The 144179-nt window shown below is 40.1% G+C and overlaps 2 protein-coding genes and 1 long non-coding RNA gene across 4 annotated transcripts in view; 2 read left to right on the plus strand and 1 right to left on the minus strand.

Annotated features, from left to right (window-relative positions):
* The first annotated feature begins 6590 nt into the window (after nt 1-6590).
* LOC137151064 (uncharacterized) lies at nt 6591-26354 on the plus strand. Its single transcript, XR_010919154.1, has 5 exons — nt 6591-6658; nt 12351-12429; nt 13795-13924; nt 24592-24656; nt 25919-26354. It is a non-coding gene; the product is annotated as an uncharacterized lncRNA (long non-coding RNA).
* A 2026-nt stretch (nt 26355-28380) lies between these two features.
* On the plus strand, nt 28381-110959 carry PDK3 (pyruvate dehydrogenase kinase 3). 2 transcript variants are annotated; one of them, XM_067545055.1, is made up of 11 exons: nt 28381-28526; nt 63036-63177; nt 72529-72600; nt 78276-78460; nt 80374-80463; nt 90023-90100; nt 90695-90771; nt 92114-92215; nt 92476-92586; nt 100551-100664; nt 102698-110959. In XM_067545055.1, exons 2-11 carry the CDS (start codon nt 63068-63070, stop codon nt 102839-102841), a joined length of 1083 nt encoding a protein of 360 aa, XP_067401156.1. In that variant the 5' UTR covers nt 28381-28526; nt 63036-63067; the 3' UTR covers nt 102842-110959. The 2 variants fall into 2 exon arrangements, with proteins under 2 accessions (XP_067401156.1, XP_067401155.1); XM_067545054.1 differs by lacking the exon at nt 28381-28526 and adding an exon at nt 36540-36964.
* A 15454-nt stretch (nt 110960-126413) lies between these two features.
* The window catches only part of PCYT1B (phosphate cytidylyltransferase 1B, choline), a 42932-nt gene continuing 25166 nt past the window's right edge, over nt 126414-144179 (minus strand). The window contains exons 6-8 of the mRNA XM_067545293.1: nt 140977-141119; nt 136388-136576; nt 126414-129750 (exon numbers count right to left, since the gene is read on the minus strand). Of these exons, the coding sequence (XP_067401394.1) occupies nt 129538-129750; nt 136388-136576; nt 140977-141119 (545 nt within the window). The 3' untranslated portion in view covers nt 126414-129537. The remainder of the gene's footprint in view (nt 129751-136387; nt 136577-140976; nt 141120-144179) is intronic.

Genomic DNA, 144179 nt, shown 5'->3' on the forward strand with positions numbered 1-144179 from the left:
CCTCTCTCTCTTGGTTTCCCTCAGCTTTTCCCTCAGGTGTGCCAGGCAGGTCTCCTTCTGCCCTTCGGCGGGCCTGCTCCACCACAGCTAGTTTGTTTTGCAGTTATCTGCTGAGCACCAACTACCCTTTTGTTCAGGGTCTGGGTCCCCACAGTAGCCTGCTCTGCTTCAGTGTGGGTTTCCTTATCTGTCTTGGCTCTCCCTGTCCCAGTCATTTTATCTACCACCGCCCTTCCATGCCTGGGGTGTGGGAGACAGCTCCCTGCCAAGCACACAGTCACCACTGTCACATCCCTCTTGGCAGTCTCTGACCCAGCCTGGCACCTGGGCACCCCTTTCCTGTCCCGCCTTCTCTGAAGAGGGGGGGAGGGACAATGTCTTTTTATATGGCCCTCCTCATGGCATCGGAAGCAAATTCTTTGCCTCCCCTTAGCGGTGGGTCTCCCATTGTCCTTCCCTTGCTCAGCCCCTTCCCCTGGGCTAGCCTTGACCCTACTGCTTATATATGGACATTCCCGCTGTAGGTCCCCTGTTGCCCACAGGCCCAAAATGCCCATCCCCTCCCTGTTCTCCTGACAGGTGGGACTCTCCTAGGCACCTTCTTCTTCCCGCTCTCTGAGTGAGGCTTCTATCCCCCATCCTGGTAGGGGCATTCCCTCCTCAAGGGTCCCTGTTGCCCACAGGCATAACACAGCCCTCATAACGCTGGCCTCCTGATCCTGGTGCCTTGCTTCCCCTCTCACTCTCTAGTGATCTCTTCCCACAGGAGCTTGAATATATACAGCTGCTGCCCAGCTAGCTGTGCCAAGTAGGCCTGTAGGTACTCCTCTGCCTCCCACTCTCTCTGTTGAGTTTCGAGTACCTGCAGCAGCATGGCCTGCTTGTCAGCCCCTTTCTGCTGGGGTATTGACCCTGGAGTCCAGCCTGGGATGGCACAAGAGCCCTCAGCAAAGAAGGCCTCTGCATACCCTGGCACCGTTGGTCCCACCTTCAGTATCTCTCCAATAGTCTCTCATATTCCTGTAACAGGCAATCGTCCCCACAGTCCTCTATCCTCCCTTTATATCAGGAGTGGCCATGTACCGGCATACTCCGCCATTTGTGATGGGGCTCTTCTTATATTGGCCTGCTGGGCCCTAACTGGCTGCTTCTCACAGCCCCTCTTCAAATGGCTGCCCCCTGCCCAGCCTCCCTAGGGTTCCATTGATCCTTTAGAGGCCAGTGTGGGGCTAACACTCCATCCCACCCCCTCCCCAATCCTGAGCTGTCCTGAAGCCCACTAGGACTTAGATTGTTATTAGAATTGTTGGTTCAAATTCTGCCATCACTTACACTCACGGGTTAGCCTCATTTAAATGAGTTTCCATTTACGGTAACGGGTTCCTGGAAATCTAGTGTTCTGGGAGGAGGCTAATTGCTCCATTTTGGTTTGATATAACTTCTGACACCATGAATTATTTTGTAAGTAGTCAGGAGTTGAGGGTGTCTGGAGAGACCAGTATTCAGCTCTGTCTCAGTCTCTTCTGACTTCTAGAAATAAATTTAGTTCACACTGGGCATGGATGTAGGGTGAACAGATAGCAAGTGTGAAAAATCAGGACACTTTTTGTGTGTGTGTGGGGGGGTATAGTTACGTATGTAAGACAAAGCCCCTGATATTGGGACGGTCCCGAAATACAGGGATATCTGATCACCCTACGTAAATGCTTAGGCCATATCTACACAAGGAAAATGTATCGTATTAGAAAATATGTTAACTAATATGTCTTAATTATGTGATTCAAAGCCTCTTAGCCTCTAGATTCCCCCTCTAGGGTTAACTATGACCAGCTTACACATTTTAAACATGATTGTACTTGTCCATACTATGTGCCAAAGCATGTCTAACAGCTTGTTATTTAACATGTTTTCTAACGTGATGTATTTTCCCAGTGTAGACAAGGCCATAGATACTTAATCACAGCAATTAGCATAGTTACTTCCTTAGTTGTAATTTAATATCTAGTCACGTAAAATGGCATTTGCTAGTGTTTTATAATGGCTGACTGTGACTTCATGGAACCCACATGGGGACAATGGACTATTTAGAGCCAACAAGTCTTTTCATGAATTGGTGTTGGAAACTGTTTAACTGCTACTGCAAATGGGACAAAATCATTTTCAAAAGTCATGCTTTTTCTCTAAAGAGATTGAAAATTGTTTTGTTCCACACATTAAATTAAATGGCTTTCAGCATTGGTTCACTGGAACCTGTTGCTAATAACTGACCAATTTCCTATTGTATATGGGGATTTAGAAATCTAATCAAGTATTAGGAACAGGTATGGAGATTGAAGCACTCTGGCTCTTCCCACACACAGTTAAAGGTGTGTCATCTAGGCAAAGCAAGAAGTCTATATTGATACTGTCTCTGAACTACCTATTCTGTGGAGAGAAGGCTTCATTTTCCATCCCTGTCAATCAGGCATTTGTCACAATCACATATCTGAAATGCTCATTAAAATAGATATATATTTTAAAATCAATGTGAGCATAGTTTAACCATGCAAGTCTTTTTAGCTATTATGTATTTAGAATAGATTTTTAATACTTCTACCATTATTCATCTGTCATATTTGAGCAATAGAGAGACGAGGTGGGTGAGGTAATATCTTTTATTGGACCAACTTCTGTTGGTGAAATAGACAAGCTTTTGAGCTTACACAGAGCTCTTCTTTAGGTTTGGGAAAGGTTTGGGAAAGGTACTCCAAGCGTCACAGCTAAATGCAAGGTGGAACAGATTGTTGAGCATATATAGTTAGCGTATATTCTAAGGGACCATTCAAGGTAGGACCCACATGCCTACAAACTACGCTGCATATTTGAGCAGTTACAGCTTAGGCAGTGACTAGCAAGTGGACTTTTGAATCGTCAGCTAAGAAGATGCTTCCAATACATTGTCTATAGGCACTCAGGCCCAGATCCACAAAAGTATGTAGGCTCCTAATTTCCTTTGAATTTAGGAACCTAAATACTTTTGAGGATCTGGGCCCAAAACCCCAATTCAGAAAAGCATTTATGCACATGCTTATGTATAACCCTAATAAGGTCAGAACAAGACCTGCTTAATTTTAAGCATAAGCTTAAGAGTTTTCCTGAATAGGAATGCTTTCCTGAATCAGAGCCGAAATGATCATGAAAGTGGCAGAATGTATGAATTCCATCGCTCTGAATGTTTTATTTTTAATTAAAAGAATTATCCAAAAATAAAACATGATGATGTTTTCTACTTTATTTTTGTAATGTGTCTTTCCTCCTAGCTCGACTCTGAGGTTTGTTCCCCCTCTGACTTTCTGATGTGCTTTCTTCTCAGTCTGGTAATGATCGTTTCTCAGCCAGTAAGAACAATTTGTTTTCAGTTGTGTGTATTTGTGATGTTAGAGATTTACAAATATTATAATGTCAAGGCTCTCTTGGTCAGAGAATGACATTCTTCAAATTCCATGAGTCAAAGTTTAAACAGCTGTCATAAAATGAGATATCTTGCGGTGAACTACTCATATCCTTGATGCCAAACCTGCTTTAGATTGTCATATAAGAAAGGAGAAAGATATTTTCATGGTGCTTTTTGTGATGATAAAAAGCACCATCCATATCAACCAACAACTGGAGAGAGAAGTGCAGGGACATGCGATCAAAGGTTAAAATGTTGTGAGTATTTGGAAAAACTAATAAGACTGAGGAGAATAATATCAAACATATGTTTTATTTATAGCAAAGCACCACCCTCAGAGATCAGTCATTGAATGATGAGGGTAAAATAAAACATTGAATACTTGATCATTTAATGAGCACTATCCATCTTGTGCAGTGAATGAGTCAGGAGTCTCATTTTTCCATGGAAAAAATGGTCTATGTATCATAATGCATACTCACAAGGGGACTATATTAAGATTGCAGACAACCTTAATCTGTCATCTAATTTATGAGTGCTTGATTTTGCAACTTTAATGTTTTTTCATGTAGGTTTTTTATTTTTTGGTATATAATTTTGTATATAAAAGTTCCTTGTTTTTTAAAAAGCAAACTGACTAAACAGAAATTCCATCATGTGGAACTGTACTGCCCCCCACGTGCTTTGTCAGCAGAGTTGGAACCTTAGATCCACTGCACAGACCTCTGTCATTTAAGCTAAGCATGTAACTAACAGTAGTAGGTTGTTATTCCCTATGTTGCCCAGCCATTAGAAGGCAATGAAGCACATGTTTTGCCAGTGGGCTCCATAGCTATGTGCTGACAGAAGAGGAATGGTGATACTCAACAATCCTGAGTTTTATTCAGATTCCACTGAGAGCGTACTGTAGTGGTTACAGACCCCTCTGAACCGGTCCCTGTCAAACCTGACTCCTTCTGCCCCTGGCTCCCTCCAGCCTGTCCTAATCCCAGTCACAGTTCCCTGTTTCCCCCATTTGGCTTCTCACCCTACTCCCCCATCTCTTGGCTACATGGGCAATGGGTGAAGTTTCCCCTGGGGGAGGCTAGCTCCCTGTCCCGCCTCTTCCACCCACAGCCCGGCGCACACTTTGCCCCAGACTCCGCCCCCCCCGCTTGGCCCTCCCCACTGCCGTGATGAGTGGTCAGTGGGCAGGCAGGTGGGCAGGGTCTCACAGGAGCCTGGGGGTGAGGCGGGATGCAGCAAGAGGTGGGTGGGTGGGGGTCTCACAGGATGAGGGGCGGAGCGTGAAGCAGAGGAGTGATGTGGCGGGCAGGGGGGTTTCATGGGGAAGGGGATGAGGGACACGGTGGGTGGTCTCATGGAGGTGGGGAGGTGAGGAGGGATGTGATGGGCAGGAAGGGGTCTCATGGAGGAGAGGAAGTGCAGGGACATATGCAGCGAGCAGCAGAAGCCTCCAGAGAGAGAGGTTGGAGTGGAGGAGAGGAGTACCCAGTCTGTGGCCGGTGATGGGGGCCTCGGGGAAGGGATGGAGCAGGGATGGGAAGAGACGGAGCCACCACAGCCCAGGCATCCAGTGGCGGGTTGGCAGCAGCTGTGCAAGGGGAGTTCTATTATATCCACTGCCCATGCTTGGCAACACATCCCAGACTTGCATGTATCCCAGTTGCATGTATCCCAGTCTTACTCTTCGCCCCACAAGCTCCTCATCCTAGTCTCAATTTCTCCCCCATCTCTCCTCATCTCCTTATCCCATCCCACCACATTCTATCCCATTCCAGTCCCACCCTCAGATCCTTGCCCCAATCTTCCCCTCCACTCTCAGCTCTTTGTCCCAGTTTCCCCTTAGCTCCTTGTCTCAGTCTCCTCGCTTTACAACACCCCACACCTGGCTCCACACCCGTCTGCACTACACTTCCTCCTGTTCCTAGGTCAAGTTTTCCAGCCTGTGGAATCTGTGTGAAGAGTGGACTTTTGTTGATTCATAATGCAGAATACTCCTGTGGTTTTTTTCTCTTTAAAGCAGAACTTAATATAGTTTCTGAGAGGTCAAAGTGCAACATTGTAGCTAGATAAGCTCTACTGTCTCCTTCTACAAGCATAGCATTATTCATTCCTCAGAATCTCAGCTTCTATTTTAATATATTAAATATATTAATTAATTAATATTAATATTTTAATATATTAAAATACCTGCTGCTTCAGCATGAAGGCAACCAAAGAGGCAGCATGTACAGGTGTATCTCTCAAATGTCCTTTGTTTTTTGTAAAAGATTCTCTTTACCCTTTCTCCACTGCATTTCGTCCCTTTTTCACTCGCTGAAGTGTTCTCTGGGCGTATTCTGATGACAATTACAGTGATCAAAGTTCTTGGTATGCCAGGGCTGTTTTACTCTAAGATAGGGATTTTCCTAGAGTGGCTTAGAGCTAATTGAAAACTTTTTCATCAGAGTTTCCAATTGTTGCAAAATGTTAACCACCCTAAAACGCTGGTTTGAAAACAGCAAAAAAAAAAAAAAAAAAAAAAAAAGGCCACAAAATATTGACACATTTAAAAAAATTAAAAGGTGAGATTTCGAAGGTTTTCAACCAGCTCTAGTGTAGACCACAATTTAACAGAGATATTATTTTGTGGCCATTTCCCGTTGCATTGAAAATTGTGCTCTGCCATTCACAGACCACCTCTTTTCTGATACCTGATTGCACAGCATCCATCTGGCAGCTAGAGCAGCTGCTTGTGTAGAAAAGTAACATTAGGGAAGTAATGTGTTTTTAGCATCTTTTAATGCAGTTTAGTAGCTGGAAACAAGGAGGAGAGCCAGTACCACACGACCAACCAGTTCTTCAAGAACCACTATCCTTGAACTACCTATCTAGTAGCTATGTAGAGAAGTAGGATAACATTTCTGGGTTTTCACCGAAAATCTTTGAACAGGTGAGTTTCTGAGCCTTTTTGTAGCCCTGTCACACACAGCCAGGAAAGGGTGTGAGCTAATTGTTAAATTCAGTTCAACAAGTTCCTCATTAGGGGCAAATTACCTGAGTTTGAAATCTGCTAATTTTCCAATCAGGGTGAGTGTTTGCACTTGTGATTTGGAAATAATTACCACATGGTATAACATCTAAACCTATGTGAAGGCTAATGGGAAAAGGATTAGTTTCCTTGGAATGAGAGGGTGTGATCTATGTTCCCCAAGAGCTTTGTTTGTTGCCATACTTTTCGAGGTCTAGTATGCATACTGTCTGATGATTATTATGTAGTAAACCTGTTTTTATACTTAATTGTATCTCTTAATGTTAGTGTGGAAAAGCAATGTGGGCCTCAGACTTGGACTTTGTTTGCTAAAGGCTATTAATTTTGCATGAAAATACCTCTATTTCCCCATTCCCACTTGTTAATGTTTTCTTTTCCCCCACCCCTAGATTTACTGGCCCAACCCTGTAATGAGATCTGTGTAGGTGAACCTTATTATTAGACCAGGGCCTTGGTTTGAAGCCTCTAGATTACAACAGGACAATTCTTATGGAATTTATGTTCTGTTACTAAATCACCTTTCTGAAGTATGACTATACAAATGCATGGTAGCCCTTCTTTTGGAATGCTAGCTGTGTAGGCGTATTAAGCAGTTCCCAATAGGGGAATTGGATGGTTTAAGGGATTAGAAGAATAACAAGATGTAATCTCTAGATTACTAAATCTACACTAGGCCAGGGGTGTCACTGTCATGTCTAGTACAGTGCAGGTTTTTGACAAAATGGTGCCACCCTAACTCATGAGAGGACTACTCCATGTTCTTGTCATAAGCAAGGGGGATCAGAAAGTGCTGTATGTAGTTTGCCCGTTGTAGAAAATGGCAGCATGTGGGCAGCATCCAAATCTTCATTCACTCTGATCCCCCTGAAAAACTGCATTTAAAAAGAAAAAAAAGTAATTGAAAACCGCTTAAGGTAGCACCTTGGTCCTCATTCACTCTGAATATACAGGGTCCTCAGCAGAAATTGGTGCCAGGGTAGGGTTACTAATCCTGGGAGGACTTGTATACCAGTGAAATGGATTAGTGACTAAGGTGGTATAAGAGTCACTCATTTATATGCTGGTCACATTACTGTCCTACTGACTATGCATATAGTGGAAACTATCTATGTAGGGATGTATACTGTTTATAATTAGTGTGGGGGCACTTTACTATTGAATTAATATGTTTAATTTAACCAATATGTTCTGAATTGGTTGGATAGCTGTTATAGGTTTGGGCCATAGCTGTTTCTAAATTAATGTAAACAGAGTCTACATTTCCACTTTCCATGAAAATGTTATTGCAAATCATACATGTGCATGGCTTTCAAACAATGTTAATGTTGCGTGGGCAGTGCCATTAGGTAGGATGCTTAACAGTGGAAGCTGTTCATATTCCTATCTGAGTCATCTGTGATTTCTCTTCTCATGCACATTTGCTTTAGGGTACCTCATTAGGTATGGATGATTGTTTCTACTTGGATCTGGCCTGCAATTCCGTTCATCTGTTCCACTATTACTGTGTGTCTATGTGATTTTGTGCTGTGTGCTACACACAGTAAAGATCTTGCATATCTGATTTGGTTACAGGCAGCTTACTGAATGTAGGATTCTGAAGATTCCTAAGCACTGTCTACATATCTCCTTCTCCCAGGAACCCCCTTTCTAACCTGTTCTTCCATGCTGTCTCCTTCTCCTCTACTCAATCTCTCTTTTAAAAAGTACTTCTTCATGGCCTATAAACTTAAGTTGTCCCTCATTGCAATGGTTTAATTTAAAACTAACCACAAAGCTCCCAAGATTCGCAATACTAATACAAGTACCTGCATTATTCTATTTACCTCTTGACCGCCTTATACCAGATTTTGTTAACCCCTTTTCATGTTGTGTCTTCACTTGATGCCTGGTCCTGCAAACCTATTGCTGACTTCAGTGGGACTCTCCACCAGAGTAAATATACTCCTAAATGAAACTGTTTGGGGTCTTAGATTGTACACATTTTGAGACAGAGGCAATAGCTACAATTTTCAAAGGCAATTGTGTGGCTAAATGCCCGATTCAGTTTTGAAAATCTCAACCAATGTTTTGTACCTGTCCATAAAGTACCCAGCACAGTTATAGTGGTATACAAATGGTGATAAAGTCCATGGGATGAAATTCACCCCTTGGCAGAGGGTTAGCATGTAGTCCTTTTAAAAAAAAAAAAAAAAAAAAAAAAAAAGGCATGTGGTAGTGCAGATCTGGCCTCTAAATTCCTGCTGTGAGGCATTCTGAAACATCAGCTAAGGGGCAGGCACTGTGTAAGTACCTTCATACCACCTGGTAATTGCACCTCACTAGAGCTTGTTGAAATTTTTCATCCAGAACATTTTCCCATTAGAAAGTGTGGGTTTTTAAAATCAAAATAAAAAATGTACTTGGGGAAACATCTATTATGATGAAATTTTTATTTTTATTTTTCTGAAATGAAATATTTTTCTTGGAATCTACATTGAGAAATGAAAGTGTTTTGTTTTGAAATGACATTTCAAATTTTGGAAATGGGAAAAAAAATCACTTTTCTACTTAGAGAGGTTTTGGATTTGAGTTTTTTCCTCCCCTTTCTCTGCTTTTGCCCAGTGGAAAAAGTTGCAAATAATAAGAGTGTGAAAAGTGGATTTTCCCTCACTTTCACCCCCCCCCCCCCCTTTTTTTTTTTTTTTTTTTAACCTTTTCCCACTTTTTTCATTGTGTGCACATATTTTTTTTTAAAAACACTGTTTTTCTTTTTATAGACAAGGGCTGGGGAGAGAATCAAATACAAAGTTGAAAACTCATTTTATGGAGCAAAAAGCAAAATATTAATGACATAAATTTTCATTTAGTTTGAAAATGAAAATTCCCACAACCCCACCCCATGTTTTCTGAAGAAAAATTTTGAAAGAGGATTTTTCCCATGAAACTTTCCATAGGGGAAAAAATGTGGTTTTCTGACTAGCTCTGCACCACTTACACTGAACTATTCCAAACCTGAGTATTCCTGAGCAAAGTCTTCATATTCAATCCAAGCCCTGCTGCTTTTGTGCTATGTGCCAACTGGGGAAAAATGAGCCTTACTTTACATGTGATTTTAAGTCAGCTTTTGAACTTGGATGTGAAGAGGTGCACTCTAAATGGAATTAACTGTAGGTCCTATTATTGCAATAATAGATAATGCTCCATTGGCAAGTCCATTAATAAACACACTTTTAAGGAGGCAGGGTGTATAAAGATGTTGGCTTTAAAATAAAAAAAGGGTACAGGCAGAGGAATATGTATGTCTACAAAGTATATAATTAACCTAGTTTTTAATGTGAAAATGTGGTGCATGTGAAACGTGCCAAACTGACTGCCTTGGAGATAGTATAGGCAGTTGCAGTGCAACCTTCTCCACCCTTATTTAGAGGAACAGCCACTTACAGTGATTTTATCTTGCATATGGGCTTCACATTCTAATATAAACTGTCTTCCTCACATAGTGTGACATTCACTCTTGTGGGGAGAGGGTCCATCCAAGGCCTTCTTCAGTCCTGGCATGTGGTTAAGGCAGGGAAGGACTGCCTCGGGAGTGCACATACTCCCTGTCACTGAGAAAGGTAAAGCAAGTGCAGGAGGCAGCTGTAATTCCATAGAGCTGGATGGGGGCGGGATTTTGCAACCCAGTGCTCTTTACCCACATAGAGTCCAATGGCTTCTTAAGTGATAGGGTCTCGTATATATCCTCTGCCTAGGGGATAAATTTAATCTATTCTGTAATGGTCTGTGCTCTGGAGGGAATTTATTCTTCCCGTCAAATTGGATAATGGACTCAGCCACTTTAAAATAGAGTAATGGAATGCAATAAAGCAGAAACTTTCTAGTTTTCACTGTTCTTCACAGTTCAGAACCAAGTAAAATGTTCTTGGTTGAACTTCGCTGTGTTGTTCCCAGGATACTAGAGAGACAAGCTGGGTGAGGTAATATCTTTTATTGGACCAACTTCTGCTGGGGAGAGACAAGTTTGGGTTTTTTTGTTTTGTTTTGGGGAAGTTCAGGACTTGGGGTCTGTTGGGGTCAGTCTACAAGTAGTAACCAAGTCTGGTGGAGAACACAGTGGGGCTCTTGTGTTTGTAGGCAGGCTGCTAGGATTGCAGTGCTGAACCAGGGCTGCGCAGCCCACAGGCACTCAGGGAATTGCGCACTTTGCTGCTGGCTGTTGGTGTCCCACCACCTTGTAACTCTTGTTTCAACTCACAGGTTGAATGACGCACTATGAATCCCCAAAGAAATCTAGTTTAATTATTTTGGAAAAATATAAAATATCCTAGGTTTTTTCACTTACTATAGAATAACAGCTAGTGTAGGATGCACAATATATTTTCATGACAATTAATATCTTTGAATGCTAGAGCTTTTTTAGTCCTCAGTGTCACTTATTCACAAATTGAAATGGCCCCAGATTGTAATAATTGTGATTATGCGGGTCCATCAGGTATGAAGGGTCCATTATGATTTTTGCTTTATCATAATATATCTAGATGTTATAGAAATGATATAGCTGTTATAGAAAAAAAACCCACTGATTTTAAAGCAATCTCACATTCTAATGGGTAATCTCCACAGGGTTTAATTAGTGACAAAGCATAAAAACTTGAAAAGTGTACATAAGCTTGTAGTACAAATGAGTACCACTAGGTGGCACACTTGAACAGTTCACCATTGTAGATGTCTCACCTCTTTCAATCCATTCCAAATACAGCCTTAGAAAACATTACTATTGAGAGAAGCAAGAGATATTTTAATAAGCACACAACCTTATTAGAGACTTTCTGTACTGTTTTAGTTTTTCCTTCAGTTTTCTGCTTTAATTGGCCAATTTACAGTTTAACAGACAAAAGCTCAGTTTCTCTTCCTGTAAATAATTCTCATTGGTTGTAATTTTGAAAATGTGCTCCAGTTGCCTTGTAGAATGTCTGCAAAAACTGACATGAATCAGGCTTTCCATGTCTGCTGCTGCCACCAGTGCTGCAAGACATGGATTACTTGTTGTGATTTGTTTTAGGGGAAATAATGAGCTGGGGCACTACAAACAACCCCCGTCAGATACTGCTATTATTTTGGAAACAAACAATTTTTGCTTTCCTCCAGCTGCATAAAATCCTGATGAGGCGGAAGGAACACCTTCATTTACAATTTCAAATATTTTAAAACTGTCAGAGCAATAATGATGGATAGATATCACAGCCACAAATACTGCATGTAGTAGCCTAGCATCAAACTTACTTTCAGTTACCATAAGAAAAATATGGCAACTCAAACTGCATGATGGAAAGAAATGTTGATTGTTAACTTAAGATGTAGCTGTCACAAAAGCTTTTTCAGTCTGGGGACAAAGTCTTTCTCTTTGTCTTATAAAGTGCCTAGTAGGCTTGGGTGCTGTCAAAACCAAAACCAAATAAACCATCATTAATGCTGTACAAGAAAATACCACCCTTACAGCTTACTGCTGGGTGAAATTTTCATCTGTGCAAAGGACCCAGAAAAGACAACTTATAGGGCATGCAGCTGGGCCAGTTTACAGCTGCTGAGGATTTGGCCTACATCCTTAAAAGAAGGTTTAGTGGAATGTGAGTGGTGCACAAGCCTTGGGCTGACCATCTACGCGAGGATGAATTTTGCTCTTTGTCCATTAATGGGGAAAAACTCCTCCCTAATTCTGTGAAGCACCTCTTCCCCGGGCCAAATTATATGCTGGGGATAACACAGAGCTTCCCAGGTCTCCAATTTATACTGTAATTTATTGGTCTCCATTCTACATATTTACTTCAAATTTATAGATTTCAAAATGATTCTCCCCTTGGATTCATGAGACTATCACTTGTTTGTTGTTTCCTGTGATGCCAGATATGTCCATCTTAGGTTTTGCTGTCCTGAGGTGCTGGTGAACAGGGTAGAAGAATCTAGATGGATTCTATTCTATACGGTAGGCACCTGGTTATGTTTCTATTATGTATGTAATGGCTTATGGTGCCCAAGAGTCGAAACTTTTTTAATGCCAATACAGAGTTTGTTCATTATGATAGGATTTCTACAGAGACGCTCTGTATTCAGCCTTGCTAATTTTCATCTCATCTTCCTGCACTGGAATAGCATGAATTAGTCAGGCCAAGCAGATGTGCTCATTAGCAGCTTTAGTTATTACCAGAGGTGATGGGTGAGGGGAAGGAGGGGGTATGCAGGGCCACGTGCTCTCCCAGATTTCTGCCAGAGTGGGAGTGGGGTTGAGTGCAGCTGAGGGGGACATGCCTGGGAAAGGTACCAGCCCCTAGCGCTCCCGCTGAGCCCCGCTAGGAGGTGCCCTGAGCAGGGAAGAGAGACTAGGCTGGCAGCGCAGCTCCATGAGATGCGGCATGGGGAAGTCCCCTGAATCCCGTCTCTTCCTTGCCCGCAGCCACAGTTACCGATGCTCGGCAGTAGGTAGCTGAAGCTTGCTCTGGTTCGGGCCACGCCCACAGTGGGGAGGTGATGGGAGAAGTGGGGAAGCAGCTGGTGGGGAAGCAAGGGAGGGGGCCAGAGGCGATGCATGGGACAGTCATGTGCCCCCCCCAAATGTTTAAATTGCGGCCCGCCCCATCAATAGTTACGAGCCATCACTGGTTCTTTCTGTTTCACTGGGTCTTTTCTGCTCCCATGGCTGACTAAACATGGCTGTGGGTGTCCTTGGAACAATGGTCAGGCTGGAGAGACAGTTGCTCCCTAGGACTGGTTTTACTTAACAGCAAAAAGACCAATTCCTTATCAGTATCCCCTCTGCCATTCAAGGAGTGTAATTGATGTGGTCCAATGGTACAGTCACTTTATCCACTACCATTTTAGGTGATGATGGTAGTGACCACCAAGAGGTAAATGAGTGCAATTTGCAGCAAGTTGGCATTTGGTGGGTGTGGAATACAAGTATAAATTACATGCTGAAAAGGCTGGAGCAGAGTAGACCTTTGAAGTCTGTGAAAAATGCAGCTTCAAGCCCCTTAATTTTTGTGGATGACAGAGTTGCCAACTCTAACAATCTTTTCAACAGTGATATGACTTGAGCGGAGGCTGGAGCTGATCTGCTGAGGACCAGCAAGAAGCTCCAGCCCTCTAGTGGTTTTGAGCCCTTTAATTGGCCACTTGCCCACATCCTGCGGGAATCAGAGCTTCTGAAGGCCCTCTCCCTATCTAGCAATCTGAAGCCATTCTCACCAGAAGGGAGGAAGGAACTGAAGAGCCCAGCTGCTCAGGGAGTTCTGCCCCCTTCCTGTCTGTGAGCAACAGGGACAGGATGATTCCTCTTTTCTTACCCCTGCAGTACCCAGCGTGAAAAGGGGCAGAGGAGTATGAAGAACCCCTGGAGCTGCCCTCCTGGAAGGAGGAGGGGGATCCTATTGCAGCCCCCTTAGGCCTGGGAGAGGACTATGAAGAGCCATGGAGGAGCAGAGGTGAAGCTAAGTGGGGCTGAAGTGGGAGGGTGAGGGCTGAATTAATTGCTGGGCAGAGGAAGGGCAGATTTTGAGTGAGAACAGGAGACAATAATCATGAACCCCCTCTGTACTTTAAATAGAAGGTCAGCCTTACCAAAATGAATGTCAGGGGAAAAGATTTGTTTAGGTGCAAATTTAAGGAAACTAGAGGAGAATTCTTGGCACAAGCACCTGTTGGTAGTTGCATATAATGTGTACATAAAGACGAGGGTCTTTAGAAAGATTTGATCTACTTATTCTAATATGTCAAACAGCTCTCAGTGGAGATGAAGGCGGTCGTCAATCGCTTGGGATGGGGCTCCTGGGAGTCTTTGCAGTATATGTAACTCTGTGACTGACAGCATTTCTTTTATCTCTCCTTTACAATTTTGATCACCCCTCCCCCCTCCCCCTCCCCCCCCCGCCCGCACTTCTCCTGTTCCTCTGGATTGGCCATAACGATCTGACCAAAGGGGCTAATGTGTTTATAATAGCTGCTTACGATTGCTCCGTGGTGTGTGTGTATTGTTTGCTTTTCTTCTTTGTATTTTTATTAGCAGTTCATTAGAAATAGAAAAAGTCATTTAACAAATGCACCTACTGTAGATAGGTAGGTAAGTGCTTCCTGCATCAAAAAGAAAAGAGTTGGTAGCAAATCTGATTTTGTGGCACTGATGTGTCTGCCCCTGAGTACAAGACTTGGGCCCCTTCTTTGTCTGAAGTACAGATTATGGTACTCCTTTAACGCTGGAAGTGGGAGTCCTGTAAATTGTGGAAGAACCCAAACTCAGGGATCCTTATTTACAGGTTCTCTTGCTCAGCGGAACGTCCTGAAATAGCCAAACAACAGATTGCTATACCAAGCCCATTCCAATAGTTGCAGAGGAGTTACTCCAATTGAAGAAGGTGTATGGTGGGCATGTGGAAATTGGGCAGGAAAAACTTTACCACCAAGGTGGAAAGGAAGATGTACCTTAGTATATCTCTGGCCTGGAGGTGTGCATCCAGTTCCTTTACATGAGGTTGTGTATAATCACCGACCAAAAAGAAGTTTTAGGCCCACCCTGGATGCTCACCATTATAACCCATTAACTGAACACTCTTCAGCATTTTGGAGAGGATGGAGAATGTTTTTGCCCTGGCAAGGAGTGGGTGATTTGGAGTATGCACTGAGAAATTTTTCAGCAGAATTTGAGATATTTGCGAATGTGACTGGAGATGCTATTTTAAAATTACAGGCTGAAATTGAATCGTTGGCACAAATGACTATTCAAAATAGATTAGCCCTAGACCAATTGTTAGCTCAACAAGGAGGAGTTTGTGTAATGTTGAATCAAACCTGTTGTTTTTATAAAAATGAATCAGGTCAAATTGAGATGGATGTACACAAAATTTGGAATGTTAGTAGATTTTTTCATGAATTCGCTAACCCTCCAATGCCACCGTCTGGCATTGATATTTCATGATCATCCATCTGGAATGCTCTGACTTCTTGGTTACCAGACTTATTGTGGCTTAAAAAATTGTTTGTAACTATAATAGTGTTTATGATAATATTAATGTTAATGTTTTGTTGTAAGCAGTGTTGTTGTTCATTTTTCCAGCAAAAAAGGTTTAAGCCCCCTAAGAAACAGATGGTGCAAAGGTCAATGCGGTATTGGTATATTGGAAAGGAAAATGAATGAATATATCATGATTGTGATTCTAGTAGTAGATCTATTAGAATCAAAGGGGGGAACTGTGAAGGGAAAACAAGATGGGGTCTCTGTTTTTGCTGAGAACTGATTTTAGAATTCACTGTAAAAAGTCTGAGATAGAAAATGTTTTGTTAGCAGTTATTTAATCTTAGAATGTTTTGTAGTAATGAAATAGTTAAGAGGTCTAGACACTAGTAGAGATGGAATGCAGAGAAAGACCTTGTAACTTAGATAAGGAAAGTTGCAAGTATTCAGTTAGAAAATTCCTAGATAATACTTTTTAGTATGTATGACCATGGAAACTGTGACGTGTAAAAACTTGTTTATACCATCCCATAAATATGGTCCGTTTTTTGGAAGCAGGTGTCATTCCTTATATTTGAAGGGATCACCTTCTTTACGTAAAGAATAAACTTTGACTTTGCTAAATCTGTTGTTTGGCTATTTCAGGACGTTCCACTGAGCAAGAGAACCTGTAAATAAGGACCCCTGAGTTTGGGTTCTTCCACAAAATACACCATCTCTCCCACTTGGGCTGCTTTGGTCTGTTAACCATTGATATTCAAACACCACCTTGTTTTGAAAATAATAGGGCATTGAGATTTTTCAATTTTAATCCTCTCCTTTATTTGGGATAGATATTTGGGATGAATCTATTAAGCTCCATTTTTCCTATGAAGAAAACTGTTTCTTGCCTCATATCAACTTCATGGTCCAGTGATTAAAAAAACACTTACTTTGTGCTAGCAGTTGGGAAGATGGCAGGAGATGCATTTAAGTTATACTGTCTAAAGGCTGTAAAGCTCTTCTATCTCTTGGTAATGTTAATATTTGCCTTTCTATATTGATTAATTCATTGATGCTATAGCAGCTCTGTTCTTCCAGGGAAATGCAAGTCACTCAACAAAATGAGGGTTTACAGTTTTTAGAGATTACAATACAAGGTTATTTTTGTATTAAATTGAGCTGGATGCTTGCCTTCAATATTGCCCCATTGAATTGTAAGACTGCTCTAACCAGTACGATGGAACCCCAAGTTGCATAGAGCCAGCATTCCTCTCCGCCCCTCCCCCTTGCAGCCCTCTCGGTAGGAGGCCTGGTGCGCTCGAGTCAGTTAGGGGAGGCATGGCAGAGTGCTGCTGCGCTCTGGCTAATCTCCAACTCGTGGAATGGCCCCTTTAGAACAGTCAATAGCCACTGTCATTTAGAACAGACCTAAAACTGCTCTAAATTGTGGTGGGGCTTGAATTGGCTTCCAGCAGGCCTGAGGACTGGGGAAGCAGAAAGATGGTGTCACGGTTACAGGGCGAGCTGTATGTTAGGCCCCCTTGCAGCACCTCATAAGTAAGCACCTCAAGTGCCAGGCTGTGCTACCTTTACGCTTCCCTTGGTGGAACCATTCGATCCTACCACCCTCAGACCAGATTTCTGGGCAGCCGCCCCATTTACCAAGGATGTTAACACACCAGGCCCAACTATATTTGGCACTTGCAAGAAACTTCACCCCCGGGGAGCATGTGACCAGCAACTAATTAATGGGACCAAACAACTTCTTCAAAAGAAACGTTGTTTATTCTCCCAAATATATATAGCAATCAGAGAAAAGGGATAAAACAAGGGAAAAAGCCTACATGCCTTGCTCTTACCTAAAGCTTATAATTTTCTTCAAAGTTTGGGCAAGTCTAGCAGCTCCAGACCCATCCTGCAGCACCAGTGTCTCAGTCTGTTGGCGCTCTGTAAACAGCTGCCAGACAACTGAACCCTCTTCCCTCTCTAGAGAGACTTGTTAACAGTTTAGGATTATACAGTTTCTTATATTAGTTTGCTCCAGTGTTCCTGCTTGCTGTTCTAGGCTCCCAATATGTCCACTCTGCATGGCTGCCTCCTATTCCATGCTAGAGCTAATTTTGGGAGCTGTATCTTTACTACCAAAAATGGGATCTATAATTCACTGCTTACGCTCCCCCAGTGGTAGCAATGGTAGCTGCTGCACTGTAGACAGGACTCAAACATTTTTAGCACCATATTTTCGCTGGACTTTTAAGTCCTCTTTTGCTACAGCTTCTATTGCTGCAATTACCAGTGAAGCTGTACTGATGTTTCCATTTTTGCCGGTATAGACAAGACCTGGGATTAATAATACACTCTATCCTATCCAACATGCACACTGAACGCAACACCAGACGTTAACAGTTCTGTTCTATCTTAATTATTGATTATATTTTCTGTACGGGAAATTATATGGTGCAAGCCTTTCTGCCGATGAGTCCTTCCACCTTCCCACAACCCATTTTGGCATTTTCTGAGACTCCAGCAGAGGTTGTGCACTACACAGGGCAGCTTCCTCACTTGCTAGTACCAAACAACGTGTTTCTTGATTTTTTTGGGCAACATTACCAAGGGGATCGTACGGCCTCTAGTTTCTCTTATGAAATCATTTGGGAAATGTGACAATTTGTAGTCTCTCATCTAAGGCTGATTTTTCTCTCTGTTCTGCAATAAATACTGTAATTTCTGAAGGACAAAGTCAAACATCAGTAAAATTGCTAGATGTAAGAGGCATTCTTATCCATGTTGTATCTTAAAATTAAAAAAGTTTTATGACTTCCCTAGTTACTGAGCCCTTGATTGAGGTAGTTGCATTGGGCTCATGGTTAAGAGAGCTGCTGTGCTATTTTTCAGCTTAGCCTCTTACAATCTGCTGCTTGACTTCACATTTTGGAGTAAACTGCTAAAGTCATCTTAACGTTATGGGATATTGCCTCAGAACAATTTAAAAACCAAAAGTGTCAGTGGGAAATGGCTCTGTTCAGCAGTCGATCACTAACATTAAAGCAACCCAAATTCAGGTTAAAAGTGATCAAAACTTTGTAATAATAGTGACTGCTCAATGCTGGAATACACCAAACCCGTAGGATGCCAGTTGCATGCCAGATCTCTTAAGCAAGCATTGCAAATATTTCAGTAGTTAGGCTTTGTAGGCACTAGAACTATTGGTCCCACTAATCACTCAGACACATGACTAAGGGGAAAGGTTTTTACTAGGGCTGATGGGAAAGGTTGCAAATACCCTAGGTACAGAGGCTTAAACAGCTTCTATTCAAAGTGAGCAATAGCATTCTTTTTTGGGTTCCTGGGGCAGGCCAATTGAAAGTTAGGGTTCTTCAGTGCCTGGGGTGCCCTCTACGGTCTAGTCTCTGTTCAAGCAAGTGGGGGCTTGCAGGCTTCCAGGCTGGCCTCAGTTAGTGTCTCTCACTGGGGCTCCTCTACACTGACTCCCTGCTCAGCTGCTGCTGCTGCTCTCCCCAAATTCCCACACAGACCTGCACTCAACTGGGTCATCCAGCAGTCCCTGCCTGTTCCACATGTGTGTTTGTATATGGCTCCTGGGGATTCTACTCTGCATCCAGCTTCTCTCCAGCTCCTGGCTTGCATGAGGCTGTGGCTTTTCCAAGAGAGCCCTTCAAGATCTTCTTACCTGATGAGAGAATGGGGTCTGGGCTGATGGAAAACTTAGTCCCTGGTTAGCCAGGAACAAAGTACATGCAGTGGGGAGAGGGCTGAGTTGTAGTCCCCTGCGTAACAGATCCATTATAACTTACTGCCAACTGATAGTTGTATTACATACAAAAAAAAAAAAAAAAAAACCCTGATAAAAGGACATTAAGATTCCAAATCAGCTGCTCAAAGATTGGGAAATGCCAGAATTAAAATTGCCTTTGCAACCTTAATTTGGCCCTGTAATGCAATATGCATTATGATATAATTTTTACTTCTATGATGATGATGTTTTTTTTCACAGTACCCCATCTCATTCAATGTACAGATTGGATGGTTCTCAGTTAATGAGTAGCTGTTCCATGTTTTGTTTTCTCCTCATATTTCATCATGTGGCCCCATGCATTATTTACTGTACACTAATCTAAGCTGGCCTCAAACACAGAATTATTGATTTTCTCATTCTATGACATTTACTTTAGCAGCTGGGTGCTTCACAAACATCAAATTAATGTGCACAGGCAACCTTAATTCTGGTATTTCCTAACTTCTGAATGCTTGACTTGCAATCCTAATAATGTTCTTTTAACACAAGGGTGTGTGTTTGTGTAATTTCTTAGCTTTTTGAAAAAGAAAACTGAAAACAACAAAGTCCATCATGTAGCATCATATTGACATCTATATGGTTCATCAGCAGGGTTGGAACCTTTAGGTCCACCATACAAACCTCTGCCATGTGAGCTGATGGAGTAACTATCAGCAATAGTAGGTTGTCATTTTCTATGTGGACCAGCACTAGAGGTGGAGGAGGCACACACTTTGCCTGGGGGTTTCACAGATATTTGTTGATAGCAGAGGAACGTTGAAATTCAGGAATCTTGGGTTCTGGAGGGGAGTGTGCTCTAGTGGGCACAGACGTTTTTGCTCCATCCTGTCCCAGTATGGTGTCTGTTTCTTCTGGCTCCTTCTCCTCATCCCAGTCCTAGTCTCCCTCTCTGAGCTTGTTGTCTGAATCCCAATCTCCTCCCTGACTCCCAGTCTTTCCTCCTCCCCATACTCTGTCCCAGTATCCTTTCCCAGCAGTCCCAGTTCCTGCCTTCCGGTTCCTCATCCAATCTGTCTCCCTCTTCTTCTGCCACTGTTCCCAATCCTAGACTCTCTCTCCAAGCTCCTCATCCAGTTTGTCTCCCCTTCCACCACCTCCTCACTCTAGTCTCCCCACTCTGTGGCTCATTGTCCCAGTATCTTTTCCTAGTTGGTCCTAGTTCTTTCCCTGCATGCCAGCTCCTTGTCAGATGTTTCCCCTCCCCACCACCCCACTTCCTGCCCTCACTGGTTCCTAGTCCCAGTCTTTGTACAGCCAGTCCTACTCCTCCACTCCCACCCCTGATCTGAGTGGTCCCAGTGTCCCCCTTTTTCCTCATCAGCCTCCTTGCCTCAGCCTCCTCTTCCTTGGGTCTCTTTATCCAGCCAGTCCCACTCCCACTTTCTCTTCCCATATAGTCCCCGTACCACAAGACTCCTTGTCACAATCACCTTTTTCATTCACCTTGGTCTGACTTTGGCACCCCTGTGCATTCAAATCAGGTGGCTTCCTCCTCCACACTGCCTGGTTGTCAGCATGGGGGTCGTGGAGAGGCAGGATCCCTGCTCATTGTTCCAGTGACGGGCTCCACCCCAGTCCAGAGCAGCTGGGAATAGCCATTGCAGGGAAAGACTGGCTTCACCCAGTAGCCCTGGGCTGGAGGGAGCATGCTCAGTTCATTTTATGGGGATGGAGCATGCACAATCTAATCATCAGTAGGAGATGTGAGAGGACACAACACGCACTGTTGGGTCAACAGGAACAGCTGTGAGAGGCAGAGCATGCTCAGGGAGGACAAAATGTTCAGAGATTTTTAGCTGCTAAAATGGAAAGTCTCTGAGCACGCACAAACCGATTTTTGTTTTTCAGAGACTAATAATTTGACCACGTGGGGGGATTTTCATGGGGACAGCAAAAGGCACATCCCTGACAAAAAAGCCACTACATCAAGTCTGAGTTGCAAAGTATGGGGGCTATGTAGTTGTTCAAAGAAAAGGTCACCAGAATTTAACATATGGTAAACAACATTTTTCCTACTTACTGACCCCTCCCTGCAGTATTACGAATGACCTGTATTTCACCTCAGTCTACCTTTCTGCTATTAGTCAGTTTCTTAACATCTCCATTTTGTTTCTCTCTCTCTCTCAGCATGTCCTCATCGGCCACCTTTTTATATTTCTAGCTAAACTTGCTCTAAACTATTATTATTTGCTACTTATCAAAAGCCTTAACTTAAAACTAACTATATTTTTATTCACACCTAATCATCATGATTCTGTTACCATCTTTGCTGTTTAAACCAGAACAGATAAAATCCGTGATGTTTTCTCCCCCCTCTCTGCCTGCTTTTCAGCTGTGTGGATAAATGCTGTTTCTGGTGCTGATCTCCTTACATGGATTTAGAGCAGCTTAAAAATCTCTTGCATCAACCCAGCATGGAAAATTTTGCCCACCTAGTTAGTTTGGCACAGATATAACAAGCTTAAAAACAGGCTCTTGTAATGGGAAGTGTCTGGCAACTTTAATACGAGGTGGTACTACCACCCGGCCTATAATGATGGCTTAAGTCCCAGTCCAGTTTCCAGAAGATAGGTATCCAAATCACAAAAATACACTATTTACAGGGAAGTGAAATGTTGAAGCTGTAGGGAAAGTGGAAAATTTTTGAACCACCTGATTGTGGAACTTTCTAGGATGGTTTTTATCTGTTAACATGGTATAGATGAACCTGAACCTTGGCTCTCAATCCGCCCAATCCGCTGTTTCGAGCAATAACTAATCTGTCAGAGAAAGCTAATCCACCCACAATGCATCTACCAAACTGTGCAATGGTTTGCATGGGAGCAGGAATGTTGTGCATGTGATCAGATCTGTATATATCATCAGTTTATGTCCTGAAGCATAGCATTTAATTATTTTTATTATCACAAGGCAGGTGCAGCTTGCTGATAAATGCTAGGAAGCTTGCAGTGGTGCTGTTTGTGCTGTACTTACTCTTTGGAAGGAGGATCAAGCTCCAGTATTTGTGATTTTACAGCTTTCATGAGGCATAAATCCACTTAAAAGTTTCCAAACTAAAAAGCAAACAACCAAATAAAGGTTTTCTTACTGAGGTGTGGAGTGTCTTGGGTACTGCCTTGCTTATTGCTCGCCAGACTATCTTTCAAGATAAGCTTTGTGTGTTGCTTAGTGGTTATGTTCACTTACCAAATTAATGGCAGGAAGTTATTTGTAGGAGAATGGCTTTTGGATGTAGGTAGGTTAAAATAATGTAATCTTTAAAAAATTTGAAATAAATTAAACAACTGAACATGTATAGAATGTACGTCATAAAAATGTTATTTCTGGAGAAGAGGGAAAACTATTTTTAAATTTTTTTAGAAGGTTTGGGGTTTTTTTGTGCCTCAGTTGTGGTATTTAGAATTCTTGCCCTCAGTGCTTTTAGGAAACTCTCTTTTTAGAGGCCCATGAGAATTATGTGAAATATAATGTTGGAATAGCTGTCATCTAACCAAATTAGAGATGGACCTCAGCCCCTACATTCAGATCCACATTCAAACTCTTCCAAGATCAGGTACTTGAATGTTAGAGTAATGAGAGTGGTATACATAGCTGGAGGGGGTTGTAGAAACATACGGGTGAATAGAAATTTCAGAAGTTTTGATTTGGGGTTCATGTTAAATTCCGTTATAGACATAGGACTGAGCTGTGACATTTGTATCCTCATCTGAATTTTCCCCCTGTTTGAGTGGATTGAGAACCAGGGTTCTGGACTAGACTAGCAAATAGGTTTGTAGAACTGTTTTAAAATGATAGGCACAAAGCTTCAGCTTGTGAAATATTACAGAAAACCAAATAAAATCTGTATTACAATACACTGCTTGTTTCACCCTCCAGCATGGAGAAATATTCAGGGCCTTTAGAATCTGGCAGAAATGATACCAGAGTATCCGCAAAAGGCGCAAGAGTATATTTGAAGGTTGTGATATCACAGAAAGGTTAAGATAATATTTAACTTGTGTTCCCATTGCAGGAAGTTTTTCTGTAGTGAATTAGCAAAATCTGTAATGTAGAATGAACACATGAAACAAACAAGGGGAAAAAACCCTAACACCTGGAAGACATAATTTAAGAGCAATTAAAGATTTACTGGTCAAATTAAGGCTGTAAAACATTTTAAAAATAGAAACAGGAAATTATGATCTAGTGAGTTTAATTTTAGTCCCATGTAAACTCTAAAATGAATAACTAACCAATCTATGTGTAAACACTTGTGTGTGTATGTATGGGGGGAACCCAATGAGCAATAAGTAACACAGGTTAACAAAACGATCAGGTCAGACAAACTTGCTATCTAAAAGGCTATAATTGCATATGTATTAGACAAAGACAATCCAGTGGATATAATGTACATTGATTTCAGTTAGTACCTGATACAATACTGGATTAAAAAATCTTTGAAGTTGGAAGTATGAGATCTGAATAGAAATGCCATAATAGGGCTGAAAAGTTGACTAATTACATGGAGCAAGGAGCTATATCTTTGCAACCTCAAACTTTGGGGAGAGGCTGCTGTAACTGGAATGGAGGCTCTTACTACTTGGCCCCATTTGCCTATGACCCCAGCTCTGCGAAAGAACAGGAAAATGTATCTCTGCTTTTCTGAAAATGTCCTTTCCTTGAGTAATAAGATTCAAAGATCTATTACAGTGGGATACTACAGCCTGTTTGCTAGTTGGGGGCAGAACCAGACCGGTCAGTGGCAGCAGGGGAATGGCCCTGCCTCCTGAGAAGAGCTGGTTGGGAAAAGAATTTCAGTTCTGTCAAATATTTTTGCATTTTCAGCATTTGTTTTGACCCCAAATCAAGGCAACCCCACCCAAAATTAGACATTTTTCATTAAACTGAAATTCCACAATATTTTCTTTTGAAAACACTGAAATATTCCCATAGTGGGAACACTTTGATGCTTCTGAAGCAAACTGTTTTCCCCAAGATGCTCGGCTTCATGTCTAACCAGCTGCACAGAGCCAGGGAGGTTGGAAGCCCAGGTTCCTCAGCAGCCTAATGGCAGGCTGCTGAAAAGCAGGGAGCCACGGACATGGGAAAATTTTGATTTTTGTGGGAAGTGAAATTTCCATCAGAAAATCATTCTAATAAAAATTCCCCACAAATTCTACTCCTGAAGTTTCCTCCAGCTGATATAACTTCCACAGCCAGGACAATTCACATCTACTTTCCTAAACTGTAGATTGTGTTAAATATACCTTGAGGAAAAAACATAATTTCTCCTACTGTAAAGAATGGAAAATTCCATCTGACGACAAACCCAAATCCTTGGATATCAATTTCCATCTCTATTCTAGATCCATCTGTCTCCAGGAAGGGCCAGATCTGTGGACCTTACTACTCAAAGACAGGAATTTGTCAGGTAAGCATGGATAAATTTTCCTATTCTTCTTCATGTTAAGGTCTGCTACAATGGGATTTTCATAGAAGTGTGCCTCCAGGATGGGAAGCTGGATCATCCTTTAAATATGGACATCCATCCACAAATTGGCAAAAAATTTCAGGTCGACTGACATTGCATTTTTCAGTGAAAAAACTATTTGCTGAAAAAAATTCACCCAACTTTAGTTGTATTACAATCAAAAGTTTCAGAACCATGCTTAATGGTTATTATTGCAATTTAGACAGTTTATACAGGTTTGGGACCTGTTGAGGTTTGGTTTGGGAAAGTTTAAAGATCTTTGTCCCCTTCTCACTCAACATATAAGAAGTGAGCCAAATGTGTCCTACCTCTGTCCACTGCCTTTATTTACTCTTGAAGGTGATGTACTTCCCCCCCTTGCCTTTATACATTATAAGTGAGAAAAATCAACACTATAAACCAAAGTAATTTGTAGGAGACATATACAACATTCATCTAAAGCAGAGGTGGCCAACCAGTCAGAGATGAAGAGTCAAAAATAGATGTAGATATCGCAAAGAGCCACTCGTCTCTGGTCAATTTCACTTCTCTTACCCTCTGCCAAAAATTCAGGCTGCTGCATCTATTTCCACAGCAGCTGTTCAATTTCACTTCTCTTACCCTCTGCCGCATTTGTATAAGCAAAGAGCCGCATGTGGCTTGCGAGCCATGAGTTGGCCACCCCTGATCTAAAGTATAAAGAACTATACTTGTACTATTTCTCTATATAGTTGCTGTTTTTCTGTCATTTTGTAAAACATGGTTTGGAATATAATTATCTGAGGGAATTTCCCCAAAATAACTGCTTTGGTTTCTGTTACTGTTAGCTTTTCAATTGTACTATACTCATTCTCAATAATTATGCTTGTAAATTTTAAGATATAGAGGGTACACTCATTTCAGAATGCCTTTTTTCAGTAAAATAAAAATACTAAAAATTGTACAATGAAAGTTGCATCTAGAATAAAATAATGACCATGTTATTTTTATTTCATGGCTTAACACATAATCTTTAACCCCCTCTCTCATCCACTCGAAATTAATTACACCAAATCCCAGCTGTTATCTTATAAGGCTAACAAATATTTTGTGATGATTAAAAATAAGCTTTTCTTAAAGAGATTATAGCAACAGTGATGTAACATTCTGAATGGTTCATTAAGAATGGAATTAACTAATCCTGATCAGACAAAATATTCACTGTAAAAAATTTTGCTTCCTAGACACTGAAGAGCAGAAACTCAAGTATGTACAGTATTGAAGTTCTGGAAACACAGGATGTGGAAACAGATATAGGACTTATCTACACTTAAATAAATGTATTTATTTAATGCTACAGTGACACAGCTGTGACACAATGCTACAGTGCACCACTGCAACGCTTTAGTGTAGACACGACCTAAGCCAATGGGATGGGTTCTCCTGTTGGTGCACAGGTAATCCATCTCCCCAAGAGGCGGTAGCTAGGTCAGTGGAAGAATTCTTTTGTTGACTTAGGTTGGTTTAACAGTGTTGTTTCGGGGTGTGGATTTTTCACACCCCTGACCAATGTAGTTAAACCAACCCAATTTTTTAGTGTACCCCAGGCCATAAAAGATTATAAAAAATGAACATCTGTGGCTAAATCTTGTCTCACGGTACTCAATGGGTACCATTTTGCCATCATTTTCCATTGAAGCAGGATTTGAGCCTCTGATTATAAATAAGTATTAGGAAAACTCAAAATCTGAATTAAGCTTTGTCTTTTCTAAGAACCAGTTCTTCTATCCCTTCGTCACATAGTCACGTGAATAGTCCCACTGACTTGTTCTGTGGGATTGATCATATGAGTAAAGGCTATTCACATGTGTGAGGATCTGGCAGCTGAGGCATTTATCTATTAAGTGCACAGTATCCTACTAAAAATATAAAAACGTCAAATATCTAAAGCACAACTAGATTTTCAAAGTGGCTATTGAAGTCAATGGGAATGGTGGATCCTCCAAACTTTTGAAAAATCAGCCTTTGGTGATTCAAAGTGGGCACCCAAAACTTGAGACATTGTTGATCAGTACTCACTTCTGAACATTTTGGCCTTAGCTCTCTACCTGAAAAACAAGCAAAGAACAATCTTTACAAATTAAGTGAGCTTAGACATGTGCAAATGATTCTGTACTCCTGTGACCCGTCCATGGCTAGGGGTAGCCAACCTGAAAATGCCAAGATCAGGGCAGGCTGCAAAAGGAGAGCAGATTCTCCCAGAACTGGTGGGTAACACTGACGTTAGATTCCCCGGCCAGTCACAAACAGTGCTCCTGATTTCCCACACTGGTTATCAAGAAGCTACAGCAAGAAATACACCCCCTTTTATTGCATTTCATCCTATGGCTCCCAATCAGCAACTAGGTCCAGTAAAGAGATGTTATTTAAAACTCTATTCCCTTTACCAAAATGTTCTCCTGATCCCCAAAGGGTCAGCCACATTACCAGATCAATATAAGTTTGGATCTTACCCAAAATACCATGCTGCCAGCCAATCCTTTAGTAACTAAAACTAAAGGTTTACTATAAAAGAAACAAACAAGAAGAGATGTTAAATGGTCAAAGCAATCAGATGCATACAAATGTCTTCAAAGTCCATATAGATCAGATTCTTAGCAGTACTGGAATTTGCAGGCTGGTACAGTTCCTCTGGAGTACATCTAGAACCTGGATGGGTCTCAGTCCTTTGTTTCACAGCTTCATATGTAGAGTGGTTGATCCAGAGGTAGAAAGCAGGAATGAAGACAAGATGGAAATTGTGCAGCAGCCTTTTATAGTTTCTGCCATGTGGCTTGTACTTCCTTTGTCCCAAACACAGCCACATGGCACATAGCCTGGAAAAGCCTCAGAGTCCCCTGTCCACAGGCACATTCCTACATGTCTTGATGACTCATAAGGTGTAGCCCCTGGTTTCTCTCCTGGGCTCACTGTATTGCTGATGGCCATTGACGAGTCATCAATGCTGATGCTGCTAATCTGCTTGGGGGGTGTAACCCAGTAGCACAGCACAAGGTGGTGGATACAGATATATCTAACATATTCATATCTTACAGTACAAAGATGATACATAAACAAACAATATCATCATACTTAGCAAATTATAATCTTTTCAATGGTACCTGATATGGCATATCTTGGAAAAATCATCACAATTTTGTCACATTGGTATTAAATAATATAAGTGGTCACTCACATTCCAGACAGCATCACAACTCCCATCAGTGTGTTGTGGATGTACTGAATTCCCACTGTGAGACCAATCCAGCTCTATCCTTCACAGCTGTGAGGTCCCTTTGGCAGTAAGACTGATGTAGTTCTGCTGCACGGAGAGTGGGGGAGGCAGTTGCAAAGAGAGTTATAGAGACCGGCTACCCGAAAGCTGTGCATGAGTATGCAAGCAGGTGGGAAGGAGTTATGGGAAGTCCAGAGTTGGGTGAGGGCCAGAAGAATCACTGATACCAGAGCTGGATTTTGTGGGCCCTGGAATACCTTAAAGATGGAAATGTTGAGAAGAATGTGATGGGGTGTATAGATTCCACACTGATGATGAAAGTGCCGGAGAGGCACTGAGGTCAGGGCTAGTCCTGCCCCTCTGGCCTTATCAGTCATGTATGATAGTCAGGAGGCCTTTAAAAGGGAGGAAACTGCAGTCAGCTGGAGTGGGAGAAGAAGGAGCAGAAGTGTTAATCAGGGGACTGTTGGTGTGACTCCTGAGGACAGAGGAGAAACTCCCATCCAGAAGATCTTCACTCCAACCCTATGGGGAGTGCAGCAAATTCTCAAGGAGAGACTGAAGAAGGCCTGCAAGAGGTAAAGGCCCATGTAGGAAGTAAGGAACTAGGGGCTGTGCAGGAGCCTCTCCATGCAAATAACTGGGTGTGGTCAGGTTCTCCCACCATCTGGGAGACAAACCTCAGGGGATGCCTATACAAAGAATCTCAGCTTTCTTTTTTTAAAAAGTACATTTCAGGCCCTCTTTCTTCCAAAGATAGCCATGAAAATGTAAAATGATATGATCAGTCAGGCTGAAAATGTTGATGGTTGTCTTGTAAGATTACATGTAATTTAGTTCCCTCATGACCACCCAACGCTGACCTTTGGAGACTGGAAAACCCATAGTAACAAGTCTGTTCCTTTTTTAGAAGAGCCCCAGTCATTTCATAGTGCTCCCTGGACTACTGTAAAAGACACTAGTACTAACAACCTTCCTTGATACCCCCAGCTGCCTTCCCTCTGTCTTTCTTTCCCCCCTTATGACTGGAAGGGTATTAACGGGCCACTTTACCTGGAATGGTTCCTTGAAATATGTATTAAATACTTATGCCAAACAATCTGTTCCATGTTATATTTAGCTGTGACACAGTAAATATGTTTTCCAGATTGCAGAAGAGCTCTATGTAAACTTGACAGCTTATCTCTCTTATCAGCAGAAATTGGTCAAATAAAAGATATCACCTCACCCACCCTGTCTCTCTGATATCCTGGGACAAACATAGCTACAATTACACTAGTATTATTGAAAAGTCACTACCAGGAAGCTATCTGTGACTGAGCCAGGTCCTCTGCTGCGGCGCTAGCCTGAGCTACGGATAAAAGGAGATTCAGCTCAACAATGCAAGAGGACTGAGCAGGGTAGTAGTCTTTGCTCTGAAACTGACACTCTCAGTGGCCTTTTGTCAAACCATATTGGACAAAATTTTCAAACCTGAACATCTAAACTTAAGCACCTAAATTTAAAGCTATTGATAAGTCAAAGCTTCCAAATACTTCAGTCTGAACTATGAGTGCTCAGCACCTCTAAAAATAAGGTCACTTTTGTTTCGATGCTTAAAGATAGACACAGGTGCTTAACTTCATTTACTCAAGTTTGAAAATGTTGGCCTTAACCTCTCTGTGCCCCATATTCCACCTTTGCAAAATGGGGTAATACTTACCTACGTTATAAATGCTAACAAGTATCCGGACCCCTCTGTAAAGTGCTGTGTAGATTCTAAAACTCACCATCTTGAATTCAATAGGGCCAAATCCTATTAATCTTTTCCCTGTAGTCCCATCTGTCAAGATCCTCCATAAGAAGGTAGGCAAATAATAAGAAAAAGATTAGACCAACAAAATTAGGCAAACAACATACTAGAGGAAATGCCTATGTGGTCTTAAGAATGCCCATTCTTTACCTGCCCAGCTGCTCTTGCTTGCGGGGAGCTGAGCCCAGCGGCGGTTCCCCCATCCCTGCACTTGGCTCACCTCCCAGCGAGCAAGAACTGCCCAACTGCTCTCGCAGGGATGGTGCAGCTCCCCTTCTCCCCCCAGTTTAAATGGTAATCAGCTGTTTAAAACATTTAAACAGCTGAGTACCATTTAAACGTTTAGGCTTTAACATCCCTACTTGAAATAAGTTCTTAGGACACCAAAATGTCTCATAAAAAAACGGGATTGTCCTGGTAAAACAAGGAGAGAGTCTGTTTAACCTTCTGCCATACCAGCCTACATACACGCAGTTTCCTTTGATCTCAGAAACTAGGCAGAATTGGTCTGTTTAATCATTAATTAGTCATCCTTGAATTTACGTTGCATGTCTTTGCCTATAAAATGACTTTTAAACATACGTACGTGATGTGTCCCTCCAAACAAATGTCTACTCTGTCAATACAAATGTTCAAGCTGTCTGGACTGGCTCAGGACCATAAACCTCAGGTATAAACCTCAGGGCAGACTGTTTAGAAGCAGGGCACACACCCCAAATTGGCTGTGAGTTCTATACTTAGATTTCACCAACCAAGTATCTAGTATAAACTTCTCAGGCACTGCAACAGCCTTAACATGGAGCCACAGACAATCCCCTTGGATATTCCAATCTACCTTGCCACCCTGGTAAGCTTGCCTTTGTGATAGATGGTCTATTACACCAAAAATCACAATAATATTCAGGTTACTCCCAGTCCCAAAGGATCAGTTGCTTACTCAATTGCATTTTAGATCCTATACCAAAGACAACACTTATAGCCAATCCTATAATAAAATTTAAATTATAACTAAAGATTTATTAACTAAGAAAAAGAAATGAGTTATTTACAAGGTTGTTATGCCAGGCAGAGCTAATTACAGCTGCCTGCAGGTTTTGGATACCAGGTGAGGAATAAAAACACGCCCACACCAATTAGGCACACATTTTTAATTACAGCTTACACTCCAAACAGCAGAGGGAGCCCCTAAAGCTCTGCGAAGCGGCTGCAGGGGAGGGCCACACCATCCCAGTAGATTAATGGCTGAGTCTTATTGCGCAATTGGCATTACGAGCTTTTATATGCAGCATAACATATTTACTCTGGGGAACAGCAAGCATTGGCATATTTACAGCACATGACCTTGCTTTTTAATTTTTTTGGGGGGGAGGCACAGAAACAAGCTATGCAGTGGGTTGCAAAATCGGCCCTGCAACTTGTTTACGGTGCTGTGCCAGCAATTCTAATTAAACCAGTTCAGACTAGCCCTGCTGTGTCACTTTCTTCAGCGCGTTATAAAATTTTCTGAAACCTGCCACTAGAAAAGTTAAAGCAAGTAAACGTACACACACAAATGAGATACAGGCTTAGGTTCCAAAATATAATAGAAGCTGCTGTAATATGCAAGCCCTTTAAGTTTTCTCTGGGTAACTGAGGCCAAGCAGTGCAGATCCCATGCTTATGCTTAGAAATCTTGCCCTCTCCTAGTCCAAGCAGCACAGAAATACAGTTCCTTCTTGTCAAGGATTTTTATTCCCTTACCCCAGAGCTCAAGCTGATGAGACGAGTCCACATGCTCGTATTCTCTTCATGGGTGTGGGGAGGAGCAATCAACAAACTCTTTGTTTTTTGATGTTCCACAAGAGCTCATAAACACTAAACAAAACATTCTTATAAACTTAAGATCTATTTTAACAATAATAACACACAAGTGAGCCAGACTGGTTTCCACCTATGTATTAGTCACAGATCAGTTGAGGCCTAGGCATGAGCTGACAGCTGATCTGTCAGCATCACACAAATGTACTCTATTTTGAACCCACAGTGTGTCTGCATATCAGAGAATGCAGATTTACTTGTCTCAGAGAATGGGATATCTTATTTCTATGAATAGTTTAAATGACCATTCAGTCCATCCACTATATTGTGGCGGTGCCCTAGCTAAAAGCAAATTACGGAGCAGGGTGGGAGGAAGAATTCCTACCATGTTGCTGGGGATGAGGAACAGCTGAAAAGGCAATAGATCAGAGGTTATAAATGAGGCTCCTCAAACATTCCAAAATACTTTGAAGCTGTGCAATTATTTACAATATTTATTGGGCACCTGTCAACATGGGTAGCCCTGCCTGAGCATAGAGGAAGACATGGTCCCTTAGTTAAGGATCTTTTTATCTCTGGAAATTAGCTCTACTCTCATGAATTCTTGGACAAATACTTGCGCCAGTAAGTTTGTCAAAGCTAGATGCATAAATGTCTTGGTTAGAAGCAAACTGTAAAATCTTGTAGAGCCAAGGAAGAGATAGCAAGAAATTATAGACTAAATAATAATGAATATTTGGTTTAAAAAAAAAAAAGGTTGATGTTTGCATTATTGTAATCCTTCCTGAAGAAGGTAGCATAGTTTGGAGGACTGAGCATGTAACTGCATCAGGACTGCCTTAATTCTAATCATATCTATAACATTGATTCATTTTGTGACCCATGGCAACTCAAAAATTCTCTGGACTCTGCTATGGAATGGGTAGTTCATTATCTTGTATCATATAGCCATTTACACATGAAAGGGGATGTAAAAACTACCAATTAAAACAGTAGCATTTTATAACTATTATGATTACACAGGATGCAAGACTAGAAAGAACAAGGCTTTCTGTTTCTAGTGTATAAAATGGGGTAATACTACTGACTTCCCTTAGTATGAGCATTAATGAATTACTGTTCAATGCTTTGAAAATGTAAAGTATGTATTGGTGTAAGTAATAAAGTATTAAGAAACACTGGAAGGAAATGATCTCAACCTCTTGATCTCTCAACACACAAAGTTAATTTTTTCTTTCTGGTCTAAGTATATAAATAACCTGTTATAAAATACTAAATGTAACTGTGATTTGCTCCAAGGATAAGAAAACTGAGGGTCAGATTATAAAATAAAGGAAAAAAGCTAATGACACTGTTTGTTTTAATTTCTTAGCTTTCCTTGAGGGGTCGGTTTTCCGAAGAAGTCATGCAGAAAGATAGAATTGTCTGTGATATTTATGTTAGTGAGACACAGTCAGCCTGAAGAACATGCTTAATCAATTGGAGTTGGAAGAATAAAACATTTTATGATTTCTAGAGTGAGGATAAAAACTGCTAGTTTAGTATTGCTGAATCTTTAGAAAATGGCTGAAGAATTCTGACTTAAACCACTGAAGAATTCTGGCCCCTGATTCAGGAATGTAGCCCTGCTCTGGAAAACACTTATGCATTTGTGTTTAACTCTAGTTGAAATCAATAGGATTTAATTATATGCTTAAGTGCTTTCCAGAATTGGTAATGATTTCTCTTTGAAGTTCTTAAAATGAAGCAAAAGCAAACATATTCTTGGACTATATGTGGACTTTTATTTTCCCTGTGAGGTAGACAGAGAAGGTAACATTTTAGAAATTTGAATACCCACTAACATACAAATAATCTGTTTTTACTGGACTAGTGGCAAAATTGTAATTACCTCATCTGGAGCACTATCTAGTCCCCATCCTCTGCAAGGCTATTTATTTGGTATACGCAGGTGTGCGTAATGGTCTTGATCCTGCAGACATGCACATGCTTACAGTTAATCACATCCGTGTTTACAGGATTGAGTCCAAGTTCAGTTCACAAGACACACCTGGTCTGAACAGAAGCCTGTCACTATCTTACATCTGTTATTATGACATCTCTCCATCAATATCTGGATTGATGTTTAAAGAATGCTTAGTGATACGTGTCCATTTCCCTTGCTTTTTTGTTCTCTTCTTAGCCCCACAATCTAATTCTCTCTCAATAATGCTTTCAGACATGAAAATTCAAATAAAACCTCCAAGACAAGAGACATAAATATCTCTTTCTTGGAACTGATAATTATTTCATTATTATTATTATTATTATTATTATTATTAAGGAAATAACCAAAAAGTGGCAAAAGCTAGAAAAAGTATGAACAATTTTGAAGTCTAGGCAGAACTAACACAAAAAGCAAAGTGGTAAAATGGTTAAAAAAACAAACTACCTTTGAAACAAATATTTCTTAGAAAAGTATTGTAGGCACACTAAGATTTGGGGTGAAATCTTGACTCTGTTGAAATCCATGGAAGCTTTGGGTTTTGGCTTTTCAAAAAGAAAAAATAAAGAAACCTTTAAAAATATTTGGATAGCCTCAGGCATTATTACACAGGGAACTTGATTCAGTGGATGTGACACTACCCAGGACAACTGGGTCTATTTGTCTGTCTTTTCTATTTACATGGAAGATCTTTGGAGCTGGAGTTTTCTCTATGTGTTTATACAGTGCCTAGCACAACGGGACGCCAGTCACAGCTGGGGCCTCCATGTGCTACTGTGACATAATAACAGAAAATGCTTCATTTGTGTCAGCATCCAGGGACAATCCTCCTTAGATATGAGGACTCTCATGAGTGTAACAGACTAGCAATGGAGCACCCTTCTCCCTGCACATCAATAAACTATACTTTGCTGTGAAGAAGCAGATTGTGCCATTCCAGGTACAGGCTCCAACATTTCATTTAGTAAGTGAGTAAACTGGTGTGTCCAGTCTCCTCTCTCTCTATAGTAGCAACTGCCCCAAAGCCTTTCTCTCTCTCGTTTTTTTGCATTACATCATGGTGTTCCCTTTCCTCCCCATAACATTACCTCAAGCTTTTTGGTCCCTCACTTCCCACCCTGTAATTTTATGTTTATTTTGATACCAAATTTAGGCCCTAGTATAATTACCCTATCCAGACTAATACAGCCACTTATATTAATAATCTCCCACCCCCACAAAAGAGCATTTCCCCTTCCTGCCCAACTCATTGCTACTACCCATTGAGATAAAATGATTTCCAACTATATAATACCTAATTCATCAGAGCCCACTCTTACCTATGCAGTTGCTATTAATAGTGTCACTCTAGGTCACCAGTAGTCAGACATCTTTTTGCTTCATATGGCTAATAGTGACAGTATCCCTTTTCATTTTTCTACACTTGATAATCCTAATCTTTTATGCATGTGGAGAGATTGCCTTACTATGGACAAATGTGAAAGCTGCATGTGTGCTCCTCATTGTCCCTCAGAGTAGAAAATTTTGCTGTATGTTTTATATTCTCTCAAGTGGATGTTGCTGTATGTGTTAGTGTCCCCAACTGTGTGCAGATGGGCAGTATTACTGGGTTAGACTGTGACTTCACTAGGAAAAATGGTATTTAAGCCACGATAAAATCCTGATGAAGCAGTTATAGTTTTAACCTATAAGGGGGGCATGCCTAGGCTGTGTGTGAAGGTTTTCCTTGACCAGCTAACATTGGTTAAAACTACAATATGCCTAATCTACATAAAAATTCTAACATGGATTACCTGAACATGGGTTAAAAATACACCATTACTCCCCAATCACTAGATCACAAGACTTTACAGTCTGTGACTTTTTCACTGCAAAAGAGGTTTGTTTGACATTAAGATAGCTAACTTTAGAATCAAAATCAATGGAGATGAAGCACAGGTAGTTTTTACCTGGATATAGCTAGTTGTGGTCAACCTACATCGCCACCTTGTGTTGACCTCAACAAGCTACATCAAGGTAAAACTATCAATGTTTCATCTCCACTAGGAATTTTACATCATTAGCAATCTCCATGTAAAACCACACCTTTTTTGCAGTGAACACATGACCTGTTTCCCTGTGTGGAGATGAAAGGTGGGCTACAGGCTTTTCTCCTGTGTGGTTATGAGAGGAAGGGAAGAGAATGTGGCTGGGTGTATTTTCATTCCGTGTTTCCCCTTGTGCAGGTATGAGCTGGTTGCTGGGCCCATTACAGTTTTCCCTTCTGTGGGGGATGCAAGGAAGGTTGTGTGTTACAGTCTCTTCCCCTGTGCAAGGAGGGGAATGGAGGGTGTTGCTGTGTGTGTGTTAGTCTCTCCCCCCAGGTGGGGACAGTGTGCGTGTGTGACTGTATATGTCTCCCTTGTGTGGGGATGGCGGGTGTTGCTATGTGTGTGTCACAGTCTCTCCCGCTCTGTGGGGATGGTGGGTGTTGCTGTGTGTGTGTGTGTGTGTGTGTGTGTGTCACAGTCTCTCCCGCTCTGTGGGGATGGTGGGTGTTGCTGTGTGTGTGTGTGTCACAGTCTCTCCCGCTCTGTGGGCATGGTGGGTGTTGCTGTGTGTGTGTGTGTCACAGTCTCTCCCGCTCTGTGGGCATGGTGGGTGTTGCTGTGTGTGTGTGTGTGTGTGTGTCACAGTCTCTCCCGCTCTGTGGGCATGGTGGGTGTTGCTGTGTGTGTGTGTGTGTGTCACAGTCTCTCCCGCTCTGTGGGCATGGTGGGTGTTGCTGTGTGTGTGTGTGTGTGTGTGTCACAGTCTCTCTCCCGTGGGCATCTGGGCATGATGTGTGTGTGTGTGTCTCTCCCGCTCCATGGGTGTGTGTGTGTGTGTGTGTGTGTCACAGTCTCTCCCGGGTGCAGCCAGTGGTCGCTGTCACACCTCTCACCTGCCAACCCCACCGGCCCCTCGCTGGCGCTTGCCCGTGCCCGTGCCCTCAGGGCGAGCTGGCGCATGCGCAGGGGGCCCGGTGCCCAGGCGCTGGCGGTTGCCGGCTGCGCAGTGCCGGCCGGCTCAGGGGCTGCCTACGTGCGGCTGCCAGGGCCGGCTCGGGCCGGGGTGCCAGTGCGCGCGTGCGCGCCCCAGGTGCCAGTCGTGCCCCAGCCGCCCGCCCGGGCCCGGCAGGAGGAAGGCGGCGCGGACCCCGTTGGCTGCCGGCGACAGGCGGAGCCGGCCTCGCTGGTTGCTGCTGCTGCTGCTCCCGCCCCGCGGCATGAGGGAGGGCGGCGGCGGCTGCTGCGCCACGACCCCCGCTCACTAGCCCGGCCGAGCCGCGCAGGCGGCGGCGGCGGCGGCGCGCACCATGCGGCTGTGCGGGGCGCTGCTGAAGAGCCCCATCCCCAAGCAGATCGAGCACTACTCGCGCTTCTCCCCCTCGCCGCTCTCCATCAAGCAGTTCCTGGACTTCGGTGAGTGACGCCCCCCCGCGCGTCGCTGTGTCTCGGGGGGGAAGGGCAGTGCGCAGAGGCACCCGCCGCCGTCGTGCCCCCCCCCCGCCCCGCCTGGCTGGGGGTGGGGCCCAGGCCCCCCCCCCCCCCGCCGTGTGTGGGGGGGGGGGGGGGCTGATACTCAGGCACGTGCCGCCGCCCCCGGGGGGGCTTGAGGCGATGCAGCCCGTCCCCACTGATGGTGACTGCGGCGGCCTCTCTCCTTCCCGGTTCAGGGTGTCGGGTGGGAGGGGCCGCCGTGGGAAGCCGAGCAGGCTCCTTGTCCAGCTGACTGCTGCGTCCCCTGTGTGGCAACACGGTGTGGTGCTGCCGCCCCTCCTCCCGCTGGAAAACTTCTCCTGGCTGCAGTTGGTTCTCGGTGCTCCCGGGAACCTGGCCAGAGACTGAGCTGCAGGCCCTGGCTTGCACTCGGTGAGGTGCCTCTTGGGTGGTAACTTTCTGGCTAGAGGGGAAGGGAGCTAGGAGTATCCGAAGTACTCAGTGGCCTTGTGAAGGGCCTGGGTTCAGCCCTCAGGGTTATTAGTGTTATTACAACTGAGGAACCTTGAGAGCTGGAAGGGGCCAGGCTGAGGCACTGGCTGTGAGCAGGTGGCCTGCAGGGAAGAGAGGGAGGCTACCTTTTTTTGTGGCTATGAGGGTCTTCATTTCAGTGCTCTCTCAAGGTAGCTACACTGCTATTAATTCCTCTTGAGTTAGCAAAGCCCTTGTGACTGGATCACTGCACAGAGTTTTCTACAGAGCCTGGCAAGTTTACAGACTGAGACCACACCCTAAATTCCTCCAAAAAGTAGTGTCGAGCTTTCATTTAAATCAATTCATGCACATTCATTTTTCCCTCTGAAACAATTCATCCAAGAAGGGGTCAGTTTTTTCCAACTTTGGGCCCTAACTTTTCTACTGTAGAGCTTTACCCAAGAAAATAGGTTCAGTTATAAAAACCCATAATTAGGTGCTTTGGAGCTATTAGGCTAGTAATAGAACTGGCTTGGCCAGTTAGCCTTAACAAAAGAAGCATTAAGATATAGCTCAGCATTAAAACAAATGTGTGAGGTGGATTCTGCAGCTACATTTAAGGTTACATTTGAATTTAGCTGTGGTTAAATCTATACAATATGTTTAACTAAAAGCTTTAACTTTTTACTGAAAAAGTAGGATGAGACTTTCCTCTCCTCTTTAAAATGACTATACTATATAAAAATTCAAATACTAAACAGCCACTAATTTGTATGGAGTGGGGGAATCATCCAAATAATTTATATCCTATAACTAAGGCTATGGCTATACTACAGCTTAAGTGACATAAATTATGTCACTCTGGGGTGTGAATTAGCCATCCCCTTGAGTGACATAACTTATGCTGATTTAAGCACCAGTGGGCAGCGCTACGTCAGCATGAGAACTTCTCCCATTGACATCACTACCACTGCTCGCAGGGGCTGGAGTGATTAGGTCGATGGGAGGCTTAGAGAGGCCACACTAGACAGTTTACAGCGCTGCAGCTGCCTAAATGCAGCCTTAATTATTTGATTTTTGGTGTTAGTGATGTGTGCAGCAGGAGCATGGCATCCATAGGACCTACGTTTGAAATGTGCAGAAGAGCTAGAAATTAATGGGAAGGCAGACAGTAAATTTGTAGCAGTCTGTTAAGATATTTTCAGCTGTCCCTTGTACTTGATGATGGCTGTAGAGGAGGGAAATTTAGCACTTGTTAGCTTGGTGATGAGAAGCAAGTCCAGCATTTGAAATATGTGGCAGTTTGGGCAGGAGAAATTGGAAAACTGCTTGATATTATGCCATTGAAGATGGTGCTGTGGAGACGCTGCCTCTCTGTGCGCGTCAACTGCCTGGATAGAATCATACACTACAGATCTACGTTTACATCTATCTCTGGCAACTTCTCCGTTTTCTGTGTTAATATTTGCTTTCTTCAAATTCCTTTTCAAAACGTACTTATAGCGCAGCTTTTGCCCTCCTCTTATTGCATTTCCCTTCCTTGATTTCACCATAGAGGAGAATCTTTGAGAGCCGATGATCTGACATACAGACAACATGACCTGTCTATCTCAGCTGTGCAGCTGCTATAAGTGCCTCAACACTGGGCATGCCAGCTCTTCTCAATATTTTGGTATTTGGAACTCGATCTCGCCATTTAATTCCTAGAAGCTGCTGTAGATGTCTCAGTTGCAAGCTTGTAAGCTTTTTGATGTTGCTTATGTAGAGTTATTGTTTCTATAGAATACAGAAGTTCAGTCAGCACCACAGCACGATAGACCTTCATCTTAGTTGCTGTAGCGATGCAGTGCTGATACCAGAAACGTTTCGATAGTCTTCCAAACGTTTTGGAGGCTGACTGAATGCGATATGCAACTTCTGCATCAGGTGTGTTATCAGTAGAAACTGTGCTAGATATATAAAGGTTTTGACACATTTAAGGTTTTTCCCCCATTGACAAGAACTTCAGTTACGGTATCACTGCCTACATTTTGTCTGTTGTATGTTTGGTAAAGAAGTTCAGTTTTACTGGTATTTATCTTTAATCCAAATTGTTTAGATATAACACCTTGGGGATTCTTGGACTTCTTCAAATGTCTTAATAGATGAGATTTCCATGTATTAATATTAGAGGGCCTCAGGGGGACCCTATTTTCCTTTTCATGACGTTTCTGTGTTGATTACAGCAATTGCTGTCACGGAAAAGTAATATTAATAGATTCAAGGCCAGAAATAGGGATGTAAATGGTTAAATGTTTAAATGGTAAGCAACAGTCTTACCGTTTAGTGATTCGTTTAAATGTTATCCTGAGGGGGAGCTTCATGGAGTTCGGGGTGGAAGAATTCAGCGGTGCCCACTCCCTGCATAGCATTGCACCTGCCCACATTTGGACTGTTGTAGAGGGCTGGCCACCCAGATGTTTGGCTCGGTGCCTGCACGCTGAGCGAGAAGCACCCAGCTGCAGCTCAGCAACCCTGGACTAGCCATGTGGAGGCCGGGCAGGAAGGAAGTCAGCAGCGCAGCCGCAGGTGACCGTCTTCAGCAAGCATCCCCCTGTGAGGAGCCACTTGCCCACTCCTTGCTAAAAGTGGACCCTGCTGCCTGGGATAAGTTAATCATTTAACCATTTAAATGATCTATTTTTAGAGGTTTAAATGGGTACTTAATTAAACAAAATTTTACACCCCTAGCTGGAAGGGACCTTTATGATCAGCTAGTCTGACCTCTTATATAATACAAGCCACAGAACTTCCCCAAAACAATTCCTAGAACCTATCTTTTTGAAAAACATCCATTCTTTATTTAAAAATTGTCAGTTAGAAAGAGTCCACTGTGACCCTTGGTAAATTACTCTCACTGTTAAAAATGTATGTCTTATTTCCAGTTTGAATTTGCTTCGATTCAGCTTCCAGCCATTGGATCATGTTATACCTTTGTCTGCTAAACTGAATAGCCCATTCTTAAATGTGTGTTCCCTATGTAGGTACTTATAGACTGTCATCAAGTCACCCCTTCATCTTCTCTTTGATTAGATTCAATAAACTGAGCCCCCTGAGTCTGTCACTGCAAGGCAGGTTTTCTAATCCTTTAATCATGGTTGTGGCTCTTCTCTGAACTTCTCCAATTTTTCAACATCCTTCTTGAATTGTGGACCCCAGAACTAGACACAGCATTCCAGCAGCAGTTGCAGCAATGCCACAATTATAGAGGTCCGCTCTACTACTACTTGAGATTCCCGTATTGTCCTTTTGGACATGGCATTACACTGGGAGCTTATGTTCAGCTGATTATCCATCCACAACTCCCAAAACTTTTTAGAATCACTGTTTCTGGGGATAGAGGTCCCCCTTCCTGTAAGTATAGCCTATCATCTTTGTTCCTAAATGTATATATTTACATTTAAGCCATATCTATACTGATGGCGGCAAATTCGCCACCGCCAGATCAATCTTTCTGGATCGATTGAGCGGTCAGTGTAGACCCGCTGAATCGATCAGGAAGTTGACTGAGTAAATCCACCCCTCAAGCAGCGTAGCGCTGTGTTGACAGGAACAGTGTAGACAGTGTGCAGAAGGGAAGCAGAGCAGTTGACGTGAGTTACGCAAGCTACTCTGCGTAGTTTGCGTCACTTCCGTTGACTGCTGCCGAATCACCTGGTAAGTGTAGACCAGGGCTTAGTCACATTAAAACATGAATTGTGTGTTTGTGCCCTGCTTATGAAATGACGCAGATTGCTCTGTATCAGTACTTGTCCTTTTCATTATTTATTACTTCTCCCAATTTTTGTGTCATCTGCAAACTTTGTCAATAGTGATCTTGTTTTCTTTCAGGTCTAAGTAGCGCAGAGCAATGAACTGATCCCTGTGGGACCCCACTAGAAACCAGGGTGGATAAAAATTAATGATTTAAACAAAACATTTTTTTAATCAGATTTTTTTATTTAGATCAGATCTTTTTGATTTCAAAACAAAACAATAAAATACTAAATTTCTCTCTCATTTAAAAAATAACAGTTACAATTCAATCTCATCACAAACATGCTAAACCTACACTTACAGTCTCATACAAATGAATTAATGGCTCAGGTCTGTCCAGCCTAACTACCAGCTCTTGCTTCTTGAAAGTTCTGGGCTTTCAGTTTCTGTTTGTTTGTTTCTCAGCAGACTAAAGTCACATGTGCAAAGAAAGACACAGGCTGGATAGGATTGTTGTTGTTCTGTGCTTATGTGGTGGTGGAGCTGGGCTTAGCAAGGCAAAGGAGTTAATTAGTCTTAAAGACAGAGAGACAAAGGATGGAGGCAGAGTTGAAAGGAACAGTGGAATGGACTGGAAAGAAAAAGGGAAAACGTTATTCACTACACACACAGCTTCCTATATTCCCACACACTGTTGCCACAGAAAAACTGTCATAGCTTCTGGGCATAAGAGAGACCCTATCTGGGAATATTTTGAAGAAATTCCTTCCTGGATAAAAAAGGAAAATGTATGAAGTGTAAGCAGTGCAAGAAGGAGATGCAGGACCTAGTTGCAAGAATGAAACATCATAATGAAAACTGCTTATTGGGAGAAAATGATGTGGATATATCTGAAGAACACTGTGGATCAACAGGTTAGTCAAGACTCTATGCCAGGGGTGTCAAACTCATTTGCTATGGTGGGCCAGATTTGAATTAAATGTACTTCAAGTGGGCCATACATACCATAAATTGAAATACTAGGCACTTTTGGAGCACGTGTCTCATGCACATAGTGCTTCACGCACTGCCATCAGAGTACACAGATTTCGTGGCAGCGCGCGCTGCCGCGAGATCTCAGGGTGTTGTACCCTGTGGCGGCAGCGCGTGCTGCCGCAACATCTCAGGGCGTTGTACCCTCTGGCGGCAGCGCGCGACACCGCCAGGGGCCGGACCAAAAAGGTTGGCGGGCCATATCTGGCCCGTGGGCCGGATGTTTGACACCCCTACTCTATGCCTTTTAGTATAAGTGTGATTTAACAAGTAAATTCCCAAGCTGTTTGCTATGTTGGATGTTGCTAGAAAAAAAAGTTTAGCTTAGTTAATCCTTATGGCTTGTTTAATTAGTTAACTAGATTTAGAATTTATCACCCAAGTATGTAGTACAGGAAGCTGCAGTAAGAGAAATCTAGAGTTGCCAGTTGGTGTCATTTTCTTATTTTATATTACATAATACATGCCCCTTGTTTTGGAACATCATGGCCACTGATGCCATATGTTTATTCCCTATTTTACTATTCCCTGTTTTACTATGACTCAGTTTCCACAAAAGCATTCCTTTATTAGTCCAAAGACCTCTTTAGATGTGTTGTTTACATCCAAAATACAAATATATGCATATACATGCCTATATTCCAAATCCTAGCAACATTACAGTTATAAGTATTCGCCTGAATATTTACAATAGGATCAGGTATGGGAAGTACCTATCTTCCCATTGTGGTGTGACTCAAGGGGGGGTTAAGGAAAACTTTGACAAAAAATATAGAAAACTGTTTTTTTCTTCACTGTTAAAAACAACTGATGTCATTGCTGGTAATTGGACCTTAGCTAATGCCAGCTGAAGCCCTGTCCTTTGCCCTGATCAAGACAAGATTAATGACTGGGCCTCTTCAAGGTTTTCTTATCTCATTTGGCCATATTTCTCCCTACCTAGTGACCTAAGCATTTCTTTATTATAAACTAAACAAGCCAATTATTTACTGCACCTGTTATCTAATTAGCTATATTTTATTTCTATTACCTCAGCCCAAATCTTAAATAATATAATACCAGTATTTCAAGGGTCACTACAAGATTAACACAAACAATCCTCCTTTCTCATTTCATTCTTTGTGGTCATATGCTTTTGATCTATTGCTCATATTAATATATTCAAACTTAATTTAAAACCATAGTTCACTCAGGTCTAATGTGGACCTGTATTCCTATAAAATGTATACATATTACTGGTCTTGACTTCATTTTTTTTATACATCATAAATGTGATCAAGTCATAATCACTTTTGCCTAAGTTACTGTTGATTTTTAGTTCTGTGATCAGTTCCTTTTTAATCTACCAAGACAAGGTCTAATATAGAATTCCCCTGTGTTGGATGAGTTAGGAAATTGCCATCTATAATATTTAGAAATACCAATGATGTTTTAGTACTGGCAGCATGAAACCTCTAGAGCAGCGGTTCTCAACCTTTTTTTCCCGAGTACCATTCGGGTAAGGTACAGTCAGGTCAAGTGGTACTTGACCTGACTGTACCTGACCCGAGTACCACTCGGGGAAAAAAAGGGGGAGGAGGGTTTCGTGGCGGGGGGGGGGGGGGAGAGGGGACTTTCGGCGGCGGCGGGTTACATGGGGGAACAATGCCCTCCGCCAAAACCCTTCTGCCGTTTGCCTCTTTTCGGCAGCAGGGTTTCGCAAGGGTGGATGGGTGGGCACTTCCGGTGGCGGATTCGGCGGTGCGCTACGGCTCGCGTACCACCCAGCCTTCTCCGAAGTACCACCGGTGGTATGTGTACCACCGGTTGAGAACCGCTGCTCTAGAGTATGTCACTTAGATTGAAGTCTCCCATGATCATGCAGATTTTTTTCTACACATTATAGACAGGTGCATAAGGAGCCTTTCATCCTGTTTTCTAGCTATTTGGTCATCAGAAGCAGCCAAGTAATGCTCCATCTTGTGCTTTATCTCTTAGGATATTGGTCCATAAAAATTCAAGATAATTTTCCACCAAGTTGTCAATGACTCTTAAAAATGCCATTGTTGACATGGAGTGCCACTCCCCATTTGCTTTCGCCCACTTGATCCTTCCTAAATAGGTTATGACCACTGATTTTAACATTTCAACTCTGGAAATCATTCCATCAGGTTTCAAGCAATATCACTGAGATCAAATTTATTTATCTAAGGAAATAAAATGTCTAAAACTATGAAAGAGTGCAAACAAACTAGAAGCTAGTTAACTTTTAGAATTGCAATTGAAGCTGCCAGATTCTTTGGCTCAGACTGAGGCGGTCAAGAAGGAAATGGGAATGCTTAGTTCATTGCAACCCTATATTATCTTCAGTACAGGGCATGAGGATAGCTGGCGCATACGTGGAGTGAATGGACACTGCTGCTTAAGTGGAGGGAACGCCACCCCACCCCGCTCTGCCTCCAAGCTTTGCTCCATCCCCGCCCCCCTAACCATGGCTTCAGCCTCAGTTCCTGGCCCTGCCCGGCTGCTGACTGCGGTTCCCTGGCTTGGCCCTCGGCTGCCGCGGCCTCGGCCTCTGGCCACTATTCCCTGCTCAGTCCCCGGCTGCCACAGCCCCTCTCCCAGTCTCGGCTGCTGTGGCCCCCCCACCCTCCCCTGGCTCCAGAGGTTGCAGTGCTTGGAGCAGGGAGGCGAGCCCAGCCAGCCCTGTGGGACAGGAGCTGCCATGAGACCTTTTGAAATATTCAGGTGACCCAGTTTTGGGTCCCAACCAACAAAAACTCTGCCTTAAACGAAAGCCTTCTATGAAATGCAATCTCCACATTAAGGATATATACAAAAAGTTCATCTTTCCAGAGTCTGAATCTCCAGGAAAAGAATGCAGTTTCTTCTGGGTTATTGCCACTCTTGGTGTTCCAATCTGCATTCTCTGTGCCCTACACTATTTCTGCTGTGAGTCAATCTATAGAAAAGTTACTAAGTGTTTTTCAGTACCAGTGCAGCTGCACCAGTGCTACCAATAATGAAACCATACCTGTAGACACATGTAGGTGTTACTACCACAATGTCATCTAACCGTGTTTAGATGACCCAATGATCTAAATATCTATACCTGGTTTACCGTATGGATTAAACTGATACTGAAAGAGGCTTACAAATTTTCCTAACATAGCCAATATCCAACAGACTCCATACAAGCTGGGCCACTCTTTGGTTATCTTTTGGTCTACTCTCTTTCTGAGGTTGGGACCCAGTGTGTTCATCTCCCCACCTACACACACTGTAAGGTAGCAGTTCCTAAACTGTGGTTCATGGGATCATTAGAAGTCTGTACAGTACTTGTTGGTTGACCAAGGAGAACTGCTGGTCACATGGTGATGATTCTCCATGTTTTCAGTTGCAATATTTCATTAAGACTGTTAAAATACTAAGTATTTTCCCAATATTGGAAGATAGAGGAGGATGGGCAACCTGTGGCAACCAGACAGAAGATGACCAGGAGGAAATCCACACAGCTAAAAGTCTCCAGTCAATACCATATTTTCAACATGGAAACTGGAAGATATCTCTGAAGATGTAGCTGGCCCAGGGGAATGGAGAGATGTATGGGATCCACTGACGGTTAGCCCAACCTGTAGGAAAATCAAGCTTGCCCACAAAGAGTTCTCTAAACATCGAAGGAAGGCTGACGATGTTTGCTGGGAATTCAAGTGCTCAGAAGAATTGAAAGAACATCCTGCAAGGGACAGGCAGACAGCAACATGGCGTGCTGTTTTCTTGGAGCCAAGACATGAGATGTCACTCTTAAGATTTGGATAGGCTTTTGAAATCAATGGGAAAATATCCCTTAGTGATGGTTCATACTAGCACTAATGACACTTAATCACGGGATATCTCGCAGATAATAGATAATTTTTAGAAACTCAGAAGTGTGCTGAAGAAGCAGAATGTTCAAGCAATCTTCTCAGATCCTTCCGGTCACATGAGCAAAGGAAGACAGAAGGTAGAAAATTCTGGAAGTTAATGGCTGTCTAGATAACTGGTATAAGTTGGAGGATTTTGGTTTTGTGTAACATTACAGTCCCCTCTCCCCATAGAAGATGGCCTCCACCTCAGAAGGGGAATTAGTCTTCTCAGGGACTGGCTGGCTAGAGTAATCAGGAGGGCGTTAAACTAATAACAAGGGGAGGGTTTTTAAAAAAAAAAAAAAAAAAAAAAGGAAGATGTGAGCAGTCAGCATAAAATCAAGATATTGAGAACAAAATTAATCAAGAACATAAAGAGAAGAAATTCTTTAATTGCCTATTACACCAATGTTAGGAGTCCAAGTAAGAAATAAGAGGAATTGGAATTGCTCATTTATGTGTGTAAAAGTAAGGTACAAGTTGACCTTTCCTGAGACTCAGAAACCAATGGGGTTTATTGCATTCAATAGTGCTCTTATGATAGTTGTAGTTTTCTGTTTTCATTGCATACATGCTTGAGGACATTCAGCTTATTGTGGACCACTTTGCTTGTGCCTCAAAATGCTTTGGTTTCACAATCAGCCTGAAAAAGACAAACGTCATGTACCTGCCAGCACCAGGATCCCATTGTCACAATTGACAATACTCCCCTCAACACTGTTAAGAAATTCTGCTAACTGGGAAGCATACATTTCCAGCAATGCCATGTTGGATGATGAGATTATTCAGCACCTAGCAAAGGCCAGCTTGGCATTTGGCAAGCTGACCCACAGGCTCTGGAGAGAGCATGGAGTCTGCCTCAGAACTAAGATAAAAAGCTACTGCACTGAGAGAGCTTCCACTTTTGCTGCCTGAGATCCATCTGCAGCAGCAAGTGGCAGGACAGGATCCTCAACACTAAAGTCCTTGAGTGGTGCCAAATCCTTGGGATCGAGAGCATGCTCATCCGGGCTCAACATGGAGGCTTCTGATATACACAAAGTGGTGCTCTACTGTCAGCAGAACGTAGGAACCTGTTCTAAGGGTCAACTCATTCTCAGATATAAATACACCTTAAAGGCCAACCTCAAAGCATGCAAGATAGATGTTAGAACCTGGGAATTTGTTGCACTGGACAGACCCAGATGAAGCAGTCTGTGCTGTGAGGCTGTGTCTGCTTTTGACGAGTGGCGTGTGAGAAGAGAGCAAGTTGTAAGGCCAATGTCTCAAATCCTCTCTACAAAGACAACTACACTTGCAAGAGGTGCATCCATATTTGCAAATCCAGAATTGGACTTACTTCCCATGTGAGAAGCCATAAAAACAAATAAACCCAGAACTCAAGTTCATACTAGCTGAACGCTCATCTGTTAAAGTGGGAGAATCTATCTGTCTACCAATTCAACAATAAATATACCTATTTAACTTTCAACTTCTTAAGTGAAAGTCTCTAGACCTTGATGACACTTGAATGAAATTTAGGGGGATGTAAGGTCACTGAATCACCAAGATTCTCAGAGTGGTAGGTAGGGAGTTGGTGTGTTAATCTTCTTTACCATCTAATTTCTTTGTCTTTCTATTAGAGAGAGAAATCAAATGCTGTTATTTGTCTAGCAGTTCACAGCATGCTTAGCTGTGATATTGGTATGTTGGGTCAAATTAAATAACCATGCCTACTCCAATCAAATGGAGTTGGCTAGCCCCACTCCCCAAACATACTTGTAGCTCTTTCCATATGCCATCTCATGTTACTAATAGAAAAGGCAGACTATAAATAAGTTTCTTAATTTGCTTGCCTTTTTGCATGTATTGGATAGGTATGATACTGAAATGGTACAGAATAGAAATGCATCGTTTCACACTGCTAACAATTGCACTTTTATCTATGATCAGAAATACAGATTGAGAAAGTGTTTTATTAATAAGCATAACTGACCTCTGGACAGCAGGAATTAGAATAAACTAACTAGTCAGCAACCCTACAACTTGTCGTGAATTTCAATCTCTCATCTGAGATTGGAATAACGGGGACATTGCAACTGAGGATTGAGGAGCATATGCAGAGTTATGTGGGGATGTTTGCCTCTTGCCAGTTTCTCTGGCTCCAAATTCATTCATGACAAAACAGTTATTTCTCAAAATAGAATGACTCAAACATCATAAAAATATGAATTTCTTTGTTTAGAATGATTCAGTAAGACATAAAGTGATCATTTGGGGCTGCTTTCTGTTCTGTAGGCCGATGTCCTATTTCTGTGAAGTTTCAGAGATGCTCATGTTCCTCATTAAATACGGAATGGATATCTTGATGTACTGAACACTCATGATTAATGAAGTATTACCATGTGATAGTGCACTCTTAGTGAATGGAAGAAAGCAGGCATAAGAAAGCAGAATGAAACTTAGACTGAAACCTAAGCTTGCTCTATGAGATTTTAAGAATCAAGGATGGAGCTCTGGGAGTAGGAAGGATTGGGGCTCACCCTCAACATCAGCCTCCTCATATCCTCCTCTTTGTGTTGTGGAGCATCTGTAGAAAAAATCCCATGACCAGACGGACTTCCGCCACAACAAATTCTCCACTTTTGCCATTTCCTAGCTAACCAACTCTATTTTTCCAACTTAATTGAATTCCATGTCCACAATTCCAGCTGCCTTTTTGCCAACTTTGACTCACTTCTCAACCCCTCCCCTTTTCCTGTCTCCAATTTTCCCTCTGCACAAGGTCTTGCCAGTTTCCTCCCAGAGAAAAATTGACTAAGTACAACACGATCACCCTTCTCTTGACTTCCCTTCACCTTATACAAAGTTTCTCCTCTCATCACATACACAGAAGTTTCTCATCTGCTGTAACCCCTCCATGTGCTCCAGTGACCCCATCCTATCTCCTGATCTCCCTTCTTCCCACTCTCATCTCCTTCCTTACTCTTTGCCTTAACCTGTCACTCTCCTCTGGCTCTTCTCCACAAAATACAAGGATGCTTTAGACCCCACCCATAACCGCACAGCCCTCTCCAGCTGCCGATCTATTTGCCTTCTCATTTTCATCTCTAAGATCATTGAATGCTGTGTTTACAATCACTGTTTGGACTTCCTCTCCTGTAATTCTATCCTAGAGTGTGTCTAATCTGACTCTCACCCCTTGAGCTACACTGAAATCACTCTAGCCAAAGCCTGTCTTAATCAAATCTCAGAATCTGTACTCCATCCTCATCGTCCTTGACCTGTTAACTGCTTTTGACACAGTCAGCCATGCTTTTCTTCATGAAAATTCATCTTCCCATGGCTTCCATGACTTTTTCCTTGCCTGGTTCTTCTTCTGCGTTTCTGATCACTTCTTCAGCAAGTCCTTCAGAGGATCATCTTCATCCCCCTCTCCAACTTCCTCTGAAGTTTCCTCAGGTCTCTGTCTGGGTCCCCTTCTCTTTTGCCTCTAAACCTTATCTCTAGGTAATCTCACCTACAAACATAAATTCTATAGCAAAGACACAGAACTACCTCTATACTCCAGACCTGTTTCCTGTCCAGATTAAACTCTGGTATCTCCATGTGGATGTCAAGCCATCAGTTGAAGTTCAATGTGGCTAAAACAGAGTTTGTACTCTTTCTTCCCTCACCTCAGCAACTCCTTTTTCGATCATTGTGGACAACACTATCCTACCTGTCACTCATACCCATGGCCTGGAGATCATTTTCAACTTGGACCCCTCTCCTTGACCTCAAATCCAGGCTATGTCTAAATCTTGCAGATTCTTTGTGCGTAATATCTCTGAGATTCAGCTTTTCCTATCCGCCAAACTGCTAAACTCTAATCCAAGTTCTCATAATCTTGTGTCTCTCTTGCTGCAACATATTGCTCTCTGGCCTTGACAAGTGCCGTCTTGCTGTGCTCCTCTGCATTTAGAGTGCTGCTGCACAGATCATTTTCCTAGCACATCACTTTCACCATGTCATACCTGTCTCTATATCTTTCCAATGTCTCCCCCTTCTTTATTGCATTGAACATAAGCTATTCGACTTCACTTTTAAGGTCCTTCACAACTTATCCCCACCCTACTTATCTCTCATTTGCTATTGAAAGGTCAGATCCTGCATCTTATCTCAGGATGCCAGCCTCCATCTCCCGCTTCTAAAATTTTCAAACAAGTACTTCTGTTTTTTTCTCCATGATGCCTACAAAAAACTTGACAATGGTAGGCTGCTGGTCTGTGGAGATCACTGCCTATCATACTGACCAATATTGTCTCATTGTCATTGTTTCCTTGTAATCCCCTGTCAGTCTGTGTTTATCCATCTGTTGTCTCATCTTATACTTAGGTGGTAAGCTCTTTTGGGCAGAGAGCAAGCTGCTGTTCTATATTTGTATGATGCCAAGCGCAGTGGGGTCCAGATCTATGACTGGGGCTCTTAGGCACTATACTAATACAAATAATTAACAATAATAAGGTCTTAATCCCCAACTCCTAGATAGGAAGTACAGTTTAATTCACACTGATGTCTTGTCTATAGTCAAACTGTAAAATCTTTCACTATACTTGGTTTAAAAGGTAACTTTTTGCAGGGTGGCTGAATAATATAAGGTACAGAGGGAATAAGTGTGCACACAAACAGCTAGCATGAATGAGGTATTTCCTGTTGCATTTTTTATCATCCCTGGCATATGTGGCACTTGATGAATAAAAAGGCCAGCCTCTCTGGGTCCTGAAGATCTGCTGTACTAAACCTCTTATGGGCCTGATTTTTCTCTTTACCATTCCACCCTCTTAATCCATTTACGAAGTAGCTATAGTCATTTGGGGAGATTCATACTTGATTCTACCTGATACAATATGATCTCCAGTTTTTTGTGATGTAGTCTGCAATGGAGATACTAACTAATTTTAAATTGATTTCATTGTGATCTAAATAAAGTGATGTACTGTATTTTGGATTACTACAGTCTCTAACAGTAGTAGTAACATATGAACAGGCTCAAAAACCTGCAAGGGCACGAAGAAGTATTGTCCAGGCAATTGAGTTAATTTGAGATGAGGAGCTGCTGAATTTCTCAGGGTAAGGGGGAGCTGGTAATCAATGCAACTGGAGCAGGTGCTGAGAGTGGCCAGAAGTGCTTTTCTTTTTATGGGAGATAGGGCAGTGAGGATCAGAACAAGTGCAGTAGCTATGTGGTAGAGAGCCCCTGAACATTTTGGAGCTTGCAGTAGCAGTCTTTACCCGCCTCCTTCCTCTTCTACTGTCTTTGAAGCGGGCTGTGAAGAGGAGTGAGGATGGGGGCAGAGGTGCAAGAAAGAGATGTGGCAATGTAAATTAAATACATGTGGCTTTTGGGGAGCATTGCATTAAGAGTGGATAGCATAGGTACTTTTCACTTAGTCATCCTCCGGTTAATATCTGTTAGGGAACTTTTTCAGATTATGTATCCGAGAGAACAACTCAAATTGCATTCTCCCTCCAACAGCACAGTATGTTAAGAACGCCTATAGACTACATGTGAACAGTTGCCTTTAGACTATATATCAAAGGCTGCCTGGTAATTTCACCTTTTTCCTTCTCCCACTTAGGAATAATATGTAGTAATTTTCTTCTGTCCATCACAGTGATTAAGTAAAAACCAAAAACAAACAAAAAAAAAAAGACTCCTTGCTGTAGAAGATTGTAATTGGCAAAAGCGCACCTTGTTGTCTTGAACTTTTTTACAGCAAAGAATGAAAAATGTGTGATTTATCATATTGGGTAATACAAGTATGACTTCCCCATGCCTGATTTTGAGGAGATTGACCTGTACATGATTGACTCTCAAAATATCTGCAGAATTGATACGTGTTTTATCATGACATATTTGTCCAGTAGGAAAAATGCAGAGGTGGAAACGCTACAACCTAAAAATATCCTTTAGCATTATTGTCTGTGCATTGTATTGTATAGATGTGATTATCTAGATGCTCTGATGTGAAGGGCTTACGTGTTAATTTAGTGGTTTATGAAACTTTCATTTTTTGAGCTACTTTATGAGAAATAGGCAAGCTCCCATCATAACATTTTAGTCCCCAACTACTTGTTTTCCTAAATGTTTCACTCTTTGGACACCCAGGGAAGAATTCTACAGACCACAGTTACATTAATTTTGGATACCACTATTGTCTCTTTCATTGTGGTGAGATGTTTCCATTGCTAAATGCATGTTATAAGTTGGTTATAATTTTCCCAGGTTACCTTTTGAGCTGAAAATGCTCATATATTGCCTCAAACTAGAAGTGATTTTGTGTGTGCGCCAAGAAGATTAAAATATCCATTTGGCCGTTGAATTGTCTTAATAGGAATAAAAACTATTTTCCAGCTGTTCTTATTAATTATCATTTGTGCTTGAACAACTAAGCTTTGTTTCAAACTTTGCATGGGTATGTATCCCTGAGCTAAGAACATATTAATTGTTTTGAAGAAATTTGGCTGTGAAATAGTAAGGGTCTTTTAAAAACATATGAAGATATGTAATTTTGAATGTTTGCAGGTGTGCAGACTGTTCTAACGGTTGCAAGTGTAGCTTTTTTACCTCTTCCCCTCAACTTCTTTATTCTTGGTTAGTGTTGGGGAAAGGCATAAGCATTATGAGCCTGTGCCCAGAGATCAAGTTCCTGGAGTCACTTGATAGCTCAAAATATGAGCTTTCTTGTTTTCTTTTTTGTTGTTGTGTTTTTGTTTTTGTTTTGTTTAAGTTTCTGCTCTCTTGGTATCATGAATATGCAAGAAGGGTTGTCAGCAAGGATCCTCCCCCATCCCGACTCCAGGTTCTTTGTTCATTTGAATGGGGATAGTGTTGTCCAATGTCCTTTCCTCCAGGAAAGATTCTACCCTGCCAGAAGATGGCAACAGTGGACCTGGGACAAGGCTGTCCCAATCTGCCCAAAAAGGAGTGTTGCTGGTCTCCAAACCAGTCCAGCAGACTGCTCTGGTGTTTATGGCCCCTTCTAGTGTCACCCTGAAGAGGGTCCAGGGCCATGCTGCTGGGGTGGGATTATGTAGAACATGTTTAGGATTTCATGTTGTCTTAATCTGCCCCTGTTCTCAACAAACATGGAATCCTGTTCTAAGGTCTGTACTAAAAAAGCTTGTCCCCTTTGCTCACAAAGAATTTTCCTGGGTAAAGTACTATTTGGTCTTATTGTTTCCTTTCAAATGGAATTAAATAAAACTTTTTGTTGCTTCATTAAGAGCATTGGGGAGTAATCACAGAGGATGGATGTATATAATTCTGACATCAGCACATTCCATTTACCTGCAGCTCCAGCAAACGTTTGATTTTTGTTATGGCACCACAGATTTGCTCAGGAAATAAAACTTTGAGGGTAAAATGTTTCTGTAGACATGTAGATAGATGGAGGTACCTTGGCCACTTGAGAAAACTGAATCATTAGCCAGTGAAGGGCTATGTTGATCTGCTACCTGAAAGGGAATTATCCAGGATCCAGCTGGTACGCACCCAAATTCTTAGGTTTCTATTTCTGGTTGTGTTTTCAAATTCTTCTCTCAGTGTTTTTAAAATTATTTCAAATTACCTTTGTAAATGGCATTGTAGCTAAAAGAGAGTAGGCTTCAGTCAGTTCTACCATATAGGCCATTTCACACAGATGTCAGTGGAGTTTCACTTTTTACTCCAGAACTGAATTTGGCACAGATTGTTTATAGCTATTACATTATGTAGCTAGCTAGTATTAATCTCTCTTTGCTTTCAGTTGTGGTCCACACACCTAATGAAGTGTCTAATCTTATATAAAAATCCAGACTCTCTGTTATAGGATCTTTCAGTGCCTGTTGTCTCAGGCTGAGGCCTGTTAAACTGGTTGCAGTGGTTGTAGCCTTCCTTCTTGGTTGCATGGTTTTAAGAAAGACTGTTCATTTGGAGGTGGCCTTCTTTTTAGCAGATTTTCATCAGGTGGTTTCTTTCCAATAATTTCCTAATGGAAATGCATTGTCTTTTGTTGCTAAGTGTGATGAGGCGACTCCAGCACGTAGCCAAAACAAACAGCCCTGCTTATCTTGTGCACGTATGAAAACTAGAATTTTTTTCTCCTCCCCTCTCTCCCAAATCCCTCTTTCAAACCCCCTCTGTACAGTAAATGTGTTTATCAAGTTGCTCAAAAGGAATTTTCATTGGAACATTATAAGTCCCTGAAGGGGACATTCATTCACAGCACTGTGGTATCTCACAGCTCTACATTCTCTACAGGAGCTGCAGTAGCCATGCAAAGCATTTACTAAGTCCTCAATAGAAATCTCTGCAGAGTGTTTTATCTTCAGACTCTTAATTAAACATGCAAGGATCAGTAAAGACATGTTTAATACATTACATTTCCAATATACAATCTTGAAACCCTTTTTTCTAAAGCAGACTCTTGAAGATGGTAGTAGCTTGACTACATCTGGAATGGTATTTAAAATATTTATAAAACTGACACTGCTGGACACTTAAAGATAAACTAAAACACCTGCTGAAAGAATGTTCTCCTTCCCAAAAACATTCAGGGTTTTTTAATTGGCTCTTAAATTGTTTGTCTGGTATATGTAAAATCTGAACTTTATTAAGTGTTTGAGGATAACTCACTTGTATTCACTTGAATACCAACTAGATATGCTTCTACAAAATAGACAAAGATGAAAATGGTGAAAGCTAAAATTAATTTTAAAAAATAGCTGAAATGTCTAATTGAATAATATACTGGCTTTTGAGAGGCTCAGAAGACTTAGGACTTCTATACTCAGTTATAACCAGTAAAGTGAATAGATATAGACATGGGGATGGGAGGAGGGCTGGAGTCTGTACTGGGACTACCTGAAAAGTGTAGCCTCGGGTGGGAGCAAACATGGTTCTATAGCGCATATGTGGCCTTCAGATTTTGGGCAAGTGAATGGATCAAAATGTGCCCAGTGTAAGTTAAAGCAGCCATGGGGTTTCAGTGTTTTTAATGAATGAGCAATTTTAAAAGTAAAGTCTTGAACCAGATGTTACAATTCCATTGTGCTATAGACCAATAGATCTGTGACTAAAAACTTAGGAGCTTCTCAGTACCTAACTATTTGTCACCAAAAACACCTGCTGCTGAGATGAAAGAGCATTATCACCAGGGGGAACCAGAATCAGTCAGTCAGTATGAGAAAGGTGTTTGCTTCCTTAGCAGACCGAATTCCATTGAAGAGGAGATAAAGAATAGTGTATTTGTATTAACTCAATATATTGAAATACATTTGTTTGTCTGTGGAAAAAATCATGTTTCATTTTACTTGTGCTTGTTAAATTAGAAATATTTTAATAACTTAACTCAGCTTATTACTATAAATTCTGTAAAAAAAAATTCTAGCTCATTAAGTAAAATATTTAATATTTCAAAAAGAATATGTCCATCACTCAGAGAAAGTAAAATCTTATTAAGAGTTTGAAGGTAACTCATTTATTTTCACTTGAATACAAACTAGTTAAGCTTCTATAAAATAGTCATAGAGGAAAAAGGTGAAAGCTAAAAATAATTTAAAAGATATAGACAAGAATTAAAATAAACAGGAAGAGTTTAAATTTATAAATCTTAAAAATATTAAATAAAAAGGGCGGGGTTAAAATACCAAACAAGAAATGTGAGGCTAGGATTAATAGACATTGATGGCTAGGTATGGATTTAATACCAAAGAAAGAATTTGGTACAGATCATTGTATTACCTTTTTAATGTATTTTGCTAAAAAGCACTAACAAGCCATGTACCAACTGTCATCATTACTCCCTACTTGAATATTTGTGTACTCTTTCCCCTCTCTCAGTATTAGATTTGCCACTTGGTTGTGCACAAGCATAAGGCTGTGTGGATCCCATAGCTTTTGAGCCCTGCTAAATCTGAGGCTTTTTTCTGTTTGAGTCCCATTTCTGCAAACAGGTATTATGCTCTTTACTCATCTGAGATAGAGCTGGATGGGAAACAATTCTGTCCTGCAAAACTTTGAAATTTCAAAATTTTTTCCCATTCTGCATCGGGGAGGAGGGGGAGGGAGAGAGAGAGCAAGAGAGAGATCTACCCATTCTTTAGCCTGGTGGTCAGGACACTCACCTGTGAGCTGGGAGGCCCACGTTCAAATCCCTGCTCTGCCACCAGGCTGCAGAGTCATTCTCTCTCTTGCCCAATGAATGACCCCTTTCGCAGATAGCTAGTAACCTGGTAGTTTGAGTACTGATCTGGGATGAGGGAGAAGGCAGAGCAGGGATTTGAACCTGAGTCTCCCACATTCTAGGAGAGTGCCCTGACCCCCAGACTGTTGGCTCTTCTAGAGACTGTCTCACACCAGAATTTCCCTCCGGGACCTTAAAAACTGTTCCCACAAAAAGTTTGTGTCGATGAATTGGTAATGTCTGATGCAAAAACTGGTTTGAAAAATTGCCCACCAGCTCTAATCTTATAATTTCACTTATATTGTATAACTACTCAAGTGAATAAAGTTACTCACTAATATATTTTTAGGATGCAGCCCTTCCTTTAACCGTACTAGTAACTTTCAGATTCTGTTCTGTTTTTTCTCCAAAAACCATTTCCACTTCTCACACTTCAGCAAAATTCGATATCTTGTAATTTAGCATCTTCTAGGCAGGAATTCATGACTCCTCAGAGCTGTACATGCATTTTAATTTCATATAATTTAACAAGACATCACAAATATAGTTTTATGTTATATTACTTCAAGTATGAAAACAGCAGGCCATTGAGTAGTAATTTATAACAAGAGCTGTGTTTATGGTACTGTGTGGTTTACCTGCCATCATTACCTTTCTATACTATTGTAATTTGTTCCCCCTTGAAATTTGCCCATTCTTCATCTCTTTTTTTTACATTTTTAATTGTTTTGTAAAAGCCACATTTTGGGAAAATATAATGTATTATCACTGTTGGCCCCCAGGTTTAAAATGTTCCCTCCTGTCGAGGAAAAATAAAGTCACACTGCTACATTTTAGAGTTGGATCGGGTGCAGCTTTAATTGTGACACACACACAATCACATAACCATAGCTATGAGGAATACTATAGCCATAGGGAAAACCCAGGTGGCTATAGGGAAATCAAGCAGCATGTCTGGATGCTGGGCAAATGTACTTCACCTGGCTACCAGATACAAAAGACTTATATAGGGGTTGCTTAGGTTCATTTACATGTTGATCGTATAGTGGAATTTGATTAACAGTTTATACTTAACAGGAAAGACAATTATATGTACAATGGGATACGCCAGATGTTTTCACAGGAAAGACCAAAGAGTCACTTGATTATACAATGTGGTTATCAGGTACCTGGCTATCACCCAAAGATGGGTGGCTACACAATACATGTTAAAATGCTAATTTGTATGGAGTAACTTCCTATGGGGCCAGGAAGACAGGGGGGCACGTACTGATACTTATCAGAACAGGAGATGTCGGTTTACAGACATCAAAAGGGCTAGAGTTCACAAAAGGAGTTTGCATTTAAATGGTGGTCCTGAGACATCCTGTGGGATTTTAGCATCTTTATCTCAGTCTCAGTTTGGGGCATCCTGTCAGTGATTTAACCTGAGGGCTTCCATCACAGTTCAGGCTACCCAGTTTCAGGCCAGGCCCTCTATAATCAATTTCATGCCAGGCATTCTATAATCAATTCTATGATTAATTCTTTGATTCCACACTCCCAATGCCTGGTTTTTTTCTTCATTGAACATCCCTTTCCTCTGCTATTTATTCCTTTCATGTGAAGTCTTAAAAGCTTGGTGATATGTCTTTATTATATTTTATACCTCTATATTAAAATTAATGTTAATATTTTGTCACTTATTTTTAGTAGAAGTCATGGACAGGTCGCAGGCAATAAACAAAAATTAATGGAGGCCTGTGACCTGTCTGTGACTTTTACTCAAAATAATAGGGTGGTGATGGGGGCTGACTGAACCCTGATGGGGGGGGGAAGGATCAGAGCCCAGATCCCACTTTGGGGGGTGGGGTGGGGGGAGGGAGAGTCCAGCACCTTCCACTGTGGTGGCTGACAGCTCTGGGGCCCCTACTGCAGCCCTGGTGGCTCAGGGCTGGGAGCTCCAGCCCCACCGCCACCACCACCACTGAAGTGGAAAATGTCCCGGAGGTCTTTTGAAAGTCACGGAATCTGTGACATAATCTTATCCGTAATTATAACGTTATGCCTTGGAAGAGACTGCTTTATAAATGATTTATAAATTTAGGGTCAGATTCTAATCTCAACTTCACCAGTGTAATTTCAAAATTTACTCTGTTGGCACTAATAGAGTTAATTCATATTTATACTAGAATAACTGATATCAAAATCTAACCTGAAATGTGTGTATTGACTGAAATGTACTGGTAAAAATAAAACCATAAAAATACTTCATCCTTGTAGGAGACAGGACATATGATAAGTTTAAAAAAATAATTGATCAGTAAAGCAAAAGTTTGAAGAACACTACAATAAATTCAGAAATTTCATTTTCAGTGCTTGGTTTTAGTTTGAACGTGTTTAAAAAGGCTGTGAAATTTAATAAATGATGGCTTCTGGGGAGCATCTTGGGCAGACTTGATTGTACAAATTGATTTGTATATGTATTAATAAGTAATTACCTAAAATAATGATCCAGATCCTACCCTCTGCTTCATAGAGTCCAAGGTAACAAAATATGCTCTAAATTAGGGTTCAGATCCAAGATGAGAAAAGATTAATTCTCTCAGCTGTGTTCTTCCATTGCCCGAGACTTGATGGGATGTCCTTTTGCAGCTCTGGATGGGAAGAGGAGCTGCTAAGAAGCAATCCCTGGACATGGCATGCTGCTTGTATGTGTGTGTGTGGATTTCAATTTGGATAAACATCCCTAATTAGTGCTGGTCAGATGAGCAGTAATTCCTCTTTTTCTTTCCCTGCCTCCCCATTCCTTTTTGAGGGAGGCTTTTAGTGCATGGCAACCCAGCTGCTGAGGCTGTAGATGTGTGTCAAGGTAACTCTGCAGAGGTCCTGAGACTGCATGAAAATTATTCTGTCCCTTTATAGTGACCAGAAATCTATGGCTTGGGGGCCAAATCTGCCACTGCATTGACAAATAAGACCCCTCTCCTGAAGAAAATTAGAAGGAAACTCAGGTATGTTTCCAAATAGCTACACAGAGAAAACAATAACCAGGTGGTTACATGAGGGTCCAAAATATTAAGGCTTTTAATATAATAAATTACATAACATAGGACTGCTATCAGTGTATTTTATTGAAAGCAATAATACAGCTTCATAATTAGTTACTTTGGTGGCTGGTGGTTGCAGACTAATATAACATTTGCAGAATGTACTATAGTATGGGATTGAGCCCTAAATCAATAATTACAGATACCACTAGAATAACAGTCCACTGACTGACATGCCTTAAATGAGCACCAAAAAAGCATCAAATGCTTGTTTTAAAGCCTGATTGGGGGCTGTCCTGCCAATGTACATTATCTGTGAACAGATGTTGAATGCTATGCTGTTCAACTGATTATAATGGGACTGTCTTAAAGTGTGACCTTGATTGTGCCAGTTGCAATGTGCTTGAGGGCTTTGCAAATCTTGGTTATTATATGCATAGCAATGCTTTTAACCTCTCTTGCGCTGCCTGAACATAACTTAATCAGTACCTTGTAGCACTTGCTCATTTTGCAGGCAGTTGTGTTGGTCATAGTCACAAAAGACACTTTCATTTTCTCTTTTGCCTACAGTGAAATACTTATAGCCCATGACAAGTGTAAAACTTAGCCTGAGTATTGAAAATATTAACAGCCTTATAAAGTTGCTGTCTTTACAGCACTATTCCAACTGAACTTGCCAGAATTTTTTTCAATATTTCCGCTAATACTAAACACAATTGACTTTACAGGAGAGTAAAGGTTTAAGAATTTGACTGGATAAAGGCAGACTCAGGCTCATAATGTACAGTTTAAAGAGTACTTATAGTCTGAAAAGTGATTATAAAAATGGCATTGTGGGGTTCTATTCCCACAATTTGTTAGGTGATGTTACAATTTAAGATTTTTTTTCTAACTATCACTGCTGGAAACACCCTTTATATGTGAATTTGCAAAATTAGGGTTGGTAAAAAGGAATCCAGTTCTGCTTTCATGACTGCAACTGAAATTGAACTGCACTTGTGTAGTTGAGAGCAGAAGTGGGCCTCATGTTTTTGTTGATTGTGTGTATGTTTGTTTAGGTCTCTGAATGTTTAATTGAACACTGATTATGGGCAACCTTTTTATGTATAAAGGCACACAAAAATTTCCAGCTTGCATAAAATATGAAAAGTATAAAAGTAAAGCTAGCATATAAATAGATCAGGTTATTGGAGCCACTGGTTATCTTTAGAACTTTAGTGTGTGATGTTAACATCACAGTAAAAATGCGCCAGGCCATCTTTTGTCATTACTGTACTTACATCTTGTGCAACTTCATTGATTTCAATTGTATTTCAGAGTTGTAAATCAGTGGAACATGTCACACAATCCAGGAAAATTGTATTATATCATTCAGAAACAAAGATCTATTTTCTTAGTTCATATATCTATTATCTACTCTCCTTTCACCTCTTAAAAATAAAAATTGTCACAAGACAAATAGAACAGTACAAGCACTACTCATTAAAATGGCTTTCAAATACTTTGTTTTTATGTTGCTTAAAATATTTTAAAGCTGCTTAAAACAAACACTGTTTATGTTCCAATGTTGATTATTTTCTTATGTTTTAATGCTAGAAGAAATATAGGAGAGTGTATGCATGTAGATAAAGATATTAGCTGAGAATAAATATAGGCTTTTGTTTTAAGAAGCTCTTTTACATATTGATGAATTGTCAAGCTGTGGAACTAGCCTATGCAGCAGATGGCCTTGGATCTGTCAAGTTAGCAGTGTGACATTTGGGAAAGGAAACAGAATATAATGTGCAAAAGTATGTTCTAAATCTCAATTTTGATGATACAGTCTTCACAATCCCAAAAGTGGTATTAATACTCTTGAGGAAGTAGTAATAGTGTTGAGAAGAGTTAGTAGGCATTTTATCCAGCATAGTCAGGTTTATTTAGCACTGATTTTAAAAGCGAATCTAAGTAAGTAATAATCCTTGTATCAAAAATCATTCTACACTATACTACAATTATAGTAGGTTTTACTAGAACAGAAGTGCTAGCATTATAGAAATGAGCACTGTAGAAGTACAATTATTATGGAATTGCTTCTACAACAAAAGCACTAGAAAAAAGCCTTCTGGTATTGGAGAAAATTACTGTAAATTATTTTTCTTTTTCAGTAAGTTTTTTTTCTGTAGGAGAATTTAGATATAGAATATCTATATATGTATATGAAAGTGCAAGAGATTTTACTTACCCCACATTTTGAAAAATGTAAGCAATGTAATGAACCATGAATGAATGTATTTAACTATCTTGACTAATTTTTTGTCGTCTGCAAATTTTGCTACTTCATTGTTTACCCCTTTTTCCAGATAATTTATGAATATGTTGAATAGCACTGGTCACAGTACAAATCCCTAAGGGGCACCACTATTAACCTATATTTATTTAAGTATTTCCTGACCATTTATTTGTACCTTTGGTTTTCTGTCTTTTAATCAGTAGTCTATTTCATAATTATAATTTTTATTAAATCCCAGACCTTTGATATTTTAAGTTTCTCTTGTTTACTGGGCCAGGCAAATGACTTGGATGAAATCCCTGTTGTACAAATCGGCAGTACTGTAATGCATTGCACATATAACTGATAGAAGTTTGTAGCTCAGCATTACAGAAATACCTTGTAACCTGTCGCCATTGGTGGTACTCTTCGCTGCTGGTGTTGTCAGAGCAGTAATGTAGTATTGTTCTATCTCAGATGTTTCCAAGACTTCTGCTGTTCTGGAGGTGATCAAGAGCATAGGACGAAACTCTTATGGTGAACAGATAAAATGAGATGAGCACCTTAGAAATATTTAGTAGTATGCTCTCCTCCTGCCCCCGCCCCTCCATCCATTCCATATTCTCCAGCTTGGAAGGAAGAGAAGGGAAAATAAACATACTGCTCTGGAATCATGATTGACCTGAAACCCTGTGACCCAGGAAATCCAAAGCTGCTTGCTGTAGTTATTCTATGGTAATAAATGAGCATCTGCATTTTCTACAAGTTACTATAGTGCCAGATAATGCTTGGCAAGTTGCAGCTGCTTTTATTTCTCTTATTGGCATTTCCAAACCCAACCGTATCTAATCTTCGCAGGAGTCCATGAAGAAGAGCTTGCAAATGGAACGAGGAACAGGCTCCTGCTGCCTTTTTTACTTCCCAACCTTACCCTTGCACCAACAACATTATTGATCACCTTTTCTTTCTTGATGCCCCAGAAGGGGTGAAGAAAGTGATGGAATTCAGAAGTCCATGGTGTGTGGAGATTTGGGAGGCATAGGGCCCTGAGACATGATTTGGGAAATACTTAGGAGGAAGACTGAGGAATGAACTTGCAGGGCTGGAGTCAGTAACAGGTGTAAATCTGGCTGAGGTAGAGGTTTTGGGCAGGCGACAGAAACTGTGATGGGGTAGAGTCTGGAAGAATGAATTGGAGGCAGGACCTATTAAGACAGGTGTAACCTGAAGATACAAAATGGAGAAAAGAGGTCTTTATAAGTGATACTGACAGATGGACATGGGGAAGGAGCTAGAGAGGTAAATTTAAATGTGGTGTCTTGAAGGGATCAAAGGGGACCAGACTTAATGATACCTTAATTGGTCTTTGTTTTCTAAGATCAACATTCATTTTATTCTAGCGCTGCAAATTCTAAACCATAGTCTATTGCAATAGAATTCTGTATTCTTTCCCTCTAACAGGACGTGATAATGCATGTGAGAAAACATCATATATGTTCCTACGGAAAGAACTTCCCGTACGACTAGCTAACACCATGAGAGAAGTCAATTTGCTGCCTGATAACTTGCTCAACAGGCCTTCAGTTGGGCTAGTTCAGAGTTGGTAAGTATGCAGAGTGGATTAAGATATCAGTATATTTCCGCTATTGTAAATGTATTTAAAAGTTGTCCATGTGAAAATGAATCTTATTATCCACTTCTCTAATTTGAATAATTTATTTTTATAACATTCATTCCCATTCATTCAACTCTGATACCTGTACAAATGAGGCCTTATTTTATGCTGCCTGATGTAAACAAATACTCTAAAACAATTTTCGGAGAAAGAATGGGGACTCATAAATTGGTTTTTTGAGTAGGAACCTGGAAATTAAGTGCATGAGTGATTTCAGTGGAAGAGTTTAGAGTGCTAAATCAGTAGCTGCTACAGGGCCTGCTTCATTTTTGAAGAGAGAACTCAACAGCAACCTAATTTAATTGTAGCCATCATGGATTCTCTCATCAGAAAGAATAAGTCTCTGAACACTTAAAATGTTTCTTCTTTCTTCATGTACCACCTTATCAAAAAATTGAAAGCTGATTTAAACTTTTCTGCTCTCATAGCTTGTGTTTTTAAAGGTTTAAAATGGCAGCTTGGATTCAATTGGTCCCATGGAACTTCAAAATGCAGTAGTTTGTCCAGTTGGCCTGAGATACAGTGTTCATCGTTACATCTTATTTGTATGAGTGTTAATACCAAATTCTGGCATCTACTCAATACCATTTATCTCTACTTTACTTGTATAAAGACTATAAACTTTTTCCTTGGTTACATTTATTAGGCTCTGAACAAGTTCTGCTATACTCCATAAGGCCCAACTCTTCATGCTGTCTATGTTTGAGAAGAATTAATCCATAAAATGTATGTAAAAATACCTTTGCATACTTTGTGGAGTTTCTCGAGTGAATTTGACCACAATTTTTGTATATGTAAGTTGCAACTTACCTTGATGGAAATTTAGTAACTTTAGTCTTTTCAGGTGGTAAGGCAATAGGCTAAATATTTAATGTTTGGTTGTATCTCTTTTTAACTGTCAAACTTCAGACCTAAAAAATCTAAATTAGTGTTAGATTTTTGTGCAGTATCTGGTATTTTTAAGCAACATTTTTTCAAGTGAATGCATATGTCTGTTCCTCGGTAGGTGTGTGCATGTCTCATACATGGTACCAGAGGGGCGGCCATGCCTGTGCTTTGGCTTCCCTCATTGCCGTGGAGACATACCCTTAAATTTCTTAGACCTATGCACACTGACCACAAAGAGGACAAAATATCGTTCTCAGTTCCAGCTCCAGCTGAGGCAGTAGTTCTACCCCTCCAGACAGCCTGACCATGCTGTCAAAGCTCACAAAGAATGATCTGCCTCTTTGGTCACTTTATCCAGGCAGCCACAGGCCTCTAAACAGCCTGTTTTATACCTCAAGTCAGGAACAGCATACCTATAAGCTTGGATCTGTCTGGCTCTTTTCCTCCCTTTGGGAGCCAGTTATCCCATTTCCTAAGTGCATGGCAGATTATCACCTGTGACAAATGGGTGCTAAACACCATGATATTGGAATAGGCCTGCAATTTCTTTGTATCCCTCTTTCCTGCCCCCTCCCCACACCAGTGCCTTTTCAGGTACTCATCTCCCAGTACAGTACTGAGGCAAGAAGTGCAGTCTGTGCATTCTTTGGGAGCTATAGAGGAGTTACCTCCTCAACAGCGGATCAGGGGTTTTTCTCTCAGTATTTCCTAATACCCAGAGCCTGAGAGAGTCTTAGATCCATTCTAGACCTTTGGACCTAAACAGATATATAGAAAAATTAACGTTCCATATGTTTTTTCTTGCATCAGTTAGCCCCTCTCTAGATGTAGAATTGCGAGAGCCTATGCAGTTACTGCCACAGCAACGGAAGAGGTGGGGAAAGAGATCCTGCAGTGCCTCTTCTGATGAGATTGTTGGACACACCTCCATTGAAAACCGCTTGGGAGTCACCTGCAAAGTAATGGATGTATGCAGTCACTTGAAGAAAAAATTCACCTTCTCATGAGGGTTGTTGGTTCGAGATGTGTTGTATATGTCTATTACACAGCCCTTCCTCCTTCCCCAACACATCAGTCTATCACCTGGATTCCAGTATGAAGGAACTGAATGATGGGCAGTGTGGCTCCACCCTATATACCCTTGGCTTGGAGCATGAGGGAAGTCAGGGTGTGGGCATGGCTGCCCTTATGGATATCGCTAGGGAAAACTCCAGCACTGGTGCACAAGATGTGCAGTGTAATGGATGTATACAACATATCTCAAAGAATAACATTTATGAGACGGGGAGTAACTGTTTATCAGCATTATTCAAAGACATATTTTTGAACTTTTTACAGAAGAACTTTACTAGCTTACATTTAGCTAAATGGCGCACTTTATAAAATGCCAACTCCCCTTCCTAAACCAGTCTTTTCTCACTTCAGCAAAGATTTGTCAGCAGATGTTGCAATTATAAAATCTTATTATTTTTACAAAAGATATTAAATTGTATTTATTAGTATGTTGTTTTATCAAAGTTTTATCAAACAAGTAAAACTAAACTGCTTTTGACAAAATAAATGAGAAAAGTATGTCTTGTGATTCATTATTCATTTTTTTTGTTTAGTTGTTTACTTGCTAATCAGTAGTGCAATAATTAAAATATAAATTATTTATTTGTATTACCATAGTGCCCCACTGTCCTGGGTGTAGCCCAAACAAGAGACACTAACTCTGTACTAAATGGTTCACAATCTAAGTAAAGATGAGGCATAGGTCTGTGTTAAAACAATTGGAAGGGAAGGAAAAAGGAGGATCGGAGTAATGGTAATAAGATTATACAGTTACATAGACTAGTTATGTGTACGTTTTGATGGTTCCAAATTATTTTAATTTAAAAAAATATGTGAATAAATAATTATCAGTAATCCTCATTGGCCCGTATTACAGCCATTGTAGGTGGGCAGTTTCCTAGCTTTATGGGAGAAGTGGATCTTTATAGACAAATTTTGGGAGGGCATTCCAAGCCTATGGTGCAGCATGGAGAAAACTTGAAGGTGTGAGAAGTGGACAGTGGCTAGTAGAGTCTAGCATCATTGGTGGAATGGAGAGGTAGGGAAAGCAAACAGATGAAGCCAGCACTGTTAAGAGTCTTGAAGGTGACAAAGTATAAAAATGTGCAGAAAGTCCTAATTTTCAAAATGCCTATTTTAATTGAGTAAAGTAGGTAACACATTTTTGAGGATAAGTACTTGTCTTCTATATAGTGAGAGACGCTCATTTTAATGAATTCTTTTCCCCCTCTGTGGGGGAAAAAACCCCTTGATCCCTTGAACAAAATAAAGAAGCCACTACCATTTTGGGGATGGCTGTGAAGCAGTCTTTCACTTCACATACTGAGATTATACTAACAGGACTTGCTATGAAGATATAATATATTTGTTCAGTGCTTGGGTACAACAGAGATGGTCTCTAAAGGAAAAACATTAGAAAATGGTAGGTCAGTGCCCTTGCTATTCCTGCATACTCTTACCACCAGTAAAGAAAATATAAAGAATAAACAATAAAGAGAAAATTTAGGAGCAAATAGCGTGGCCACTTGTTACAGTGCTTTCACCTAAAAGTGTGCCATACTGAATTTACTTTTATTAACAAACGAACAAAAAACTAAACAAAAAAACCTAACACTGAAAACGTTTAAAGTTCCTTAGTAGCTTTTTTTTAAGACGGTTTCAGTGAAGTATTGGAAAATACAAACACTTCTATGTCAAAGGGAGGACAAATTTTAAGATTGTACAGGCTGTGATCAATGGTTTCAGTGATGCATCCAGAATTATGAACTGTAATTAACTTTGTTTGTAAATTATGCCAACCAACTAATTATTTTTGAAAGTTCAATCCTATATTGCATCTGTCTATTTTATAGTGGTACAACAAACCACTACTGGGTAGTACTTTCCTTCCTATTTCTGAGAACAGTAACTATATGTAATGTTTTGCTAAAATGTTGCCAGATGTTGTTTGTCCATTCTTAAATTCATTCTTGTTCCCACATTCAGCTACTCAAATCTGTCTTCCCATGTTCATGATCAAAGGAAAGTGCAGTGGGGAATGAAATAACTTTTATCAACAGATTATGCTATAGAAATGAATTGATTTGCTGCCCATTTTTCTGTTTGCAGAGGCAGTTTCTGCTATAGCTTATCAGGGAGAATATGACTTGGATAATGCACAATACTTAAGTTATCACAATTGTGCATCTCCATTTCCAGTAAATTTTGTTCAGTTTTATATCTTTTCCTTTCTATTTTGTTGGAATTTAGGGAACTGTCAGCTCTCACTGGGACTGTGTAAGAGCTTCAAGAGGTGCTCTTCTTGTCCATTGATTGTACCTCAGACAAGCGCCCATGTCCAGTGCTTTCTATGTCTGGGTGAGTCCCATTGGAGCTGTCCTGTACTCCAGTTGGGCCAGATATTTTCTTCCAAAAGATATTTTTTTTCAAAATTCAAGACTCCTTAGCAAATCTTGGAACAACCACACAATTTTTCCAAAGACTGCTAGGTCTGATGGTCTCATCATGACCTGTATCACACTCTTTGCTCATCCGAATATGAGACCTTTGCAGCACTTTGATACGTTACTGCACACCAGTGGAAACAGTCTTCAGAGGAGATTTGAGTGATCCAAAAGCTTCATTAGTAGGAGAGCTCTCTTTTTCCTTTCACAGTTGCCACTGGTACCTGCAATCTGGGCTCTGATGCATATTGCCAAAATCTTCAAATCTATGGCTGTGGAATACCTGGGGGTCCAAACTCCACATTATTGTACTGGAGCTCATGGCTGTGGTGTGCCCTCAAAGCTTCTTCACTGTCCCTGCAGTATTTTGTAGGTGCTTATAGATAGCACCAAGGTTGTGTGCTACATCAGCAAGCCAGGAGGAACATGTTCCCAGCCTTGAAGGCAACGGAACGTTGGGTGTGATGCCTTCAAAACCATATCCACCGTCTTTCTCTCCTTTTTGCAGAGGAGGCTGACTTTCTCAGAAAAAGGTCTCAGAATTAACGCAAACGGTCCTTGAAACCAGTCGTGGCCAGAATGCTATTTCATAGATGGGTTACCCAGTAATAGACTGCTTTGCCCAAGAACTTTTGTCTGCGTGTGCTTCCTGTCAGATACATTTCTGGTGGACTGGAGCCATCATCTTCTATATTCCCATTTTGGACTTGGCAGCGCACTCAGATGCTTAGTTTGGGAGAGCAGTACTGCAATCCATATTTAGCTAAGAACTCCTTATCCAATATAAAACTGGGGGAGCACTGCTTGCTAAATTCACTGGGATGCCATACCTTACAAGGCACAGAGGCAACTCTTGAAGAACCACCTCCCTCTCTTTCTCAGTTGTATGCTTGTAAGTTCTGCTTTGTATGTAAAAGAAGAGCCACAAAAAACTTCAATATGCAGGGCCAAATTCTGCAGTCATTAACTGAGCATAATTCCCATTAGCTTAAGCTTGATCTTAATGGCAGCTTTACTTGATTGTGGACCACAAAATTTGACCCATACGTGTTTTAGTTCCTGTAACATTTTCTGGCAGGGATGGATTGATGTAAATCACCAATTTTAATCATGATTTAAACAGCAAGCAGGAAATTTTGATTTAAATCGTGTTTTGCATTTTTTAGTTATTTTCTCAAAGAAAAGTTGATTCTTACTGGTTTATAACTGTTAAAACATGTTGGTTTGCAACTAAATATAACCTTTACACTATAATTGGTGCTTCTTTTTGCCACCCAGGAGGATACACTATGTCTATAGACATTTATTTAAGCTGTTATATAGCCTAACTTACATTTATTCAGATTCTTAATTTTTACATTTTTTATGGTAGGAAAATGGTGAATAATGCATTTCGTATTTACTAGAACATTTTTTATTTGAGATTTGTGTCAAGATCTGTTTGGTTGGAAATTCAAGTTAAATAAAAATACACAAACAGCTTTTTAATTTTTTGGTCAAACTGCCTTAAATGTGCTGGATACATAAGGGGAAAAAGGTGTTTTGCATTTCAAACTGATTTATTAAACAAAGGAAATATTGTCAATAGCTAGCGAATTAAGTTATTGTTTTTTGTCCCTATGTCTGTCAAGATTTTAGAATAAGTAGACCTCATGCTTTCGTACCTAGATTTCATTCATAAATTGGAAGAGGAAAACAAACTCTGTTTATTCAACTCTGTTGGTTGCTTGAGTTTGAATGGATTCGTCATTGAACTAAGCTACTTGAATAAACTAAAATGAAGGAAATATTCTCTCTTTATCTGTGGAAGGGGCTACTATTCTCAGAAGCTGATTTAGCTCTTCAACAAACACTGATTCCAGGTGCTTTAGCCATTGACTTCAACTATTTTAATGGTTTGACTTTCTTTAAAACTTGGCAGCCAGCATGGACTACTATTATTATTTTTTGTATTTAATGTAAATGATTTTTAGGGATTATAATAAATTTGTCTTAATATACGTTGTCAATTTCAAATTTAACTTTGAATAGGTTTATTTTTAAAAAATGAATCTGTATTTAAATAAAAATAATCTTATTTAAATAAAGTCTGGCTTGTTTTTTTAAGGATAGATTTTTATTCACGCTAATTCTGGCTGCTGTTTTTCTTGGAATGTCCCACTTTCTTCGTAGCAGCCTTTGCAGGGAACTCTTTTTGTGCCCTGCATATGTTTTTGTTTCAGACAAAATTGTAGTCCTAGGGTAAAATTTTCAAAAGTTACTTAGGCTCCAATGAGAGAGACACGGTGGGTGAGGAAATAACTTTTATTGGACCAACTTCTGTTGACGAAAGAGACAAGCTTTTGAGCTTCGCAGAGCTCTTCTTTAGGTCTGGGAAACCTACTCAGAGTGTCACAGCAGCTGAATACAAGTTGTAACAGATTGTTTAACATAAATAGTTAACACATGTAAGATACCATTCAGGGTGCAGTTCAGTTATATGACAAAAAAGGGAGAGTTAGTGGGTTACAGATTGTTGTAATTAGCCATAAATCCAGTGTCTTTACTAAAACCATGAGTTATAGTGTTGAAAAGTTATGAATTTAAGCTCCCAGGCTCATCTGTTGAGGTGTTGTGAAGATTTCTTTTGAGAAGGAGGACTGAGAAGTCAGATATGGAGTGATTGTTCTGTGAAAAAGTTTTGCCCGCAGGTGATATGGTGTTTGTCTTTTATCATTTTGCTCTGTGAGTTCATTCAAAAGCGTAGTGGTTGTCTGGTTTCACCCACATAATTATTGGAGCATTGAGTGCACTGGATGAGGTATACCACATTTGTGATAGGCATGTATATGACCCATGGATCTTGAAAATTGTTTGCAGGGGGGATAATTTATCATTGTTAAATGTCTGCAAGTTTTGCATCTGTTATGGCAAGGTCTGATGCCATGTTGAGTTGTTGGGATCTGGTCTGTGGGGAGCTTGCTTCTGATGATGAGCTTGGTGCGGTTGCAGGGGAGGCTCTTTGAAGGTCAGAAGAGGAGATTCGGGAGAGATTTCCTTCAGGATGTTCCCCATCAAGTATTGGTTGTAATTGTTTAATGGTACCTTCTATGGGTTCCAGTGTGGGGTGGTAGGTGACAAGTAGGTCTGTGTGATCAGAGGGGTTTTTTCTGTATTTAAGGAAGTTCTCTTGGCATATTTGGGTGGCCTGTTCCATGACACAATCTACTTCTCTGGTGGAGTCACCTTGTTTGGTGAAGGCAGTTTTAAGTGTGTTAAGGTGTGTATCCTGGATTTTCTCCACTGAAGATATTCTGTGTATCTGAGTGTCTGGCTGTAGGTAACAGGTTTCTTGGTGTTTTGGGGGTAGTTACTTGATCTCTGAAGGTTGTTGTATACACTTGTCAGTAGGGTTCCATTTGAAGCTGATTATGGTGTCCAGGAAGTTGGTGCTGCTGTGAATGTGCTTTCGAGAGCGTTTACTGGATGGATGGTGGTTGTTGAAGTTGTGGTGGAAATCAGTGAGGGAGTTTAGGTTATCAGTCCAGAGGATGAAAATATCATCAATGTATCTCAGGTATATCATGGGTTTCATGGTGCATTTGTCCAGAAATTCTTCCTCAAAGTATCCTATAAAGAGTTTGGCATATATTGAGGAACCATACTAGAATCCATGGTTGTTCCTATGGTTTGGACAAAGTGTGTGTTGAATGTAGAATTGTTGAGTGAGGATGAAATGGATAAGTTTGACAGTGTGTTTCAGGTGGATATCTGAGTGTTGTCCATTGCCTTGTAGATATGTGAGGCAGATGGCAATGCCATCATTGTGAGGGATGTTGGTGTATAGGGAGGTGACATCTGCAGTGGCAAGGATGGTGTTCTGAGGGAGGTTGTTAGTGTTGCAGAGTTTCTAGAGGATGTTGGTTGTATCCTGAAGGAAACTGACCCTTTGTGTGGTGAGTGGCTCAAGGATAGTTTCTGTAAACCCTGATATTCCTTCAGTAAGAGTGCCTTGACCAGGTATAATCTCTCTGTGTGGGCTTTTGTATCACTTAGGTGTCTGTCATGGGGATTGTCTCGGGGGGTTGGGAGCCAGGCATTTTGACTCTGTGCTTGGGCATAACTTCCCACCCTGTTTTTCAGGGCAGTTTAGCCTAGTCGCCCGAGCCAATATGTCAGCCTTTGTAGCCTAGGCTGTGTGGCCTAGTATCCAGAGTCAATAGGGTGGCCCTGGCTCACAGGGCAACAGGGCCTAGAGGCCGGATTCAATAGAGCGGCCTTTTTGGTGTGGACGGTGTGGCCTAATGGTATGCTGGGGGAGTGGGGCGCCACCTAGGGATGAGTGGCACCTGGATAGGGAGGCTCAGGCTCTACCAGCTCCTCCAAGCCCCAGTCCGTGGCCCTGGTTTCGGCACGGGTGTTTGCTGCCAAGTCAGCAGAGATCTCCCCGAAACACACTGACTGGTTCCCCAGTTCTCCCCCTATGGCACAATTAAAATCCCTTGGGCTGCTTCCTACCCTTTTCCCCCATGACAATGTCTGTGGCTTTCTTTGGGGTCATCAGTGGTAGCCACTCCCAGCAGCTGCTCCCTCGGGACCTCCTTCGGGTGGTGAGGCAGCTGCCTGGGTTGTGGTGCTTCCTACCTATGTGGTCTGGGTCTCTGGCGTCTACCGAGCAGGAATCTACAGAGTGCATCCTCCCTCCTCAGCAGTCCATCTCAATTGAGCTGGGCTGCTCCCTGTTGTACTGGGGCTGCAGGTGGAGCATGCCCAGTAGAGCTGAGGGGACATGGCCTCCGCAGCCCACAGAATGGGATTAACCCCAGGCGGACAGGTGTGGGGCTTCCACACCCCGTCACAGTGTCTTTGAACATTTTACCGCCAGTTCTTAATGTCACATTTCTTTATATTTCAGGTATATGCAAAGTTTCCTTGAGCTTTTAGAATATGAAAATAAAAGCCCTGAGGATCCTCATATTCTGGATGAGTAAGTAATGATTTATTTTAAAAGTAAAACCACAATAGGAAAACGATCTGTTACAAGACAGAATTTCTGTTTATTGTAACAGCATAGACGTAATCGGATTTGTAAAATAGAATTCAGGTACTTAAGACTCAAACAGAAAATCTAAGTTTGTTTGAACAACCTACGTTGTATATTGCTAGTTCCTAACTTGCAATACTATAAAATGTGTTAAATTAAAGATATGTAAAAGAAAAAGTATACATAAATAAAGGTATACTTATGTACCAAACACTTTTAACACTAAAAAACCCCTACTTAAGTTCTCTTTGTTTTCCTTGAGTTCAGGCACTCTATTATAGTATTTTAATGTACAATATTCATGTATTAATATTTCTAACAAGATTTATAACTTGGAATAGAATACTTACCATATAATAAAAATTGTTTGAGGTGAAGTCCTGTCACTGTTGAAGTCAGTGGGAGTTTTGCCATTGATTTCAATGAGGACAAGATTTAACTCTTCATTGCTATCTATCTGAGCTGAGTTCAGACTAATGACTTTGAGGTAAAAGGTTTCCTGGGCCAAATTCAGACCAGAAGAAAGCAAACACAATTTCCACTGAAGATCAAACTTATTCTGATTTTCTTACTGCCAGTACAATACACTGTACCTAAGCTAACTGCGTTCTTTCTCATAGATCGTTACCATTGAAGATTTTGTAGATTCTATGTTTTTATTTTAGTTATTTACTACACTTCAGTTAGAGAGTCCATCCAATACTCTAGGTGCCCTTGACACTCTTTCAAAAATATACTAACAAATAAACAGACCCATCAGTTTCTCCAGATCATATCAAATACTCCGACAACAACATAAATATAACAAAAACTTATCAACAGAGTCCCATGCCACTGCTACTCAGCCCTTTCCAACATTCCTAGCTTCATGGTTAAGGGAGAAAAGGTGGGCACTCCGAAGGCTAATGGATTAAGACTAAGACTGTTACAGAGCTGGGAAGGAAGCAAGTTCCAGAAGTTCTCCATTACATCTGCATAATCATATGATTCCTTTGTGATTATACCACAAAAAGTGGCCCTTCATTTGAAACTTGGTAGACAGTTTTGTTTATGCATGAGAAGGAGTAAAACTTTGCTAATGCTCCCTCAGTTATATTGGTGCAGTGCTAACAGTTTTAAAGGAGTAAATTCTTTAAGTTTTTCAGGTAAACAGATTAGACGTGGAGCAGATCAGTTGAGTAAGATGTCATGTTTTGGTTTTTTCTTTGCTGACCAGAACTGCACTTTAAAGTGACATTTCTAATAGCTATATTCTGTTCTGGAAAGGTAAATAAGATGTGCCTTCATGTTTCATTCTTCGTTTTAAAGTGATCATCCCAAATTTCTCACTAAGCTTATATATGAATTCCATTTAAAATGAGTCTAAAATGCCTTCTAGTTTTATGTTGAGAGATGAAAGAGTTTTTGCATGACTCTTTTTTTGAGTTTATGAGGAAACGGATAGCCACTTGTATTGTGATTTGTTCAGAAATTGCCCTTAGAGAAGGGCTCCATGCTTACTCTGCTGAAGCTGTGGTGACACTCTTGTGATGATACAAAAGCCAGATCAGAAGTTAGATCTGATACATATTTTGGTAAAACTGCTCCTTCAGTCTGTTTACAAATTATGGTGCTCTTCAAAGCTTGTTCCAAAGGGGTTACTGCTAGGTAATCTGAATGAGTGGGAGATCAGAGCAAGATATTTCATGAAAAACACAAGTTTATTTGTCCATAGAGTTCTCCCAATGTATGGTCTACTAAAATCTAGTATAAATCTTATGTTACATCATCTCAGGTTGTCTTCATTTGGCTACTGTTTCTGGATAGACAGTTAAAAATTGAAGGGATAAAGAACTCCTCTTATTGATGCTGCCTTCATGAACATCTGCTAAGGTTCATGAAGTTAACTAGGTTCAACCAGATTTCTAAGAATTCCTGGTCTGTGCAACTCAATGTTTTATTCACTGTGGTTTGGAGAGGTATTATTCAGTATTTTGAAAACTTAGTTACTAGTGAATAACTCAGAATATTAATGAATTTCTTCATTCTGGTGTCTTGTGGGATTGGTTTGAAATAATTGGTGCTCTTCTACAGTATAAAGTGAAAAGATCAGGGGTAAGCTTGACAGACATGGGGCATAGCAAGATTAAGGAAAACTGAGACTCAGAAATATACATAAATGTACTCAGGTTGTTCACTTTAAAAAAAAAATTAGATCTAGCTTAGTTCATAGGAAAGAGTATCTTCAAGAATGAAGTAAAGCCTCTTTGAAGATAGTAGGACAAGCAGTTGCATCCTTGAAATAATTAAGGATTCCTTTATAATATAGGTTGTCCTCTATACTATTGGAGAAAACTGGTTTTTAGGCAGGCACGCTTTCTGATATGAAACATAAAGAAATTCACATTTGTTTCCTGGTAGCACCATATCTCTATGTTTGCAGAAAGAAAACAGGATTTTATGTTACCGACTTTCTTGCAACCAAAAAATGATTTTGCCATTCACAGCTAGGAAGCAGAAGACTGAAACCTCTCTTTTCTTGGCATTTAACTCTCAGATTTCAGTGGTTACAGATCACACATAATCAGAAAGACCTAATCTATTTAAAAGAATCTCTGAAGCCTTAAGCACTAAAGTAGTTTTGGAGAGAGGATGCTTGTCCAATCAGCAAGGTGGGCAAGTATGTAATAACAGTCCTTTTTTATTGTAAAAGACTTTAGATTTGGGATTAGGCAATGTCTGTTAAGACTTCCCTATTACTGCTTATTTTGCAAAGTAAGATATCATTTTGAAAGACTAGATGAGCCATTTGTGGAGGCACTTAAGAATTGCTGATTAGACAGGAGATGGTGAATGTTATTTTAAAAGGGGAACATTCCTTCACAATCAGCAATGTAGGGTGAAGGGGGGGAAAGCACCTTTAGGGAAAATGGATATATTATTTCTCATTAGGAGAGGCACATGTGACATTACCAGGGTACAATCTGGACTGTTGAACAGTTGTGTCCCCTCATTTCTTCAGCCGAGCATGGCTTTTACACTGTTTGCTGTGAGAGCAACCTCTCCTGGTCTGCTGGCACACAGCCTCCAGCATGTAAATTATTCCCAGCTATAGTGTATGAACGCTATAGTCAGCCACCCATGAATTACACTGTAGTAAACTCCCAGTCCCAGACTTTCCCCCAGAAATGTGGGTCCTGGTACTGCCCAGCTCTCTCTCCTTCTGGACAATACAAGCTCATATAAACTCTGTCATTTCAGTAATAGAAAATGATGTGCACAAATCCTGTTAACTCAAATGGAGTTTCCCAAACACTTCAATCCAAACACACTGGTTTAGATAAAACAATAAAACAAGTTTATTAACGACAGCAAAAAAGATTTTAAGTGATTACAAGTAATGAGGCATAAAAGTCAGAATTGGTTACAAGAAAATAAAAGGTAAAACACTGTTAATACCTAGTTTAACAAGCTAAATTAATTCAAAGCAAAGATCTTTCTCACCACATGCTTCAGCAGTCTTAGTGGCTGGATTTCTTTCAGCCAGGACCCCTTTCTCAGTTCAGTGTTACTTTCATTGTCCTTCAGGTGTTGTTGATACTGTGGACAGAGAGAGAGGGAGAAATCTTTTGGGGTGTCTGTTCCCCTTTATCATAGTTCTTTTTTTCTTTGCAAATCATCTCCATCTGAGGCCCACGAGACAAAAAGTGTGTGGAGACTGGAACCTCCAGCTGTTTCTTTGTCAAGATATACATTTCTTGCTCTCATGCTTTTTCCTGCCAAAGAATGGCCTCTTGACCAGTCCATTTGAACTTGTTGACACATGGCTGAGGCATTGGTTTGCTTTTTGTTTATGAGGAACTGGTTTGTGGCTGTTTTTGTAGACTAGGAATATGTCTCAGTAATATCATGCAGTAGAATCTTATAACTTTACATACAATGTTGCCACACACATTTTACCAGGATGATGATGTGCAAAGTATGAGTTTTCAAATGATACTTTACAAGGCATACTTGGTACAAAATTTATCATAGTCTTGTAAAAGGGATGAACTTCGGGATACAGACCGTCACAGTACGTTTTACTTCTCGACAGTGCTATAGGCCAGAAAAACATAAGTGGGAAATAGATACAGGTTCTAAAAAATTGATAAAACAGCTTTTTTCTTTTTTAACTGTGAGGAATAGTGTGAGATAAAGTAAAGGGGAACAGACTAGAGGCATCACTCTCCACTCTAATTGAGTCATTAGGCTTATCACAGGAATGTTGAAAACTTCTGAATACCCCATAAAAAATCCAAGGATGTGGTGACAATTCCTTTTTTTGCAAATAATTAATGAAAGACCTTTTTGTGTACTAGCAACTTCAATCTCAGATGTTATACATTGACTTTTAGAAGAAGTAAATTCTAGTGACTAATCAGTCTTCCATTCTCTATATCTTCAGACAGTCTAATGTATTATAATTTCCTTCCAGAGGTGGTGCTTAGGTTCTAATTTAATCAATTATTCACTCAATTTGTCAAAAGCAGTTCTTCTGTGCTCATTATAAACCCACTGAGAATTTGCTTCAGAGTTAAAAAGACTCCTTAGTTTTGCAGACACAGCTACAACTTAACAAAAGTGTCACCATCTTTGCCTTCCTTTGAAAAGTATGTATCATTTGTTTTTATTTGATTCTGAAGTGGAGGGAAAAAAGCATTATTGTCAATGTGTTATTGATCGTCAGTAATATCAATGAGAAAAGTGGCAGAGGTGAAGATTGCTAACTTTTCATGTTTTGAGATTAAAAAAAGATATTCAAGTAATCCTTTTTTAAAACGTTAATTATTCTTTTCAGTACTTTGTACCTCAAAAAATTGTATCTAAAAAGCAATGGTAACTCTTCAAAGATCAAAGGTTCTGGTCTGCTTTGACAAGAAAGTAACAATTTTCATCTATTTCAGAATAGATGCCTACTGTTGCCTTGCATCAGTACCATTAAAAAGAATAACTTTAAGTAGACTGTTAAAACTTCTTGATCTCCAAAGCGGAAGATACTGCAGAAAAAGGAGAAAGTGCCATTGTATGTGTTCTGCCATCTAGAGTCATAAAAAGAAACAACAGAGTTGTGTCTGTGCACATGCAGATACTGATAATTACTTAAAACATAACCATCCTCATAAATTCCTTCTACTCTACTCTAAAAACACTGTGGGGACATCTTTCTGGTAATTCTGACAGACAGCTAAGTGGTCTCTTCTGAGGCAACTCCCCACCAATTGACTGCCTCTTACAGAATTTGTGAACCAAGCAAAATAAGTGAGATCTGTTGTTCTGGATTGACAGAGAAGAAAGTTCTGGAGAAAACACAATTTCAAATAACTTGTTATGCCCCAGAAAAATTTGTCAAGAGGTGTTGAATGTTTACACTTGTTTGATGAACATACAGTTGCACCTTAATATATTTCCCTTTAGTTTGACATATGGTAGGTAGTAATGTAGTTTGATTTTTGTTTCTTTGATAAACTTTTGTAGACTGTGGGGGATAAGCAATAAGAAATTGTCTTGTGTGTGAATGAATATTTGAAAACAGCGATGTGAGATGTAGAGATTCTCATTACTCTAACATTCTGTTTCTAATTTTATGTTTCTTTCAGCTTTTTAGAAGTTTTAATTAAAGTAAGGAACAGACACAACGATGTGGTTCCTACCATGGCGCAAGGGGTGATTGAGTACAAGGAAAAGTATGGCTTTGATCCGTTTGTTAGCAGTAACATCCAGTATTTTCTAGATAGATTCTACACCAACCGCATCTCTTTCCGCATGCTTATTAACCAGCACAGTAAGTAATTGCTTTGTTTTTCAACTTGGAGGAATAGTTAGTTGTTGCTCATAAACCTGAAAAGACTGCATTGATTTGGCATTCCTCAAATTCTTCGAATCAACAATTAATTTTAATATTCTGTGGTGAAGATGGTAGATGATATATTGGGGCAATTGGTTATTTAAGTAGTGCTGTCTTTTTTGAGGTGTCTAGAATTTAATCTGAATATCTAAGCAGTATAACAGCCTTGTATTCCAAAGTGATCGGCTGCAGTGAAGCTCGCATGATATATTTTGTCATTGTGACTGTAAAAAATTTTTTCACCTTGTTAAAAGATGCAGTGTGCAAGGTGATGTATAAGATATTTTTAGGTACTACTAAAGTAACTGCATCTTCTCTGCCTACTAGACTGCTCTGTAGATTTGACACATTTCATCATCAAACACAAAAGTCTTCGACCTTTTCCGTTTTATTGTGTTTGTGAATAGTGTTTAACTGCGTATTTTAAGAGCTAAATAGTTTCCAGCAAATTATGCTATCTCCTGCTATTAATTCACCAACCTCTTTTTTCTTATCTTCTAAGGAAACTATATTTCTCACTTAGATACCAATTTTTGTTCTGCTTTTATGAATCAACATGAGTAGTTCTGATTTGCACACTTCCCTCACATTATATTTTCAGGTTTGTACTGTTATAAGCGTCCATTTTTGGTATTCATCTTATAGTGTGAAAGAAATTACTGATGTAGCTCCCAGAAACCAATATCTGTTGCAAAAGGTCAATCTTTTGATCTCTTGAAGTGTATTGTTGTATCATGGAATTTAGGGTTTCATTTGTTGTCCAATATTTTGCTGTTTATGATATCTTAAAAACATGGGCACGCTTCATATGGTAGGAAAAATGTTTAAGTTCCAGGATATTTTACTAATAAGTATGTATCCAGTAACTTTTATTTATAACATTACCAGTGAAAGAGGTGTTAAATGCAATAGTATAACAAGGCTAAAAAGATGAGAATAGTATATTCACTAAGCAGTAAGTCTGACCAGACACAGAAACAAAGAAGAAAAATCTAGATAAATAAAAAAGCCCTTAGAAAATAAATGTTAATAATAAATAAAGGCTTCATCCTATCGGAGTTTGTAGCCTAGTCTAATCACATAAATTGCTCCAGTTTAATATTGTGATGTTACACTGGTTTAGTTAGCTGGTGCAACTTTGAGTCTGGACACTCATACCAATTTAAACCTGGTTTATATCATTTTAGTTTGTAAAAAGTTGCAGCAGTTTAACTAAACCAGTTTAACATATCTTTAATTACATTGGTGCAATTTCTTTGTGTAGACAAACTCTAGTGATCCAGCCTTGATTTGTTAAGGGCAAATGGCTGCCTTCTCAAGTGTTGAAAGAGAGATTCCTAGGACAAGTTTTGGAAACAGAGGCTCTGTGTAATTTGGCCTTGACCCCTACAGAGTTCTGTTGGCTGCTAAGTATTAGAAACCTTTTATACCTCATCTAACTGACAGTTCTCATCTACTCACACCTTTTTATTGTAACATCCCCATTATTGTCATAGCTGTGCACTGAGATAAATGTATGAACATTAGCATTTTACAATTCAGTTGTATCTGTACTGACTCTAGTCTATCCTGAGAATGATGAGACTTTTTCTCTTTTTTCCTGGATAGACATAAATGGACTCCAATGCATTCATTTCTCATATCGTATCAGATATTGCAAGCTACAGTTACTAAACACAGTGTTTTTTCTAGAGAGACAGCAATAGTCTTGATCAGAGACTGACATTATGGAGGAGTATCTGGTTGCAGTGTGACACTGAATCTTGTCAGCACACTGTCTGATTTAATTTTTCTATGTTGTTTTAAATGTAATAGTCATTCAGTTAACTGCCAACTTTTTTTCCTCTTAGCTCTTCTTTTTGGTGGAGACACTAATCCTGCTCATCCCAAGCATATTGGGAGTATTGATCCTACCTGTAATGTGGCTGAGGTAGTAAAAGGTAAGGAGACGATAAATTTAACATTTGTATTATGTTCCAAACCCCAATTTACAATTATATATACCTAACTACTTAAGGTGTTTAGATGAAAGGAAGAAGATTTATCTCCATTTAATTAAAATTTAAAAATCTCTTAAGGAATGATACATACTCAATTGCTTATAATGAGGCCATAAAACTATCAAAAATGATTATAATATTAACACCACCTAGCTCTTATAGCACTTTTCATCTGTAGATCTCAGTGCTCTTTCCAAGGAAGGTGAGTATCATTATCTCCTTTTTACAGATCAGGAAACTGAGACACAGGTAGAATAAAGTCTTGCTCAGGGACTTCCAGCAGGCCAGTGGCAGAACTGGAACTAGAACCCATGTTTCTTGTGTCCTAGTCTGATACTTTATCTACTAGACTATACTTTCTAGTGGTCTCAAAATCCAAAAATCTGAAACTAGTGGAATGTTAATATAACTACAAAAAATGGAATTATAACATTGTCTTGTATTACAAGGACCAATTAAAGTCTGTGACTGCTCCTTATAACCTTTCCTTATGCTTGATATGGGGTTAAATTATTTTCCAAAAAGTATTTAAGAATACATATAATTTTGGTATTCCTTTCTACTTGACATTCTTTCTAAAGGAAATCAAAAATATATATAGTTCTCTGTTCTTGTATGATTACTCTAGAGCCTTACTTGAATAAAGAAATAAACACCTCAAGAAAGTGAGGTTATAATCCAGGAATAATATTCAGATATTTAGAAACTCTTGGCTTTTGTCTTTGGGTACCACACATATAAGGATGTTTTGATATAACTGTACACCTTGTCACTTAGTGTTGCTCCCATGGACTATGCATATGTGTATGAGTATAAACTCATATGTTCCATACACACATGAATGAATATGTACACATGCATATATGCATTTCATACACATATGAGCATATTCACATACAAATATTGGGTAATAGTGTCTTCTCTGTATGGAATATGTCTATCTGAATTTTCAGTTGATATATTCTCATTTGAAGCTATATTAACCAACTATACCAGGATGGTAATCTAGTGGAAGAGTATTGGGATACCATATGAGAACTGATGCTGGGCATTGAATCTTGGTCCCTAGTTCTTGGGTTCACAAGGACTCTTCATGCTGTTCTCTGTTGATCTTATTTTCCCCCATATTAATTCATGGAGCAACACTGATTGCCTCTAAAGGAGTGTGACCATAGTACTTTCAAAGAGGGAAGAAAAATAAAGAAAATAGATGACGGGAATCCCTAGTGCTAGGAGGGGGTATTAGAGGATCCTTATGAAAGAAGAAAAAACAACACATAAGAAACTAGTGAAACACAAAGCACCTTTTTAAAACTACGGAATCTATCCACCCTCATACGTGAAAATGTTACTTTGCTATTTGCTGTAAATACATAATTTGTGTAAGCAACAGTATATAATTTCAGTTATATTAAAAGAGAGATAAAGGATATGCTAAACATTATAGAACAACTTTGTTCTAAACTCTAATACAGCAAAATTACAAAATGTTTTAATATTTAAGTAGTTGAGTTATAAGTATATATATACTAATTGCATAGTACTGATTGCTTGAATAAAGTTCCAGTTGCAATGTGATATTTTATTTCACTCTTTGTTATATCAGTTGATGTGTCTGTAATGATTCACCTTGCTGCTTTAATAATTATTTGAAAATTAATATTAAAGTGAGTTATCATTATCCCAATTTTGCTTTTTGAAATAAGCAACTATCTCAAAATTACCCTGTTTATTTTTATTGAGCTATTTTTAAAGCAGTTTTTGAATGTTTGGCAAAACCATGTGATATTTAGTATATCAGTTATAGGTAACTGTAAATTACAGAGCTGCTGTACCGGGTTCTGACAACATGAGAATGCATTATAAGAGTTTTCATGATTATGATATCACCAAAGGATTCTAATCCCTTAGATTCATCTTTTCTTTTTATTTTTTATGAAGTCATTGCAGTTGCAAATTCTTCATAAATTAAAATTTTCCAGTGTATATATAGTAATTGGTGAAACAATTTGTTTTTATAGATTAACAATGGCTGCTTTATAAGAAGTGCAGTTTAATCCAATGTGTTTTCAAGATAGCTGTTGTCTCCATTGTGTTGCAACTTTTTGTCAGCAGGTGGAGATATGGCATATATTGCCAAAGCTGGAAATATAACTAAAATGGATTTTTGATGTTCCTTTGATTTTGTGTTTCAGTTCCAAACCATAGTAATTATTGATCCCATATCAATATGAGTCTTGAAATTTAAGCTCCTATATTTCTGTATTACAGCAGTTAAATCTATCAAGTATTGGTCACTTGGGTCTGGCTATATAATCCTAACTCACTTGAATAGTTCTGTTATAGTGAGACAGTAGCACCACTATAGTTTAAGGATAGACTAGAGTTGATGAATAATTGGGTTTTTTTATTCAGTGGCTGAAGTGAAAAATCAGAAGGAAAAAAACAATTTCAAACTGAAACTTGAATGTGTTCATTTTTTCTTGACGAAACAATAAACTGAAAATTTTTTGGTTCTCATCAAGTGAAATATTATTTTGAATGTCCATTCGAAATTGTATTTTGAAACAAAATGTTGATATGAAACAACCTTTTTGGAAATTTTCATTTTTTTTCTAGCCAAAACTATTTGCTGAATTTGACCCAAATTCTCATAGTTTCAGTGCCCTCCAGAATGCATTTTTAGGGAAATGTACTATTTGCCAAAAAAGGCACCCACCTCTAGTTGAGACTAGCTTACTTATTTTTCTTAGTGTTCTAAAATACACATGCTTATTTGTTGAAAGTTGCTGTGCCTTGAGAAGGCCTGGGGCAGGGTTAGTAGTCAAAATTTGAGGTCAGTTGAACAAGGGGCACCCAAAATACAGTCCACCAAAACAAAAAAGTGACATCAGATTTTCACAGTTCTTATAATTTCATTTCTGAGGTTTAGTTTATCACTCTGATCCTCCCCAAACTGATATCACCTGCTTAGGTTTGATCTTAGTTAGCATGCCTGGCATCAACTGCCCCTTTGGGAAGAATATTTAGAAAGTTACTCAGGATAAAAGTTGGATCTGCAGTGTGGCTCAGGTGAAGCTTACAAACCAGATAAAGTTATTTGTGTATTTGCAGCAGGACTAGGGCTCCATTGCAAGCCATTGTTTGCAGGCAGCCTGACAGAGTAATTGTGTGACTCAAGGTGACATGCTGTGGCCAGTGAACCTGAGAAGTACCCATGTACAGTGAGTTTGAGCCTTCCCCTAAGTAGGTTTCAGAGAATGTATATTGTGCATTTAGAATCATAAAGTGTAGGGCTGGATGGGAACTCAAAAGGTCTTCTAGTCCAGTCCCCTACACTCAAGGCAGCACTAAGTAATAACTAGACCAGTGTTTCTCAATTGGTGTTCCTGTTAGAGTTCTGTGAGAAAGTGACATCACGCCGCCGAGACCAGCTGGTCTCCGCGCCGCCGAAAAAGGGAAGATATCCCAGTTTTTTCAGCGGAGGGCATTGAGTATGAGTGTAATTTCCCCGCGGAGCCTAAAGGGTTCTGCGGGGAAATTTAATTGAGAAATGCTGAACTAGACCATTCCTGATAGGTGATTGTCTAACCTGTTGTGACGCTGGCTGGATCGGGGGGACGGACATTTATTATATTACTTAACATCAATATGTCAAAATCATAATAATTCATACGAGATATGCCATGCAAGGTACTGTTAGAAAGGCTGTAATGCGCTAAGTAAGATGATAATGTTTATTTTCATGTGTTATATGTGTAATGGAAGTTATGGATATGTTTGTATCTATATTTCAATTTGTACTGGTTTCTGGGTGACACCTCAGACAGGATGTGCAGCACTAGCCTGCTTAATGGCCCATTAAGGAAATTCACAGGTACAATGGGCCCAGGGGGAGAAGCCAGGGATATACCTGATGAGTCACCAGTCACTCATATGACCCTGGACTCCATCTTATTCCTGTAAATTTCCACAAGCAGCATGGCAAAGGCCAAAGGACATAAAAGGCAGCTGCACCACATCCATTTTGTCTTCAGTCACCAGTCTTCAGCCTACCTCTGGATCATCTCATCTACAGCTGAACTTAAACTTAAGCTGTGAAACAAAGGACTAAGATCCATCCAGGTACTGGATGTATACCAGAGGGACTATACAAGCCTGCAAACTCCACAATTCTACTAGAAACCTGATATATATGGACTTTCCAATTATTTGTATGTATGTGATTGCTTTGATCCTTTAACATTTCTCTTATAGTTTTTCTTTCTTTTATAATAACCCTTTAGTTTTATTTACTAAAGGATTGACTGGTAGCGTGATATTTTGGGTAAGTTCCAAACTTTATATTGATCTGGTACTGTGGCTGACCCTTTGGGGTCAGGAGAAACTTTTTTGGTAAAGAGCATAGAGTTTTAAATAACTGATCTCTTTACTAGACCTAGTGGTCGATTGGGAGACAGAAACTTAAATGCAGTAACGGGTGCTGTGTATATTTATTTTGGCTTCTTGATAACCAGTGTGGGGAATCAGAAGCATTGTTTGTGGCTGGTTGGGAAGTCTGACTTCAGTGTCACCCACCAGTGTTGGGAGAATCGGCTCTCCTTTTGCAGCCTTCCCTGACCTTGGCATTTTCAGGTGTCTACCCTAGACATGCATGTATCACACCTGTTCTTTAAGATTTCCAGTGACGGAGATTCCACAGCCTCCCTAGGCAATTTGTTCCAGTGCCTACCTGCCCTGACAGGAAGTTTTTCCTAATGTCCAATGTATACCTCCTTTGCTGAAATTTAAGACAATTGCTTCTTGTCCTATCCTCAGAGGTTAATGAGAACAATTTTTCTTCCTCTTTGCACCAACCTCTTATATACTTGAAAACTGTTATTATGTCCCCCCTCAGTCTTCTTTTCTTTAAACTAAACCCAATTTTTCCTCATAGGTATATTTTCTAAACCTTTAATCATTAGTTTCTTTCAGCCTGCACTCTGCACGATCTCCTTCTGGAAGTTTTGTCCTCAGAGTAGGGGTTCTGGTTTAAGAGGAGTTAAAATCTTCATGCTTACTCACACTTAACGTTAGAAGTATTGCCAAGGAAAATGAAGTAATTAATTAATTAGAGGGAAAATGAAAGACTCTAATAAGCAGCAGCATTCAGATAATGTAATCATGATGCGTGCTTCTCACTCCATTCCTGAACAACTGAGTGTGATCAAAGAAAAGAAAGTAGCTGTGACTCTCAGCAGTGTCAGTGTGATCAAAGGGATTGCTGAGCATTAAGATACACACCCATGATATACAGAGCCCTGTTCTGAGGAGTGGTGTAAGGTTGACATGACACAGAACTAAGATACTGCCATCAGTCAAAACAATAACTTATATTTATCATGAAAAATAAACACAGAAAACACATTTCAACTTTCTACAATAATTTATTTAACTTACACAAATCCAAGGGTACATATCTACCAGTTTCACCCTTCTATGTGAGTTCTTCAGGTGCTTTTCGATGTGCTCCACTCTTGGTGCCCACGTTTCCCACACTCTGGAGATCGGAATCTTTTGGCCAACAGTGTCCGTTGGCCCAGACCTGTACCTTAAGTGTCCTCAAGCCTCCTTCCTGAGAACATAAAATGGCACAGTGGGGCCAACTGTCTTTCAGTTTCTTCTTATTGCCCATGTCTGAGACACAGACTTGCAAGCAGTGTGCTTTACTCTTACATATTTGCATAGTTAACTTTTAACTTTTAGTATAGCCATAGTATAGTTTTGATTCAGGTAATGCTTTTAAACATATTTTCTGTTATCTGGGGCCGGGTCTTTCTGGCTGAATAAAAATTTCCCACTTTTTAGTATTGCCCCTTATCCGAGACAGCTATACCACTTAATTATAGCCACTTAAAATGTTTATTTTTATGTTTAATGAGGGACATACCATGAACATATGTTCTATTGTTCACTTTAATAACAAACTCAGAAAGCAAGAGAAACCTGCTTAAAACTTTTTTTCTCTTGGATTAATCTGAGATCTGCCGATGATCTGGGTAAACAGGATCCATCCGAATCTGAGTAGTCTTCTTTCAAGAGTTCCTTGGTGAACAGTGGCTCTACTACCAATTCCTGGGACCATGCTGCTTTGATACATGTTGCAGCAGTTTCTGCTTCTCAAGTCATCATCCCATATCAGTGCCAAGCTGTGCTAGAGGCTCAGCACAGAGTGCATATATGGTGTCTGTAAGAGATGTCCCCAGAGAAATTGAAGGGACTTCTGCTAGGTCTGCTCCACCAGTAGAGGAATATTCTCAAGCTCTGCTATAAATCACTGGGAATATACAATCCACAGCTCAGAAGGGAACAGTCTAATCAGCAGACTTTTTCCAGGCAGGTTCTTTCATCAGTCAATTATCACCTTTATCAAAGACCCGCTGAACAACTAAAAAACAGTGCTTTCATAAAAGAAGACCCTGAGATCCTTCAACTGTTGCATCAACGTGCCCAATCCCTTGCTCAGGGCAGCCAGTTAGTTCAGTTTGAATCTGTTCTAAACCGGTCATGAAGGATCCATTTCCTGTCTCTACCCTGTTTGCTTAATTAGGAGAGGTTTGTAATAATATTACCGTGGTCCAGTGCGTTCTAGAAATCATATAGACTATCCAGTTTTAGACTTTCTCTTCCCTGACCCACCTTCCTCTCCCTTTTCAGGGATCCCTTTCTTTTTACATCAATAAGTGGAGTCTCTTCTGTCTCTTCGAGCGTTAAGAGAAGTTCCTTTTCATTACAACGAGAGAGGATTTTATTCCCAGTTTTTCCTAGTTCCCAAGAAAAAGGAAGACAGCATGGGATTCTGGACCCAGTGCCAAAGACTCAATGCATTAATTTCCTAATTCAGATTTAGAATAGTAACCTTAGTCTCAGTAATCACGTCCTTAGATCTACAGGACTGTTTTGTACCTCTCAACCTCCATGATGCATATTTCCATGTACTGATTGACCCTGCCCACAAGAAATAACGAAGATTAATAGCAGAGATATGATGGGGTCTAACCCCAAACACTTACAAGGCAAGGGAAAGAACCCTCAATTAATCATGCTCTGCACCTAGGGATGATTAGCTGGTATCCTTTGCCAGAGGAGGCAGAGCTTGGCCTTTTTAGTAGATTGAGGGAGCTCATTTGGGGAGATGACTTCAGAGCAGACAGGCCTCTGGTGGAGAGAAGCCCTGGGGTTGGGTTTAACAGACAGGAGACAACAGAGGAAGAACACTATAGGAGAAGGTTAGGCTCCTTCAGGGAAAGTCCTGGGGAAGAAACAACAAGGTGGAAGGGCTGTTGGTTTGGAGATTTGTTTGGACTTCCATGTGGACGAGTTCGTGCTACCCCAAAAGGAGTTTAGACTTTTATGTGACTGTGGTGGAGGGCCATGCCACAGAACACACAGAGAGGGAGTCGAGAGATGATGCAGGCTGAGAGAGGCCATTGTAGATCCAAGGAGGCATCCACAAAGTGAGCACGTGCTGCTACAGGGGATTTCACATATCCAGTACAGTGTCCTGCCATTCAGTTTATCAACAGCCCCAAAAGTCTTGACCAAGTGTTTTGCAGTAATGGTAATATATCCAAGATGACAGCATATACATGTTTACCCTTACTTAGATAACTGGCTCATTTGTGGGACTTCTCTGCAACAGTTCACAGACAACATCCTCTATATTATAAAACTCTTCACTATACTAGTGATTAGGATAAACAAGGAAAAATAATCTTTAGTCCCAACCCAGAGGATAAAATTTACAGAAGTACTTCACATGTGACAGCATATGTATCTCAGATGAGGTTTGAAGTCATGGCAGATCTCATAAGTCAGTTACAGAGTAGTCCTCAAATAATGGTAAAGATGTCTAAGAATGGTAAGTTGTGTGGCCTTGTACATGTTTGTCACTCAATATGCCAGACTTCACCTTCATTGTATGCAAGGCTCGTTGAAATCCTAACGTACTTTCCAAATAAATAAATGCACAAACTACAATAAATATTTTAAATGGTACTGTAACGTAAAAGAGAATTTTTTTGTAGGCTTTTTTTACCCCTGTAAAAAGGAAATCCTGGTGCAAGCTTATCTATGGTGGTACTACTGGCCTATCATAATATTGCTTTGCCATATTCGAACCAAGGGTACGTACGTACTTGGTGTGAATTTGGAGTCATTTGGAGAAAGGGTTCCTCGGATAAGCCCTGCCTCAACTCCCCCAATAAGGAGTTGGCTTTATTGTACAAATTGCTCTAAAACCACTTACATAGTTATATTGCCTTGAAAATTGGTATTCCACAACAGAGGCTGGGGTAGACTTCAGGGGAGATAGGGAAGAATACCCATTGAGATGAAAGCACCAGTTAGACCATCTCAGAGCTGTTGTATCAGGCTGTATTTATCTCCATGGAGTGATCTCATTCATCTGAGAACATCCCATTGAGATTAATGGGCAACATCACACCTTTGCAGTCCGCCTGGGTTGCAGAGTTTTGTGCAGAGACCTCTCACTCTAACCTAGCCTCCCAAAGTGGAGTACAGAGTCTGAGGCCCCTCTCCATTCTCTTTTGCTGCCTGCAGGTGGTGTATATGCTCCTCACAGCCCCCCTCTTCCTTCCTCCAAGTCCCTCCAACCCTCCTGGGAGCATAAAGGGACCAGGAGGAGAGCAGAACTGGTAGCTGAGTGGCAGCGAGGTGTTTCCCAGGAAGCCCTTGTACTCTCCCACCACAGGTGCCCTGCAACCATGACCCATTCACTATCACCACTTACTCCAAAAACAAGGGAAGTTCATTGCCTTGTACCCTTCCAGAATGTCAAATTGCACCTGTGCTTAAATCTCTTCAATACAGGGTTATGGTATGCACCAGTCCCACCTTGAAACCTGAGTTGTGTCCTCTTTGAGCCCCATCCGCTCCAAACATCTTGTAGCACTCAGTCCTTCCAAAAGATTTGAAGCATTGTGGCAACACACGCAGCACATGAATAGAGTAGGAGAAACTGTCAGACTGTATCTTCACCATATAAACAGCAAATTGAGGGCAGGCTTAGTGAACAGCAGATGGCCTATACTTAACTACTTTTACCTACTCTGCTTAAACCACCAGTTGCCAGATCTTATAACCCACCCCCTTGGCCTAAGGGTGCCTTTTGCCCTGTTATGTATGCTATCAGACTACTATAAATCTTCAAGTCAAGATGACTGTTGTGTGTGTCTACTTGCACAGCCCATGTAATTCAGTACTTCTGATAGTAAATCTTTTTTTTAAAGATAATTTTCCCTTTCTTGGGGGATGGGGACATAGATATACAGTACAAATAACATGAAAATGCTCACTGATTTCAGACTTACAAACTAATGCCTAAAAAGTCAGATATATGCTTGCAGCCTTGTTTATCTGAGATGTTGAATGAACATTACTAGCCTTTTTGTCTAAATGCAGAAATCAGGATTAAGTGTGCTCTTTTCTTCTTTTACAGATGCTTATGAAACAGCTAAGATGTTGTGTGAGCAGTACTATCTGGTTGCACCAGAGTTGGAAGTTGAAGAATTCAATGGTAATAGGAAGTTCATTTTATTTTAAGTGCTGTAGGAAATACTGGAGGTTTTTACATAAGTTTAATAGAACAAGTATAATTGCTAGCTGTTTAGTCAACAGATAAGATTTTAAATTATGAGTTACTGCAGGATACAAAGATCATATACAGAGAGGTCTCTTTCCTTGCCCTCCTCATAACCCTCCCTTTTAGGGCAGTAAAGAAGTTCATTAGTTTAATAAAATGACTCGAGCAAGGAGCACCATAACGTACTGAAGCATTTGTTTAATACTTGATGCTGAGGGAAACATGCTGCCTGCTGAATCAAATATCTTCCAGCAACTGCCTTTGCTTTCCTTAACGTTAGCTTGTCTAGGAAATTACCAGGCCTGATTCTACTTATCTGCTGGTATGACTGCATTCTGTGTTTAATTTTGAAGTATGTTTGCAAGTTCCCCTATTACACAATTGGAAGGTGAGAGAGAACTTAGTGTTATACAGTTGTCTTTATTTGTTACAAATTCAGATTACTACAATAGATGAAGTGGACTGTGATACCATAAGGAGAATACCTTGAAAAAATGTTTTATCTAACTAAAATTTATTTATATCTAGCCAAAGCTCCGGACAAGCCTATTCAAGTAGTCTATGTACCCTCTCATCTGTTTCATATGCTATTTGAGTTGTTCAAGGTAGGTAAGATTTATTAATACTTTGATTGGGGTAGCCATTGTAATGGTATGTTGTAGTTAAAATTCTTCTTAGCCATCATGTTTACAAAAATAATTCTTCCTCGTGCTCTCATTTCTCATGCTTTGTTTTTGAAAGTTTGGAGTTATGTGATCAAAGTTAGCCCTTGAGTCCTTCTCTAGCGTACACACTTCAAATATATATCTTGTACTCCAAAACTGGTTGTATTCTTTTCTGCATTTGGGTAACTCAACACATCTTGAGATAAAATTTCTAACACTAATCTTTGTGGTACAATGCAAGATCTTGTTGTTTTGCCCAGGATTTTTGCCTTATTGGATAGTTTAAGAGTTGGGATATTTGGATGGCTGCTAGTGTTAATCTTGAGGGATGTCAGTTTCTTTTTGAATGATGTGGCTTTTAAAAAAATTGTTTACTAATTTTCAGAAAAACTGGCAAATTAAACTGTAAAGCAGAGAGAATAGGAGATATCACAGTGCAAAAACTGTATGTTTTGTGAAATAATGTGCAAGTTCCCTGAGAGGCATAATTGGGCACATTTTACAAATTCAAGAAAACAAATAAATTCAGTAGAAAGCAATATGGAGTTTTTCCAAAGAATATATTTTTCTTTTTGTGTTCTCCATTAGTGTGCATGTTCTTGACTGCTATCTTTCCCTTATCCTGTCATGTGCAATATAATATGTGACTGTATCTAGGACAGAGTTGGTGGGAATTTGTGGAGTGATGTTGTAGATGTGCTTTGCAAGTACAAAATGATATCATTCATACACTAATATAAAAGTTAAACACACAGAGTAATGTTACATTTCTGATTGTACTGTGTGTGCAAACTGCATTAATTAAATGACTGCAGCATAACAGTTTTGATGTGTGTCAAGAATGTCACAGTAAATCAAGGCTTTATTATATTTCTGTTGCACTTGGTCATTTTCAAAGTATAATGATTTATTTCATCTATATGACTAACACAAGTGTTAATTTCTATACTGTCGAGGTAGACAGTCTTGGTATGCATAAGTAATTTAATGTAGCAATTCTTTATTGTTTTGTACTTTCTGGTTTTGTATCCAATAGAAATATTAAATTGCTTACAATGAAGTATTACAATATAAAAATGTAATAAATTGGACAACCGACTTGCTGGCAAGCAAATCTTGAGTTCACTCAAGTATACCCTCTTCTGTATCCATGTATACAAATGTAGGGCAGTTTATACAGAAGTTTTTTTAGAATAACACAGTGAAAATGTATCTGATTTGTATATTGGTAAAGTTGAGTGGAGAATACATCAGAATCTAAAACATATCGTTTTAACTTTAGAACTCAATGAGAGCTACAGTGGAATTACATGAAGGTAGGAAAGAAGGCTATCCATCAATTAAAACATTACTCACTTTGGGGAAAGAAGATCTGTCCATAAAGGTGAACTTCTAATGATATTTGTAAGCTACTAAACTGACTTTCAAAGATATTATCATATTAGTAATATTTTTTTGTAAATGTATCTTTAATTTTACGAGGCTTAAATTATGTACTCTATATAGGTTCTGGCACTCATTCCATTTGCATTAATGTTTATATAAGTGGTTTTAAATAATGCTTTATCTGTGTTTGATACTGTGAACTTTCTGTTCTTGAGCAGATATTAAGTGTTCACGTAAAACCTGGACTTTTTTCTGTAGATAAGTGATCAAGGAGGAGGTGTCCCTCTGAGAAAAATAGATCGACTATTTAACTATATGTACTCAACAGCACCAAGGCCTAGTTTGGAGCCAACAAGAGCTGCACCTTTGGTAAGCATCTGTAAGTCAGGGTAAAATATTTTTTCAGAAATAAGTCCAGTTACCGACCTCTAGTCTCTCTTCTAGAGTAATCTTTTTTTCCTACATTAAAACTTTTTGAAGAAGTTTTCTGTTGCAGAAATTGGATATCATCAGTAAGTCTGTCTAGGCAAAACTTGCCAGGAAAAAAAACCTCCTGAGTCTTCGTTATTAGCCATTTTTAGCAACTTAACTTTGGAGTAGGAAAATACTTTTTTTTGAGTGTCCTGAACACTGTCTTCTTGGAAATAAGTACATCTATGTACAGTGCAGCATTTTAAAGCAGATTAATGTAAAAGATACTTAGTACCTAAATTAACTAGAATGATTTGCATATACATCTCATAGTAGCCAATTAGCAGAACCACTTTTTTCAGTATTGTAGCACTTACAGAGCACTGCAGATAAATAGGAAATGAGTTTATATCCAATTTTTTAAAATTACTTATACATGTTTAAGTCTGTCGCCTGTTTACAATCTTTTTAATTTTTTGTTAATGTGTGCTGTCACCAGATAATTCATTTTAGTTTTTGCTATTTAGTATTGGCATCTGGCATTCTATTCCTTTTCAGTAGTATCTTTTGTGCCATATTTACAAAAATGTTCAGCATCCAGTAACTCCCATTAAGAACGGTGGGAACTGCTGGATGCTGAACACTTTCCAGATTTGGCCCTTCTGCTATGTATGATTCCCTTTTACAGGATTTATACATTTAATTGGATCATTGCGAAAGTGTACCACTTGACTGGCATTATTTAATTAGAAGACTGGTTAGTGACCTACAGTGCAGTTGCCTCCAATCATAGACTCCGCTCTTCTCATCTTGTTTGTTCTGTACAGTTTCTGATGCAGCTTTTATCATTGAGTATGTCAAGTAAAAACTGGTATCTTGGGCACTTTCCTCTTCTTGTTTTAAATACTCTCCTACCCAACTTGTTTATGTGTAATATCTGGTGGTGGTGGCGAATACCATGAGTTTGCTGTGTCTTTTGTAAGCAATACACGGTGTCTGACCCAAAGAGCTTACAGTTTAGTTCATACACTTAAGGTGTTTGGCATGCAACAATCTCAGTGGTACAGAGAAAATTACTGTTTTCCTGCAGGTTATCTGAGTGGAAAGCCTCGAGCTCCATCTCAACCATCTGTTTCTCTTTTTGGGTATCTCATTATTTGCTTCAGTCTCAGCTGCCTCTTCTGTGCAAATAAAACCCAATGCTACATCTCTGTTGACTAGCACTCCCATCTTTCTAACCACTGCTGCTTTTGACTCCTAGATTTGCAACATAACTTCTTAACACCAAATGCTTCAAAAACAGAAGTGTAAAAAATTCTCTTGGATAGAGTCAGCAAGATGGAATTGTCTCTTTAATTCAGACATAAAGTTTGTTTCCAGTGTCAGGAATTATTTAGTCCTTGACTCCAGTCTCTTTTCTTACTGCACCACCTTTGTCTAGAAATCTGATTTTTACCACCTTCAGAAAACTGCAAGAACTCATCCATACCAGGAACCTGATAAACTCATTCATTCCTTAATCACATTTTGTCTTCACTATTTTAATTTCTCCTTTTTATGGTTTTCCTAAACTCCTGCTCTTTTAAACTTTGTAAAATCTAGACTATTATGAGCAAGTTATTTCATGTCTCATTTTCAGTGGTTTCCTTTCCACCTGTGAATGCAGCTCAAAACTGCTTTCCTGTCTTTCCTAACTGTATACAATCATTCCATTTAATATATGACCTCTCAACCGTAAGCCATACCTTCTGATTTTGGGCCCAATCCTGCAACCACTGGCACAAGTGCTTATTTTGTCATCCAGTTTTGTCATCTTCTATTTCCCCTGAGGTTCTCCAAAGTTCCAGGGGTGTAGAAGGTGTTACTATTACACTTGTGCTGCCAATCTGTGTTGGAACTCCTTTCTTCTGTGTCACTTTCTCTCTAGGAATTCCTCTATAAAATCTGTCTGCCTGTAATTGATACTATATTCCACTTTCATTTTTTTCTCATACCTATTTTTTTTTCCATGAATGGTTTCTTCTATTTGTCTCCTAATCTGCAAGATAGTTAACTGAAGTACAAATGCTGTAGAATATGAGTATTCTTCTACTATACTCCACTCCATCTTCAGGTTTCATTTCCCTCTTCTGCCTATGTGAGTCATTGTATTCAGTCCTTAAAGCATTCTGTCTCCTCAGTCTTCCAAAAAGGAAAGAAAAGTGATCCTGGTAATTATTGCCCTGTAAGTCTGACTTCTACCCTGTAGGATAGTGGACCAAATATTGAGAGAGAGAAGTTGCTAAGCTCTATCACTGCATGGCCTATGCATGTTCAGAAGGAAATATTAAAAGTAATGAGAATCTATAGCACAGATATCTAAGTAGAATGGAAAGAATTTCCAAAGCGAGGCTCACCATTGTGTTTCAATTAAGGCAGGAGTCCAGAGATATAAGATCTACTGCTGATTCCATAGTTGAGGGAGATGATATGGTGATATGACTATTTAGTTTTTATTGCCACAAAATCAGATTGTTCAGAAAAATCTAGGAAAGAATTTCCTGTTTAAATTGAATCATTCAGCTCATCTATACTGTAGGAAGATGTTTTTCCATCACTTAATATCAGAGACCATAAAATTTAAATCCTAAAGACCCATCACTTCTGCATATGAAGGAGGGTCTATACTTCAAATGATTGTATGATACTCTTGTTTTAGGTTTATATAGCATACAGCAGAACTTGTCATCTGATGTCAAATGATGACTTTTATTTTTCTGTTTTAACTTTCTCTCCCATTTTTAACTGAGCCCATATACATTACATTGATTTTGGTGTTTGTTCATTGGTGAATATTCTTTCTCTTTCACTAATGTTTACAAAATTAAGTCAGTGGAGAAACCTTGTTACCATGACAGCCAGAGCTGACAGGAGACACAAGCAGACTAAGCAATTGCTTAGGGCCCCAAGCAGCTCAAAGGGGCCCCTTATTAATTATTAGTATGTGTTGAGTGTGGGGGGAGGGAGCGGTAAAAATATTTCTATTTAGGGCCCTTAATGGGCTGGCACTGCCAGCATTCTGATGCTGACAAGATCTTGGATTCAACCATCCTATGTGTTTATAATGGGCAAACAACAAATTAATCCATTGACACAAATTGTATGTTTAATGACAATTAAATCTTTAAGGGAATGGTTTAAGTCACGTATTTAAAATCTGCCTCATATATACAAGATAATATTTTCTTTATAGTGGGGGAAATGTGTGTTAAATTAGATCTAATAGATCAGGGGTTCTCAACCGGTGGTACGCGTACCACCGGTGGTACGCGGAAGACGGCTCGGTGGTACGCGAGGCAAACCTCGCCGCCGAATCCCCCCCCTCACTGTCGCTGATAAACCCTGCCGCCGCCGAATCCCCCCCCTTGCCGCTGCCGAATCCCCCCCCCTTGCCGCCGCCAATAAACCCTGCCGCCACCGAAACCCCCCTTGCCGCCGCCGAGAAAGCTCGCTGTTGAGAAACTGCGCTGCCGCCGCCCACTCCCCCCTTGCCACCGAAAGTCCCATACTCTCTGCTGCCGAAAACTGTGAAACGGCGGCAGGGCTTCGGCGGAGGGCATCGATCCCTCCACGCAACCCCGCCATTTTACCGTGTCCTACTTGGGCCAGGTACAGTCAGGTGAAGCGGTACTTGACCTGACTGTACCTGACCTGAGTGGTACTCTGTAAAAAAAAAAAAAAAAAAAAAAAAAAAAAAAGGTTGAGAACCGCTGTAATAGATAATGCTAACAGAGCATATTTAATACAGTGGGATATATTTCCCTTGTATATGGTGCACTGTCTAATGTATGATGAAAGATTGGTGTTAGAAAGTTTTGTTTTCTCAAAGACCAGCGTTGCGCCCACATGCCTGTATTCTGTGCCCTAGAACAGGGACAGCCCTGACACAACAATTGATGTGTGTTAGTTGGCTTACTTTTACATGAGAGAACAGGGTCACGTTAAGACTAGATCCCTGGAATCTGGACCTTGTGGCCTTCAGGATGTTCACCAAAACAGTCCATGAAAAACAGGAAATCTGCTTTCGGAAGGGTCAGTTGGAGAGCATGGGGAAGGGGACAAGGTAGGATTAAGGAATTAATTGGTGTGGGATGGCACACAGACAAAAGAAAGGGACAGGAAACAAGAAAGACTGGAGATAATGGAATTCCATGAGGGAGTCTGGGAACAGGCAATTTTGGGTGTGCCCAAAATTTGGTGGCAATGGGCTCTGTTTAGTCTTGATCCACTCCTGAGGGTGAATCATGTCAACCCTGTTAGCTCCCCAAATTCACATGCTTTTTAATTTAAATAAAATAGTTAAATAACTAGTGTCCTATGTCCAGCAAAGATTTGAGTGTTTTTAAAAACATTTCTTTGGAAATTGATTATTTTGCTGTCCTAGAAAGAATTCCCCCGTTTTAATGATTCACAAGAAATAAATGTGCTTTTAAAATTAGATATCTTCAAGTGATGTGTTTCTGTATGTCCTGTGTTAATGGGAATTTTTGAGAAGTGAGTTTATGGCATGCTGTTTTTTAATTTAAAAGAAAGAGCAAGTAAACAAACAACTATTTTCACAGTGGAAGCACAGACACTAATCACTGTATAACAAGCAGCATGATAAATGTTTCCAGGAATTATCTTCACCATTTCTCTCCTCCATTTCCTTCCAACTTACAGCATTGCTCGACTTTTAAGTTGAGGCTATAATAGTTAACCAATTCAGGTCTGCATTTAGCTTCTGTAAAAATCAGGCAGCTTCCCTGGAAAAGGGTGTGTAGTATGGCTATGTCTGTAAAGACAGAAATGATAAAGCTGTATAGCTTGAGAGTATGTCATAGGAGCTGTTACAAAGGTTTTATTAATATGAGTTTGGAATAGCTGTATTGCTCATGAGTGGTGAAGCTAGGCATTAATTGTGTAGGTCATCCTGAACTCATGCTGATAAAACCTTTATAACATAGCATCCCATTGTGTATTTTAAGATCTGGGCCTGATCCTCAGCTGGTATAAATCCAGTGTTGCACTGTTGACTTCAGTGGACCTGTGCCAGTTTACACCAGCTAAGGATCTGACCCCAAGTATCTTGCAGTCTACCAAGGCTTAGAAACATTGTATTGGAATGGGGGTTTCCTAGCTTTCCAAAAATACAAAACTCCCAGGTCTTGCCCTAAAGAATCACAAGATACACCTGCCACAAAATGCACTCATCCACTCTGTGTACACATTTTTACTTATAACAGAGTATACACACTAATAATTTTAATGTATGTAAATATATATCGTGTGTTTGTGTTCATTGCATGTATTACTCTATTTCCTTGAAGACCTTACATGCTATTTATTTTCTTTTGTGGAAGGCAAATTTTGGGTCTGCACTGATTGAAAGTTTCATCTTTTAAGGTTCTGCCCATAGCAATAAGTACATTACTTTTATAATTAGGGTCTTAAACAAAGGAACAAAGAGAAGAAGAGAAGACAGAACAAAATTATAATAATGCAGTTTGTATGCAGTATGATGCTTGTGCCATTGCTGATTTTCTGAAAGATCAGGGCTGAGATTCTTTGGCAGAGCTATGTGAGGAAGTTAGCACAACAACTCACGTACATACTGCCAGGCTCAAGTCAAGGGTATTAACACTAACCTCATTCGTAACTTTTTTCTAAAGACTTTTAAGATGACACATTGTGACAGCCTTATTATGCAATGAGTTACTGAGTATTGGTGGTACTAGAATTCCCCAACAGGGTTTCTTCTGTTTATCATTACTGCCCTCCAAACAGCAGGTGGGCTTGCTATGAAGCCACAGAGGTGAATGATCCCTCTAGTCAGTTAGTTAGTTATCCAAGAAGCTGGAGCAGCCATTTGCTTGTTCATGTTTGTAAATGTGATTCTTCACAAGGACTAGATTATATAGGGACTGAATGTTCAGTGAGCATTTTGGTCCTTTTCCTGTGTGTCTGGATCACCTCTTGTTGTTTTGCTGCAGGTCAGAATTTTTGGCAGATTTCTGTTCTTTGCTTTGTAGCAGCATAGCTTTCAAGGACTTCGTTTATTGCAAAGTATCTTTCTTGCTGTGGATAGTCATTGCCAACATAGGCGGATTCAAACAAATAACTAAGTAGGTGATTCTCTGCTTCATTCGGGTACATGTCGTGAGGGATTGAAATAAGGCATTCTTAGTTCCTGCCTTCTTGAAGCATAAAAACCTGCTCAGACTCCCTTGGTTGTGTATCCACACTGTGCTCTTCTTTTATGTTCCCTCCACCAATACCTTTACCATCCCTTGCAGAAATGTTATTTACAGTGTGCCCTATGCTTTTGGCCATTTCCTCAGGGCCTGAGAGGAGCAGAGGTCTTCCTTCTCTGAGATCTCCATCAGACTGGGCTCAGCTAGCTCTTCTGTTTTTCTCCCTCTCGCTGGTTTCCTGTGCCCTTCTTATTAGTTTTGAGCTGATGGGATAATTGGCTCTTCAGTTCACCCAACCTCTCCTCCCCCCCCCCCCATCGGCTAATTGAAGTTAAAACAACGAGAGTCCTGTAGCACTTTAAAGACTAACAAATATAATTTCTGCAGGCATAAGCTTTCATGGGCTGTAACCCACTTTGTCAGATGCAAGAAATAGAAATCAGATAGGGGTGTATATATATACATCCAAGGGTAAGGAACAACAATTGGGAGGTAGGTGTTAGCAAAGTCCATTTAGGTAGAGTAGATGAGGCCTATTCACAACCATTGATTAAAAGGTGAGAATGTGTGAACAGTGACAATTACTTCTTGTAATGAGATAACCATTCCAAGTCTCTATTCAGACCCAGTTTGATTGTGTCAAGTTTGCATATTAGTTCCAGCTCTGCAGTTTCTCGCTGATTGAAATTAATGATCTAATCAGCCTTTTCTGAGAGAACTGAGTGATGTCAGGGTGATCAGAATGCAAGGAGTTACCAGGTGAGCTTGCATTCTTATAGAGGGGCTGAAAGCTAGGATCTGCAGGTAAAAACTTATTCCACTATCTTTAGTTTAAGAGAAGACTGTCAGTCATGAGAGGGGCAGGGCTCATATGACTTGTTTCCTATGTAATTGGGGATACAGGTAATCATTTCAATTGTAATCAATGTAATCATTTCAAGCCTATGAATGAGGAGTCTGTGCCTTGGCAAATAGTATGGCTTATATTGAGACCTTAATGTTCAACAGAAGGGCTATTGTGCTGCAGCATAATTTTTTTTGAGGGATGGGTAACCATAGTAAGGACTATCTACGTATTACTATGTTGTGTATTATTAATAAAGTTGCAGTCATTACTTTCCCTACAGCTCTTTTCTATCCTCCATTGTGGCATGTTGCAGCATGCCATCAGCAATCAGTGGACTCTATATTGCTAGATCAGCTAAATTATGTAGGGCTGTTTCTTGCTTTTTCCACATTCTAATCCAAGATAATAAACTACTGTCAGATACTCAGTGCTACCAAGCAATGAATGGAATATTGCAGCACTAGCTACCTCATGAGAAAGCCATCCAGAGCATCATTCTCTTTTGGTTCCTGGGGACTGCCTATTCTATGTGCTGCTAAATTAACTGTTTTTTTGGGAAAGTAACAACTAGCACAAGGTAGTCTACTAAAGCCTCTAATCAGATTTGGTTCTTATTTTTGTATGTTGCCAAAATGTACTACTGCTGTTGGTGATTTTTCTCTTTTATATTTAAGTGAGTAAAGTTTATAGAGGCAAAAAGAAGGCTGCAATATGTTATGTAGGCTGAGGAAAAAAAGAAAGTCTGAAGGGCAAATTGATGTAAATAGGGTAACTAGTTTTCTTTTAACCTTGTTTTGATAATTATAGCTCATACAGTGTATTGATTTTTAAACATCCTCAACACAATTTTTTTTGTTTTGTAGGCTGGATTTGGGTATGGTTTGCCAATCTCTCGTCTTTATGCTAGATACTTTCAAGGTGATCTCAAACTTTACTCGATGGAAGGCGTGGGTACTGATGCTGTAATTTATTTGAAGGTAACAACATGATTCCATCATAAGATAGTAAAGCTTCCAATATAATACTTTTTTATAGTATAATAGTTAATTCTCTTGTCTGGCAGAACAATCAACTGTTCCTCATTTCACACTTACATTTGTTTCCAGTGTATGTAAAAAAAAAAATTTCATTTGTATTCTTGTACTTTATGTAAATCAGATATGCCAGATCCTAAAAACGGAAGTGATAAATGTGGTATTTTTGACCACAGGCTTTGATATTGCATTAGCTTGTTTTCGGTATTTTTTTAATCCCTTAATGTTGGGTCTTTGTTCCATATTTTGATTTTGATACATATTAAAATGATGAGATTCTAAAGAGCCTTGTGTAATGGCACTTATGACCGCAATTAAATTGAGAGAGCAGGAGTTTAGTGTACACGGTAGTATAGAATAATGATACAGGTTAAAATGTTCCTTTTTTTTTTTCTTTGGAATTTACCAAGGATTGATTCTCCATCACTGGCCATTTTAAAATCAGAATTGGATTTTTTCTAAAAGATATGCTGTAAGAATTATTTTGGGGAAGTTCTATGGCTGGTGTTATACATTAGGTCAGACAGGATATCACAGTGGTCCCTTCTGGCTTTGGAATCTATGAACTCTTGAGAGAAACATTGGGGACTGCTTTGGTCAGCTTTTGGCTCCTCAGGGAAGGTGAAAGGACTGTGTTGCTACTGCTGTGCTCACACATCCCAAAGTGAAAGACTTACTCAGAATCTCAAATTTGAAACCTTTGTTGCATGTTGATTTATTTATTGAGATTTTTCAAATATATCTATAGGTGCCCATCCAGTGTTCTGGACACTATTCCAGAAACTGGAAATTGCGATATAAATATTAACGAAGGACTACCAATAAGATATCCACCTCAGCCTGTCCCTCCCCTCCACAGTTTTAACAAAAGAGGTAACAAAACAGAAAAACCCTGGGCTTTACAACATTTCCAGACAACAAACAATTCTGGGCTCTGGTAGACCAAAGTGGCGAGTGACTTCCAAAATAGAGAAACTCTCATGGAGAGTTTTCTCTCTTTTATATTGAGGGAGTTCCATCTCGAGTGTGTCTGCTAAGTTCAATGTTAGCAGTGTATCAAAGCAGGGAGAGAGGCGTCACTCAGGTAACCAGGTCTCAAATAAATTAGGGCATTCAAAGCCAACTGCTTGAATCCGACCTGGAAGCTTACTGGAAGCAACTGCAGGTCATTGTGCACTAGTCTGATGTGCTACCAACGTGCAGCTGCATTGAATAAGCACTTATTATGCAATTCTGCACTAGCTTCAACTTCTAAATGATTCCAAAGTGTAGCCCAACACAGTGTGCATTACTATAATCTAATCTTGAGTTGAAAAAGGTATGAATAAATGTGGCAAGGTCTTCATTGGAGAGGGAAGGTGAATGCTCTTGGGCATACTCACCAGCCCAGGAAAATGCCGTGAATAAAAAAAAACCGGCTTACCTGGGCACCCAGGATCTAACAGAAACCACAAGTTGTGCACCTGTGTTACAACTGGTAGTAACAGTCCCTCTTTGAATTCTGCCAAATCTTCCAGCTGCTTCCCCATGACCCACTGACACTGTCTGTCTTGTCTGCATTGAGTTACAGCCAGCGGATCTCATTCTAGATCCAAATCAATCATGTTAGCTCTATGGGAGTGGACCTCCAAAACCGTTTATAAAAAAAAAAAAAAAAGGCTCCCTAAAACTTTTTTCTTTTAATCACTTTCTTTTTATTCTCTTTGTAGCTACCATTCCCTGGAAGAGCATTTCAAAATGGATTTTTTTTTCATTAATTTTTTTTCCAAAATAGTCAACCCACTTAGAACTGGGTCACCATAAGTATAGTCAAAGGGGCTTCTAAAATATCATGTGTGCAGGATATGTAAAATTTAAATAGTTGAAGCTTTTGTTGAATGCAGAAGTTGATGTTCACAATATGTCTTTTATTGTGTCTGCCACTTTATTGCACGTATCTCAACAATGATCTCTTACCATTGCTTTCATTTTTATAGGCTCTTTCAAGTGAATCATTTGAAAGACTTCCAGTTTTTAATAAATCAGCATGGCGACACTACAAGACCACACCCGAAGCTGATGACTGGAGCAATCCTAGTAGTGAACCCAGAGATGCGTCTAAATACAAAGCTAATCGATAATTTACCACTTTTGTCTCTCCCGGGTGACTTCTGCATTCAGTTTAAATGCTTTAAACTGCTTTGTTCCAAAATCCTCTGAACCATAATAGATAATTACTTCCATACAAAGTCCTATTAGGGCACTGAAATAGCAAAAACAAAGTGATGTATGAGATTTAAGAAAAGCACTAAGTATTTTTGGTGTGTGTGGTGTTATAACTACTTTACCAAAATATGCTTGTCTAATTTGGTTTTATATTGACAAAAGGGATTGCACTGTGATGCACTTAAGTATACCATTATATAGTAAAAGGGTACTACTTAAAGGCCAGTTGTTATGCACAAATAAAAATCAGCAAAATCTATAGAATCCCTTTAATAGTCTTACACAGCAATATGATGTAACAGACAAATTCTAATGTCGCTGAATGTGTGCTTAGAAAATCCACTCTTTGCTGCAGTTTCATATTGCACAGTGTAATCTGTCATATAAAATTCTTTTGGGCTCTACAGATCTTATATCTAGTGACAGTAGAGATACGTAATTCTTAGAAGTCTTCTGCAGCTTTAAATTGATGCTTTCTCCATATTCTGAAATCCATTTGTCAAGTGCATCCAAAATATATATTCTTATAAGGCATTGCAGATTTCACCTCTTAATATGCACCTTAATGTTTTTCTTGATTTGCACAAAAATACCAAATGATAAATCACATTAATTATTTTAAGAAAAGATTATAAGAAGTCAGTGCTTCTCTCTATTCTTGCAAGTAATTCCCGTTGATACAGAGGTGAGAAAATAAATTTCATACGCAATGCTCATTGCCAGTCATACTTTTTTGTTTTGTTTTTGGGAAAGCATACCAAGAAGCCAGAGATCTAGTCGTATAAATGAATTTGCCTTAAGAATATTGGTCATGTGGAACCTGATTAGTCATAAAACTAAATCATTTGCAAAGTTACTTATCTATGTAGCAAAAGACAGTAGTATGGTAATTTGAATTTGTAGTATATAGAGAGTTATTTCACACTGGCTTTTGGAAAGCATTACTGGTCTAAATATTCTGAAACTGGAAGCATAGTAGAAACAATGAAGGATAATTAAAAATAGGAGATAGCTGATAAAAAGTTGATGACTTCTTCCAAGAAGAGAGAGAGTTATTAAAAAGCATACAGAATTACTTATGAATGACAAGAAGCTGTACTATACCGAGTTTCCACCAAATATTGTCTCTGATATTGTGGGTCCATAGAGTATACTATAGAGAAAAGTACTATAGAGGTTAGATGTTCTGGTAATACTCTAACTACAAACGTAAAGCTAGAATGGGTTGTAATGAATGGCTAGAATGGGTTGTACTTGAAGATGCACTCTCATCTCTCTGTGGTGTTTTGATATTTTTTGAAAGATATTGCAAGATTTTAACAAGACAAAACTTGTTTACTAAAACTCAGTAAAATATCCCTTTGTCCTCCTGAATATTTATTTTGTAAGAATTCGTCTGTTAGATAAATAAGAAAAAGGTGAGAACTTCCTAGATATTTTTTTAAAAAATTTAGTTTGACTTAGAGTAATGGTGTTACTTTGCACTTATAAAGCACACTTCATCCGAGGATCTCAAAGCACCTTGTAAGCAATTCAGTCTCACAGCATCCCATTTTTTTATGCATAAACTTAGAAAAGCTAAAGTACTGATCCTGCGGACACTTCCATATACTTATATGGAAGTTAACCACATATAAAATTGTGTGCAGCTTTGGAGGCTTACGTTACTTGCTTAACAATAATACCCATGGTTGCAGACACTGCTGCAGAGAGAAGAAGCTGCCGTTCATGTGGTACAACCAAGTGATCCATTTGCCACTGTGGAAAAATCAATGTAGTCACTGAAGAGTACTTTAAATGGCTAAAGCCTTAATTTTAAAGGACACAGTCAACCAGAAATTTAGTCAGTTTGGGGGGGGGGATATCTGCCTCTGCCAGCTTTTGAACCTTTACAATCTCCTTTTTTTTTCAAGTTGTAACCTTGTTGCTGTTTGAAAGATTCCCATAAAGAGATGGGGGAAACTGATCACACAGGAAGACCATGAAACTGGTTATACACAAAGTGTCAAAATGTAAAATTTGCTTGAAAATGTAATTGACTACAAACTTCAAAGAACAGGATAAATGTATGAAGTGTGTTTTAAAAAAAGGTTTGGTAGTTATTAGGAAAAAGTCACATTATGACCCATTGAGTGATGTTTAGGTCTAGGTTGCTTCTGTTTGGGGAAATCTTGATTGACTGATTGTTTATAAATGCTCCTTACTGTTCTGGGGAAGAGGAGTTGGTGTCATATGCATTCTGTTCACATCCTATTCTAGTACCTGAAAATTCATGTCCTCTGGAATGGCTGCAATTGGCAATTTATTTTTTTGATCCTGAGCATGTCCTGACAGTTCAGAGAAGGAAGATGAGAACAAATTCTGCTCTCTTCTCTTTCCACTAGGCACTTCTCCTTCCTCCTGTTTTCGTGTCATCCTCTGGTCACTCTTGCTGAGTGCAGACAGACTCCACTCCCAGTTATTGGTCTCCCTCTTCCTTTCTGCCTTACATAAGGTTACCAACCTACCTACCTGCACAGAGCTCACTTCTGACCCAAATTTGACTGCCCCAACTCATGTCATCTCTTGCGGCACGATGTTGGCCTGAGGGATAGAGAGGAATTGTCAGCAGGAGGAAATTGGGTAGGGAGGATTGTTTCCCAAGAAGACAAAATTGATTTATGCTCTGAAAAATGAAGATTGATGGTTGTTGCAGTGTTTATCCTAGTTAGGGTAACTATAGATTCTGCTCTTATTCATAGGTGTTTAATCTAGTTTTGAATCATATGAAGCTATTTGCCTCAGTGTCCTGTGGCATTGAATTCAAAAGTTAAATTTTATGCAGTGTAAAAACGTATTTCCTTTTTATCCATTTCAGATTTAAAGCTCTCTAACTTTATAATATTCCCTTGTCTTGAGTTACAGACTGCAGTAGATTATAATACATCTTCAGCCCTTTGTCATTAACAAAGACTGAGCTATACATACTGTCTCCTAGATTCTTCTTGAGAATTTACAACTGACTGTCATACCTTGGTGGGATTGTAGTGGTTTAACTTTTCTTTCTTTCTAGTGTGAATCTTCTGACATGTCTATCTTGAATTTAATCTGTTAATTTGTAGCTCAAATAGGTAAAGTTGTTAGATATTTATTGAAGTTTCTTTTTTTAAAAGTCAGAAACCTTGTGCTTCTTGATTTTTCTATATTTCACAAGCTAAGGGGTCTCTCAGGGTCAGTACTTGGAGATGAAACTTTCAAGAAATACCTAAATGCTCAGGTCAGTATTGTCTGGAAATGCAGTAGTTGGCACTCAGTACTTGACCTGTTGACCCAGCATAATACCAAGGGAATCTTATGCTGCTGCAGTTTGTGCTATCTTTTGGATAATATTTACAATGTGTAGGTCCTGTCCTCCTATAGAAGTTCCCTTAGCACTTTTAGTTCTTTTAGCACTTCTGGAGTATGGATGTCCTCTCATGGATCCAGTAACTGATTAAAAGATAAACAAAGGATAGGAATAAATGGTCAGTTTTCACAATGAAGAGAGGTAAATAGTGGGGCACCCCAAGGATGTGTACTGGGACCAATGCTGCTCAACATACTCAAATGACCTGGAAAAAAGGGTGAGATGGCAAATTTTGCAGATGACACAAAATTACTCAAGATAGTTAAGTCCAAAGCTGACTGCGAAGAGCTAGAAAGGGGTCTCACAAACCTGGTTGACTGGGCAACAAAATGGCAGATTGAAATTCAGTGTTGATAAATGCAAAGAAATACACATTGGAGAACATGATCCCAACTATTCATAGGAAATGATGGAATCTAAATTAGCTGTTAACATTCAAGAAAGAGATTGTGGGGTTATCGTGGATCATTCTCTGAGAACATCTGATCAATGTGCAGCTGTAGTCAAAAAACCTAGCAATGTTAGCAACCATTAGGAAAGGATAGATAATAAGACAATATATCCATGGTACGCCCACACCTTGAATACTGTATGCAGTTCTGGGTTACCCCGTCTCAAAAAAGATACATTAGAATTGAAAAAAGTAGAGAGGCAATAAAAATGATTAAAGGTATAGAACAGATTCCATATGAGGAGAAATTTAAGAGATTGGGACTATTCAGTTTAGAAAAGAGATGAGAGAGGAAGGGATATGATAGAGAGTCTATAAAATCATGACTGATATGGAGACAGTGAATAAGGAAGCGTTATTTATTCCTTCACAAAACACAAGAACTGGGTGTCAACCAATGAAATTAATAGTCAGCAGGTTTAAAACAAACATAGGGAAATACTTCTTCACACAAAACACAGTCAACCAGTGGCATTCCTTGCCAGGGGAATTTGTGATGGCCAAAAGTATAACTGGGTTCAAAAAAGAATTGGATAAGTTCATGGAGGATAGGTCCATCAATGCCTCTTAGCCAAGATGATCAGGGACACAGACCTATGTGCTGATATTCCTAAACCTCTGACTGCCAGAAACTGAGACTAAATGATGGGGATGGATCACTCGATAAATTGCCCTGTTCTATTCATTCCCTCTGAAGAACCTGGCACCAGCAACTGTCAAAAGACAGTATACTGTGCTAGACGGACCATTGGTCTGATCCAATATGGCTATTCTTATGATGTAAATCCTGGTATTCTTGCCAAATTTTATCTCCAGTTATAAATTCTGCCTATAGCTCCAGTTGTGTATATTTTTCTTTTATGGCCTTAAGTGTTGTGTAGAGTTCATGTTCACTGTGAAACAGTTGTTGCTTTCCAACCTAGAAGTGACTGCTTTTCAGTGGTGTGTGGTGTGATCTCTGTATTTTCTGTCTCACCAGCCAGATGAAGCATTTGGGGGAAATCATGGCCAACTTGAAGTCAGTGGCAAAACTCCAATTGATTTCACCTTTAATGTTTTTATAAAGTGCATTTAGAGGCTTACATCTAAGGTGCTATAAAGTGCAAAGTGAGCTTGACTGATCTAAATAATTTTGTATTAAAAAAACTCTATTTCAGGGTCATGTGTATTTATCTCTTGACAATTATCCATGCCAAGTTGACTGTTAGACATTTAATTAGTATGCTTGTTTCCTTGGTTGTAGCAGAGATGCTGTCATTTTGTAATAGCTCGTCATCTGCTCTTTCTGGATATTCATGTACTTATGAATGAAAATATTCTAACATGTTTTAGTGATAAAAGAATATTTGAGGGCAGTTTGTAGTGGATGAGGATGATTTATTTTACTGTTTAATAGAAAGAGGAGTCTTTACCAAAAGATTATTAAATAAACACAATTTTTAAGGCTCTACACGTAGCAACTTCAGGGCTCAATCCTGCAAACACAGACATGAGTACTCATGAGAGTAATCCTATTCAAGTCAATTTGTTCACAGGCTCAGGACCTAAACTATCAATGGTCCTTAAAATAATCTTTATCTGTGGTGTTCTGTAAAATATTTTTTCTGTTGACTTAATTTTTATGATCTTTTATTTCATTTGTTTTAATTTCATTACTAAAACTCTCCAAGTATTTCACAGATTGGCATAATTAAACTTGCTCCTTTCTTCAACAGTTCAAAACACTCTAGGTCAGCGGTTCTCAACTGGTGGTACGTGTACCACCGGTGGTACTTCGAAGAAGGCTGGATGGTACGCGAGCCATACCGCGCCGTTGAATCGGCCGCCGAAAAGGGGCAAACGGTGGCAGGGTTTTGGCGGAGGGCATTGTTCCCCCCATGTAACCCTGCCGCCGCCAAAAGTCCCCCCCCCCCCTTTTTTTTCCCCGAGTGGTTCTCGGGGGGGGAAAAAAGGTTGAGAACCGCTGCTCTAGGTAATATTGGTAGGACTCTATAGATTTTACATGTTGCTTTGATGTTTGCCATCTTGTATTGTAGCATGCTATTTTATTTCTTCTATTTCATTTGAAAATTTCCTTTGAATTGAATACTCCTGAAAGGTGCCAGTTTGACAGTTCTGGAAATCAAAGTCCTCCATCTACAAACTGTGTTAGAGCCTGGACAATGGCAGGCAGTTTCCCCACTCTGCTCTGCCAGTGTGCTTCAACCTTGTTCAGCAGGGACTGCCTTTAGGTGTGAGATCCCAGGCCCATGCCTTCCTTGCTCTCTCTGCTGAAACTGCTAATACAATGTAAAATTGTTGTCAGATGTTTTGAAGTGTGGATAAAAGTATTTATAATGGTAACTCTTTTGGGTCACTGCTTACCTAGGGTGCATAAGAACTGGCATTCTCGAGAGCAAAGGCACTTTACCATGTTAATTCCTTGAGAGGGCATGGTTTATAATGCTGGCAAATAACTGTTTTGAATAAGTTTGGCTATTTAGGTGTGTGGAGAGGGGGAGTCAAATTTTTCAAGAGATTCCATGCAGATGTTTTTAAATTTTTATTTAGGTTTCCTGTATTTTGTGTTGGAATTGTTTTTAGTCTAGTAACCATGTCCTTCAATTTGTTATACTGTATACTCTCAAGCTTCTTTCCCTTTTCCTTTTCATTTCTGTCAAATTAAACAAAAAAAAGATTACCTTGTGAGATCTTTAAGGGAACTAACTACCTTTGTAGATTTATATTAATCAGAGGGACTTATTTGGGTCCATATTCAGCAGTATACTTAAGTACTTGCTTAAATTTCTCTGACTTCATTAAACTTAAGCAGGTGGTTAAGTGAACTGCTGAATTGGGGCAGTAGGCAGATTTTAGTAAGGAAAGTGTAAACATGCGATTAGTTTCTTCAAATTTGATGTGGACTTTACTTTCCATGTCAGAAATACTTCCATATAGAGCCCAGGGTGACTTTGTGTCACAAAATCAGTACTTAAATAGTTGAGTTTTTGTTAGTCTGTTGTCTTTATTACCAGCCATTTTTCCTAAGATATCTTGGACACACAGGTTTGGGAATTCCAAAGGGTCCCCCTTCCCCAAAGGTTTATTTAGTAATGCCATATCTTAATTTCTGATTATTTTATGTTCAATTATATCTCTGATATGCACATAATCGATGCAACTACTTCCTTAAAAGAACTACTCTAGTACTTTGACTTGTCGATAGGTTTCATTCAGTTTTATTTGTTTTGTAGTTACAAAGTAATCTCAATTTTCCAGATTGATTTTTAAGGTTGAAAGTTTTAATCTGTTTAATAAATATAGATGTGTGTATATGTTGCATTCCTATCAAATATGATCTAGGTGCTTGCTTTCTAGGGAACTTCTGAACACAACTCCATGGAGTCTCAGAACCTTGTAAGAGACAACTTACTCTGACCCCAAGGTCTTTTCATTTACAATTTAAAGAAAATTTAAATTACATTTCTTTTTTAGTTACCTTTTCTTTTGTTGGTTCTTGTGACACTGAGTAATGACTACTTATTTTAAGAAAGCTAGAGCCTCATCCTAGCAAGTTCTACATTACACAGTTATTTCATGAGGGCACCATGCAAAGAACCTACAACATTGCTGTCTCTACCTTTTGTAAAAAAATTTAATAAACAAAATTAAATAAAATACTTGGTTTGATAAGGATTTTGAAATGTAAGTAGGAAGAGTTGTGGTACAAAGTCAAAAATGGCTGCTTACTAAACAGTCTTAACAGCTCAGAATCGTGTGGGAGTTTTTGGTGTTTTTGTAGAATTTAATAGATGTTTTACTGACGACTGCACAAACCACATTGTGTCCAGCTTTTTGAAAAAGTTTGTCACACATTCATCTGATACCTTTGTAAACCTGTTTTCCCAGGCAGTCCTACAATAAAACTTGCTTTCCTTTTTCATTTATAATCTAAACTCCACAGGTTATAACAGTGACTTTTATCACAACTCATTTTCATTTTGTCTGTATGTGGTGGACTTGTTTTTCCTGAATCAAATGTATTTGCTCTTCCCCCATCATATTAATAGGAGAGTTAGAGTCCCAGGTCCCTTGACTAGGAATTGGGATTTTCCAAATTACTGCCTAGACTGTGATTGTACTAACAGGCGCTCCCAACACTCCCTATCCTGCGCTCAGTATCAGTGGATTAAACTGCAGTGATTGTTTCAGTTTAAAGGGTCCTGTGGTAAATTTAAATAAATTAAGTTGCCATCTGCCAGTCAGTTGGTCAGTGTGACCATTTGTAAATATGAAGTGGTTTTTTTGGTTTTTTCTTAAATATCCTGAGACCACACCACAGCTGATGTTGGGCTCCAGAAAAAGCTGTCCTATTAGAGGGACACTCATATAGAAAAAGCATTAGCAAGGTTTATACTGAAGAACACAGAAAGAAGAATTATGGTGCTTCAGTAGCTGTGCATGTGATATGTGCTCTGTAAACCTGATGTTCAGCATTTTTTGTGTGCAAGGATTGCTGTTGGTTGTTTGACTTTCATCTCATTATCCCTTTGTTACATGGCAACTCAAGTATTTGTTTCCCCATCTAGTGGATTACCATTGGCTGGGATTTTAAAAATTAGCTTGTGATTTTGGCTGGAGACAACTTGAAAGAGTCTGTAAGTTGGTGGAAGGTTTCACCAGCAAGGAAATAGAAATAAATCGCCAAACTTTTTAAGGCCCTTTCCATACAATCTTCACATAACAAAAAAACCCAAATCAGCTGACAAACACTGGGCAAATAATCTCCAGAGGCTTTGCTCTTCCCTTTATTTCCCCTTTGCTCCAGCTTTGTCTTCCTATTATATTCCACCCTGAACAGCCATGTGGTCAGCTGGACCTGTTAACACTCTTAAAGACTGCAGAGTGCTTACCTTGTTACTGGCCTGATTTCCGGGAAGAGCCACATGCCAACTCTGTGAAAATCAGGCTTCTTGTAAGGTGGTTCAAATCACTAGTCACTTGAAAAGCCTGATCATTTTTATTTGATATTTATTACCCAGAAGCCCAGTGAGGATGAAGGCCCCAGGGTTGGGCGCTGTACAAATGCATATGAAGACACTTGTCCCTAAAATGCTTGAAATCTAAGTGATTGTGGGCATATATGATCAAAGCATACCCTTTATTGTGACATGGGAATTCGTAATTGCGAACTCAAGTGACTAATTCCTTGCTGTACAATTTCATTTTTCTGATATGTCTTTCTGCTAGAAAGTCTGGAAACTTGTTGGCAGACAGGACATAGTCCTTTGATCAGGGAAAGATTGATATCACCATTCATATAAGCAAAAGATAAGTGAATCCTAGTGAAGCAAAAAGGAGACGGATACCATTCTAATACCTCTTTCTACTATCTTTACTCCTGTACAACACAGTCTGATTCAAGCTGCATAAAATATCTGAGATCTGAATTCACTGACCTGATGTGCCAGTTGCTGACTGAAGGAAGGCAAAAGGCAACTGGTGAATATTGCTGTTTCTTAAAAATATGGCTTTCCTGTGGTGTTCTTATGGGTCCCCTGAGCATGTTGACAGATCAACTGTCATTCTGCATTTGAGAAGAATCCATACAGCCACACCTGACACTTGGAGATACTAGATTTTGCTCAAGGATGGGTTTTTTTCCAAGCAAAAATTAAGCCATTAAAGCTTCAAAAGCAGCGTTGGGGATTTGGTAATATAAAATGACATTTTGAGGTAGGGCAGTAGAACTTATCTGTCTAGGTGTTGTGTGCATCACCATGGTATCAGAGCATCTTCAAGGCTTTTGCAATTCAAGGCTCTACAAAATTGCAGATCCCACAGCCATTTTAAAGATGATCGCACTATGTTTCAATATTAGTCAATATTAGTATTCTCTTAGTTGAATGCGTACAGTGCCAGCAGTCAGTATGGGCTACTTCTCATGTATTTCATTGGGATATAGTGTTTTCTTGCCAGTTAAGTCCCTGCTTTTGAGCTATCCAGAAGCCTTGTGTTTGCCTTGTGAAGTCTTGGGTTTCATGGCCTAGAAACTGTGGAAGTTTTGCTGAAATTCTGCAGTTGAAAAATGCAATATCTGACTCTTTTTTGTTGTCTAAATCGAGCCTGTAGATACTTAGATCTCTAATTTATCCTCTTCTCTGGTAAGTGTGTTGGAAACTCATAATGATGAAGAGTGATATGAATCTGCAAACTTGTTCTATTACATTTGTATCTTCTTTTTAAATGTTATGCATTTTTTTAAAAAAAATGCTTAATATACCAGATGAGGAATTACTGACTTTGGATTTTGATACCGTCATAGCTAAGAATTAAACAATGAATGGGAATGGATTTGCAAAACGCTTTTTTTCCTGTGCTATAAATCCTTTTCAGAGACATGCCAATCCAGTTTAATTAGATGTAGCTAGACTTTTGTCAGATACTGTAATTCAGAATAATGATCAGCTATAGAAGGTAATATTTTCTACTGGAATTTTTATTAACTAGTTCTGTTAAGTAATAATAAGGATGACAAAATCAACTGCAGGAAGGTTAATTGTTAGGAGTATATAGTGGATTATTTTTCATACCTAAATTATTTTAGTTTTGAAGATGATTTGCATGGAGAAGCATTATTTCTTGTCTTGGAAAGTTACTTACATTTTAGAAAAATAGACTTGCAAAATATTTAAAATTCCAGTGTACATTCTTTATATATTTGTCTTGTCACCAGCACATTTTTCCATAATTAAATGCTATTTTTGTTTCTGCGTTGTAATGTTTGGTTATTGTGCATGCATCGTTGTGGCTTTTGTTCTTGTAAGGATATCTTATGCTTCTAATATCAAAATGTTCTTGGAAAACATTGGATATTTGTACTGTCAAAATAACACCAGGCACTTTTCATCTTGAAATTCACAAACGTCTTTGTAAAGTTAGGTAAGTACTTTATCATTTTCCTCATTTTATAGAAGGAAAAATGGAGGCACACAGGAGCTTAAATTACATACTAATAATTCTGGGCAGATAAAGGGATAGAAACCCAGGTTCCCTGATTCCCAGTCCCCTTCTCTAACCACTCTAATAAATTACAAGAATACATAAATTGCTACGTCTGAGGTCACCTTTCTTTCTCCTGAAGAAATATTTTTACCACGTGTAAGAAATCTGCATTGTATTTCCTCACTGCTTCAGTACTTGCCCTTTGGCATCTTAGACTATTCAGTAGACATAGGAAGTGGTTAATAATGTAGCATTGAAATAGCAGAATCTGTCAGTATGTACTGTATGATGTTTGACAGTAGCTATATTTAGAATGGAGAGCTACCAGTTGCTGCAGCAGTATAATTAAGATGTGTAGCTCCAGAACACAGGATCACATTAAAAAGGCCCCATTTATTATGCTAGTAATCTCCCATTATATTATTCATACACTTTTATTTTGCAGACTTCTTTAATGCAGTTCATTCTGGTTATTCAGTATGTGGTTTCATTTCTGCCAGTGTAACCAGAAATCTTAAATGGTAAACGGTTTTAAAACGTTTTGTATCGCTGATTATTTTTTTGTCTGAAGAATTTTCTTAACAGAAAAATTAAACTTGTAAGCTATTTGAGGCAGATTTTTCTGTATTCAGTGTCTCTTGCCATTGGGGCTGTTCATTTTTGTTGGGGTTGTACTGATTTTTCAAAATGTGGTATACAATGAAATTAATTAGTAAATTAAATCTACACATTCTGATCAAAAGCATCATCTGGGCCAGTGACTCATTCCAAGCAATTCATTAGAAAACGGTTCTCTATCTGTCTCTGAGACAACCTGTTCTTGGATCATTCATTCAAACATATTTCTTTTTATGTGTCTCCTGTTCTGAGGACATTATGCACATCACTTGCTTCTACTGGCATGAAGGTTAGTAAGTCAAAAGACTTAATTTCATAGCTGCCAACACTTATTTTACTTTGCCTCTTAATCAAAGTCATTGGAAGTTTATAATTGGGGAAAAAATTAATGCAGTCAAACATTTAATCAAGTTAAATGGGCATGGCTCTTTATAATTAAACAAGTAAATTGTGTTTACAGTATGTTTTCATATAGATCCCTTATTATTGTAACTTTCAGTCCCAGCATAGATCAGGTGTTGCTACTTTTTGTATTACACTGGACTAATTCTTTCAGTGGATAGCGTCACTAGTATTTTTTGTGTTTCCTTAAAAAGTGTTTTTCATATGTATGTGAAGTGTGTGGGCACTTAAAATGCAGAAACCATTTTAGCACGCTGCACATTGTGTTGTGGTATAGACGTTTCACTGGAATTCTATATATAAAGATTTTTTTAAAAAAATTTTCTGTTTTGTTTCACCTTGATCTTATGTTCTTTTTATGTTAACAGGTCCATTGTTCTGTAGAAGCATATTTAATACTCAACTTTGGGCCATGAATAGAGTCTTTTCTATATGTAAGCTAAGACAACCCTGTCTCTATATAAGAGTGAATCATTTTGTTGCAAATAAACTATGCAACCATGTGTTCAGTTAGAGGAACCTATTTTGTTTTTGTTCATGTACCATTCTAAATGTTGGATGAGTAGTGCTTTCTGTTGAACTAAAGGTTTAGTGTTTCCAGCAGGAGACCAGTGACCTTCATTTGTCTTTAAAAGAGGCTGGCATCAACAATTCCTAACCTTTTGCAAGGTGTGCTCAAAATTTTGCAAAGAACATTAGTGTTTGAAAACTATGTATACTGCATCGTGTCTAAGCCAAAAATATTTATTCTGTATTGTAGCACTGTAGTTTAACTGGTATTGCACAAACATGATATTATTTGTGATCTGCAAATATGTTTCAATAAGAGTCTGAATCTGGTGATATATTTAAAAGCATTAGATCTTAATATTGCATTGTATATTTTATTATGCAAGTGATGTTACTTGCTGCAAGTTCTTGTTTTACAGTACACAAACTGAACGTCTTCATTTTAATAGGGCATTAAAATAACTTTGCCAGTTATAAGTTATATCTAAGCAGTTTTTGTGGCACTGAAAAATGGTCTGCTTTGAGATAAATGTTCAAATATTTATACAAAACAAATACTGAAACAAAAGATGATCCTGTCGCAATGTCCTGGAGCGCTTTTATTTCAAGTGACATACATGGAGTCACTTTGTCTGGTGGTGCAGTAATGATCGCGCTTGTTCACTGGGCTATCATTGATTAGCTGCTTTCTAATTAAAGAATAAACTTGTTTTGTTCACCTACAGTTGAGGTCATTTTATCCATGTGATGTTAATAATGAATTGATTTCTGATTTCTCTCTAATTTGGGGGGGCTCGGGTTTTGCATTAAAATTTCAGATAACTGGCCATTGGAGTGACTGGCACCAATTCTATTGATGATTGGTATAATTAAATACAAATACTGTACCTTATCCAGCAATCTTTTCACTTGTGAGTGGTCTCATTGAAACCTGTGGGGCTATTTCGTGGTGAGAGAAATTACAAAACCTTGGCCTCCTATTTGGGTGACTCATTGACCTAAAATGAGTTTGTGATTGAAAACTCATGTTAATTCTTATGCAGGAGAAGTCTTCTGCTGCTTTTATTTATGTACACGTACAATATGAATATTTAAAACAACCTCCTTCTTTTCTTTATTTGGAATAACATACACACCTGAGACCCTTCAGACAGCCAAATCAGAAAAGTCCACTCAGCCTAAATCAGTTTGATAATAAGTGTCAGATCTTGTTTTATGTTTTAAAATAAGTGTCAGATCTTGTTTGTTGCAGATTTGCATAAATGCAGTTTGTTGACACTCTTTTAATCATAAATTCCTGTGATCCAATTTCAATAAAAAAAGAAACTCCTTGACTTGTAAATTGAGCACACCAAATATTCATAAAAGTGTGGAAAGGTTATGCTGCTGTTTTTCTGGGTTATTTTCAAAGTGAAAAAAAAATACAGGCTAATATATATGTCCATGCATATTTTAGGTCAATCCTGCTTTGTCACCCTAGCTGTTCAGTGATACGAAGCAGATTGTAATTAATCTATTTTTCATAAATGGATGATGGCTTTTATAGTTCACAGTTAATTTGCTATGTTCATTTTTTTAATGAAAAATATTTTGTTTGTTGGGAAACATGATTAGAAAAAAATATGGAGTAGGTAAAAATGTTTCCATAATTTGCTCAACAGACCATAAACTTATCATAACACAGCTGTTTCTGGATTAAGTTGAAACAGGTACATCTCTGTGAAGAACAAAATATGTTCTAATTCACTGTACAAGTGTATACATGGAATATTCCTCTGTGCATTTTTCCTTCTTTATATACTTAAAAACATGAGGATCATTATTTTGAGGTAATAGACCATTTGGTTTTTTTCTCTGTTTTCTTCAACTGCTGAAGAGAGTTTATTGCTAGGTTTATGTGAACTTAACTATTGCATCTTACAACACATACATTCTTGGTATGTGCCATTAACCAAGGTTTTTCTGGAATTTCTGGGTCCTGATCTCTTCTCCAATCAGAGATTTGGGTTGCACCTTTTTTTGCAGATATTGGAAGCTGTTCACACTTTTTCATGGAGTTCTGGGACTATTCAAATGGAGCAGCTGTGCAGCATCCCTGATTTATCCATTGCAGTCCATCTTGTACAACTTATTTTGGGGCAACAACAAACAACATTTTCCCCTACCTTTACCTTAAAATCTCCAGAACTGTATCCACCTGCTGCTTCTCTCAATTTGTTCCTCCCATCCACTTTCATGACAGAGTAGGCCAAGAAGCACTCTGTGTGGGCCCTCTTAATAGCCACAAAAAGGCGACTCTGCCATTACTGCTCCCAGCCCAGGGACTCTTGTTTTGCAGTGAGAAGGGACTTGGAGTTAGGATTTATACAAGCTGGGACTTTGGAGACATTTTCACGAGGACAGGTCAGTCTTTGTGAGCGGTTGGGACTCACTATGCCACTGCAGCCTCACTGATGAAGGAATCTTTGGTGGAAAGGCCATAAAATCTTCCCCAGTTCAGTCTCCTTAAAAGGGCAAAGCTCCATCATCCTCTCCCACATAGTTATCTGGGTGAGTAGTCACTTGGCAAGGAGTCAGGCATACTTCCTGATTCCATTTTTTCCCAGGATGGGAATCTGAGCTTTCATAGGGATTTACTTTTATGTTACCTCTCCAGTTATATATTGGAATATGTTAAGCACACGGGCTCATACCCACGCCAAAAGAGATCCCTATCTAAGGAGACTGGTTTTTCCTACAAAATAAAAATGCCAAGTTCTGGCCACGAATGCCAGAAAACACAACAAAAAAGTCCAAATACCCCAAATCCTGATCAACTTGCATGAGATCTAGCTCCTTCCCCAAAGAAATAAGATTTTTCATATCAAAAGGGACTACTACAATTTAGTCTGATCTCCTGCATGACCACAGAATATTACTAAACATTCCTACATCTAGCCCAGTAATCTGTAGCTGAACTAGAAAATATCTTAAACTGACCAAAGATTCCCAGTGGAGAATTGCCCCATGTAGGATAAAAGTCATCTGGTATAGAGTTGGTAGGGGTGACATTAAGATTGTTGCTCCCCCGCTACATTTATTTTACCTGTTTCTCCTTGGTTTGTGGTGTCAGACTATCTAACTTGTGAAATTGACTCCCTCCCTACAGTTTACTTGCTAACACCTGTGAAAACTACTAACAGCTTTGTCTTTATTAGGATTTTCCCTCTGTTACCACCTGTTAGCTAACACAGTAAGTAAGAAATTACTGTTTTTCCTAGAGTGGATGCGCCTGAAGAGACTTGCAGCTCAAGTTTGGGCTTTCTGTGATGTCCTCTTCCCATTCCTCAAACGTTGCTAAAGTCCTCCTGGAAAGAGTCAGGGTCTGATCTTTTTAGCATACAGAATAAATAAAAAGTATTTTAAAATGAACAAACAGGCCATCATTCTATATCATAAAGGAGCAGTAAGGGGAGCACAATCATATTATGGTTTGAAGATCAGTTTTTCTTCAACTATTAGGCCTTATTATTTGCTAGGTAAAAGGTGCAAACGTATGATGTGTGACCTAACACTTGGTAAAATCTTTATATGGACAAGGCATTTGTATTAGCAGGTTAAGGTGAAAGCTAGGAGAGTCTGCCAACATTTGAGAAACCTACAGCTGCCTTGTCCATACTAGGATTTTACTGTGTTTAGTTACCGCAAGTTAGCTAACATGGTAGAAAACCACCATTTTACCTACTGTTGAAGCACTGGTGGTGGTGGTAAAGGAGAGAGTGACTTGACCACTTGCAAATCTACTGCCTTTGACTGGAAGATACTACAACTTGTAGACCCATGATGCAAAAATGCAATTGAAGCTATAGATGGACCCTGATGTCATTCACCAGAGTTACTGTCTTTGTTGGGAAGACTCCTACAAAATGTTTCCTGCCAGCTAATAACTATATTTAAGAAAAGTTTAAAATAAATATTTATGTAATATAATGCTTGTGATTAATTAGAAGGATTTTATTTGAGCACAAATTTTATATTTTAAAATAATAATATAATGCAACAGGAGTTGCTTGTAGAATAGATATGGTTTTCTTTTTAAATTAAAATATGAGGAAAACAAAGTGTACACAAAACATTTACTTGCAGTACATTATTCAGCCGCTAGATGTCTGTGCTGTGAGTTCCAGACAAGATGTGGTCTCTGGTTTACAGCAAAGGAAAAGCCTGGAATTTGCAATGTGTTGTCTGTGTATCTGTCACATTGCACCAATTTTCTGTAGGGGTACGTCTTCACTGTAGTTCACTTGCATGATCAGCCCCTGGGTTAGCCTAGCCTGGGAGTGAGCTGTGCACTGCAAAGCCCTACCCACGTTGCTATGTCCTCCCTGCTGCTGCTCTCTGTGGTGTGTGTTGTTAGGACTCCTGGGGGTGATCCCATGATTCTTTGTGCTGCAGACAGCTCAGCTGCATCCCACGAAGTGGGTTTCTGCCCACGAAAGCTTATGCCCAAATACATTTGTTAGTCTTTAAGGTGCCACAGGACTCCTGCTCCAGTGCTAGTATTCTTTCCCAGGACTTCCCTCCTTCTGAACACACCGGGGAAATTGTGGGAAGGGATGGGAGGACTGTTAGTGCTCATGTGATTTACCCTGCATCCTCACTGCAAAGAGGGTAGATTACCAGCCCAAGGGAAAGTCTGGTGCATATACCCCCCTGATGAGCCAGTGAAAGCACCATCAAACTCCAGTGAGAATATTTTGAGTGTGGGCTGTGGTCAGGTGGAGAGGCTGGGCCAACACCTGAGTCAAAGACCTGATTAACTCTGCAGTGAGGACATATCCTAAAAGACCCCTCTGTTTAAGAAGGAGATAGTCATTTTGTCCTGCATGTTTACATCTAGAGAAGTGTGCCCTGCCTCTGGCTTAGCTGTGAGGCAGCTGCCATTTTGTGTTTTGTGTCTCATGCAGAATGTTAGTGAGTCATTGTGTATGTACTCTCTTCTCTCACGCATAAGGAGACTTTATTTCTTTTTCTTTTATCTGAATAAATAAGAAAGGTAGACCGAAAATAACCCTTACCGAGTTCAGAAAAAGAAACGATAATTCAAAAAACTAAAATTTCAGGATAAGGTCATAAAAATTCTGAAAGTATTCTTTTGTGGTCTTAATGGGGCTTTTGTGAGCAGCCCTGGCAAATCTCTTGGTCCACACTGAATTCTGTTTTCATCATTCTCAGATGATCTCAGGAATTTGTAATGGACTCTCTCACTTGAGCCCTTTACTTAATTGGAAATTGAGTGGTACATAGGACTTGTTTCCCATAGTAGCAGTCACTGCTGGCCTTAATGAATGAGCACACAGTTGAGTCAAATCCTCTCTCTTTGCTGAGCTCTGTTGCCAGTCTGTGTGTTTGTTGGGAGGGGAAGGGGCAAGGGGGAAGCAAGTTCCCTGCCCTAGGGGAGCTGTGTATGTGTTGGAGTTAGTTTGTCATGCACTTGAAGCCATAATCTCTTGTAACTTAGTTCTGTGCTGAATAAAATGAGAGCCAGGAGTGCTGAAACACGGATATATCTCTAAGTGAGGCCTTACCAAAGTAAAACCACACTGAGCGCCATTAAACCAAACTGTAAACCCTGTATATTTTGGAAACCACTTCCAACCAGGGGGTGCGATAGCACCCTGAGTTTCAGCACCTATGATGAAAGCTGTTTTTCAACTTGTTTTTGCATGGTGGTGGTCTTCCACTTGGCTGTATTTCCAGGCTAGGTAGCAAGCGGGCTTTGTTGAAGCCCTTCTCCATATGAATGCACTCCCTCACATGCCCTGCCAGAAAAGTGAAGTTTGCCTGGAAAACATTATCAACCCACTCAGCATTCACAGTAGAAACCTGCATCATGTATCAAATCAGTTCCTGAGTAGTTTGTTCATTGAAACAACAGTACTTGGACCTGTTTAAATTCTGCTGTTTCACAGGTGTCACTCCACTGAAGTCATGTGTGGATGAGCATGTCAAGGCATATGACTGAAAGAAGGTAAAGCTCAGGAGTATATTGTAACAGCGGGAGTTTTAATCTTGGCCACACCATTTTTGGAAGGAGGGTAGGGAGTGTGTGCTGCTTCACTTGGGCTGACAGAGAAGCTTTATTATTTGTGGTCCACCCTGAAGTGTGGTTCTACTCTGGTAAGGCCTCCTGTAGAGAGAGATCCGTTATTTTAAAATCCTTTTGCTGTAGTTGCTCTTTGAGTGACTCACGTGCCTGTCAGCCCTCTTGCTTCTCGTTCAGTAGAGTCGACGGCAATATCTGCCCCAGGTTAGTGACTGGCTGGAAGAATGACCTCTCCCTGGGCTTCACAACAGAAGGGACAGAACTTTGTGGTGGCAGATCCACTAGGAGGATTTTTAAAACCAATATAGAGCATTTAGCTATAAAAAGGGAAGGACAGAAGGAAGGTAATAACTAAAGGAAAGACAGCAGAAGACAGAAATTGAGCAGGGGAAAGGAAGGGAAATGAGGGAGTGAATCAGAAAGATGACTATATTAGACCAAATCCTGCAGTCTATGTAGGCAAAACTGCAATGTAGCTTAAAGCAATCTTGTTTGACTGAAGACAACAGAATTGGGCCCATATTAGCATGAAAGGAGGAATGAAAAGATGGGGGAAGAGGCGAATATAACAAGAAGAAAAGGGAAGAGCAGACTGGCTGTATGCCTAGAATTCATTAAAATAATCATATACATTGGAGATGGCAAAAAGCCCTGTTAGATCATTGAATCTGTATCCCTGCCAATTCAGCAGTACTTCCTGCAATATGCTATCTCCTGTTTGGCTACCTTAGTTTTAAATGTCTGTCTCCTGATATTCAGCTTAAATTTTCCTTGTATGGCTTTCAGCGTATCAATACCTCCTACCACCACTCTAAATATTTCCTTTTTTTCATTGGTACACAGCCCCTGAAATATTTGTAAATGGCTATTAATGTCCCCACATAAGTGTCACCTACTTGTGTGTGTTAGCTCATCTTTAAAATGTTTCCTGGTAAGTCTTCTAATGTGTATCTGTGTATATTAGATTATGTGCGTGTGTATAGATGGATGTTGTATGTATTAAATGTCTATTATGTAAGTATACAGAATAGAGCACAATATTCTAGATGTGGTCACTTCAGAGCTGTGTGGAAAAGAGCTCTGTCCCTGAAACTTCGTGTTATGATCTCTGCCTATTCAGACACTATAGCATGAACCTTACACACCACGCTGCAAATGTTCATATAATCTTTGCATCCCTTCAATACCTACTTCTCCCCATTCTCCCCTGCTCAATTCTAGTTCCAGTTTTCTACCTCTTATAAGAATATATTTCATCTAATTCCCCCCCGCCCATTCCACCCTCACACTATTAATACAGAAGGTGCACCAATTTAAGAAAAATCAGTTCTTAGAGTGCTCGCACATATCCATTCCACTATAGGTTCTCTGCCCTGCCATCCTGTCAGTACCTTCAGAGGAAGTGGAGCAGGGGTTTTAAGCACAGATATCCTCCTATCTGCCTCAGCGCCAATGTCTGTCCTGCCCAGACACCAGGGGGCTTGAAACAGACCTTCTGATGAGGCGACTGAGGGCATTGTACCAGTTCCTGTCACTGGATCCTGTGTCCCCCTTATTTTCGGACCGCTTGTCCCACTTCAACATGGTGTGGTCTCATATCACCACAGACCATTGGGTGCTAAACACTGTTGAAGTGGGTTATATGCTCCAATTTATTTCTACCCCTGCTCCTTCCCTCCCTGGAGGCCAGAGCTGACCCAATGAGTACCACTGAGGAAAAATTTCTGGAGACTGCGCTCAGGACACACGTCTACACTGGAATGGACACGCACAATACATATTGAAGAAGAACAGTTGCAGAAAGGTTAGTGACCGTTCTAAAAAAAAAAAAATAGATTTACCCAAGCCAGCTCAAACTCCTATGTAAATAAAAAACTTATTTGGTCACTACTGTTAGCAGACCTGAGTCAACACAGACAGGAAGCAGATCTGAGTGAATGTCATTACTATGTTCTCCATCTCATCCAGGGGAAAAACTTCTGTAACCAAGGCTGATTCTGGTGGGGAATTGTGCCTTTAAATCATTTATTTCTTGGCCATTTTATGCTCTAAAATAAAAATATCTCTAGCAAGTATACTCTTCAGTCTGATCTGCCGCTTCCACTCTTCCTTATACTCAGGGACAGCTATGGCTGTCACGGTCAGAAGAATGTTTCATCTGCAACTGCTAAAGTGACTGTCAAATTAAAGAAAGAAAGGAGAGTGAAATCAGGGTCATGAAATGTTTCTGATTAAGTTTTACAGGGGAAAAGAAAAGGAAAGTCAGAAGTGTTGTGGTATGGAGAGCTGGAGCCAAGCCAAAACGTTCTGATTGGAACTTTACATAATACTAGATTCAAGTAATACAGAACACTCAGGAATGCCCTGACTGCCTCCATTGTGAAAGTTAGAGGTATGGGGAAAAATCAGGATCAAAAGTGAAAGTTAAAATAGAGCCGCTCAAAGGTTCCACTGCATCTGGGCAAAGAATAAGGAGTGCCTGACGTTTCTGGTCGATAATGCTGCAGCATACCTGAGATCAGATGTAACCCATGTACCTTGATTAGCTGAGCAAAGTGAAGCCCAACACACAATGGCATTTCTCTGTCTGTACTGCGGTAACTTTTGAACACCACATCTGATTAATTCCAAAATGTCAGGGAATGCTTTAGGCATCAATGGGCAGAACCTATTGATTTTGAGTAAAATTAGAAAATCAGAAGGGTCAAAATGGGGGACACACAGAGCCCCTGGTATCTGGTTAGCAGAGCCAACAGCTTCAACCAGGTGTGTAATTTTCTACAGATGAAAGAACTGGTTGATGGCAGCCATTAACACCACCCCCCCAGCTCTGCCTAACTTCTCAGCAGAGTTTTTAAATGTTAACACCGAATGATTTATGTCCCAGATAGAAGTGTGGCATAGGGGTGTGTGTACTGAGCCTCTGGCATGGGGGGAATAATTAGGGGGCACATGGAATACCTGTGAAGGCGCAAGGGGGGCATACGTGGAGCCCCTGGGAAGAGAATGGTGTGGGAGGAGGAGGACAATGGGGAAACGTAACCCATGCCATGTGGAAGAGCAGGAAATGTGGGGGGGGGGGCACATAGAGCCCCTGGTGTGGGGGAGAATGGGAGACAATGGTATGGGGGGCACACAGACTCCTGGCCTGAGGTGAGGGTGTGCATGGAGGGGGTGGTTCAGAAAGATCCTGAAAGAAATACAAGGGCACGGGAGAGTGGTACACAAGGAGCCTGTGGGGAGGAACATAAGGAACCAGCCTCCCCAGTGTATGCAAGGTACTCAGCCTATGGAAGCATCAGTGTGTGACCCTCTCGATTAGAAAACATGGCTTCCATTAAAGGTAATTGATTTTTCTTGTGGATTTCAGTCCCCCAGTTCAGCAAGGTACTTATGCACATTGACTTCAAAGTTAAACCCATGCTAAAATACTTTGCTGAACCAGGGCCCATAGCCAGAGGGAATGAGGGGGAAGCTCTAGTAAAGGGGGTGGGGGAAGGAAAGGGAGTAGGGGAGGTATCTATTTCAAAACCAGTAACAAAAGATCCTCCAAACCCAACCAACAGCAAGCACACTTGGTTCAATGCCGGAGGTGGTGAACTAGGCAAAGAGAGGAAATCGTCCTGTCTGTGGAAACTAACTTTTCCATGTGTACACTAGGGATGGGGACTGATTCTTGAATATAAATACCCAGAAGTTTTAGAATTGCATTTTTTTTAATCTCATAGCACCTGTAACCTATAGGATGGTTTGGGTTACGAATAAGTAGAAGTTAGGTTTGGGGCCTAAGTGCAGAAGAATATGGGAAACTGAAGTTGCTAGTGTGAGAAGTTAAAGATAAGTTGGAGACAGTATTATGGGAAAGTAGGAGTTAGCAAGGACATGCCCCACAGTTATGTTACCGTTATGTTTTGCATATAACTGGTTTAAGCAAGGTTTTTAATAAGTGTGTTTAATTGAAAATGCTTTATTAAAATGCTATCTGTATTGATAGTATGGGAAGGACATTGATGCAAATGTTAATTTAATAATGTGTTATGTAAAGTGGTGGAAATATAATTATGACAAAGGGGAATTTAATGTTAATAGTATAATGAAGTTTAAAAAGTAGTTTTGCTAATTGCATGGGAGCTTCAATTAACATTATAAGGGTGGTTCCAGGATTAGAAGGTTGTACTTCACTCTGTTGTCAATGGACTGATCACCCATTGATACACCATTTCATCTTTGAGTGCAAGAACTATAGTAGCATTTGTGCATGTGGTTGTTGCACACCTGACTAATCTTTTTCCTCTTGAATAAAGTTCAGTTGAATCATTAAAGTATTGTCTAGTGTTTCTCTCCTAAATACATTTTCTGTACCCAACCTAGAAGCTTGAACCTGGAAGCTAAGTTGGGTTTTATTGCGCCCTTGTCTTTAACAACTTAATTGGGAATATTTCAAAGTAAAAGTTACAAAGAGTTACACACATAATGATGGTTGCCTTCTAACAGAGGCTATACTATAGCAGAAAGAGTAAAATCCTGTTCTCTACTCTGGTTAATTATATAATTAGCTAAGTGTTACTGAAAACCTATAAATGAATCTGGTGCTTTACAAAGAGTAGGATCAGAGGTGGCTGCTTTCTGCCCTCTAGAGTTTACAATCCAGTTGGGATGAGACGAAACACGGGACGGCAGTGCAGGTGAAGGAGGGGGCAAATAAAGACAGCCACACAGGATAAACTCCTGGAAGAAATGGGTCTGCAGGTGGTGAAGGTAGCTACTTGGCAGACAGGAAATGCAAGTCACAAACAGCAAAGTTGTGTATGGGAGGAGGGCTAGAAAGGAGCAGCTAGGAGAAAGGATTGGGAGGTTGATGACTTTAGCAGCAGGGGTTTGAACAGGTTTGAATGGCTGGCTGTGTTTCTCCTTTAGTACTTGAATGTAGAGGAAGGGGATGTCCACTATGGAGCCTCTGGTATTAGAACATGGGCTTGATGTCATCCGAGAAAGTTCGGGTGGTGACTGGCAAAGCCATAGTAAAATAAAGATGGCACGTTGCACTATCTGCTGTATTTCATTTATTTTCTCCATGGCGCTTGGGCTTATAAATAGGAACACATTAAAGCAACACTTGTTAAAAATAAAAAAGGAAACCCAACTATGACCAAAAAGTGCAAATCACCATCTGGATGCCCAGAGATGGTGAAGGAGGTTGGCTGTCTTCTCTGTGAGTGGTGGAGATTGTGCATGGAGGGCAGTATCCATACAAGGCGAACAGAGGCTCATGCTTAGTCTTATCCTAAACGCAGACAAGACGTCTGGTAAAGGTATATGGCTTTGTCACTGGGTAAACCACACGTGACTCTGGGAGGAATAGCTAAGGTTAAAATGAGGTCATTCTGGTGAGTGTTTTCTTCTGTTTTCCGTTATGAGCCAAGCATGTTCATTTTTCCTCACAAAAACCTTGCTGAACAGAGAGCATTGTTTTAAAAACAAAAACCCCCACCTACCCTGACATCCTCCATCTCATTTGGACAGGGCTCCTTGGTATAAACAGCACCATAGAGAGCAGACTGCTCTCACTGTGGAGGGGTGGTCTATGATGGAAAAACTGAGACTTGTAGAGATCAGAAGAACAAAAGCACACCCTAGGGATGAAATTACAGTAGCTGGTTGCCCCAGGCCCACAGGAAGGTTTTAATCACGCCAACCTCTCAGACCCAGTGGGCAGCAGCTAAACACTGGCCCTCTTGTCACTGTCAAAAGTGAAAGAAGCAGTGAGTGCCCCTGGCAACATGTTAGTTGCCTGTTGTTGCAACTCTCTAAAGGGACTGGTGGTGTCTCCAGAAAATCAGTTACGTAGCAAGGACGTCTCTCCTGCGCTTGTGACGGTGAGCTAAGGGCCTGGCTGAAGTGGCCTATGAAAAATCAGCTAGGCCTTGCTGGGTGGAGAAAGGAAAAAACCCACAGGGCTATCTTGGGGGCCTGATGCTCGGGTCCTTCAGTTATCCACCTGGAAATTCCTGTGGTGTCTAACTGTGCAGGGCAAGGGCGTGCAGATCAGAGAGCAAACTGCTGCCAGTACCCTGATAGACATGAACACACACTGTACATTTACACACTAACACCTGGTTTTTTTACAAACTCTTGTTCTTTGAGTCTCTGTGAAACGTTACTGCTAGTCAGTTCTTCTTGGGCTGGTGCAGAGTCCCCTTCTTTTTCCAGTTGATGTCTTCTCCTTTTTAATCCTCCTGCCTCTCCCTCTTCTCCCCCATTGGAGTTATGTTGTCCTGTGTGTCCAGGAAACCAGCAAAATGAAGAATGCTAAAATCTACAGTAACTTTCACATTGTGATATGCTCGCAGCATGGGGGAAGGAAGTGGAGCCGTTGGCTTTTTGCTACTGTTGTCCATGCTGCCCCTTGTTCTGGCCGCCTGGCAGGCTGCAAATTGGAATTTATTATAGATTTTAGTACGCCTTGCTGGTCTGGTGCCCAAAACGCTCAGTGGACTGGAGAAGCACTTGACACATCAGCAGGGTACATCGTCACACAGTATGTCCAGTGCAGCAGTCTCTAGAGGCGGGTGGAGAAGAGCTTTGCTCTGTAGGGCTGTCTCAGTGACACATGTTCAATTTCTGATCACATTTTTCCAGGTTGGGAGGAACGTGGGAGGTAGTTCAGCCAGCCACAGAGTTGTATGTCACATAATCCAACAGCCATCACTCCCAGTGGTTGCTGATATGGTGTAGATGGAGTATGAGGAAAGTCTCATCTCACGCTGAGCTGAGAGGATGGTGATTTCAACACGGTAGTGTAAAAAGAAGGAAATTTCTTAATGGAGCCACAAATATGTCAACTTTAGGGACGTGAGAGTGTTCTGAGGAGAGGAGAAAAATCCCAGCATCCAATTCCATTTATAAAGTTTCCATTATTTTCTAATTGGGTGTCCCATGTTTGCACATACTAAGGTCAGCTGCCAGCAGGCTGCTAACCAGGATCCCAGACTGGGAATGCATATATATGTGTGTGCATGCATGTACTGTAGATCTGCCTGTAAAAGAACATACAGTGTGTACATGCTTTCACATTATTTAGAGATTTGCAAAAGTTTTAAGTGTGATCTGACGGATACATGGGAAGGGCAGAAATGCTGCTGCATAGACAGTGTGTTGATAAGTGACATCTCCAAAGGTTAGTAGTCCCAGGAGAAGTCTGGCTGAGGGGCTTTGACTCCTGTGTATTCTTTAAGATGATGACTAAAATAGGCAAATTCTTTCAAATATTTGTTCCCAGACAAGGAATCACAGCCAGGACATTCACTCTCCTACTCTGGCAGCCTTCAAAGCAATGTCACAAAGAAAACCAGAACACAACAGGTGGCTTCTGAGGCACTAGGAACAAAGAGTGAGATTTGCTAAAGCAAATGGAGCTCACCCCATATTAACCTTTGCACATGCCCTGGACAAAGACCTGGTCAATGTATCTCCAGTGCCGACTAGCCAGATCCCTGCTCCGCTGGCTTGGTTTAGTTTTTAGTGCCTTTTTTTATTTTGAAAGCAAAAACACATTTCCTGTACTGAAGAAGCTTTTTGTTGCTGTCACGCGACATCTCATTGCTCTGGCACGGCTCAAGTTTAGCAGGGCGCACGTAGGGTGAGCAGATAGCAAGTGTGGGAAAAAAATCAGGAGACCTTTTTTTTCCCCCCGAGGGAGTGGGGCAGAGTTGCCTGCATAAGATAAAGCCCCTAATATTAGGATGGTCTGGATAATATCAGGACATCTGGTCGCCCTAGGTGATGGCAGGGTCCACAAGCAGCTGGCTTGTCTCTTCACATAGAGCTGCTGCTGTGCACTTGCTCACTCAGGCCTAGTTCAAGGACTGAATGTTCCCCTGCAGTGCAAATTCCCCCGAGGCTTTTGACTGGCGTTAGCAGCTGCAGCAAGTGGTGACTAATGACAGGGACTTGCTCAAAGGTTTCATGGTTCAGTTCGTTGTCCAGGTGTGTCTGAGCCCCAAGAGGAACTGGGGCAGGGGTGAGCTGTTCCTGAGATCTCTTCCCTTACCATGCTTTTTCCTAGAGCCCATTCACCTCAGTCAGAAACATCTATATGTGGTGCCTCTCCTCCCGTCCACCTGTAGGTTATATGAGTGTCTGGGTCTTTTTTTAATTTTTCTTTTTTTTCTCCATTTTACTTCTCATCCTCATCTCCTTCGCTCATGCTGCTGATGGAGGCTGAGGCAGCTTTTGGAGAGGAAGGGGGTGAGGCTTTATTGAACAGCCAGGGTAAGGGCGGCGATGGAGAGCGGGACGGAGAGCGGCCGTGCGTCGGGCTGCTGGTTGGGCTCTGCCTCGGCGACAAGGCCTGGAGCATTCGGCCGCTTCGCTCCTGAAACATCTGTTTCTGAAAAGCAATTTGAAAAAGAGGCCGTGTGAGTCAGGCACAACGACTGAGCGGCTTGTGTGCTGTGCGGCCAGTTGGGCAAAGTTAACTGCATAAGGGGTGAGGTTCTTTGGCCTTCAGGAAAGGAGAGACTTAACATGCATTTCTGCTCTGAAGTATGGCCAGTCAAAATGGCTACCTGGCGTCCCCTGTGGTGTTGCCCCATACTCATTCCAGGGCAAATGCTCACGCTTTACAAGCCAAAAGGTTTTGGTACCCAGCAACCTCTAGTGTGGATATGAAAGTGCTGCTGGGTGCTTCCTCGATCAGCAGCATTACACATTCCACAGATCTCTGGAGTGGTCCCTGAGGGCAGAATTTAGTTACCTGGTCTGTTCATGGGTGAGCCAGAACAGACTCCGTTTCACTCTCGCTTAGCTGGGCTGGCTCTGTCAAAAGTCATAGAACCGAAAGGCCAGATTGGGCAATCCTGCTGGTGGTTCACACGTGAAGCCAATGGGACTGCTCTCCTGTGAAGTATGCACAAACTGGCCTTTGCTTGGTTCCAGTAGCCAGCAGAGAGAACTCTGAATATATTTATGGGGTGAAAATCCTGAACTTATTCAAGTCAATGGGAGGTTCTCCATTGATGTCAGTGGGGCCAGGATTTCACCCCTGGAGTGGGTCTTTCGAGAAGAATATGCCACATTTTTATGTTGTCACTTTTCAGAGCAGAAATGTACTTTCTTTGTTAGGAAGGAGATGTGTGGCTTCACCTTCAAGGTGGAGTGGAGAAGGTGCTACTCCTAATAGAGCTCCCCCTGCTCGCTGGGCCGCTGTATATGTCAACAGCACGCAGCTGGGCTGTGCTCTTGTACAGAGCAGCGTGTAGGTCACGTGTAAACGTGCATGAGCGAACATATTTTAACTAACCTATTTCTAAACAGCAGCGTAGTTAGTATTTAACACTTTTTTAAAAACAATGTTAGTGGTTCTTGGCCAATCCTGTGCTTTCTTCTAGGATTGGACCATAACCAACTAACATGGTTTGAAAGGTGTTAAACCCTGTTTATACTACTGTTTAGCAACATGGTTAGTTCAAATGTGTTAGCTCGCACATGTTTACACATGACCAATATTCCTAGTCTGCACAGGGCCAGAGCAAATGGCTTCTTGCAGCCAGACTGTTAATCAAAAGAATACGGCCTTGTCTGCATAGCAAAAGTTGCACCACAAAACTGCTGTTAAACTGCTGCAAACTCTTATTTTTGGCTAAAGAACCTAAATAAACCCAGTTTAACCCAAAAGGATTGTGTCCACACAGCCTTTTGCACCAGTTTAACTGAAATGATTTAAAAGCACATCTTAAGTTTGAACAGCACAACTTCCTCATGTAGACACACCCCGCAGGCTTCCTCACCAGAATATTTCCATGCAAAATAATAAGAGATCTTTCTAGCTAACAGTTCTTCACAGCAAGGTAAGGCCTTGTCAGCCAGCTGTGGGCCAGTGATACTGCATGACTTGCCCTCAGCCAGCAAGGGACAATGTCATCTGGCTGTTTTAAGCTTTTGGGTCAACTTTTGTCTCACAAAGCTGATTTTCTCTCTATCCAAACTTTGAGCCTTTTTTGCTCAGGACAGGACAATAATCTCCAGCTGAATCCCACCCTGTCATGGCTGTCTTCCAGTGCTACATGGAAAATGGAGACGTGTGTCCTCCTGCTCAGTGCTAGTTGAATACTGGCTGGATCTACACACCCCCAACTGCAGCACACACAACCCATATAAATACAGACCAGAAAACCTTAACAAAAAAACTTGGGTTGAATTTCATTTTCCATTGCTCTAAAGAGGAACAACCGGCAAGGTGTGCTATGATTTGGTTTTTATTTTAACTTTCCTTTGACATTTCCGTGCTTGCCAGTGTTGGAGGCAGGATACTAGGTTAGATAAATGGATGGTCTGCTCTACTATGGCTAATCATACGTTTCTAGTGCCATGCGTGGTCTCATGGTTGAAGTACTGGAATTCAGGAAATCCTCTATTTCAGCTCTTCCACAGACTTCTTGTGTGGTTATGTAAATTGCTTAGTCACTCTATGGCTCTGTAAAATATTTCTCTACATCATAGGGATGTTAAGAGGATAAATCTATGAATGTGTATGAGGTGCTCGCATATTATAGCAATTAGCATGATTAAAAAAACATAAATAGCTAATGTGCCATGCAACATTTTGAATGTATACCTTGCTGAATATTTTCTGTTTTGCTTTTCCTCTTGGAGGAATCAAGAATTCTATGATTTTCCTCAATTTGATTTTTTCCCTCAAGTCATCAAGACCTTATGCTGTAGAGACCTTCCTTTAGGCCAAGAAGATTGGATGGCTCCCTTTGGAGCTCATCAGATCTACTACCACAGCAGTGAGAGGTATTGCTGAAATGTATGGAAGGTCCTTCTTCCCTCTAGGGGCTAAGCTAGTTTCTTCTACCCGATTGCTGCTGGCCCAGGGAGTAAAGTATCAAACTAGAATAGCAAATCTGAATTAACTACAGAGACGCCACACCTGCCTTATATTTCATCTTATATTTGAAGAGAACTCTGAAAATTAATTAGTTGTTATCAACTTAATTTCACACTCTGCCTTCAGCTGCAAAACCAAATGGTAGAAGGCCTTATTCCCAAAAAGTTAAACTTCAGCAGAATATTCAGCCATGTGTCCATACTCCTGTCCTGCTCGCTAGGTCTGAAATAGTCAATGCTTTGTAAATCTCCTGCGCTAGCAAGAAGTTCTTGCTCTTTGCAGACACTTCCAGGTGGCTAAGCAGAGGATGGGTTCAGGCAGGACAGGGTTAATAGCGCTAGCTACTGTCAGGCACTTTAAGAATGTAATCAATGCAAAGATCCCAAGCCTGTAGCATCATCACAATCAATAGCAGCTGCAGTCTCAAGGAAGGGTTTTAGTCCAGATGGTTAAGAGAAGAAATGATGCGGTCTGCTGAAGCATTAGTGCTATTGGTGGCGGAGTCTTTGTTGGGTTTAGGAAGCTATATGGGGCTGTGCAAAAGTTGCATTAACTGTGTATGGAAGTCTCATTTTCTTTACAAAATAAAAGTGGCCGTGTAGAGAACCTAAGCGTTGAAAAACTCCCTCTGAAGGTCTAACTGCTGCTATTTGAGCTTCTGATTCACACTGTATAGACATTTCAGTGCGATCATACGTGGGTTTCAAGATCCGGACTGAAAGTATATTGTGCATTAAATGTGGGATCCTGGATTTTGATTAGACTGACCATAAAATGTTGGCAGCATGACTGCCTTCAGGTTCTGGCCAGTCAAACATATTCCTAACAGTAATCAACATAGCTCTCCAAAAGCTGAGAAGTCTTGGTTGGAGAACTGAGTGGGCTGCTCTTTAAACTAGTTTCCAGGAATGTTGCTCAATTTCTGAGGATTTTTGGAACCATTTGTATTTTAAAAAACATAGACCTTTTTGAACAACTTTCTTCAAACAGCACCCTCTAAGCCAGAGTGCCCAAAAGTGTTATGCCTATGCCAGCCAGCAGGTTCATTCGCACTGCAACTGAGCCTCCTAGAGGTCTTTCCTTCTGCTTTACGTTCTACTGCACTATGCAAGCATGAGCTTGCAAGACTGCTTTCGGTCTGGCGCTTTCCTAGAGTTTTATACCACATTCACCCTTATTGTATCTGAGCACCTCTGGGACTCTTTGAAGGAAATAAATTGTGCATACAATTATCTTGGTGAACAAAATCTCAAATGAATTCTATCCATCCATTGCAATTTTGAAAAACAGCATTTTGACCTTTTCCAGAAATTATTTATGATTTTAAGTGGGTTGCCCAGCCCTTACTTTACTTTATAAAAAAAAGGGATGCCAACACAAAGTGTATTATTTCACAAATAGCAATTATAATAATAGCATATTAATGGAATGCAAATTACCGATCTAGGAATCTAACAGGCCTATGACTATTCCCGGACTTTTAATGTCAACATTCAAAGCAATATCTAACTAACGCTGATATGGCAAATTAATGTTAATAACAGTTTTGACACTAATAGCAAGTTATCATTATTAAAAAAATAACTTCCAGTTGCTAGGCTGAAGATGAGTTTTAAAAACACCTCAGTTCACTGTCACTAAAGCTCTCCTTAGAGCAGTACCAGCTCTGATTTCCCTCTTCACCAGACACTTTTATGGGACTTTGGTCTGCAAATGTTGCTGCATGAAATTACGTCCTAGTTTCCTACTCTACATCTGCCATCCTAAATCAGAGGGCAAACAAATGTTCTTTAGCAGGGGTTTTAGCAGTATGCTTTTCACTAAGGACTTTCAGTCAATCAAAATGTCTAATGTTTTTACGATCATTTTTTAAAATATTTTATCAGTGGAATTTTTTCTAGGGTTTAGAGCAGAGAACTGAGTTGAGGCTCCTGGCCTTTACTCCCACCTCTACCAACAAGTCAAAGTGTGGCCTAGTATAGTGTGGATGCTGCTTACACTGGCAAAACTCAGCAGTTTTGCCAGTAATGTTTATTCCAGCCACTATGAAATTGCATTGGCAAAAACACATTTTTGCTGTTATAACTGCTTCTATACTAGGGACTTTTGCTGGCATTTTTGCTGACAGTTGGTCAGATCACACCTCTTCACATCCCTGACAGACATAACTATGCCAGCAAAAGTTGATAGTGGTGACCTGGCCTTAGGTACTTTATCCAACAAATAAGGCACTGTCCCTGTTTGGAACAGGTTACAATCTAGTTTTAGACATGACACACTAAATGAGAGGGACAAATATGGGGAACAAGGGAAAGGGTAGGCCCAGAGGTGCAATAATACAAATCTACTTAGATTCAGATGAGCACATCCTGCTGGTGCCACCCTTTCATTTTTCATTTGTAAAATGGGTCCAGTACAACATATTTAATTCACAAGGGAGTTGTGAAGCTTAATTAATGAATGCTTGTAAAAGCCACTGAAATCCTTAATTGAAACGCACTTGAAATGCAAATCAGTAAGTGGTAAGTGTATGTTGTTGTTGTGTTCTATAAAAAGCAACAACAAAAGAAAATATTAAAATGTATTCATAGTCGGTTTTCGTTATACTCAAATAGTTCCTGCTTCGAGTTAATATTAAATCAGTTTCCTCGTCGGAAAGACAATGATAAAGACCTCCTTTGTAAAGCACTTTGACTTCTATTGATGACAAGCCCTTTTGTCAGGCCTAGATATTATTTATTATTATTAAACTTTTTAAGCTGACTGGTTGCATCCATTTGTGCTTCCTCACAAACCCTAACCCATAAACAATTAAAGCCTTGCATAAGTTGCCAGCCACTTGACCACTTTGAAATGGATGGAAGCTGCATGACTAAATCCTAATATACCTTTGAATGATCCCACATACTCCTGGGAGCATTCTGGTGGGCTGCTTGCTGATTGCACATACTATTGCCCTCAGTTCATTTGCAGTTTGTCAATGGGAAGCTTGTGCTGGATGGGCCTATGTTTTATCAGCTTCTGCAAAACACATTACTCGCATGCATAACTTTAAGCATGTGAGTATTCTCATGCTAAAAATTATGCATGTGCATAAGGGCTTTGCTGGATCGGTGTCTACATGATCCAGAATATATACAAACAGTACTGAACAAAATGTAAGGTCATAGATTTGGTTAAAAAGGAATCAACAGTATCTTACTAATAACTCCTGTACCAACTACTGATTACTTTTACAGTACTATTGAGTTTTGCAACTAATTACAATATAACGTAAAACTTGGGACAGTAAAAAGAAAGATCTCTAGATGTGGAGTGGGATGCAGCTCCCTGTGATCAGCTCATGAGGGGGGGGTTCTACTCCTGATTGGGACAGTAACTCACAGGGTGATTTCGTATGACTCAGTTAACCTCTCTGTGCTTCAGTCTCCCCAGGTGTAAAGTTAGACCTGTAAAAAATAGTAATATAACCACCTTTGGGAAGTGCCATGAGATCTCTGGATGAAAGTGGCTGGGTGAATCATTCACAAAAAGAAGTGACTTACAAAAGTACATCTTGAAGTCTTGCCTAAAGCACGTATATCTCTGCAGGCATGCGCCTGAGACTGATTATTAAGGTATGAAACAATTTCTCAGTATAAATTTACACCTGACTAAAACATGACCATTTTTATATTTATTGTGCTATTTTAAAATATTTCCAAAATCAGATTTTTAATGTTTCCCTGTCTCTTTATTGCCATTTTCTGGGGTATAAACTCACTCCCTGACATAGGTGTAGTATAACTCCTGTTTATTGATGATGGGGAGAATGGGCCTCAGTGTATAAATATACGTGTCTGTTAATATACAGTACTATGTAATGTATATTACACTGTAATATACTTGGGCACTACATAATGTTGGTATTGCCTTTTAAAAATATAAATGCAGAAATTGTCCTGAAAAGACATTGGAAGTGGGAGATCTTTGCTCTGTGGTTCTGGTACATGTTGTTGGATGAAATGAGTGGAATTGGCACTGACCTGCTGTATTGGTTTTCAAAACAAAGATGGCAGCAAAAGAACCTGCTATAGGTCTGTGTTAAGAGAAGAATAAATCAAAGGCAGACAGAATTCCAGAATGAAGTACATACCCAAGCTCCATCGGGTCCAAACAGCTCTAAAAAGTTGCCAATGAACTCTCTGGACTTCTCTTCCCATTTCTGAATGAGGTCATGGCTCTTCTCTTCCACCTTATTAACAAACTCTTTTGATTTTTCCTCTACATTTTTCACTTTTTCTTTCATTTTGTCTACCTGGTTCTGAAAGCGATATTTCTTTTCCTGTTTGAAAAGTATGTGTGGACAGACAAAAAATTATCAAGTGGGTTTGGAAAAGAAGAAAGCTTATTAATAGTGATTAAATACACATGGCTTTTACTGACTACTATCATGTAATATTTTAATATATAAATAGATGGATGTTCTGAAAATATTTATCCTTTAGTGCTTATGTCAGGGGTGTCAAACTCGCTGATGGTGACAGGCCAAATTCCCATAAACTGCACTTCACCGGGGCCATGCAATACCCTCCGCCGAAAAATTCGGGCCATCTTCCCCTTTTCGGTGGCGCGGCATCAGCCCTTTTTGGCGGCGGGATTTTGCGGGGGACCATGTTGCCGGACTGAGTGCATTGCTGCTTTAAGGGATTTCTCTGTGTCCGGCATCGACACTTTAAGACATTTCACGGACTCTTAAACCGGCAATGCCGTAGGCAGAGAAATCTCTTTAAGTGCCAATGCCCTCACTTTGGGCGGCAGCACGTCTCAAAAAAACTGGCCGGACGCAGGCCGGATCAAAAAGGTTCACGGGCCGGATGTGGCCCGTGGGCCGTATGTTTGACACCCCTGGCTTATGTGTTATGTTCCCCAACGGAAAAACAGAGCTCTAGATATATCAAAATAGGGTGTTCTTTAAAAAGTGAACTATTCGTGCAAGTGAAGAACTAATAACTCAAGCCTGTAACAGGCAACATAAACTTCCACATAGTCTTCCGCCAGTGCATCCCAATACTGGCCTGCAGCCCTGATGCTATCCCACTCCAAGGTAACAGAAGAGAATCTTCACGAAGGGGGTTTTGGATAATCAGTGGTCCCCTCATTATACCAGAGCGAGGTGCTAGGCCAGAAGGCCAGCTGACCAAACAGATGAGGACTGGAAGGAGAGAAGGAGCTCGTCAGCGCATAGAGATCTGCGCAGTTCAGCAGAAGAGAAAAATGGGTGCTCAGTCTTGAAAAGCTTCTAAACTCCTCAGAAGCACAGCCAGTCATGCAGCGCTTAAAAGCTCCATGGGGCTGAAGGGCTGTTGCTGAAGATCTGATGAGCTCTGTTGGAGCAGAGCTTCAGTCAGTTCATAACCAACTTTTGGTGGTCTGGGAACTTCAGTTAACTGAAGATAAGTAAACAGTAGTGAACTCATTAATTTTCCACTAAGACAAATGTTCTTTAGCTCCACTATGGCAGTTTAACATATGAAAGTGCAGCTTTGGTCAGAGAAGTGGGAATTTAAACTTGGCCTCTTCTGACTCAAAATAATCTATTTTCTGTGTGTATCCAGAGTCATTTTTTTTCTTGTTAGCATTGCAGCTCTGTGAGTGTGAGAGGGATTCTACACTGGCTTATGCATCATCAGTAGAATTGTTCATTAAAGCCCCGTTGCAGAATCTTTATTAGTAGTGATGAAGAACAAGCCAGAAAATACACAGCTTGGTTTCCAGATTCCAGGTTGAGTTTACAGGGCTGGCATTCTTTAAAAACCTGTTAATTGATCAGATATGAGATGGAGTCATTGGGGCCTTGCTTTTTAAAATGTGGCCATGCAAATGCATATACCAAAAATATGTGAACATTCACACACCTGATTTACATACACAATTCCCGCACTGCAGATGCAAATTGGTATTTGTGCTTCTGGTGCAGCTAGTTGGTCATCTGCATGCATAAATATCCAATCTGAGCAGGCAGTTACAGTAAGTACACAAAGTACACATATACATATCTCTCACACACACTTGTACACCTGAACTTTTAAAAATGGGCACCATGGGACGATAAAAAAGACACTCTACAATGTCATTTTAGAGTTGTTTTCAGAGTAAAGTGCGCTTCAAAGTTTACAGGTTCTAAAATATGCCCATACTTTTACTGATTGTCATTTTTATGCTAAACATTTAATGGAAACAGCAGTTGCATTTTATCTTAAACTCAAAATGTCAGCACCTCAAAGCTGTAGCCAACACAGAAATTCAAAATGACGCAGGAGCAATTGCTTTGCAGCTTAGCCAAATAGGCTAAATCTGGTTACACCCTCCCGCCCTGAAGCCCTACAGTCACACAGGCAATCAAGACTTAATTTAGGAACGCCGGCATTTTTATTTTCTAGTGGTGCCCTTTTATTTATTTTGAAACACTGGAAGCCTTTGGAGAAGAGCAGAGCTTCTCCATTTAAATAGTAAATCTATGCCAAGAGGGACTTCAGAATACATTAGTTTCTAGAGGTGGGGTGAAGAAATGCTGCATGTGCTGTGCAACAAGTAGTGCCCTCTGAGCAGTTAAGGAACAGATTTGATGTGCTTCAAAGCAAATTCACAGCCGGTGTTCCTCTGTCTGAATGACGGCTGCAATACTGATCCTTATGGGTGGAGTGGTCACAGCAGGGAAAATATGGGGAATCTTCTAGGTCATGCACAAGATACCCCCACTTCCACCTCAAACATGAACATAGAAATTAGCCATACAGTAGACCTGGATTGAGAATAAAGGTTCAGAGTGAAAACCCCAGGATCCCAAGGATCGTCCTAAATTGGAGTGACCAATTTTGAGTCACTGTCTGAATTATATTCGTGAGCCCCTTCCTATGTACTAAATACAACTCGGTCAGGCGGGAAATGTAAGAGCCAGTGCTCCAAAATGAAAGGAAATGTGAAATGAAGACAAAAGTACCTACATCTGTGTTTCCAACTCCAGCTGAGAGGTGCATATTACAAAAAAATCTATAGACTGTCTCTGTGATTTATTCCATCTCAAGTATGGGGGAACTGTACCACTCAGTGGCTTGAGAAAGGGCCAGATTTACAGAAGTACCTTGGTGCCTAAAGAGAGAGAGAGGCATCTAGTGGGGGATTTACTGAAGTACCTCAGCAAGGTAGGTGCCTAAATCCCATTGCAAGTCATGGCATCTAATCCAACCCACACAGTCTGTCCCCATTGCTTAGGAACTATTTAAAGGAACACTGTCCTCTTAAAAATGACATGTCTTTTTGAAATAAGCCTGCTTGCTGTTGGAACAAGTAACACCTCTGAATACTGTTAATGAAAATTTGGAGGGAGAAAAATCTCTTCACCTCCCCTTTTCCCGTTTGTTTACTTTGTGATTTGATAGCACTTTGTGTACAGTTTCCCCTGTTACACAGGTGGCTTTCTGGCCCAGCAAAAAGGGGGATAGATGCATTAAAGAAAAAGATCATTGTGATCCCACAAAAATTGGCAGGGGGATGCAGGGACAGGTGTAAGATCTGACAATATTTTGTACTAATTTTTTGTATTCAAAATTGGCTATATATCTGGCTTGAGTGCCTCTCGTTATAGCAAAGTGTTAAAGTGAGGGCTAATGACATAAATATGACTACCCTGCACATAGCAAATAAATGTACATTTTGTGATGCATTAGCCTTCCTTTAAAATTTTTCTTCATTAAGTAGCTAGAGTCATTCACAATGGCTTTTCCAGTCACTAGCGTGAATAAGTGAAGTCCTTCTGTAATATGTATGGCACAGTGCAGAGGAGCATTTCTGTAACGTTACTTTCACGGGGCTATGATGCTAAGACTTGAAAGAGAAAATGGAGGAAGATAAACTTAGGTTTCCTTCACATCTTTATCCTTTTTCCGGACAGTACAGGCAGCTCTGTCTTTAGAAGCTGCTTAATTTGAAATACTGCATCCCCCAGTGCAATCCTCAGCAACTTTTATACTGGCCAGCTTTTATACTGGCTCTCAAACTTGCTCCATTCGGCCTAGGTTTTGGATCACATATTATAGGACCTGACCTACTGTTCTCTGACCTCTGCAATACCTGTCAAAATGTGGCTCACCATAGATTTCCTTGTTTTTCTGTGCTTACATCGGTTCCTTTAAGCTTACTTTAATATCTTTGTTTTGGATGTAATTGCTTTGTAGAGGAAGAAAATGTATAATGAAGCTTGTGTTTTCTACACCTTTTTCTTCCAGTCTCTGGCATTTGGCCACATCACAGCAGCAATAAGGAAACAAAGTCAAACTCCAGGCAGTTTTTTGGAGAGATTGTGACTGCCTTCCTTACGTGACTGGAAGATTTTTTTCGTGGCAGTGTTATTAAATTAACAGCAGCTCCATGAGAAGTATGCAGTAGTTCAGAAACACAATGGAAAATTGGGAGCATTGGCTTTACTTAAAAAAGCTAGTTTCCCAGAGCAATGCTAAATGGTATGATGTGTGAAGCTGATACTTACCAAGACCTCTTAAAAATAAATCCTCAACACACCAATATTTCCTAATTCATTTTTCCCTTAGTTTTAACCAACTCCTGCTCTGTTCCAACTCCCATTTCAACAGCAGAAGAGGCAAATTAACATCTCTTAACCCCTGCTCCAGGTTTGGGTTTCTAATAGAAATCCTGTTAGAAGAGTGAGAATATGTGCTTACTTACATTTATAAAACTAACATTCAGCTCTTTGGCTGTATATCCTCTTTGGAGGTTGCGTCGGGCATAGACGTCATAGTCTCGTACAATTCTAGTGATTATGTCTGAGGTTGAGATACCTTCAGTTCTCTGTGTTGGTACAAACATTCCTGGTGAAAGTGGAAAACAAAGAGAGACAATAGGAAAGAGTGCCATGACTAGACACCACAGCAGTTGGGCAAGGATGAATGTTGAAGCCTGAATGGCCCTGTGGTTAAGGTGCCTAATTGGGAGCTGAGAAATATGCAATGACATTCTGAAGCTCATGGGAGTTTTGCCATTGACTTCAATAGCACTGGGATTTCACCCATGTGTTCTAAACCTGGGTCTGCCACAGGTTTTCTGCACTGGACCTTGGAGAAGTCACTTAATTGCCTTGTGCTTCGTTTTCCCAGCCTGTAAAACTTGGACAATATTTGCCTGAATCCAATATTTGCCTGATAGAAGATGTTCAAATTGGGCAAATTGTTATTCTATACTGCTGTTCTCATTCCCTTGGCCACTCGGACTCTCACATACAGCAGAGATTCTTCATTATGCTGAAGGGGGAATACAAAGTAAGCGTTGTTTGCTTGTATTCTTTAGCAGGAAGAGGAAGTATAACCGAGGTGGTGAAGAGGACTACTCTTTATTATCACTAGCTTATTTCCTCAGAATATTTGACTAGTTTTTAACCATTTGCCCTTAAGACTAGTCCATGTGTACTGTTAAATAAAGCTAGAGGCAGAAGCAATAATAGCAGTAAGTGTGAATAAATACATCTCTGTACAACATTCAGTGAAATAATACACACCATGCAAAGATGCAAACTCAACTCCCAGAGCCACTGTCTGGCTTAAAAAGTAAAGATGACTATTAGGCATTCTAAGCTTTCCAGCAGGGAAGAGCCAAATGGTTTAGATAAAATAATTCTACTGGTCAACCTGGAATAATTGTGGTCTTTTGGGGCAGGGGACTGGTATTTTTTTTTCCAGGTAATGGCTTGTTTATGGAGTGTTACTTGCTTGGAGACAGAATTACCTGCTGGAGTTATTTCTGTAGTGTTAATTGACTGCAGCTTAAAAAAACTGGAAAGGCATCTATAGCCTTTGATAAATGCTTTTTGGTTATGCATAAATAAAAATAAATTAACTGAGTAAATAAGGCTATGGATTTCAGCAGGAGCCAAGCAGGTACCTGTCATTGTTCATCTCTACCCACATCAGCTGCTATTATCATGAATTACTGTCGGTGATGTCAGGAGATTTGTGGGTTATTAGACCATGTTTAAAAAACAAACAAACAAAGCATAAGCAACAAGAAAAAACCAAGCTTTCCCGCAAGCCAGCCAGCAGGTGGAAGGACGGTAATGACCTAATGAGGCAATGGAGATGCAGGTTAAGGCACCCACTACAGGAGTCTTGGGACTGTGGAGCTCAGGTTTCACACTCTGGCTCAAAGGGAGAGCAGTTTGAACGCACTGTTCTTGAACTGCTAAGAAAACTCTGTTCTCCCACCTTCACCCATAAGAAGAGTGTCCTAGAGAGGGAAGGAGGTGTAAAATATTAAATAATAAAAGGAGGAGAAGCTCAGGGCCTTGTCTGGCCCAGCCTTAAGTAGACCATCTGGAAATGCAAAGGACACTTGGTGGGAGGGCCAATAGAAAAATCATGCACAAGCAAACCAAATAAGGGTCCAGATCCAACCATTTGTTTTAATAGTTTATTTAGGGCTGCAAGAAATTACCATTCTCATTTAGAATTGAGGTTCAAGATAGGGGATGACATATACAACTGCAATATGAAATTGCAGATGATATGAAGTTGTGAGACTGGATTGGAAATAGTCTTGTGAAATAAGACTACTTACTACTTAACTTCTTAAAAGGGTTATACAAATATTAACTAATCAATCCTCACAATGCCCCTATGAGGCAAGGAAGCATTATTAGCCCAATTTCACAGGGTTCAGGGAGGAAGCAGCAGCCTCTCATAATTTAATGATGAACATATCTTTTTTACCTTAAACTCTACTTATTTGCTAAAAATAGATATTTTTAATCATAATCACAGTACTCTCCCTATCATGCTTTTCAGTTGCTAAGGAAGCTATTTCGGGAAGCAGTAAAACACATTTTAGTGAAGGAAACTTTAACCATAGGTTACAGATTCAAGAATGCCCATACAAAATAAGGGTTACAATTGATTTAGCTTAGACTGCATTTTTAGCTAGTTTCACAAACAGATCCTGGCAGGTAATATTGGTAGCAGAGCAATGCTTATGTTAATGAGTACCTCTGGCTTTGGCTTTAGTTTGTTTAATGTACTGCATGCTGGGTGATAACATAAGAGGACCCCATGTTTCTAAAATGAAAGTGGCTCTTTATTAAGAGAACTATTTGCAGACATGCTGCATCTGCAGCTAGCATTCTAGCCATGTGCACAGAGACTTGACTTCCTGGCATCTCCTCCAGTAACCCTCCTGTAATCCGTGTCCCTCCTTCAAGTTCCATGCAGCTTGCTACAGAATTGAAATGATTTTATCATCTTAAACAAAACTATCTTTACAATAGATCAAGAATCACCCCTCCAACTATCTGTTGCCTGTCCTATAGTCATTCTGTGTGTGAACCTTCTATTGTTGTGCAACGTAGTTTGGTGCAAGTGCAGACCATCCAACAGAGATCTGCAGTGAGTATAAGAGTGGATGGGAAGGGAGCTATCTGCCCTTAATTTTCTTAAAAGGGAAATTTATGCTGGTTGGTCATTTACTGAATGGTCTTAACTGTGATTAGGTAAACAAGTCATATTACTGACGGGCTGTAGGGCAGATAACCTTGTAAAAGTGATCAATAAAATTAAGCATAGTTCAATTCGACTTTCCAATCTATTGCATTTCTGTAAGTCAACAATTTAAAAACTTAAGGATTTTCTGAGCACACTGCATAGTAGCTTTAAAACTATATGGTTCATTTCTATTAAGGTTCTGCTCATATATTAAATCTGATTGTCTCCTTTTCTTCCATTCCCCCCACCTTTTCTAATGTTGTTTCTCATCAGAGCCAGACTCCTTTCCATGGTGTTGAAGACCCAACATGCTGCAGAAAAGATGGGGGTGGGAGGGGGGGGGGTGGCAGACCATGAAGAGCCTATGTAAGGAGCTGTACAGTCCCCATACACTGCACTGTTGCC

This window comes from Emydura macquarii, unplaced genomic scaffold, assembly GCF_026122565.2.
Source record: "Emydura macquarii macquarii isolate MOO-44397 ecotype Brisbane River unplaced genomic scaffold, CSIRO-AGI_Emac_v2 contig_1043, whole genome shotgun sequence".
NCBI classification, from domain to species: domain Eukaryota; kingdom Metazoa; phylum Chordata; order Testudines; family Chelidae; genus Emydura; species Emydura macquarii.

Excerpts from the sequence above, each read along its gene's own strand:
- PDK3 (XM_067545054.1), top strand. The coding sequence starts at position 36,859 with ATGCGGCTGTGCGGGGCGCTGCTGAAGAGCCCCATCCCCAAGCAGATC. Across the intron at positions 63,178-72,528 it reads GTTGGGCTAGTTCAGAGTTG|GTATATGCAAAGTTTCCTTG; the intron begins GTAAGTATGCAG and ends TTTATATTTCAG. Across the intron at positions 90,772-92,113 it reads TGCTATTTGAGTTGTTCAAG|AACTCAATGAGAGCTACAGT; the intron begins GTAGGTAAGATT and ends TTTTAACTTTAG.